Source organism: Psittacula echo (assembly GCF_963264785.1).
Source record: "Psittacula echo genome assembly, chromosome: 3".
In the NCBI taxonomy this organism is placed as follows: domain Eukaryota; kingdom Metazoa; phylum Chordata; class Aves; order Psittaciformes; family Psittacidae; genus Psittacula; species Psittacula echo.
The window spans coordinates 21022654-21166832 of record NC_137736.1 but is presented as its reverse complement, the minus strand read 5'-3'; the positions used below and the strand labels follow the sequence as shown (position 1 = coordinate 21166832).

General features: G+C 42.1%; 3 protein-coding genes across 11 annotated transcripts in view; 1 reads left to right on the top strand and 2 right to left on the bottom strand.

Annotated features, from left to right (window-relative positions):
• Window positions 1-6364, bottom strand: part of CPOX (coproporphyrinogen oxidase) — a 9516-nt gene extending 3152 nt beyond the window's left edge. Inside the window, exons 1-5 of the mRNA XM_080612141.1 lie at window positions 5941-6364; window positions 5712-5855; window positions 4871-4981; window positions 3980-4121; window positions 1430-1648 (exon numbers count right to left, since the gene is read on the bottom strand). Of these exons, the coding sequence (XP_080468267.1) occupies window positions 1430-1648; window positions 3980-4121; window positions 4871-4981; window positions 5712-5855; window positions 5941-6349 (1025 nt within the window). The 5' untranslated portion in view covers window positions 6350-6364. The remainder of the gene's footprint in view (window positions 1-1429; window positions 1649-3979; window positions 4122-4870; window positions 4982-5711; window positions 5856-5940) is intronic.
• Window positions 6365-36608: 30244 nt separating this feature from the next.
• ST3GAL6 (ST3 beta-galactoside alpha-2,3-sialyltransferase 6) lies at window positions 36609-86378 on the top strand. Of its 9 annotated transcripts, none has more exons than XM_080614159.1 (12): window positions 36609-37370; window positions 38071-38225; window positions 59306-59405; window positions 60174-60242; window positions 61516-61593; window positions 64423-64526; window positions 65865-65928; window positions 72535-72630; window positions 74743-74929; window positions 76171-76308; window positions 79844-79996; window positions 81654-86378. In XM_080614159.1, the coding sequence occupies exons 3-12, from the start codon at window positions 59317-59319 to the stop codon at window positions 81732-81734; spliced, it is 1059 nt and encodes a 352-aa protein (XP_080470285.1). In that variant the 5' UTR covers window positions 36609-37370; window positions 38071-38225; window positions 59306-59316; the 3' UTR covers window positions 81735-86378. The 9 variants fall into 9 exon arrangements, 8 of the variants coding, with proteins under 8 accessions (XP_080470285.1, XP_080470284.1, XP_080470283.1 ...); XM_080614158.1 differs by lacking the exon at window positions 36609-37370 and adding an exon at window positions 37464-37604; XM_080614157.1 differs by lacking the exon at window positions 36609-37370 and adding an exon at window positions 37828-37945.
• Window positions 83337-104129, bottom strand: COL8A1 (collagen type VIII alpha 1 chain). Its single transcript, XM_080614164.1, has 2 exons — window positions 92591-104129; window positions 83337-91137 (listed from the first exon to the last, which is right to left on the bottom strand). The coding sequence occupies exons 1-2, from the start codon at window positions 92901-92903 to the stop codon at window positions 89231-89233; spliced, it is 2220 nt and encodes a 739-aa protein (XP_080470290.1). The 5' UTR covers window positions 92904-104129; the 3' UTR covers window positions 83337-89230.
• Between the last annotated feature and the right edge of the window lie 40050 nt (window positions 104130-144179).

Here is a 144179-nt window from a genome sequence, read left to right as displayed (position 1 = left end):
GCTTACATCAAGTTTAGCTTGGTTATGCTAGTACTCTTTTGTGTGGTGGTGTCAGACATTAAAAGGAGACTTAAAGGAACTGGAAATGACTACAGGAAAAACTCTACTCTGTAGTCCTCCATGCTGAAGGACACATAAGCAGCAAGGTCAGAACAAGATTTTCTTTTCTTGGGAGATCTGTAAAGCAGAAGTCAGCCAGCTTCAGAATGCTGGATGGGACTGCTAGAAGCCAAAATAGTTTTCTGCTGCCAGCATACGAACAGAACAGTGACAATTCAGCAAGGGTTATCTTAATAACCAGTATTGAGGTCTTAGTACTTAAAAGAGGCACAGGAAAGGGGGAGCTCTAATCTGTTCTTTCCTGCTGCAGAAATGGAGAGCTTTACGTAGCCCAATAATCTGCAAACAGATTCTTCTGCTTAAAGAAGTTACTCCCCCTCATAACCTCAGCAGGTTTGCTAAATCCCATCCACAAACTGGGTTCTGAAAATCCAGCACTCCTGCGAACAGTTCCACCAAATTAAGCGTATATGCTTATCTGAGTAACTACTGCAGACCAGTAATCTAAACTTGAGCGTCTACACCTTCTCTATACCACTCCCACAGACTTCTCTGCAGAAGAGGCAGAAACTAAAGACTCCTTAGTTCTGCGCAGAGCATATGTACTCACACTTCCTCCATATACTTAAGACAATAACAGGTCATAGAGAAAGGAGTACAACTGTATCTATCAGTGTACTTAAACTTTAGCAGCATTAACATTCACATTAATAAGCATCCTCCAAAGTCTTAAGTTACAGTCACTTTGAAACATGCCAGAAAAAACAAACTCCTCTGCATCCTTATTCCTTTACCAAGAATTCACTGCATCTTCATTTCAATGCCAAGACCAAATAGAATAAATATGCATGAAAGTAGCTGAAAGTACTCTTGGGAACAGTTATTTCATGACTTTCTGGAGATTAGCTTCATTACTTAATAGGAAGCATGACTCCTTCACCCTTACGGTCCTCATGTCATGGGACAGTCCCAAAATCCCGTATCACTGGGCATCAGAAGGCACCAAGTACACACCCCCTCACCCCCTTTGCCTGTTACAAAGCAGCAGCTTCTCTTGGTTTTTGAAGGAGTTGGGGAGAAAGTGTGGTATTTTGCATAGGTTGCTTGTACTGCAACACGGGAAAGTGGGAGATACAGATGATGGAGTGATAGTACCTTCTTTGCACCCTCTTTGGCAATCTAGCATTGGATTTCAAATGAGCTCCGTGCACAAAAATGTTCAACTTCTCACGTGAACTTCAGAGTACACATACAGACTTAGCCCATATCACAACAGGACATAAACCCACAAACATGAAGGACTAGCTTATTTTTTAACTTGGTAGCATAATCCACCCTCCCTATATTCTTCTGCTTCTTCAGTACTCACCGTCCTCTCCGAAGCTGCTGCCATAGTTTTTCCTCTGGTGTGAAGGAGTCATGGCAATGCCTTTTCACAATGGGAATGTAACAAGGCACAACAGCTTTGGCACAACTCTTCACAAACTGGAATACTTCCTCCTTGGAGGGAGAGTCTACGTCATCAAAGAATATGCCTCCAATCCCTCTTCGCTCACCACGGTGCTTGATAAAGAAGTAGTCATCACACCTAGAAGAAGCAGCAGCAGATAATATGGTCCACAATATTCAAAGAAATGAAGAGAACTACAAGCAGGCACGGGGCACAGGATGGCACTAGTGAAATACTGACAAGAAGTCAGTTCCCGCAGTGCAAGGTGCCCCACTGTTTCACTGGCTGCCAAGAGCTCGGATGGTACAGCACCACCTGCAAAGCACTCCTGCACTTACAGCAAAAGCAGTAAAAGCTCTGATGAAAGTTTCTGTAAAGCTCCATATCACTACAGTCTCTAAACACATAACAATCAAACACCACAGCAGATGCTTCCTTGTGGATTGATCCAATCCGTATCTACTGTCACGAAGAAGGGACATCTGATTTCAAAATTTCACACTAAGAGCTCTTTTTAGATTTCATTCCCAGAACTATATGTAATCCTGAATTATTTCTACAGCTTTCAGATGAGCTTAAACTTGGAAGAAAATTTCTTTATTCTTTTTGCTATCCTAGTAAAACAATTGATTTTCTGGATCAAAACTAAAAGAATGTAGAGACCTAAGGCCAGATAAGAAAGTCACTGAGGCAGCCTTCCCTGGAAAAAGGCTTTTTAACAGTTAAACTTGGAAAATGGAGTCATTCTAGCAGTAGCTTTTCACTGCTTATGTTCAAGTTTATTGGTTTATGTTCATGTGCAGCTTATCCTACAAGCACATAATTAATCTCCTTTGTATTTACTAGGAGTATGTAGGTGTGCAATTACTATAAATTAGCTGATTCATTGTATCCACACCCTTTCTTGCTTACAGTTGCTTGTTTGGGCAGCCATGCCTCCCAAGCATTCACATAGGGGAGAAATGGAAGGGAGATAGGAAGGAGAAACCATCAACAGCAAGGAAATCTTGCCTTCCTTTAGGATTAGTTTTCCGTAAGTGTATCCATCCACAGTTTCTGTTCTCAAGCGATATAAATGGCACTGTCATAGCAGGAGAGACTTAGAGATGCAACAGATAACCTAAGCTAGATAACCTAAGCTATTTTTTTTATTCACTGGCTGATCAGCATTTTTATTTTATGGAAGCAGGAAAAATTAGGGAAAAAGGCTGAGTCAGAAATGCAAAAGAGAACAAGGCTGACAAAAGTCTTAAGGCTAGAATAGGAGCCAGCATGGTAAACATAGCAAGAGTTTATTTCTGAGAAAGGTAGGAAAAGGAGCTAATTAGTAGAAGCTCAGAGAAGATCCACACTGCTCCAGCAGTGAGAACTGTATACCCCTACACAGCTGCTGCTTGCGTGAAACACTCATGCTGGGATTGAGAAAACCGCCTTTTTCCATGGAACACAATTAGTCCTCTCCTGAGCTGCCCGCAGATTAAGAACTGGCATCCTTCTCTCCAATACCCTGCAGCTGGCATTGACAGCCTGCTTACACTGCAAACAACCTGACCACTCTGAACTACCATGCAAAAATTCCTCAGAGAACAAGACCGTGGTCTTAAAGTTGTAAGAGATGCTTCTCTACTAAGTGGCTGCCATTTGAGCTACAACACCCACTTTATCTCCTGTCCTCAGACAGGACCTGGTAGCACACAAAAGGGTAACCCCTCCTTGGATACCACAACTTGTAATAGATAGGATTATCAGACACAGAGCAGCAAGCTCCCAGTGAACAGTGAAGGATCCTATCACTTGTATCTCTCAACTCAAGAAGAACTCAAGAAGAACTTTCAATATTTGCATCTTTAGAGACCATTCTGTTGAACCCTCAGTGAATACGTCACTGGAAAAAAAAAAAAAAAGTACAGCTCCATCAAAATGATGAAGCTTCTACATTAAGAACAGGCTCCTTTACCTACCTGCCAAAAAATAAGGTCATGGAGGTGAGACTGAAGGCAATAAAACTGAAGTGGTGCGATTTTCAGAACTGCAGTGCTGGCCCAAGAGCTTACACTAAAGTCATGCACATTTTCCATGAGTTCACTATAAGCAGAGTTTGCCCAAGTCCATAGGACAAAAGTCTTATCCTAGTTCAACACCGGGGCTAAAATTTGTAAGAATTTTGTAAGTTGCCTAGTGAAGACTGTGGCTTACAAAGTCTTGCAGAGTCAGCTTAGTTCTTTTTCAGGCTGTAGACTTATGATCCTAGCTGTCAGCCCTCTGATTTGAACAACTCAGGCCTCTCTAAGTATGAGATTGTTTCAGAGTACACTTTGTCCTGGACATCTCCTGGTTTTCATTAGGGTTTGCTGATACTTTTCAAAAGGCAGCAGAACCTACTATTCCTAAGAGTACTCTTAACTGGCAATATCCAGGGCCACCTTCTGTTCCCACAAAAGAAACCCAAGCACATCTCTCCCCACATACCATTTCTTGTACTTGGGATACAGCTTCAGATCATGCTTGTCACAGGCTTCTTTCAGTGTCTTGTGAAAATGAACAGCATCCTCTTCATTCAAGTAAGTTGGAGTGAGATCAGTCCCACCACCAAACCACCACTGTTTAGTTCCTATATGAGAAAGGCAAGCAGCAACATTTTCCTTTTTAAGTTCTGAAGAGCAGTATGCTGCTATTGGCTCACCAAGAACTAACACCTACTTTTACAATGCAAAATCATTATTCAGCAGTGTCCCTTATCCTCAATCATGAAACACTGGAGTTTGAGGTCATGTGATGACCAGTGCCATCAGGAAAACAGAAAACAAATTTCAAAGCAGCAGAACACATTTATTTGGTATGTTGGATCACTGACCCTGACTACAGGCTATCAATTTCACAAGAAGGGCTGACAACTCCTATTCAAGAATCCAGAAACATTTTGCTGCATGCCAAAGAAAGGGAACATTGCTGTTAAATCCAGGGAAGTCACTGACTAGAAATGATCCATAATGTTCTGACAAAATAACTGGAAAAAAACTTTCTTTGAGCTTCTGACAGTACATTGTGTTCACAAGGTACAGATGACCTTTCAGCATCTGACCACCTAGCATATGGTTTAGTTTTAGGTAGTTCTGCAAGGAGTAGGGTGTACTCTGCAAAATGTGAACTGCAAACCCGTTTACCAGATGCACACTTCACACTGATCTTACAAATTCACAAAGGCCCAGAGATTAAGAGATCGAGTGCTACACAACACATTCTTGCACATCTGGGAACAAACCTGGGCTGGTTCTTAACCTTTTAGCTGAGCCATGCAGTCACGCTTCCTTCGTGTGGAGTCATACATTTCATAGCACTTCACTGGATTACAGTTCTTACCATCTGCTTCTTCAATTTCAAAGTATCTGTAGTTGAAGTGCATGGTTGGAACATGAGGGTTCTTAGGATGGATAACAGAGCTCACACCCATGGCGCAGAAAGGCAGTTTCCCTAGATAATAAAAAAGATCCATAGAAAAAATCCTTCAGTTTTCTCAAATAACTTCATTTATTGTCATTTAAAGAACATTGCTCTTTTTCCTTAGGTTCCAAGATACTGCTCCACTACCAGAAAATTTCTTATATTGGATCACCATAATTATTAATGTGCAATTTACTTCTCATCCACACACCTCTGTGCACTTAACTAAATGAGTTTTTTTTGTATTTCTCCTAAAATGCAACGGTATGGTAGAGCACCCATTAGATGAAGACCACTTGAAATATAACACACTGTTAAGGGTTTCCACCACCCCCAGTCCTCATGATTGCCCTCTGCTATGCAAACATGGGTTGAATCCTCTTTAGCCTTTAGGTCTTTGTGGACCCACTTTAGCCTTCAGGTTTCTGTGGTTCTCCCCCTCCACCTCTTTGGTTCATGACTTCTGTGCAGTTTCACTGTTAAGCTACAGCATCATTTCTGAGAAGCAACCTAAGCCTACAGTACGTTGCTTAAAAGCAGTGAGATGGAGGGAGAAGCACCCTAACACCTGGCTTTTTAAGGCTGTGAAAGTGAGCTCAGGCTCACTGGTTAGGAAGCACCATAATGCTGAAACCACTGAGTGCTGAATAGCCTTCCTCATTTCTGCTCAAAGGTCAGACTGCATTGAGAGTACCCGCACGGGAGTACCAGGGTGAACGCGTCCTGGTCCCCTACCCCACCTCCCCGACAGTCACTTTACCGTCTTTGGCCTTCAGAGACTTCCCCCTGCTCCGCATCTGCCGCGCTGCGTCCTCCGACAAGTGCCCGAACACGACAGACACGTTCACACCGGCCTTCTCGAAGACCTCGCCGTCCTGCAGCACGCAGCTTATGCCGCCGCCGCCTGACAAAAGCACCATCACCCTGCGCCGGGGCCACCGACCCCCAGGGTGCCGGCTCCCAGGCTGACCCCTGCGGTCCCTCCGTACCTTCCTTCCTCTCCCAGGTGTCGACGGCAAAGGCGGCGCCGGGGTCCAGCGCGGCCAGAGCGCGACACACCTCCGCTTGCGTTTCCATGATGAGCAGCTCCATTCGGCTCCGCAGCTCCCGCCGCCGCCGTCGCAGCTCCCGCAGCCCGCTCACCGGCGGCGCCATGAAGCGCTGCCGCAGTTCTTTCTCCTCCTCGTCCTCCTCGGACGCCGCCATCACGGCCTGACGCCGCCACAACCACAGCCCCACCCCTCCCAGCGCCCCCGCCGCCGCCAGCGCGGCTCGCCGGCTCTCCCGACCCCCTCGGCCTGCCGCCGACCCCGGCGACAGGGAACCCAGCGCTCGGCGCCCTGCCGCGGCGGTGAAAGCCGCGGAAGCCCCGCGGAACACCCGTACAGCTGCCGCCATGACGAGCACCAGCGCTGCACTGCCGGCGGGCGGGCCGCGGGGGCCGGGCCAGCTGGAGCACGGGGCGGAGCAGAGAGGCACCGGAACGTGCCACGCCGTATGTAAGCATGTTTTTTATATGCCTGGATATGTGCAAGAGTAAAGATGTATTCTTTTGAGGAATCGCTCACCTGTGCATGGCATTACTGGTTTTATACTTGTAGTAACGTGTTTTTAGAACCCGACTAGTTTATGGGACCACCTGTTTAGTGTAATGGGACTTTTTCCAATGCATTTGAGAGGGAACATGCTTGCGCCACCGTTATTCTTTCTGAAATTGAAGCGCGTTTTCTTTCCTAATAAAATAAGAGTTCAGAGTAATAAGGAGAAGGGTTATGTATAGCCAGATGTTGAAAGGTACTGCACAGCACTAACTTACGGTTCAGAATTTGGATGGTTTGTGATTTTTTTTTTTTTTTTTTTTTTTTTTTGTGGTGCTGATGCTGGCACCAGATCCATTAAAATGATTTTCTGTTTTCTCAGCTGCTTCAACATCTGCTGTATCAACAGTGGCACAGTACAACAGACCAACTAGCCCCATAACAGAAGACTTTAGCAAGCAACTAAAACAGAAACTCTCCTCAAGCAATCATATAAGTAACGGTGCAGCCATTGATGATGGTACTGTGCTGAACATAGTTTTCTTTCAAATCGAACAGCTGGTTTACTAATTGGTTGGTTTGTTGTTGAGTTTTTGTAATAAGCACACTGTTGTTTTCTAGTAAGTAATGACAGTTACTAAAGCTGTAATTGATTGAGGACCCATATAATGGTTAGGCTGAGAAAAAATAACAGCTACCCCAAAAGCCCAGCCCTGTGAGGTTTGTACTCTGGTATGGTACTGTTCCTTGGAAACAATGAGCTTATGGTATTTCAGGACTGTTTTGCACCTGTATTACCCAAAAGAACATCAGTTTCAAGAGTGGCTCTGTGGAAGGTGAGATTTGTCCCTAATGTGGATCAGGGCTTTACTGTAGGGTAATTTGGGGGGGCGGGGTGGGTGTGAGGGGTCTCCGTGTAAACGTTCACTCGAAGGCTTAGTCCATTTCCTCATTTCTGATCTGATTCTGCTCTTTGGCAGCAGAGGATGCTATGCAGCTGCTGAACTTTTGCAAGTAGGGAGGTCTCCTTGCAAGGTTGGGCTCTCTTCTGCCATCAGCTGGAGGACGGGATTCATGATGAGACAGACCAGACCCACTGGATGCAGGAGTGAGGTAAGGAGGGTATTATTTGCAGGAGATATCTGTGGTTGGTGGAGAAGAGCACTACTATCTGAGAGGCTATGGTAAGTCTGCTTAATTTGGCTGTGCTAAGCAGCTCTTTTAACAGTTCTTTATCCAGGCCTGGCTGTGGTAACTCAATTTCTTTTTTAATTGCATCACTGGATTTACCTAAACATTTTGATGATAACCAGTGTGCATTGTGCACTTCCATGCTACTTACTATAGTAAAGCTCTTGTCTTTGAGTGGGTTTCATACATAATGGAAAAAAATAAATGCTGAGAAGGCCAAAGGGCATGTAAAATGAATTCATGCTGATGAGCATTTAATGATATTTTTCATGTATTAGGTTGAGTGCAAACTTTGCTAGCAGCTGCACAGGACCTCTGGAGGTCTCTAGTCCAACCCAAGGGGTTTGCTGTTCCCAGGCTGGATGAGCTCGCACAGGGCCTTCCTTGTGCATCTGCATTTGGAAAACCTCCACCCCTGTTGTGCCTGGGCTTCTGCTCACTGGATAGAATTTTTTTCTTGTATGTCATGAGAATTTATTTTGCTGCAACCTTGTTGTCAGGTCAGTGCCTTGTTCTTGCTGGTGCATCTTAGGAGCAGGACTACTTTACGGATCAGGCTTTATCCAGCTGGATACTGAAGTGTGGTTAGGCTGCACTTTCTCGTGGAGGTGACGAGTGTCAAACACTCCTACTATTTCTGTGCTGAATCCTTTCATGTTAACTCCTTGCAAGGGCCTGCTTTTTAATAGCAGTTTAAGGTTGAAACTTCAGCCAACTGCCATATACATTCTCTTTGCAGCAGTGTGAGGGTGCAATTAGCAGGCAGGGCATCAAAAATGACACCTTGCACAGGAGAGATTTTTTTGTAGGCCTGTTTAGATGTGTACAACCAGAATGTGTTGGCTGGTAAAAAAAGCACTGCAGCAAGTAGCTCAATTGGCCTTTTCGGTATTTGAACTGAATGTGGTGCTTCACCACATTATTTCAGTTTACCTCTCTTTACAGTACCGAGAATAGGAGCACGTATTGATGTGGGGGTCTTGTAGTGAGTCTTGTGATGTGTTTTCTTTTCAAAGTAAGTGAAGCCAGTTAGATTTCCTGTGTAGCTGAAACCTCTACTGATGCAAATGAATGTGATTCTAGAGAAGGTTGTAAGAATACACTGATTTCCAGAAGATTTGAAGAACTGGATTCTTATCTGCAGTTTTACATAAGGTGACATCCAATGAAGAAAACTTCTTGTTGTTTTACTTGTACTTTGGAAAGAGCTCAGAAGCTTCTCAGGTGCTTGTATTTAGGTGCTGTCTACCTTGGTTTTATTTTTTTCTGAGAATTTATGCACAAATAGGGTATTAACAAAAGAACAAGAGACACTGCATGTTCTAAGGGAGTGAAGAATGATCAGGTCTGAGCCAGACTGAAACAGGCACAATGCTTTCACTGAGGCTGTTTGAGACATTTGTTTTGAGCACTGAATTAATGTAGTTGCGTATCAGAAAACTGGAAGAAAAAGATTCACTGAGAACAGAAAAACTCCCCTTCAAGTTGGCATTTCTGTTACTTCTAAAGTTAAAAGAACCAATCTCATCCAGTCTATTGCACAAAGCCTTGATTGTGATTCAAAGTGATGCTGAGAGCTTGCAAAGTTGGACAAGTACTCTTGTTTAACAGAGGTCAGCTCAAAGGTTTTGCATGTTAGTATAAGTTGAATTAGGTTACTATTTCAGTTTGTATCCAAGAGAGAAGTAAAATCTTTGGGGACTGAGCTGAAATTTAGATGAGTGAAGGTTGTAAGAGAAAGATGAAAACCTTTCTTTCTGTATCTGTCATCTCAGTAATTTTTCTGGGTGGTAGGTTCATAGAAATCTCCATTTTTTTCCTTTTTTTAATATAGGATTGATTCTCATGGGTATGTGGAGGAGGAAAAGGGTAACTACAGATAAAGAAACTGCTGTGCTGAAATTGTTTCAGGCTAGCTCCTGGAAGGTAAGAGAAGTTATGATATGCCTTAGGAAAGCCTTTCTTCCTCTAATGCTTGATGACCTTTAAAAAGTTAATAAAATCAGAAAGAGAGTGAAATGTAGCATTACCCAAAGAGAATGAGTGCCCTAGAGAGGTTCACACTAAAATTAGGCCCCAAGACATGCTGCATGCTTGCTCTGGAAATACACTAGTATTCTGGGACAGATGTTACCATCTTCCCTGTGATGAGAGATCTGTCTGTTGTTTTCCCACTTCCTCTGTGCCCTTCCTTCAGCTCTGCCTTCAGATTTACTATTACATAACACTATCTTCATAAACCATCATTTTTTTTCCAAAACCATATCTATTGCTTCATCAAGGCTAAAAAGCCAAAACATGACATCTCTCCCAGGCTTCCAAGGAAAGAACAAGCAGAAGTGCATTCCCTATTTCTTTTACTGTATGAGGGTCCAGGTGAAACACAACTCCCCTGCCCTAGTGTCATAATTTTATTTTTTTTCTTGCAGCCACTGTATCTGTTTATACAGACTTAATGTAATGTTTGCTGTTGTGAAAGTTCATCCAGAAGCCAAAATATGCACCCTTCTCTCTTCTCTGGAATATTCGGCATGTTGTTTATGGTGAAGCTAAAGGACCAGCTGAATTAGTTAGCTCAAAAGTCTTAAAAGACTTGTGTTTGCAGCCATTTCAGAGTAACAGACATACAGTGTGGTTGAAACTACTATCTGGGCAGTGCTACAGGGCTCCACAGATTTATAGTCCTCGAAAAGCTCCTGTATAACTACAGAACTGTAGGCTTAATGCACCATCTTACTCTTACCCTTACGCTGTACCGCAGGGATAATGTGAGGCAGGAGTTCTATGAGAAGCAAGATGATGAAGCAAGATGCTTTTCCTGCATTGCCTCCAGAAAACTAATGATGAGCACCACTTATTACGTTAATTATTGTCAAGAGGTATTCTTTCCTCATGCTGTTAGTTCTTAGAAGTCATAACTACAGATTTTGTGATGGCTGTTATTCAATGACTAGATCTAATTATCAGACCTGATTTTCTCCATTGGTTTAAATCTAATACAGTCATTCTTCTCCTGCAGGGTGGATATGAAATGCAGAACAGAGTAGGGTAGAATGAGGTCTGTTACCTCAGCATAGAAACCTGGTTGGATTTTAAGTTATTCATTAATATTTCTTTTGTTTTCTAAACACATTTCTCAAGGATCTGAAAGCTCTTTTTGGTGCAGCCAGCATCCTGCATGTGTGACCCTGAGTGTCAGTGAGGGCTGTGCTTTTAAAGTAACATGTACAAATTATCAAACTGGTTCACACCAAGCATCTGCATGCTACCCACCTGCAGTGATGGCCCCAAGCTCACCTCTAATGTTTTGCCAGGAGCTCAGCATGTGAAAGGGTGCTTTCTTGGAAGCAGCTGGTCTAAGCTCAGGAAAGCCCTGCCTTCCTCACAGGCCAGTAGGTAAGGAAGCAAATGTGCTCCATGGGGACAGTGGGGTGGCTGCAGTGGCTTCATGGAGACTAACATTGATGGGTCTGCTCAGGCTATGGCCTACTCCCTGCTCAGGCCATGATGAATGTTAGCCATGGGTCTCTTCCAGGAGAAGGAGCCACTGTCATTGAGGAGCTTGGTCACTGTGGAGAAGCAGGCCTCATCCAGGTTCTTCAACAGTCTAGAAATCCCTCAGCCTGTCATTCTCCATGTCTACCTTATAGACCTTACTGGATAGTCATGGGGCCGCCAAGAGAAAAAGCTGCAGATGTGCAGCTGCAAGAAGAGATGGTGGGAGAGCAGGTGTGAGATCCTCTCAGAGCAGAATGGCGAGAAACTCAGCAAGGGGATCTGTTTTTTGTACAAGTGCTTCTACTGCACAAGAAGCATAGTTAGGGGTGGGTTGGTGGGACTTGCCACATCTTCCAGGGCAGGAACGGTGCTGAGGGGAGGGGTTCAGTCCTTGTAATGTGCACAACAACAAATTGGTAGTGTTGCACCAAGTGCAAGCTGAGCTGGCTGACTAAAAGAAAGCCAAGTCCAAAAGCAGATGCAGGCATGGTACTTCTGCTGGATTCTCTCCCAGATTGTGCTTTCATTTTAGGGATTTCCTGACTTGGTGTGGTCTAGTTAGTGACTATCAGTAGATCTCTCTTGTAAATGCTCATTCAGTCTCCCTTGAGAATTTTCTGCAGCTAGAAAATCCTCTTGCAAGTAGCATTTTGGTATGTAGGGCTTGTCTAGAACCCAGCTTCTCATAGCTTCATTGATGGCTCCTAGTTCTTGATTATCTGAGGAGACAGTGAAGAGTTGTTCTTATCCATGCCATCAGGACTCCTGAAGATGTCTCTTTACCAGGGTGGAGAATTCTAGCTCACTAGTTCCTTGTATGGTGACCACTGTCACCACGTGCCAAATGTGTGTCAGGAGCACATTGCTTACCCATGAAATGCATGTGTTTCTCAAGTGAAACACTGAAGATGCTCATCAACAGGTTAGTGAATTTCTAAAGTAACCCACTGTCTTGAGCAATTTTTTCTTCTCTCAAGACTCTGAGAAATAAGGCAAAGAAACAAATGTTTGTTACTGCCTGCTCTCAAGTCTCATTCGAAAAAATGGCATCTTAAACGACCAGTCAATAAATGTCTTGGCAGCACTCTGATTTTAGTCTTGCCTGAGAGGAATCACCATGTGTTGAATCACAACTTTCACTTCCTTTGCTGCATGAGTTTCTTAATCTTTTATCTCAAATGGGTCTAGCTCTGCGGACGGGGCAGTACCACCAAAATACACCAGAAATACACCAAAGATGAGGCTGGGCTCTGTAACGGCAAGACTATGAGCAGGGACTCTGGGGACTGTGCTGGAGTGGAGAGGTGGAGCCGCCATCATACAGATGGGGTCCTTTGGGCAAGAGCAGACAGCAAGGTGTCATGGTTTAAGCAGAAGCTTCTGAGGGCATTTTGTGACAGTTTGGAAAACACTAATGTTTTTTAAAGTTAGTTTTTGCAGGTGGGCTGAACTACTCTAGGTGAGCCCTGTTGGGTATGGTGTGGCTTGCAAGGACTGAAATGGATTGGAGGAGCAGGCGAGCATTATTGAAAGCTTGTTAGAGAGCTTTCAATTGAAAGCCCATTAGGAGCAGGCGAGTGTTACTGAATCAATTTCTTACTGATACTAGTGTCTGCCAAGAACTTTCTCTCTATGACTCCTTACCAAAGATCTCAGAAATGCTGATATGGTGTAGGAGGTTGTAGGGCAGCTGCACCACCTCAGCATCAGACTTTTTTTGTCTATTTTATATAACTCTGCGTTCTTGCCAGAGCATGCCTTGTCATGAGTTCTGTGGGATTTCATTGTCTTTTCAGCTTCTAAATGAAACAGTGTGTCCCAGACAATATTTGATCTCAGCGCTGCATTATCTTCCCCTTCTGAGTACTTCTTCAAATTCATTCTTTTTCAGTGTAATAAACCCCAGAACCCTGTCTCAGTGCCTTCCTTCCTCCATTCTTCAAAACTGCCTTGAAAGTCCTTGGCTAGACTATCACATGCTCATCACTGATTTTCCCCAAGCACTTTGTTTCTTGTGGAAACACAAGTCTTTAGGGTGATTATCCTGAGTTTACTTTTCAAAAGGGAGCTATTTTCTACTCTTAGTTGTAGAAAACTCCTGCAACTTTTCCTCTCCCACAAGTTTCAGACTTTTCCTTTCTTCTGGACTGCTTCATTCTCCATTAAGGTGAGATACTGACCAGTCACAAGAGCACTGTGCCTGCTTCCTGGAGAAACAGAATTTCGCTCTCTAAATTTCTTAGGCGGCCTTGGAAAAGTTCTCTTGTTTTCACCTGTCAAAGGAAGAAGTAAGAGGATGGCTTTTATTTTTAAAACAAGGGGTCACATGAAAACCATGGGACATCGGGCCCTACTGCCTTTGTTGATTCTTGAGATAGGCTGTCTCGTAGGTTATAAAGTTGAGCTGCACAGTATCAAAATGCATTTAAAAACGAGGCTTTAATCCAACTGAGTTTTTGCAGTCTCTGTCTTAAACAAATAAGGCACTACATCTATTAACTGGGGTAAGTGGAGGATACAGACATGATGCACTAGATGAATAGTTGTTTTGTTGCATCTCCCTGGTATCAGTGTGACTGTTCTCTATTGCTGTGATCCATTTCTTTCTCATTTTGTATTTAGGTATAAGAAGTAAAGGAAAGGATATTGGATCTACAATATTAACCTATCCTAGAACTGTGCATCAAGTCCTATAACCTTGTGGAGCATTGTTTGAACCATCCAGTATAACAGAAAACTGAGTTATTTTTAATACAGCTGTAGCATTTCTCTAGATAATTCACAAACATATATATTTATTAATACTCTCTTAGGCTGTGGAATTGTGGAAGATACTGCGCTAAAAACATATTGACTCATTCCTGTTACATTTTCAGGGCAGTTTTGTCACAGGATTACAGCAATATTATATCCTGGATGATTCTGGGGGCTTCTTGAAAGCATGAACATATGCCTTTTTTGGAATAATAATCTTACAATATAGGAAGTAGGCAAAGTTCTTAAATTCTTATGATTTTAAAACTGATATCTTGATAATTTAAAGTCAATGTTTTGTGTGTGCTATCTGTAGCTGAGTTATTTCAATTGCACTTTTATAAAAGACAAATTACTTAAACTGTTCAGCAGTTTTATATGCTTTAAGTTTTGCTGTACATTTTCTTGTATAGTTTTTGACAAGTTCTCCATGAACTCAGCAAGGTACAGCTTGCATTCAATCAGTTTTATACATTTATTTGACTTTTGCAGTGCTGAGGTCTTTAGATCTTGAAAAATGTCTGAGCTAGCATGTTTTCCAGCCCTTCCTGGAAGTCCTGGGAGGTGAATTCTAACAGCTGTCATTCATTAGCTTGAGCAGTTTCTTTGTTTAAAGAACAAACCCCTGTGCTTATTCTGCAAGGGAGACCTACTGGATTTTTTGAAGGCTTTGGTTATTATTTGGTAAGTTCAGAAACTGTTGAGATTCAATGTATTTTTCCCCTTCTCCTAAAAGTTTTCCCTATAATTTGTGGGTATAGTGAAGCAAAAGATAAAACCTATGTTCTTTGTCTCTATTTCCTTCTATACTCCTAGATCCAGCCTCTGCCTCATCAGAGGGTCATGGAACACATAGGGATAATAATGGCCCCACTCCCTATGACCTGGTATTCAACATGTGGTCCAAGGGTGGTTAGGGAGAGGATTATTCTATCACAGGACAAGAAGTCAGGATGCCTAGCCCTAACCCTAACCCTGCATTACCAGGCAGCAGGCTTAAATCAAGCAAAGGCAATTTGTTTTGTTTTTTAACACAGCACGGTATAAATAAACTATATGACTGATGGACACAGGCTGTTATGGCGAACAGGAGTATAAATGGGCTCAAAAGGAACTGAAGAAAATCACAGAAAGGCTTTTAAATGCACAGATGCAAAACCAGCCTCTGGCTCTGGCTGTCCCTGAACAGCAAATCACTAGATCTCACTAGGGTGTATTAGAGGAAGAGTCACTCTTGCCCTGTTTTTTGTACTCCTTTCCAAAGTACCCATTATTGGCCACTGTCAGAGGAGATAATCTGGCTTTTTATAGATTTGGTCTGATTTGCTGTTGCTGTCCTTATGTTACCAATCTCCTACATGTGTAAAACAGGAGCAGGATTTATGGCTGAGCACACATTTCTAGTGTGCAGAAAAAATGTAGAAGTCATGTCCTCAGCCACACCACAACATCTTCTCACTTTGTTAATATGCAAGGTTAATGAGCATAAATGCATCTGATGGACCTAAACACTTTCCCTAGACTGAGAGCAGGATTAAATTAGAATCCTGGGATAGTTTGAGAAGAAGTTCTTAATTCTGCTGTGGTCTTATTTGGTTAGCTCACAAATATTCAGGAACAGCAAGAAAAATGCAGGCTTCCAGTGTAGACCAATGCCAAGAATGTAATCCACAGTTTGTCCTTAATCATATGAGTATCATCTCAAATGTTTCCAGTGCTTTTGGCATGAATATTAAATTACAAATTCTAGGATGCTTGCCAGAAACAGAAAGCAGAAGGTTCAGAGTGAAAGCAATACCCCTGCTCTATGCTTCTGCAGGAGCAATATGGCATGTCAATATGGACAATTACTTTGAAAAAAGAAATTAAAAGGGCAACTTCTCATAAATGTCTTACAATAATTCCTTCCAACTAGTTACCAGTACTAAAATATGCACTGTTTGGTGCCTGATGACGATTCAGGAAGTAACTGAAGGTGACTATCTTGTCAGTTTATTGAGCTTTTCTTTTATGGAGCAGGAAGTACTGATTTGTCTTGTTTCCAGCTCGGGCTAGACCCTGACTTTGGGTTTGTCTGTGTGTTGGAAGGAACTTGCAGAGCACTGTGGGATTGCTTCAGGTTCACTGTGATAGACAACCAAGGGCAGAGTTCGAAGATTGGCACTTTTGTTGAATTTACCATAAGAAGGTACTTACACTTTTGTAAAATGCATCATTGACTACACAAAGAGTCCCATGAGAGAGAGTTGGAGAACTGTAAGGTCTTGTATGTATGTCAAGCCTCCTTTGAGAATTACCTGCAACTCAATACTTGCTTTATTTGTCAAGGTGGAAGTCCTGTTTGTCTTTAGAGAGTGAACCTTTAGCCATTTCTGATGAAATTGTTAGAATAGGGTACTATAATGGATATAAGCTGTCCTCTAGAGAAAAGGACAAATTATAAACTATTTAATTGATACTGGAAAATTTTCATCTTGCATCAGACATGTTGACTTTGACACATTTTTCCTTCTTTCTCCCTTTTCCTGCTCTCTGCCCCACATGACTGCTTTTCCAGGGTCTGCAGAGCAGTGTCTGACATCCTCATCCCTTCCAGGCAATACTCCAGTTGCTTCTGCAAAAGATGGAAACACAGATGATTTATTTAGTAATACGTATGAATTTTGTCAATTTGCATTATCTTTCTCATGCTTTATTGAAGAACTGTCCTTAAGATCAGCTAGAAATTCCAGCTGTACCTTACCCACAATACATCCTACAGAAAATGAAGGATGCAGAGATGTTCCTTTATTGCCTATTCTTTTAAAATAAGAGGAGTCTGAGCATCAGCCACTAAATTTCAAGTACCTACCCCATTTGGGTCCATTGATGCTATGTGGTTACATAGAGCTGGTAACAGTGTTTTATTGCTATGCAGTAAAAAAATACTGGTTTAGCACCAATGCCAAAAAGCCTTTCTGGATGGTGCTATACTTTGCTGGTGCCTCCCACTCCTCAAGTGTCCAAACTCGGGCACAAACATCACAGAATCAGTCTCTGATTTCTGTCAAGAATGGGGTGGCTTAAAAACACTTTTCTCCTTCATGTCAGACAGTTGTGCTTTTCTGTGGTGGCAGGAAAACGGTGGAGAGGAGGAAGTGTTAACCTCAGAGCTGCTTTCAAACTTATCTTTCTTGCATTTCCTTAGTCTATGGGGTATTTATGTCTGCCAGCTGGGACTCAGCTGTGGCTGTGTCTTACTTTGAAAGCTGACTGACTCTTTAGGGTGCTTAAAAGACCCATATATGCTGTTGCATTTGCACCAGGTATGTTAGAAGTCACATTCTGTATCACACAGGCAATTGAAGCCACAAACAGAAATTGGGATGCATTTTCCACTTGTTAGTCAACTAGGGATAAATCTAAACAGGAGAAAACGTCTAGCTTGTTATTTTGATTCCTTCTGCATCTGTGCTCATCTGAAAGAGCTTAAAAAAACACTGAAATTAGAGGGAAGGCGACAGACCAAATACATGGAGGAGCAATGCACACTGCCTCTCTCCTGTGAAAACGAAGATACAGTTTCTAGAAAGCTTTGGAGGCACAAAGCTTGTTAAATCTATGGCACATTTTTCAGAGGAAGCCAGATGTATTTAGGGAAATGTTGCTGGCAACATTCATGTTGCTTAAACACTTAAACACCAACTGCTTTCTAAACATAACCTTCTCTTAGTTTCAAAGCACTAGTTACTTTCATCAAAGGAAATTGTAAGATATATTTGCTTGTTAACTGTATACCTAGTGGCTTTTTTTTTCTGTTGAAGATCAACCTGACTTTTTGTTTAAACAATACCACGGGGTAACTAATTAGAGTGCTAAGGAGAACTGGCAAAGTAGTAGCACTGGCAGAGAAGAAAATCAAAGCTTCCCCCTTGTTAGTGTCAAAATGTATGTGACTGAGTGACAACCTAGTTAGCTAATTCCATACAGGAGTTATTTTGCTTTGTGACCTCTGTTTTTAAAACCTTGGATGCATAACTTAAAGTATACGGAAGCAAGTTAGGTACACTTGCTGAAAAAGCATATCTTCCAAAGACTCTTTGGCAAGGCATTTAGACCCTTATGTAAACTCCAGTTCTTCAATTGCCATGTTTGCTGAGCACCTGTAAAGAAGTATCAGTTGCGGAAGACAGCCAATTCACATGCCTGTACTGCAAACAGTGTTATGCTGGCACTGTAATGTGAGCGATTGAAATGCATAAGTAGGTGAGTACCTGGGATATCTGAGGCTAAAATAGACCCACTAAACATACTGAATAATCAGCTTTACTGAAACCAGAAGCAAAATACCCAGCATTTAAACAAGAAATGTTGGCCTCTTTTCTGTGTACATGAAAAATGAAACAAAATTAAGTTTTGGAACACAATCTCAGGTAGGCTTGGAGTCCTAAATGAAAGAAAGGACACAAATTCAATAACAGAATTCAAAGCCTCCAGTAGGTTCCAGACTCAGCATGGAATGATACAGGAGAGTGGAGCCCAAACATCTCTTTGCAAATCCTTATGAAAGTCTTATTGAAGGAACAGAGGGATTACATAGCTGGTTTTCATGTGTTAAACTTGTCTTTCAACTGAAAAGAAATCCTAGTTGACTTCAGTGACAAAACAGGACGATATTAGACACTGAGTAGGATTTCAGGACTTCGAGTTTTTTGATGCACTTTATATTCCCTTGGGAAATAGTGGTAATCGCCTATCTTCCCCTTAAGAAGTGACTTTGTACTGATCTGTACCAGATACTCTCCGCTTGATACATTATGTTCTGCAGAGCTGGTAAAAAGCCTTCACCCCAACTTTTAGCCTATTGTTGCACTGCTTAGTGCTGGCATGAAATTAAATAGCAGCAGTTTGGGACTCATGCTGCTTTGTGCCCTTATTTTTTTTATATTTTTTGTATTCATGGGTCCTGTTGTTTTATTATAACATCCTGCATAATATATGGGGTGCTTTAGTTGAGAATAAATTGGTCAGTCAGATTTTTTTATTGGTCTTCTTGAGGCATGTCTGTCAAGTCATGCTAACTGTAAAACACTGAGCAAGGATTAATGAACCCTTTAGAGAATGCAGGTGAGTTCTGCTTCACATTAAATCACCAGTTTTCTCAGAATATTTGCTAATGCTGTAAGCTTCCATATCTGGGAGATTTGCTATGTGCTGGGCCCTATTAAAACAGCTTAGTTTCCTGCTGGCAGACCATAATGCTTTAGAAAAACATTGCCAATCGGAAATGCTGGCCACAGGGTCTTACAAAGAGTTTGTTTGCTTCTTGAGCCTCATCGTTGAAGGATGCTGAGGAGCTGCAGTCCTGGTTCTTACTGCTGAGAGCTACTTCCTCTTGGGACTTCTGAAAATTAGCATAATGTGATTCAACTTGAGTATCTAAAAATGACTGCATGAATCATTAGGTAGTAAGCACTCTGGGGCCTCAGCCAGCCTTCCGGTTCTGCATTTAGGTAGTGTGTAATGTTATAGGGGTTTGGATCTGAGTGTCTTATGACCTATGCAATACTCTAGATATTAATAGTATCATAACTAAGGGATATAGTTTGTCTGCTTCTGATCTCATCAGAGCCACGTTTCAAATCTTGTAGAGTTGATTGTAGGAATTCAGTCTTTAGACCTCAATCTTCATTATTTGAGCAGCAGACCTGCCATTGTAGTAGCTACTCTGTTCCACACACAGCAGTTCCTCACAAAGTAAAATAAAAACAGTGAGATGGAGGAAAGATACTTGATGTAAATGCCATTGGAGTAAATGAAACATCTCTACAACTACCTGAAAGGAGGTTGTAATGAGGTGAGGATTGGTCTCTTCTCCCAAGTAACAAGCTATAGGACAAGAAGTAATGGCTTCAAGCTGTACAGAGGAGGGAGGGTTAGATTGGATATTAGGAAAAATTTTTTCACAGAGAGGGTGCTCAGGCATTGGAACAGGCTGCCCAGGGAAGTGGTGGAATCACTGTCCCTGGAAGTGTTCAAAAACCATGCAGATGAGGCCCTCAATGACATGGTTTAGTGGTGGACTTAGCAGTGCTGGGGTAATGGTTGGACTTAATGACCTTAAAAGGTCTTTTCCAACCTAGTTGATTCTATGATCACGCATTGTAACTCTGCAGTATGCAATTGGAAATGAGGACTTCTGTGATGTCCTGTGCAAACGTGCCAGAAGGTACAATGTTTTCCATACAATTCTCTTAAAATTATATTGCCTATTCAGTAAAATTTTTGATTGGACACTGATTATCAGCAAAGCACAAGGAAAGATTAGGGGATGCATTGTTGCCCAGGCCAACTGTTCAAAGACAACTCGAAGTCACAAGGTTCGTTTAAAATATATAATAACTTGGGGTTCATCTCTGTTTGCTGTCTTGCTCAGGGTCTCAGATTTTTTTGGCTTTGGATCTGTAACCAGGCTGATGAAAAACTACTTTTATCAAGGAGTTGAAGGTCATCTGTAGTCATGGGATTGCACGAGTTAGCCTTCAGGAAGAAACACCAGATATTACATTATTTAGTGACATGGAGTAACATTATTGTCCTTTTAAATTGCTTTTCAGCACCAGGGAAAGATGATATTTAGTGATACTTAGTGATACTTAGTGATTCTTACTAAGAATGTGGATAGACCCTCTTGTTGCTGTGTTTTCAAAGAATGATAGTGAATCTTCTTTATAGCCATAGGGAGATCACATTTTGCAGCATGTGGGGGTAAACCACTTCTTAGATCAGCATGCTTGTGTGTGAATGAATACTTCCTTAATGGAATGCCCATGTTTCTCTGAGGGGGCTACAGGTGTGTCAAAGCAGGGCTTGCAAAGAGCAGCCATGATTCAGGCACTCTCATGACACTGGAAGAATAAAAGTGAATGTTACTGAGAACCATAAAGAATTACAGAATGTAACCATCCTCCTTTTAATCTAATCTTGATGGCTAATCCTCTATGAGCAGCAACATTTATGACATTCAAAACGGAGTTTGAGTGAACTGATTCCAGAATCTCATTGATGGCCTCAGTGTAGCCTAAAAGCCACACATTCTTAAATGTAAAATGCAAAACTTTTGCAAAAAATGCAAAACAGAGTTAGTCTCTCCTCTCCACTGGCCTTGCAGGGGGAACTGGCAGTTAGCTTATGTGGACTTTACAGCAGGTCTACAATCTGTCATGCCAGTGGCCACATACTCGAAAGTGCTGAAGTTCTGAGCTCAAGGTTGGGACCTGGAGGCATGTGAACCTTATTTATGTAGAAAAGGAGTACCATGACTATATCTACACTTTCTTTCCATTCCCCAGTGTGCAGGTTAAACCAAATCAGACTATAGAAGATTAATTAGACTAATATACCTTAACCTATTTCTCCTTACTGAACTGAAATTTGTGTGCCTACATCATCCTATTATTGTTGCCCAAAAGATATAAGATACACTTATACACCAGAATGTTGCATGTGATGAAATTATGTTGGCATTCACCTAAAATAACAGTGAGGACAGAGCAATTCCAGGTAGAACTTGGAGTAAGCGTCTTTTGTTTAATTATGGTCTTGTCTGTAAACTTTACTGCAGCTGGCCCAAGTTACACTGGCATAATGGCTGTCTTAATCTGAGTTAAGATCCTCCTTGGGTTTGGGTATGGGGGTTTGGGGTTTGCTTTAGTTCCTTCTGGACAAAAGGAAACTAGAATAGTAGTAATTATAGTATAAGAATAGTAATCAGAAAAGCAGCTAACATGATAGAGAAGGCTGCAGTTTTATGGATGGGGAGACTTGAAATCAGAGTGACATAACTTTCTTGAGGTAAAATCAGAGCCCCCAGCAAAGCAGGGACTAGAATGCAAGATCTCCTGGTCACTTTTCACAGTTTATTTGCACCTATGTGTTTGTATAAGTCAGGGAAAAGACCTGTGTAAGGGAGAGAGGAGGTTGTCTTATTCTTGAGCCTGTGTGACTTTCACGACCAGTTTGTGGCTGTGTCTGCAACTTTTCAGATACTCAGACTCAGTAGGTAGGGCTCAGTTCTCACTTTTGGTAAGCAGAATTCAGGTCCAAGCCTGAGGACGTCTACACTCCTAGGCATAGCCTAATCTGGGAGCATTTATTGATACATAATGCTAGATCTCACAAGCAATCTGAAGTGACATAGGGAAGTTACTGACTGCTGAGCCTATCTGGCACAATCTGTCTTCTGCAATGGGAAGAATAAGCAACAGGTGACCATATTATTTCTAATGCCAGCAGAAAGCAGCCTGTATCCCACGTAAATTTTTAACAGAAGATGGAGAACTAATCTGTCATAAAGAATTTATTCTTTCCCATTCAGGCTATGAGGAAAGTTACACCAATCAAGTTGCAAAGAATGCCAGAAAAAACGATAAAAGATTGGAACAATTGTGAATTGTGCAAAGGCAGATCTCCTTCTCAGTCATAGGTTTTGAGAACAGTTTGCTGCCTAAAGGTAAATTTTCCATGTTTTTGCAGAAGCAATGCTGTGTTTGGTACTTTTTGTAAGACTTCAAATATTACAATTAGAGGAGATGTGTTTGGGCCACTTCTTCAGGAGCTGGGAATCTTCCTGACTTAATGCCTACTGTAGAATGTCCAAGGTTATAATGAAATATTTCATAATGGCAAAGGATCTCTGGGAATATTGTGTGAACGAAATAACTTATCGATACTTATGTTTCACTGACTAGAAATGTTCTGAGTAGTATTACAGGATACTGCAGGAATAACACCTGTAGCTGGAAGGGACTTTGTATAAAATTCTCGCGACTGCAAACCCTAATGAAATTTTGTAAGCAACAATGAGAAATATAACAGCAAAAGAATAATTTAAAAAATAAACAAGGCAAACCCAAACACACACAAGCCCAACTAAGAAAGAAATAGCTCTAGAGTATCCTTTTGTGTAATACTTAACCATGTTTCTCAAACTTGCATATGATAATTATGTTTGAACACTAGAAGCTTTATTTTCATGCTATCCTCTATTTGCACGTAAACTGAGAAAAGGGCATTTGTCCTCAGTTCCAAAAGCCTACAAAGCAGAGGAAGGAGATGCTTATGAAATCAACAGGAAATTTTATCTGGTAAGAAAACCAAGAGTGTGCTATGGTCATATGCTTTTTTTCCAGCAGGAAGTGCTTAGAGGGGCACAGCAACCCATATTTTCTACTCACTGACTCACAGAAGCGAGTCTGTACAAGCTTTGCTGGCTGCCAATTTTCAAGTACTGTTTCAGTGAAAATCACTTTTGAAATAAAAGGGAATTACATAAATTGCCAGTTCTTGAAGCATTTATTAATAAAAGACTGGAAGAACTCCAAACAATGGAGGCAATGAGGCCTTGTTGTCCTCACTAAGAGGAAGGTATGGAGGCAGTACTTGCATACTTGTTCATATATGGATCTATCTTACCTCAAGGTGACTTTGGCTATGTCTATATTAGTGAGTAGCACCGCGCAATAGGAATTGATTTGTGGAGCTAAACAGTGCTAAAAGCCCAGTGTCTACACTATATGCTTTTTCAAGGTGGTGAATTTGGGCTGGCTGTAGTCAGGTCCCATGGACTGACTGCCCTTTAGCAGCTGGAGTACCAAAGCTGAACTTATCAAGCATATTTTTTCTGGTTTCTGTTCAATTCTTATAACATGTTATTCTTTTCATAGGGAGGGTTAAAAAAACGGTAGGAGGATACTGAAAGATAAGATGCCTGAGGAGAAAAACTGAAGTATGAGAATGAGTGTGCTTCAGAGCAGAAAGGAGGAAGCATGGTGAGAGGAAGAGAACAGGACTACTGAAAGGCCATCCACATGGAAAATAGTCACCCAAGATTAGAGGTAGGTTGCAGCTCACATAGGATTAAATACAGACAACAGAAACTGGAACAAATTTGTGCTATAGTGAGTATAGCTCTTCATTTGTGGAAATGCTGGGCTAGAATAGTTTTACTAGACTTCTCTGTTGGCTTTACCTTCAACTGCTGAGAAATTTGTGGCATACTAGCTTTACCTTAATCATGAGTCTGATTTAAAACCCCAAATGGCCATAATGAAAGGAGGAGAGGAAATATGGGTGTATGCATGTGGTTCCTTTTGTGTGTGTAGTTGATCATGTCCTGTGGCTTTGCAGAAAGCTAAAGCATGATCCAGTGGATAAAACAGATCAATAAAAGCTTAAGGCTTTTCCAGGCAGTTGTAACTGTTTTTTAAAGGTGGCCACTTACTGTGTAGAAACCTTCAGAGCTTCCACCCCACAGAATGTTAATACCCAGGACTATTAACTTGAGTTTCAGATTTAACATCAGTTAGTTCCTTTAAACTTTGGCCAGTGTTGATCTGTCATCTGCTGTAGATGGTACTGGGAGATCCAAGTTTGAACAGAAATACGTGAGCTGTGAAGCTGTGCTGGCTAGGCAATATACCAAGGCTGTGTTAGAGAAACGAACTCTTCTGGTTGGCTTTTTTTTTTCAGTTCATTGTAGTTCCTCCTTTCCTGAGGAGGGGTGTGTGGGGACACCTGATAAGAAGAACATTGAAAGCTTCTAGTGCTATGGAGATGGTGTTCAAAACTTCTCACTACTGGTATTAGAAGCCAGCTGGGCCAAGTGGCACAGACCAGACCGCTCTTGTTTCCTGAAGGCGTTTTCGTTTGAAGAAATCATCAGTGCAACTTTACACTCATTGAGTAATTCAAGCAATGAAAAGTTGATTATTTGTGTAACTATCTGCATTAACAATGTATTCCAGTTATTTCCTTCTTAGGGAGTGAACGGGGCTTTGACAGACTGCGACAAACACTTACTAGGTCACCCTAGCAACATGTTTCTACAGTTATTTGGAATTCTTGAAAATCTGAGTCATGTCATTTCCCAATTCAAAGTTTCACTGGGGGGCTCCTTCTTGTTATTTGTCATCTCCCCACTCCAACACATACCCATGCTTGCTTGCACACCACAAAATGTTTCACATGTTATCACAAGTGACCTACCAGGGGCAACTGTTACATTACTGTAAACAGTCAAGGTCCATTTTTGAGCAAAACTCTAACTACATATTGAGCCTGCCTCCCTTGGTTTTGGGGGGTTTTGTTTGTTTCTTGGTGATTACATTCATATAAGACATCTAAACCCAATTTTGAACAAAGATGCTGCAAATCCACCTGTAATTTTTTCTGCAAAACAGCAGTAATTACAAATGAGCAAACTTACAGTATCAAGATTTCCTTGAAGGCAGCTGAAGAACAGGACAAACAGATAAACTAAACATACTTCATTAGTCTACAAATGTGCTATTGTTTCTAATAATTAAGTTTGGGTGTTCTGCTTTTTACAAGATAAATTATTGGCAGATTTGATATTGACAATTGACCATATTGTGTTCAAGGATAAAACATGTAGCAAGATAAACCATTAGATGCAGCTGAGCCTCCAGGCATAGCAAAAAAAAATCTGTTCTAAGTATGAATAAGTTGGGGGGGGGTTGTGGTTTTGTTTAACACTAGAATAGCATGAATATTTTCTTCCCATAGTTGAAAAAGCTTTTCTTACCATAGTTGAAAACAACCGATCAACCCAAGTATTAGTAAATGTGAATCTGACCATCCTGCATAGGGGAAACCTGCAAGGAAACATGGTAAACACGTGTAGTAAGCACAAACGATTTTTCCAAAAGAAGTAGCTTCTTTAGTTGAAAGTAAGAACTAATAACAATCACAATTGCTTTATCAGCTAAAGGGAGAAGAAAGCTCCATGGACTGGATCTCAACCATGGATTATTTCTCTTTTTTACATTGGCAATTAAATTTTCTGTTCCTTTTCTGCAGGCATAACTATAAAATGTACTAATCAGGTAAGTGCTTACTCTGACGTGGAGCATCTTTCATCCTTAATTTTTTTTGCTTTGATGAAAAAAAAACAAAGAAAAGGTTGTTTGAAGTCCACAGTATAGAATTTAACCACATGCATGGGAATAGAATTGTTTTAGACCACAAATATCAGAATGGTCAGATCTGCATTCTGGTTTTTTGCCCATCATTTAAATCATCTTCGTCTTAAAGATGCTGGTAGATAAAATAATCTAATTGAGGCTCTCTGAATTCTGGTTTATGGTATGTGAGTGTAAGAAATTATTTCATAGTCAAAAGCATGGGTTGGTTTTTTTGTTTGTTTGTTTGCTTTCTCCTCTTCCTGTTCTTTAGGGAAAGCTGGGTTTGCTCAGTTTAATCAGCTCAACAGCCAAACATTGCATCTTCAAAATTCCAGTCAAACTGATGCCTAAAAAAGTGCTGAAGTGGTGAGGTGAAGTGCACTGTAACAGTGATCATACTAGATATACTTTTGCAAATCTCCACATACTTTCTTTTTTTTCCACTATAGTTTTAATGTTGTTTTATCTTTAAATCTCTTCTATTCTCATGGCAAAAGTTAAGGACATTTTTTGAAATGCATATGTTTTAATCTATCAGAGGCTTTTCCTCTTCAAACTAGCCACTGTAATATCTTCAGACAATTATTAATTACTTGTGTTTCAGGCTCGTATTTGCCAGTTGTCCTTCCAAAGACATAATTCTGACACTTCTCAAACCAGGGGCAGAAAGAGGTTTGCAAATCAGCACATTCTGCAATTCTGTTTTCATTCCAAACTGCAGTGAAAGATAATTACGAAGCTCCCCACAGAACAGCAATCTGAAAAATGTTGGCTTGCCAATTTCAACAAATTAGGACTGAGGCAGATTAAGAGAGTGTAGGCTTCCAGTTTCAAAAGCCCCTGGGTTTGCCACAGAAGCTGGGACTTCCTTGTTCCCTTTCATGTAGTGGGATGGCAGGAGATGGAGGCGAGCATCTATGATTCTCTGATTTCTAGACAAATTTCTAGGGCAAGGAATCTGAAAATCCTTCCTGAGAGGGCTGCCAGGATCTGTAAGGCTCCTGATATTTCTGACTTTAGAAGAAACAAATCTGCTTCATAGGCTGTCTGTGGGCCAAGACAACAGAAGCACTCCCCAGAGTCTGTCTACTGAACTTCTGAGGAGCTCAGTGAGTAAAGCAGCAAGAGTTCAAGCAGGATCCCAAGAGAAAAGTGCCTTTTGTCTTTGATTTAAAATGTATTCATTAAAAGTTCCCTAACAACTGTAACTGTGGATGAGGAAAAGCAAGTAGTCTGCATAACGATGACTGAACGTCCCAGGGAGAGTTGCCAGCAGTGACTGGCTGCAAAGTCAGATGCAGCTAGTATAAATCTCACAGAATTTCTGCCTCATGGTGTCTCACAGTGACATCGCATCTACACTGACTTAAAACAGTACTGACACCTTTCCTCAGTTTTATAGCCACAGCTTGCCCTGATCTTGTTCCTAAACTCCGAAATGCTTTCAGAGTCATCTGACAAAATTGTCCACAGGACCCATAGATCCCAGCAACTGAAGGCTGATCTGGACCCATGATCTGTCTGAACTGCAGTGTTGGCTCAAACTCTCTTTTTTTATGACACTTTGGCCATATGTAGAAGTTATTGTCAAAAAACAGTTACTATTTGATTTAAAAAACCCAAAACAAACTAAACCTGTGCAATGTCAAAATAAAACCCAACCCTTTTCAACAGTTTTGTTTTGTTTGTCTAATATTTTTAAGCCACCCTTTTTCTTCCCTTCATGTAGTCCAGTCTTCTTTCTCTGTTTGCCTACTGGTCTGAAAGACCTGAAAAATCAAGATATATGTCATCACTTATGTGGCAGCAGTTTGGTGTCTTGGTTCAAGACACAGCCAGGCATATGTTTTGAAGATGGCAAACAGGCCACCTTTTTTGTTCTTAGAAAGCAAAATTTTTCCACTCAGAGTGGCACATTACAGCATTGTTGTGTTCATTTTGTGGAAGAGTCTTAACACTGGAAGATGCTTTCATAAATTTCAAGAGAACACTCTAAAAATATCCGGTAAACTATAGTGACAAGTGATATTTAGGTTGATATGAAGGTTTTAGTAATCACCCATTTTGCAGGCATATTAGACAAAAGCAAGCCTGTTCAGAAAGCAGGCTGTGTTACCTACCACTCATTCTGAAACACTGTCCCTTCACAAGCAGAGACAGAAATGGATGAATTCTTTCTGGAAGAACAGCCTTTGGTTAGAAGGAAAAACTGGAAACACTGGAAAGAGTAAAGGAAAAGAAGTTCCATCTGGAAAAGGTAAAAATCTTATGAGTCCTCTTCTTTCTGAAAATACTACTTTAGTCCTTGATGTGACTTCTGCAAAGACCACCTTTGCATCTATTAAAATATGCAGTTCATGTAACTACTGCAACTGCTAGTGTCAGTATGCTATTTGACTCTTCTGGAAATGCCACAGGATCCTTCTTCCCAATAAAGTGTACCTTTTCACTTGCAGAATCCATGTTTCAGTTTCTGCTTTCAGATTTCTCTGTCGTTCTCTCTTGTAAATCGCTGTTCATGATTGCTTGTCAACAACAGTGGCATGGTAGCTCTGGAGTAATTACTGTATGTTCTTCATGTTCATGATGCTATAATGTCAGAGGAGTTACAAGAACATATCCACATGCAGGATGAGGCCTCTACTGTTGACTTTAGATCAATCTTTCTGTCACCTAAAGGGAGCTGTTCACTTTATAAGGGGTCCTCTGGTTTCTCAATTCAGCTCTAAATGTTTAGACAAAATTTACAGGCAGCAGTCCATCAAGATTGTCTTTGTTTGCTGTGGGGATACAAGGGTACTTCGTATCAGCGCCTGTTGAGCACTGTACTGGCAAATCCTTAACAGAGCTATTTACTTAAGTAGAATTATTTTGAAAAAACTATTACGTGTGTACGTTAGAGTTGATTTGCATAGAGACTTCTGACCCTCCCAGATGCTGTGTTACCCAAATTGCTCTAGCTCATGGGATAGCTAACCTGGCAAAGTGAGGTTGTTTGTCCCAGGTAGTTTAATTCTGCAACTAGCTTCTCCCTCTTACTGTATGCTGCATGGCAAGAATCATCTCTGGTTCAGTTATATCTATGAGAAAGTGGAAAGGCCTTTTGGAAAACTGAGCTTCCTAATCACTAAAAAAAGGAAAAAAGAAAAAGAAAGAGAGAATCTGCAGTAGATAATGAAAAAATGTTTGTGAAAATAGGCAGTGAGGTGGATTCTGCTCCTAGCTGTATGGATTTAAATAAAAGTTGATTTAGTGACATGAAATTTACATTTATATAGGCATAACTGAAAGGCAACATTTGGTTCACTGCTTGTGTTGCAGTGGCAGCTGGGCCTCCTTTGTGCTTGCTGGATAACGGACACTTCTACATGATCATACCAAGTTCAATGACCAACTCATGGTTGGAATGATGCAAGGATCAGCTATGCCAGGAGAGAGAAACATAACTGAAAGTTACTTAATTCTGGTCATACTTCTGTAAGAGAAGTTGCAAGTTTACAGCCTTTTCTCAGCTAGATCACTACAAACACTGGCCAGTTACAAAAAACTACTATTTTTTTGTGTTTGTGGATATTCTGACTTAGCCCTTCCATGCTTTTAAGGGAAGAAGTAGTCATAGGGCTTTAAATGATGCCGATGATGTGGGAAGAATCTCACTCTGAATTTTCACCCTCTTACCTGTACACTTACATAGTATGTTGCAGCAGATACATTTATCTGTTTTCTAAATCTCCCTTGCAGCTAAATAAAACCAAGTAGAACATCATGGTTTCTGTAAGAAGACTATGAAGCCTCAGTGGCATCATTGTGCCGGAGTCATACTATGTGAATGCTGGTGAGGCTGCTTCCAAGGTAGCTCCTAAAACAGGCTCTGAAGAGTAACCTGACCCTGTGCTCCCTGCAGGGGCAACTGCAGGGGAGGAGAGCTGTTCCCTGAACTTTTCTGTTAGTTGAAGGAGATGACTGTTAATGACAAAAGAATGGTCTTACTTCCGATTCTGTTGTTTGTTTTCCAAATGGGTATCTCCATGGAGATTAGAACCCAGTTCTGAGTGTTCTGGATTCACCTCTGCTGCCAGAAGAGTCCACATTTAGTTAAGGATCAAGGTTAAAATATGCCTGCAGTAGAGTATAGTTGGTAGAGTGTAGTTCAAACGTGTGCCAAGGTCAGTGCATGGGGAAGGGACTATCTGAGCTGCCTAAAAGCTGCTGCCAGTGCTGTTAAGTTTTACCCAGTGAGAGCTGACTGAAGAGGCAAGACTGCTGAGCTAAAGGCTCATTTAAATTATTTGTAGAGCACAGTTTTGCTAAGCACCACTGAGAGTCTGGATTGGGGACGTCACCTTTTTATTATATCCTGAATTGCTGGATGTTTTTTGTTTTCATTGACTTCAAGTGGATCACCATCATTTTCCTGCTTATAATGCTGAACAAAAATACCATGGGGGAAAAGACAGGATGAGAGGCATACTGAGACCCATCTGTCAAGAGTGTAGGTACCTGCTTCAGATTTATTTATGCCAATCAACAGGAAATTAGCAGGGCTTCTTGCCCAAAATGCACGGCAATGGGCATTGCCTGAACTTCATTTATGATTATTCTTAGGATTTTCTGCAACTTCCAGTCCCACTGTTAAGAAGTGCTCACCAGGACCAAGAAGACCACTGGTATCATCTGATTCAGTCCTCCTTCTACCATAAGTCACTACATGTAATAAGCACGTGGGCATTTTTAAGTATCCAGAAGGGTAGTTGTTCTTTGTAGGTGTGAGAGAGGAAAGAGCCCCAGACTCTGATTCTTGGCTGACATACTTAAGTAGGCTTTATTCCACAATGTAGGAAAAGGCTAGAGGGATGTCCATGCCTTTTAACACAGGGAGTTCACCAAAAAAGGTGGGTACAAGTGGGTTTCCCAAAAAGGGGATGTTTTCTCTAGCAAAGGTAATGGCTGCCAGACCTGAGGGTGATGTTAATGGGGTGGAGTTCTTTATGGGAGCAGATGTGAAGAGAGGAGGAGAGATTTCGTACCAAAAGAGCTGTAGCGCTCAGGGACTTGGAAGGTCTGTGGCATAGCCATGCAACTTTGCATGGCAAGTTTCTTGTTCAAAATGTCCATAAAACATCTCCTTCATACTCCACCAATTTATATTGTGCCAATGCTTTACAACAAACATAAGGCTTCTAGGACAAGGCCAGAGAGCTAAAGGATAATGTGCTGCGGACCAAGGGCACCAAGTCTCCAGGCTTCTGCTATGGCAAGGAATTCATTAAATTTGCAGCCAGTCTGTACCCCTTTGTTCTCCTGCCAGCATTGTTTAGCTCCTCTCACAAGATGACAGGCTGGCCATTCTCAGTGTAATCCTTCTCTGCATCTTCTCCAGAACTGTTTTCTTCTCAAGTGTGAGAACCCAAATTGTATGCTGTGTTCCAGGGGAAACACCAGAATTTGGTACACCTGCATCAGTGCTTCCCTACCTCTAGCAGAGAAATATTGTACCTAAGGCTTGTTCTCCTTTTCTGTGAATGGCTAAAGATGTATTTGTTGCTTACTTTAATCATCTCTTGCATGTCCTAGCTCATTGGACTTCTGAGAAATCCAGCCTCAATCCTATGCATCTCTGCCTCTACACCATATCCTTACTGACCAGGACTGTTTACTATTTGTGACTCCTAAGAAACTCTCTGTGGTGGTTTCTTTTTTCACCTACCTATTCAGGCCTAAAGTGCTTCCCAAAAAGATTTTTCTTTTGCTTGGATATATACATGCAATAGTTTTTATATCTTTGATCTAGATATATTCTAATCTTCCTCCACATTCAAGTCTCTCACCTCTTCAGTCCAGGTAAATTCACTAATGATATTCCTTAATTTTACAGTTTTCCCTTCTGAAGTTGAAAAATTTAGTTACCACTCTGCTTCTGTTTGTCATTCTGTTCAAGGTAAAATGGAAACAGTTGCTGAGAACTCAGCCCAGTGCTGTTTTCTGTGACCAGCTTTTTTGAGTATCTTCATTACCTACTAACTTGGGGTTGTCTCTTTATGTCAACTACTGAGAAGAAATGTGGCAGCTATTGTACACATGGCTAGCTGGGCCCAAGTTTACTATTAGAAGTATTTGTTTCCCAAATAGCATCTGGGAAGTTGACCTTGGCACAATTCCCAGTAGTGTTTCTACAATAACATTTCAGTGACAGACCTCTTCTTGCAACATAATATTTTAGCTGCAAACCAGAAAAGCCAGATTTCGATGAGGGTCTGAATCAGAAACAAGTACCCACCAAAAAACAAAGGCTCTGAGCAGGTGGTCTAGGCTGCTGGAAGTGGAGCTTCCTGTTCAAGTACAATGGGGAATTTTATGATGAGTTAGATGATGATGAGTTGAGTGACAGATGGCTTATTTTTTAATCACTTACAAAGATCACTTGATGTTTTCCACGTGTCTGGATGAAATGGCTAAGCGCTGAAGTAATGTGGTAAGATTGCAAATATCTTGGATATTGGCCTATTGGTCATATTCGCACAGGTCAGATATGGCTTCCATTTGGAACAGGAATAGAGCAGTAAAATAGAAAAGTCCACTCCATGAGCTATTGTTTTCCTGGGTTATGGAGACCAAGACAGCCTTTTCTGCTGTAGGGCTGCTTTGTTAACCTGGAGTGCTGTGAAGGAAGGATTCCCTCTCCCACACCACTAGCTCTATTTCATGGGAGTACCAACTGGATTCTTCCAACCTGTTGCAAGTGACTGTTTGGCCTGTAGCAATGGTCATTATCTAGCAGAAGTTGTAAGTGGGTAAGTCAGTCTTGGGAATAAATGCATTTAAAATAACTCCCAGCTGTGGCACCTACATCCAAGACTGAGTGCTGCTTGAACTCTTGAATCTAAGAAACATGCAAAGCAGTCTTCTCCTTCTCAGCCTGCCTGTCTCTTACTGAAATTAGCCTGCTGTTCATATATGACAAGGTTTCTAACCAGCTTCTGTTATACAACTCCTGACTTATAATGGCTCACCTGGCCCTCTCACCCTCCTTCTTGGCATCTAATCACAGCTATTTGATCACTTTTATAACTCTGTTCTGTGTCTTCTCTTGCTGCATCATATTTCAAGCACAGACACAATCTGAAGAGTACCTGATGGAAAAACTGTGCACTTGTTCCCAGCTGCTGCAAACCAGTAAAGGAATCTAAGCCAGTTAACACTGGCCAAAGAAGAGTTTGAAGCTGAAAGGTTGTATATCTCAGACCTGCAGTAGCTGCCTTAGTGCTTGTAATAATGACTCAGCTGTACAGGTGAAGCCAGCAGGACACACAAAGTTGGGAATCTGGAGGCTGGAATGATAGGCTGTGCAATGGGGAGTCTATGGAAATAACAGAGAGATCTTTTAAAAAAATGCACGGAAAGAAACTGGGCATTAAGCTGTGCTTAAAATTGCAAAGGTATTTCACATGCTGGCCTGTCCTTGAAAAGGAGACAAGGAGCAGTGAGTCCTGGCATAGTACTGTAGGAATCATAAAAGGAACAGGTATTTTATCTTCCAAAAGAGGCTTATGTCAGTCATCTGAGTACACAAGGCTAACTGGGTACGGACCCGGAGCCCCAGGTTCAAGAACTTCTTCTCTGAGCTCAGAGCCCGTCAGCATTTAGCACCTGGGCTGTGACCTAGAAGCAGACTGCCCTCTCCCTCTGCTTCCCCCAGCTGGTTACTCCCTCCTGCGCACCACCTCACCTCTCTCCTTCTCCCATTCTTCCCTCATGCTGGATGCCATAGCCAGCATCCTCCGTGAACAGCAGTCCACTGTGTGTCTGTGAGCTACAGGGAGGGTACTGCCATGTCCCTGTCAGATGGATGGATGACTTGGGTCTTGAGAGGTTTGTCTCCTAATGGGAGGAAGCACCAACTCTTGTCCCCTTTCCCTGTGGGAAGGGCTGCTTTCAGTGCTGTGAAGATTCACTTTGGGTTACCCTTGGATGCATGTAGAGGCAGAGTCATGCCAGTATACTGGCATCCATTTTAAGGATGGGGGGGGACAAGTGGGAAACTTGACAGCTGGAAACAAGGTAACAAGTAGAGGGGAGGAATCTGCAGTTTCATGTTGCTTTTGATCTGATGAAAACCACTAGCTCAGGACTCATTTTCAATAATTTTGCAAACTGTTTCCTCTTCTCCTTCCTGCTGTTTTGCTTGCAATGCTCTTCAGGTGGGTGTGTTTTGACCTATTTCTTCCTCTGCACATGCCTAGTGAAGCATGGGGATGTTTAGTGCCTATCGGATAATGTATTTCTTTATGGGTTTGCAGGTGCTCTTATCTATAGCTACATGCCCTGAGGGCTTCACTCTGGTTGGCAAATAGCACTTCCTAATGTGCTTACCACTTCAGATTGCATTAGATTGGCTGGCAAGGAGGCTGTCTCAGCCTACCCAGGTTACCTCCGTGACATTTCTTGTGTCCTATGCTTTGTTTGCTTGTGTCCTCTCTCCCAGGCAGAATACAGCAGCACTGCACAGCCTGAGGCAGGAGAAAGCACTCTGCACTTCCCAGAAAAAAACAGACCCTAGGGACCATGAGAGCAGTCACAGCCTACTGTAGTTCTTTGACCAGGTCTTGAAAAAGTGACTTTGAACTAGGTGGGGGTTGCATGCTATGAAAATGGTGTGGGTTCCTGTGAGATGCCCTACAGCAACTAACCAGATTTTTTAAAGTTCCTGAGACATGCTTTAGCAAGTTGTCTCCTGGCAAAGGGTCTCTGGAAGAGGTATCATGTAATCACAAATGGGTGACTAAACAAGCTATGTGAGGCCTGGTGCTTACTGCAGCTTGAGTGGTCAGTGCAGTGGAGAGCAGTCCCCTAGTATACAGGCCACAGGGACTGAGAGAAACTCTGTGAAACAGTTGTGCTGAGGCAAGTTTTGGAGCTCAGTAGCAGAGATTTGGGCATGTTCTCATGATGAATCTCAGAGATTTTTTGGCACTGTTCTCATGGTGTGACATAAAGAAGATTAGGATCAGACTGTGATGGTAGGTAGTAAAGTGGAAAATGAGTGGAAAAGGGATGTTGTGACAGTCTGTATTTCTATAAATGCATTAATCTCTTAAAGTAATTAATAAAGGGGGACAGTTCTGTTGCATTTTAATTCTAGGACCAGAGGTGTAGTCTATGATAGACTGAATAGTGCATTGTGTACACAGAGCCTGATTAGTCATCTTGCTTATTGGATTGCTGGAGAGGAAATCACTTTTATGATGCAGCAACTTTCCATTCTGTTTATTCCATATGCTCTTCAGTTTTGCTTTTCCCATGTTCAACAGTTTTTCCTTCCATTTCCTGTAATTTTTCTCTTTGTTTTCTCCAGTTTTTCATGCGAGGTACAGCCTGACTGTAGCATTTTTCTTTTTTTTTTAGTTTAGCTCAGGAGGTACATAGTTTCTCCAGGAGGTAAAATATTACTCCATTTTATTTAGATTTATTTTAGTTATTTTGCATTTAAAGGTTTCTGTGGCTTTTAGGTTTGGTTTGGGAGAGGTTTGTGTCTTGGGAGAGTTGATTTTGTACTGAAATAGCAAAAAAAATCTGTTGACTTTTTGGTCACATGCATTGTTTTTGCTTGCAGGAACATTCATTTGCCTTCCTGCTAGTCATCCTCTTCCAAAGCATTTTGAAAGCTACTCATTGTTGTCAAATCATTGCTCATACCATTTGTGTGCAATAGACTATATCCCAGAGAAGTGATTCCTTATACTTTCTGCCAAGTAAATTCATCAATGTTGCAGATGAGTTACTAACTTCTTGCTTGTGCAGATCATTTTGAAAATACCAAGAAGCTAAACTTTGTTTTGCACTATATTAATTGTTCAAATTGCCATTGAATCCTTGGATTTAGTTCAACATACTTAGATGACAGCAAACACCAGCTTTCATTCTGTTGATGGTCTTAGACAGTTACAGTTGCCAGAAGATACCAAAGTGAGATTACATTATTACAAATTAGACTATTATATTGCTTGACCAATGTAGTTGGAATTTGGGATTTTGCAGTTTATTGCAAATAGAGATGCATTCCAGTGTCTTAGAATTTCTTACACATGCTGCCTTTAAGCAAGGGAATAAAACTATGAGCAACAGGTCCTCTGTTCACAGCACTACATCACTTTGGCTGCAAATGTGAATGCTTAGATCTTACTAGACCTAAACACCTTGTGCAAGCCTTGCAGAAAACTGACAAGCACATAACTTACAGCCAGCTGTAAAATCAAATGACTTCTAAGTCATCACATAGTATCACCATAGGAACATTGAATATGTCTAACTAGGTTCAGAGATGCATCAGTGACTTGGGTTGGTCTCTCTGAGCCAGTGGCTCAGCCCTGCTAACAGCACATTCCATATTCTTCTCCCCTGTGTTTTTCAGCCTGCCCAAAGATTCATGTTATTAGACTGTTACTAATACCCACGTTAGCTAGCGTGAAATGAGCTCATGCCCATGAACTCATGCACAAAAGATGCAGCTGCAGCACATGCATCCTGTCTGGAACAGAGGCAGGAATAGCATCCATTTCCTCAAGGTTTCCTACACTTCTTTGTGGTGAATAGTCTCAGCATCTTGTTCTGCAAAAATCTGGCACATCCTGAGAGTAAGTTCATCCTGTATCCTAAACAAAGGCGAGGCCATGCAAAATAAAGCAAGGCCAGCACAAAATAATACTGGACTACATAATTTAAGACTGAGTATAAGAAAGGGGGTGGATGTGAGGTCACATTTCCTAACTTCTGACTCCTTCATTGTGCAACCTTAATGATTTTTTATTTATTTTTTTTTTTAGTTGATTTTTTGCCTGTAATACTTAGGTGAGCTGAAGGGTAAGGACAGAAGAGATGAGGGCTAATAGGAAAAACATATAGCACAGTTAAACTAATTTTAGAAGGCAGGTAGTTTAGCTATATACTTTGAAGCAGCTGGGTTTTGTAAAGACCAGGACGTGAAGGGTGAAGACCTGAGGAATCTCTTGGGAGAAGAGGACAAATGTATGAAGGTATTTTCCAGCTCAAAGGAAGGCAAATTACAGAGAACCAAACTTTGGTTCCCAGCCCAGAACACACTGAAAGCCATCTCAGCAGGCTACAGAGTGGGATAGTCCCTTAGGAATAGCTAAAATTTCCCTGCTTTTAATCTGTTATTTTTGTTACATGTAGGCTGTATAAAACTGCTGCTGCTGAGAAGAGACTCCACCTCTGGTCATTCCCAGTGACAGTCACCAAAACCCCAAGAGCTGCTTTTCCAGGAAAGGAAGCATCTTGTTCTGATACAATGCTAAAGCCATACCACAAGCTCCCTGAAGTATCATGTAGAAAATTGTCAGGTTAAAAGTGGTCAAGATTACGTTTGAAACAGGAGAGAACAATTAGATTATTAATAACCCCTCAGACTTCTTCTAGCAAAATACCACATTGACGCAGCACAGGATTCCGGATAAAACGGTATTTTTTTTCCCCACCCCCTTTATCACTGACAGAATTACTTATTAACCTTCATTTTCAAACAGTAACACCCAGGCCCGCGTGGCTGGCTGTCGTAGTGTGAAGAGTTTTCCAGGAGCCCCATGACTCCCTCCTGTGCTGGTCATACAGGGTGGGGTTCTGCTTCTGGGGCTCTTCAGGGGCGTAGTTGATCCACTAATGGCATTCGCTGGGACTTAGCTAGAAGGCGGCGAGGTACTGGGGGAAGGAGAATCCTACACTTGAAATAACCGCTGTGGCTTTCAGCTTGCTTGGTTTCCCCCTCCCCTTTTCTCCCCTAGGTGACAATCAGTTTGTTAATTTCTAGAGGCTGGGGAGGCGCTGGCGGGGTGGGAAAGGTTCAGAAGGGGTTGAGGGAGGCTCTGTCCTTCGCTTTGTGGGTCTCCCGCCTCCCCCGGGCTGGAGGGGCGGGCGCGGAGGGGGACGGCTCCGGCCCAGGGGAGGAGGGAAGAGAAACGGTGGCTGCAGCTGAAGTCAGTCAGAGAAGATGCGGTCGTTATTGAGGGGAGACGGAGCAGCACTTTAGTTTTCTTCACGTGAGTCTTTCCTCCCGCTGGAAGGCTTTGGTTTTATAATTCAAGGAGGAATTTCAGCAGACTCGAGCTGAGTATCACGTCTGCCTAAACACAGAACGTGCTTCCTTTTATGTTTTCTTTTGCAGGCGGGGCTCAGCTGGAACCAGCTCTCTTCTTCATCCTTACGGTAAACACCGCCGGGCGGGAGTAAGGCCGATAAGCAGCCTGAGCGGCCCTGATAAGCGGCAAGCCCTGTCCCCTTTGCTCGGATGACTTAAAACATCTGGTGTGCTGACAACTGGTAAGTGAACACCTCCCCTCTACTTTATAAAAGTGTAGCGAGCTCTGTAAAGAGCATTGGTTGGGAGGATCTCGTGGATGGTGCCTGAACTCGTAGGACCGGGCACGCCGAAAGCCCTTATTCTCGGGTTTGCCGGCGTTCTTGCCGTGAGCCATCTTCCTTCCCACAGCGCTCTTGCGTTATTTCAAGCCGGGAAAGCTTCCAGCGTAAAGCCTACGTGTGTTTCCAATTTTAAAACCTCCTTCAGGTAAGTACTGATGGCAGCAGCTGCCAACAACGTTGTTATTTAATGTAAATGACTACATATTCAAAGGTAGAGCTGGCTATTCGAATACATCAGCCTGTTCCTGGGTGAAAGCATTCAAGGAATTAATTGAATTTCCAAAGAGATGAAGCCTGCCTCTACAAGCTTCCTTTGAAGGGAATACAATTTTAATCGGCTTGAGGGCTGGTGAGATGAGATGTCCCAGACCTTTCCCAGAGGTTCCTGGGAACTTCCTGGTAAAAATTAACATCGCGGCGTTGCAGGGACCCGGTTACCGCTGAGGATGACCCTGACTGAAGCTGAAGCTCTGCCGCCTCCCGGTTAGCCGGAGGAACTTGAATGCGCTTGATTCCCCATACAGGCGCCCGGTGCTGGGACTAGTTGGGCTGAGGGGCCGCATGCGGGGCCGGCTCTCCCAGCCGGCCGGAGAAGGGCCCCCTTGGGGGGCGCGCTCCCCAGCGGGCGGCTAGGGCAGCCGCGGTGACCGGGGCCTCGCTCTAGCCGCCGCTGGGCAGCGCAGGAGGAAGCGCCCGCGCCGAGGGGGGTCCGGCGGGCTGCCGGCCACCGCCTAGCCAGGTAGGAGGCCCGGGGGCTCGAGGTTGGGGGATATGAGGGAAGGGGCCGTCCCCATTCCCCCGGCGGCTCCTCCGGGAAGGATCTTGGCTGGGGGGGAAAGCCGTTCGCCTCTCTCCGGCCTCCTGGAGCAGCCCCGCTGGTGGGCGGCAGGCGGAGCCGGTCCCAGCCGCCGGGCCGCATGCTGCTGCCACCGAGAGCCGCCCCGCGAGCGGAGAGTGGCGGTGGGGCCCGGCGGTGCTTACGGGGCGGGGGGCGGTGGTGGGGCGCCGGGCGGGGGCTCCAGAGATGGGCAGGGGGAAAGCAGGCACATGCGGGCCGAGCAGCCCCGCGCAGGGGGAGCCTCCAGGCAGAGCTAGCGGTGGCGGCCGGCAGCGGTCCGTAAATGGAATTTGAGGGGAGACTCGTGGCTTCTGCTAAGATGCTTGGGTCTGGTAATCCTAGCGTGTTGCCATGGCTGCCGGTCAGGCAGGTTCGGATAAAGGATTGCTTTTAGTGGGGGCACCGAAAGCGAGAGACTGACTGCCCCTTGGAAATGCCCAAGGCCTAGGGGAAGAAACAATGGCTCTGTGGGTAGACTCAACCTGAAGCTATGCAAATCCGTTCCTTGTAGTTTTGGGAAGAAACAAACCCTGGAAGTTTTATGTTCTCTGTGGGTTTTTTTTTTTTTTTTTTTTTTTTTTTTTAAAGAAAGTCTTTGGATTATTTTCTGGCGGTGGGGGTGGTGCTTCTATTTTAGGTATTGCAAACTGTGAGGTCGGGCTTGCTGTCCTCTCACAAATTAAAATTTCCAGCGAGATGAACAGCTCAGCTGTTGTGCTCCTGCTACCCAACTGAAACTTTCTGTCCAGGTTTCTTCAGGTTTTGTCCCTCTCTTTACCCACTTTATGCCAATCTGTTCTTCCATACCATGTGGTTGCAAAATGATTTAGAAAGGACAGACTTTGTGATGGGATGAAATTGCTTGTTTTAACCTGGCAATTCTGTTGTAGCTGAACTGCCTAAAAACATTGTTCATTAAAAAAAAATATATACTTTGTGGTGAATGCCATGGTACTAGACTTAAAAAGCTACATTCAGAGTCAGTTTAAAGGAAAAGGAAATGTGTATGGAACGAGGCTTCCTACTCATCCATTTCCAAATAGGATATATTCTTATCTGATTAGCTCATAGAACTGAAGCTAAAATAACCTTCCTTCCACATGTAAGACAGCACGACTGTATCTTTGTTTTTATTCTTCTCACCTACATGAAAAAATCTATAGATCTTTCTTTGCATCTTTCTTGATGCAGTACCTGCTTCTTTAGCATGTCTGTCTCTCTGCGAGTCAATTTAAGTTATTTCTTAAACTTAAGGCTATAGTATTAAAGGTGGGTAAATCCATGATCTCCCTAGGGGTCATTTTGGCTGTAGGAGACCTCTCTTGCTTATGGGATGTATGAATTGTCTGTTGAGACTTGTGAAACTTTCCGTGTTCAAATACGCCCCTATTCAAAACTAGCAGGAAAGTTTCTCTGTGGGATCAATTCCCTGTTGCTGAGGTGCCTTTGGGAGCAGCTGCAGAGCATGTAGGCAGGACAGCCAAACCTGAAAGCTGGTGGGAAGATCACAAGTGCCTGAGTTGTGAACAAGTGGGGAAATAGGTGAGTTATGGTGTTCTGGCTATAAAAGGTGATTGGTGAGATAGTATGTACTATAGTATAACTGTGTAGTTATGAGGTATGTACTGTGTGTGCTGCTGTATAATAGCTTTTGCAATTACGCAGGAGAGTTGCTTCACTGGGGAGGAAAATACAGTAGCTGATGGGGTGGTGGGTCTCATTTGCAGGGGCAAGTGCTTGAGATGCTTCTCTTCCACTGTCTCCTCAGACCTTTGAAAGCTTACATGCAGAGACAATTTTAGAGTATTTCAGATGATTGTTTTCTTCCTTGTGTGATTGTTTTTGGATAGAAGGCAGGGACTGTGAAGAGTTTTTCTTATGATACTTCTTTGTGTCATCAACACTTTTATCCTTTCTTGTTTTCATTGTTAGTTTCTGAGCACACCACGATTAGTGCCTTTCAGTAAAGGTTTGATCTGTTCTCCCAAGACAGGCTTGGTAAAGTTCTCATACACTGCTTTGGCTCTTTTTTTTTTTGTTTGTTTGTTTGCTGCTTATGTGTTGCTTCATATGCTACTGGAGATTGGTTCAAGTATTTTGGCTTGGAAGAGGATGCAGTGAGATTGGCCATTTGAAGATGGAACATCTACATGAGGTGGTCCACATCATTGACTCAAAGGGCTTGTGGGGAAAGGCTCTTGCTTTTTTTTTTTTCCTCCACGGTATAGCTTGAGCTGTAGCCCAGCATCTTGGTTTGTTTGTCTTTCTACCTTAACATTAAGGTTATTTTACTAAGAGGCATGAAAGGTTATTTTTACTGTGTGTATGATGAGAGATACTCTGCTGTGTCTCCCTAGTTAAGTTCATTTTAGGAACAGGCTCAAGATTACTTGAAATACCTGATTTTACAGACATCTTGCTTTACAGATGGTTGCACTGTTGTAGCTAAATCAATTGAAATGTGCACTGTGTGTTTAAGTGGAGTTAAATTTATCAAGCTTATGATAACTTGTCTTTTTTTTGAGTAATTTGTTCATTGATTTCTCTGGCCTTATAGGGAAGCTAGTAAATAATATTGGTAAATTAATTTATGGAGTAACTGAATGTACAGGGTTGGTTTTTTTTTTTTTTTTTTTTCAGAGTCCCTAATTTTTACCACCTGTTTACTCAAGAACAAGAGCTTTGTAGCAGAATACCCTCCCCTCCCCCCGAACTTCCCCATTAATCCAGTTTCTCCTACTTCCATTTTTGCTATGTTATGTGTGGCTACTTCTGTACCTATTCATAGTCTTCAAGGGAAGTTAACACTTCTCTTACTATTTGGTGTGTGAACTATTTGAAGCATTAAATCTTTCTTTTATCCTGCTACAGAAGAAGAAAAAAAAAAAAACCCTCAGCTTTTCTTGATGTGTACTGAGGTTGGAAGGAAAACATGACGTGCAAGCTGTTATTTCCTTTGCAAGTCACCTTTCCGTGGTGTGTGAAAATTATTCTCACTTTGTGGCTCAGTGCAGTAATCGCTGATATCTAGGTACTGTTTGTGCAGAAAGGTTGAAAAGCTGAAAAGTGATTAGTATTAGCTCAGGTGTGCTATGAAACAAAAATAGTGAACATGTGGCTTGTGTGTAGTATTGCTGCCTTTTGAAAAGTGCATTGAGCAAATGGAGATGCAGAATGTTGCAAAATACTTTGTGATACTGCTTCTTGCTGCGTTCTGTACCTGTCGTCTTCAAATATCACCTCCTTTTAAAGTTCATTTTATTTGAGTGGGGTATCTCTTCCGCTTTCAGAGTTGATCATTCTTTGGTCTTGAAGGCAAAAGCCTTTATCTCAAGAGGAAGCGCTGCAACTGAATGAGCAAATTTTAAGCTTCCCCTGGGTAATGCCCAAACTTTGCATGTAATTGTTCTTCTGCACTGCTTCTGCTTCCAGCCTTGTTGGCAGCAGCAGCAAAACTGGAGTACATTGTGCCAGAGCTATTCTTTACATTCCTGCACCCGTGGGGAGCCAGGAGGAGCAAGGCAAAAACTTGAATAGCTCCCACTTGCCCTGCCTGGGAAGGGAAGGCTGTAAAGTCTGAGGAGCCACAGAGCTGATCCTCCCTCCTGTTAGAAGGGCAGGAATGGAGTAATGAAGGAACTGGTTTTAAGAGCTGACAGAAATGAAGTTCAGACTTAATTATTGAACCTCTTCTTAACATCTCTTGATTTAGAGTGCAATTTTCCATTCCATAGGGGAATATTGCTTTCTTTTGGGCTGCTAGCCAGTAGGAAACTTTGTGAGATGGGTGGCTAGCAGTCTTGGATTTCCACTGAGTCTTCAGCTCACTTTGAGAAAGTTTCTAGTCCTTGTGAGTACAAGTTCAGGAAACACTGAAATAATGATCAGCTGCTGCAGAGCTCAGAAGAGTTCTTTGTTAGACTGGATCTGCAGACTGGCACTTGCACAGTGGTAGCTGGCCACTGCTTGCTTTCATTGCTGCTTTTCAGAGCCCTATGGCCAGCAGCAAAATGAAAACGGTGTGAGGGGCATGTCACTGGATTACCTGGAGCCTTGGAAGAGGAAATAACATGCCTATATAATGGTCATTTAGTAGTCAATACAAAATGTGTGTATAAAATACAAATTATACCCCACATGGGATGGAGGGGTGGGGGGGAGAATTTGTGGTTTTGCCATTATCTTTTTTTTTTTCTAGTGTATATATATATATATATATTGGTTATAGCTGGGCTCTCTTCTGGGCAGCTAATTTTTTGCAGGTGTGTTGGGCTGTGATTTTTTTGGCTACACAATGGCCCGTGGTGGGTCACTGATCTGCTTAGGTAAAGGAGTATACAAGTACCCTAGCATAACGCAAGGGACAGTGCGGGGAAGGACCTTTTGGGTTTTCCTCACTGCAGTGAAGAGAAAGGGAGGCGCTTACTGCTGAAGAGCTGTTGTTGCTGAATGAAGGCACAACCTCATTCATCTTTTGACAGTCAAAAAGATAATACCTGTTTCTTTCTGGTTCTTGAACTTGCCTGTCTTTGTCCTCCACCAATGTCATGTCTGAGCACCCTGGAAACATTATCACCTGCATCTTCACAGTGCTTTAGGGTAGTCTGAAGTCAAATGTGTGGGATTGAGACCAGGACGGGAGGGTTAGTGGTATAGATGGGAGATACTTTGTAGGGTCTGTTTGAACATAAAATTTGCACAAGATTAAGTGGAGCCATAGTAATAAATCCACTTGAAGTGTGAGAACAAGTTAGGATTTGTCTGTATTGGTGTGTGTGTACAAGGCTTGCTAGCATGTGGTAGCTAGTCTTGATTATGCCCCTAGTGTAGACAAGTTACTGCCTTCTCATTTGGTTAGCTGGGAGACTGTTAAGGGAAAACTACAGCTTGCCCAAATATTTTGCAATATTTAATGGGACAGGGTGACTTGCTTGCCTTAGCTGAGAATTGGCTCAATTGCCTCAGATTAGACTCTGGAAGGCTGTATAAGCTTATTTCCCCTCCCCCCTAATTTTATAGCCACCCACGACAGTTTTAATTCCCCATTCTCATAAAATTGAGGGCCTCAGGATTGTGTCTGTAGTGAAGCACCCTGTGATTCAGCAGCTCTGATGTAGCAGTACCACTTCAGTCTCCTTTGGTGGGTTTCCTGTCCTTTCATTTGCCTTGGTTCCTAAGTGTAGACACTGGTGGGTCCGTAAGAGGGATAATAAAAAGAGTAGGTGGTGATGTTATCTTCCAAATCCTGTACGAAGCAATTGCAGATGCTGCAAGGGGAACAAACCAGAAAGTCCACAATGTGCTGTCCCTAAATAGCATCTCCCTCTATCACTGCTGGTGACAGACTAGTGGGCAAGATGAGCATTGATCTGACATAGCAGAGTGTTTCTTGTATCTGTGTTGCTCACTTTGTGCAGTGGAGCACAGGCCATGCATGTAAACTGGATTTTGAGTAGCCAGATGGTTAAAATTACTGGTCAGTGTAAATAGCAGTTGTACGGTTTCTCAAGATTGACTGCCTTTTCTTGGAAAACATGTTAAACACTGTTACTTCATTTTCATTGGAGCCATTTGAACAGAATAGCCGTTTTCATTCCTTCTTGTGCTAATGGCATGCCATAATTTGCTTTCAGTGTGGGACATAAGCTCTTTGATGGCTTAAGCCTTAAACCTTAGTTTAAGGATTTTTAATCTACATTTTAATCTACAATGAGAATGTTGTTCAGAGCTTTTCAGAAAGAATGGTGAAAACCAATATCTCATTCGGATTTCTCAGAGAATATTTCCTATGATAAATACTAGCTGGTGGCAGTGACTTTTTGAAGTTGTGTGATTGAAGTCAGCTAACACCATTAAGTGACTGAAAGGGGTATTTAAAATGTTTTACTTCAGGCCACTGATCTGTGAAATTTGGACACTTACATATTTGTGCAAGGCTTTTCAAAATTTTAGCACTTCTTTAATGGCCAGAGGCTTTTATAATACCTGCCACAATTGTGTGATAAACAGATGTAATGAAACCAGGTTTCTGATGTCTTTCTGTATGTAGACTTTCTGATCTTTAATGAAAGATGAGCTTATAGCGCATCTTTGTTCTACTAAGATGTCTATTTTTGCAAAATTTGTGGAGGTCTCAAACACATGAAGTTCCTAATCTGTCAAGTTTGACTGAAATTAGCCAGAAGGTTTCAAAAGTTCTATAGGTAAGGAAGGAAAGGGCATGTATGCATGCGTACAAGATATGATTGCATAAATTTCATTTCATGCTAAGAGCATGTGCTCTAACAGAACAAAAAGCCTTTTACTGTACTGCATTTCATGCTCTAATGGAGTTCTGTGCTGTCTGTGGCATGACTTACAATTTGAGAGGACATGGTGGTGCTGGAGGCTGAGGTGGATTTGGTGTGGTCAGGGTAGCAAGAAAGAGATGTCAATAGGCAGGAAAGTAGGTCATGCTTACTGTGTATCTTGTTCTAGAGGACTTCCAGTCTTATGCTGAAGCAAATATCAGACTTTATCCTTATGTTTTATCCCTGCTGCAGCGTGGGCCAGTTTGTCAGGAAGAGCAGATCTGTTCCACGACAGAAATCCATCACCCTGCTGGTGAATCATGAGGAGGTGAACTCTTTCTTGTCTAAGGGCTTACCCGTTTACTGTCTTATCTTAAGAAGAGGTATTCACACATACAGCCCAGGTCAAATTTGGTGCTCAGCAAAGATCAGGTAAGGGAGGATGGCTGATCTGTTTCAAAATACTGTAGTCCTGAGGAAACTGCTGTTTGCTTTGTGTAGCACTTAAGGACTGTTGAAACTGAGAATCAAACAGCAGAAATAGACACCCGCTTTCACCTACAGCAGCCAGACTTGGCTCAGAAAGGAACAAATCAAACTGAAGGGTGCTGATGATATGAAGCAGAAGATCCTGTGTGAAGCCATCGCTGCAGCAGGGGCTGGACTGCATGTTTGCAGTCTGTCACTCACAGGAAGGCTGCCCAGTTGCCTGCATGCTTTTGGCTCTCAGCTGGACTGTAGGCATTTTAGCCACTGCAGGGCAACCCCAGTAGGAAGGCTGTTAGACCCTGAAAGATGATGTGTGGGTGTGGTGAAATGCACCTTTGACTCCCCTCAGTTTTAGGAGTGACTGTCCTCTGAAAAAAAAAACCAACCAAAACCTAAAAACCCAACACCCCTCCATTCTTCATCCCCCTCCTCCAAGCGGTGATACACTGATTTTTAGTTTTGGGAAGGAAATGGGTTGTGGTTAACTTTCAGAGAGGATTGAGGCCTGAAAGCCCTAAATGGGTGTCTCTGTGTAGCATATAAGCTTTCCCAGCATTCTGGACTGGACTAATTTAGGCAGCTTTCCTCCCAGGCAGATGGCAATTGAAGATTACAGTCAGAGATAATTAGCTTTCCTAATGTATAGGTAAGGAAATGAAGGTGCATGAATCAGGGCTATGAGCTCCACTATAGTTTGGATAACCACTAAAAGTTAGCACTGCAGTATGACCTGTTGTAGTGTTATTTTATAGCTCTCTATATACAGAAATACATAAATGAACTTATGTAAACTTTTCTGTAAGGACCTGAGTTCACTTATAGCAACTAACAGTCTGTGAAGAATTCCAGTTCTGGTTTTGTCTTTTAGACTGATCTTTGTTCTGGGCTTTTATTGTGAATTTGATTTTAACATTGTCTAAAGAAAAGCACAATGTACACATATGTGCACTTACTGGCAACCTTTCTCTTTCAGAAAATATTTCTTATGCTGCATTCAGTGTTCTTCAGGATTACATTTTTCCACTATGCTATGTATCTCGTAGCTCTCAAAATCCTCAGGAGAAGTACTGTTTGAATATTGTATGTGGTAGTTTCTCCTCTGTTCACATCTAAGAAATGAAGCAAAGCACTAAATGCCTTTAGGGGATCAGATACAGCCTCTGCTGCAACCTTTACAACAGTTCTTTGTTAGATCAAATACACTTCATGTCCACAAACCATTCTCATAGTTATGAAGTTGCTCATTTTCTTTTTCTTCCTATGGGTGTTTTTGTTGTTATTGTAAATATTTTTTTGAGCTTTAGTGCTAAGAAAACAAAGCTGCATATAAAGAAGGGCTTTTGAAAATAGCCTTAATATTTACAATATTAGAGTTTTTCCAGTTTGGCACTGTCAGTTTGGATATAGCTTTCTTATAGTAGGTAGCAGCTAAGGTGCGTATTCTGATTAAATGTCAAAATCAAAGGCAATGTGAACGTATTCATTGCAATGCTGAATTAAGGCATTAACGTTATCAGAGAAGCTGCTCAAGCTGTTGGTGAACTCCAGCTTTCTCCTGATGTATTGCATTTGCATGGCAAGGATTTGGTAGGGGGCCACATGGGTGGCTTCTGTGAGGAGCTGCTGGCCACAGCTTCCTCTATGTCTGATAGAGCCAAGGCCAGCTGGCTACAAGATGGACCCACTGCTGGTCAAGACCATCAATGATGGTGGTACCACCGCTTGGGTAACATATTTAACAAGGGGGGGAAATCTGCTGTGCAACTTCAGCTGACGAGAGAAGTGAGAATGTGGGAGCTGTGCAACCACCAAGGTCACTGAAGAAGGAGGAGAGGTGCTCCAAGTACCAGAGCAGCCCGTAGTACAGGCTGCATGCAGGTGGCACAGGCTGTCCTCTTGCAGCCCATGGAGTTCCAAGGATGGAGCAGATATTCACGTGCAGCCCTGAAGGACCCCATGCGAGAGCAGGGGGATGCTCAAAGGAGGTTGTGACCCTATGGGAAGCCTGTGTTGGAGCAGGTTTGCTGCAGGACTGGTGACTGCACAGGGACCCATGCTGGAGCAGCCTTTTCCTGGAGGGCTGCACCCCTTGGAAGGACCAACACTGGAGCAGTTCATGAAGAACTGCATCCCGTGGGAAGGACTCATGTTAGAGAAGTTCATGCAGAACTGTCTCCTGTGGGAGGGACCCCGCGCTGGAGCATGGGAAGAGTGTGAGGAGTCCTCCCCTAAGAGAAAAGGAGCTGCAAAGACAATGTGTGATGTACTGACAGCAGCCCCCATTCCCTGTTCCCCTGTGCTGCCTGGAGGGAGGAGGTAGAGAATTTGGGAGTAAAATTAAGCCTAGGAAGAAGGAATGGGTGGAGGGAAGGTGTTCTCAATATTTGGTGTTACTTCTCATGATCTGACTCTGATTTGATTGGTAATATAACAAATATATAATACTAATAATTAAACTTATTTCCCCAAGTCAAGTCTGTTTTGCCCATGATGGTGATTGGTGAGTGATCGCTCCCTGTCCTTATCTGGACCCATGACCCTTTTGTTGTATTTTTCTCTCCTCTGTCCAGCTTAGGTGAGTGATAGAGCAGCACTGGTGGGCATCTGGTGTCCAGGCAGGGCCAGCCCACCACACCTGGGCTGGCAGGATTATTGCCCAAGGAAACTTGCAGGACTTAGTAGTGTGGGGTGAATGCTACCACTTATCTTCATTTTCTTCCCTCCCTGAATTAATTTAGTTTTACACTTTTCACTGACTCGTTTTGCTGCATTCCTGAGAATCCCAGAGCTCTCTGTTGGCACATATGCCTTGCAGCGGATTGACTTGTAGAATCTGCTGTTGGGGTAAATTCCATCTCAGGTAGCCGGGGATCTTGATTTTTTTTTTTTAATGTGTATTTTTATTTTGGTTTTGTTTTTTAGCAGTTGAGGCAAGATGAGGGGCAACACAGCAAAAATCAGCGAACATTAGGTTTGGAGCTCTGACCGCAGACATGCCTTGTGTGTTATCTAAGTGAAAATTAAACTGTTCAGTTTTGTATGCTGGGCCTCTTAATCCATACAAACCAGCATAATGTAACTTGTTGTTTTTTATAAAAAGAGCTGTGACATCAGATGATGGTGGTCCATGCATTTTGGGACTTTATCATAACTAGGGCTTGCAAATGCTACTGTGAAGATGAGTCATACAGCAAGCACTTGTGTTTCTTTAGAGGCAGATTCTGAGATGGGTAGTCATCAGGATTTATACTATTATGACTAACAGAGACATTAGTCTGATTTACTTGGTATCTACTGTTGATGTAGATAAGGGAGCATTTCATTTTCTAGGTGCTGGTAGGGAAGTTAAGTAAAGTGGCCCTCTCACAGTTGTTAAAAACAAACACACACACCCCCCCAACTTTATTCCCTCTGCCCTTAAGAGTCCTAATTTGCCTGTGAGTGGGGTGGGTTTGTTTGTTTTGTTGTGATTTATTTATTTTAGCTCATGGTTGAGATTATTCTTTATTTTCCCCAAGATGACTGGTAGATGCACTTTTGTAATTACTAGCCAGTCTTGTGAGAGCTGAGGTTAAATCACTAGCTCCCAGTCAGCCAGAGCTGAATGCTTTAGTTAGGCATTATAAGGAGACAAAGTGTGCCTTGTTTTAAGGTGAACTTAATGCTGTAGTGAATGTGCATGCATGATATAGATAAAGTTCTCTTGCTGGACCTTTATTTATTTAGATTGGTATGATTTCAGGGCAGGGGAGGAAGGGAGGGAACCAGTGAGCTGATATGGTTTATAACTGACCTGTTTGAAACCTTACTAATTTGGCTATTTCTATTCTTTCTTCCTTTCACTTTTTTCCATCTTTTCCCTCTGGGAAACCTAAGAAGGATTGTTCGTTTAACCTCAAGCCTCTGGCTCTGCAGGCACTCATGGACAAAGAAGAGTGGGTGTGAATGAGTTACTGATGTTGTAGTGGGATCTAAATCATTTTGTGTTTTCTCAACTGTTGTATAGCATGTCTTTTGTCTTTCTGGTTTAAAAGGAGGTGAAGCAGCAAAACAATTCAAAACCATGGTGCTCTGTTCCTTCAGGAAGAGCAGCTCAAGTTGACAGAAACCTTGTCAGTTACTCAAGTCAAGGTATGAGGAGAAAAAGATTTGACCTCTGACCTCCAGAATGCACTGGATGGCTTGTTTGTATTCCAGTCTTTCTGGAAGAAGAGCTGAAGGGAGGGGGAAAGCATAGGCTGAGAAGGAGCAGTGTTGTCACCACAGTATGCAGGAGGAGCTATGTAGATTTATGGCATCCATTCTCTGTGTATTTTATTCTGTCATGTATTATACCAACACCTGTGATGCGTAATATATAAATAGCAGCCTAAGTTAGGCTGGCTAAAGCTTTAAAGGTTGATCTGGGACAGCACAACAGGGCTGGAAGAAATCTTTCAGCTAAGGCTGTGTTACTGTGTTTGTGATTGATATTTTTTTTTTATTATTATTATTATTTTTAAAGGTGTAGTTAGAGTTGATGTTTGCCTTGATTAAAGCTTTGGGAGGCAAAGCAGAGCTATCTGTGCTCAGCGGATACCAGCTTTGTTCTTTTCATGCACAGGTTATCTTTTTGACTGAATCCAAAGGAGTTGGTTTTGTATGGCACTGCATCCTTGTGGCTGGTGGGCATGGCAGGAATATGTCTGTGTTAAGTGCACTGGAGGAAGAAGAAGAGCCGGAGGTGGGAGGAAGAGGGGTGAAGTGTGTTGGGGGAGGAGGCTTGTGGAGAGACAGGACAGGGAAAGCGTATGGAAATATCTGTTCCCAACTTCTGTGCACCTTTGCATAAATTGGACGTTTCCTTCTAGTCCTCGTCTCAAGGCAAAAAAGCAGGCAAAAAGCTGAGTCTGTGGACTTAATCTTACTCTTGGTCGTAGTTATAGGCAAGGTTTCTGGAAATCTGTGATACTTAGGAAGCACCAGTTAGATGAGAATCCAGTAGTTAACTGTTGTTCCACTTCCCCTCAAAGCCACAAGTTGGATTGGAATCTAACCAGGGCTTTTAAACTGAAGTTAGCAGTGTTTAACTGTGTTACAAAAAGTGTGTCTGTTGTTGGGAGGAGCCCCAAGCCATTTTGGAACATTAGGGAGTATTGTTTTCTGTCTTGGAGGGAGGAAAAATAATTGAAAACAACATTCACCAGCTGAGATATATCAAACCAGCTCTTTTACGCTTACAGATTTAATTGTATGTCTACACCATGCAATGGAGCATTCTGTCACGTTGACCTGATGCCAGGGATCCCCATTGCACTTTGATCTGAGCCAGAATATTAGCCTGAATCTCAAGGGTGACATAGCAACTCTGTGATAGCCCCCAGCTGGAGGTAACATGTTCTGCCTCTCAGCATGGCTAATTAACTCAGCATCAGGCAGTTGCGCCAAATACTGCTTCTGTTGAGGGCTATTTCAGTGAGACCCAATACCCGTGCTCCATTGTGTTTTGCTCCTCAGGCTTTTCTGGCAGGATGCAGTGGCTGATGCTGTGTACTCTTGTTTTTCATCTGTAGATCTAGTATTTGGTGTCAGTCTAAGTGACATTATGGTTTGTACTGGTAGATCCAAAAATGATATATCTCTGTGAAACAAGGCACATCATTGATTGTGGTACCTCTGAGAACTTCTCTTATCACAGCAGGTTTTTTGCAGCTGAAAGGGAGGCTGTTTCAGTAAGCTTTAAAAAACTTGTAGTAACTTGACCTGGACCTGCACGTGTCTTCTTCTTGCTATCCAAGAAACAGTCTTGAGTGCATGCAACCTCCTTTTCTTTTTTTTTTTTTTTTTTTTTTCTTCTGACCTTTTTATTTTTTCTGTTCCTGCTCCCACTGTGGAACACATGTAAAAGCTCCTGGGTGGTCAGGCAGAGGGGGAGGGAAGAGGAGTGAAAAAGGGGTTATGCCACTGAACAGATGATCGTACTGCACTAGATAAAAAGGATGTAAGAACAAGAGAGTCTGAGCCTAGTAATGACTGCAAGCGTAAGTCAGGACCTACAGGCTTTTTGCAGCTTTTGCCAAACTCTCCCTATTGATGGCATGTTTTCCTTGGAAAGCTATGAACTCGTGTCTTTCACATCTTGTCTGAAATGCTGAAGGGCTTAGGTTTGGCTAGAACAAACCGCCATACCTGATTTCTTGCAGGAAAAAGTAATGGGAATTGAGGTGGGAGTGTGAGACTGGAGATGAAGGTTTGGATATGCCCAAAACAAGGAGATAAACTGTGCTTGTTCCCAGACCTGCCTGCAGCCTTCTCTAGGGGAGCTAACCTCCCTCTTCCACCAGCCATCTTGTCTAGGTATGCTTCTGAGCTTTAAGTAAAACTGGAGAGTCACACACAAGGGAAAGTGATGCCGAGATCTCCTTGAATATTTTAGACAGAAGCAAACTGAAGATTGTCACTGAAAAATACAGATTAAATTGTTTTTCCTTCTTGCTTGACCCAGCTGTTGGGAATGTTCGGGTGAGAAGCAAAACACTTGTGTTTGTACTTGAAAGGCAAAAATGGAATAAAATGGTGATGACTTATCCACAAAATAAATGTATTGCTATCTCTTGTGGTACACAGTAGGCTTCATCATTAGCAGGATGATGAAAGGGAGGCAGGCAAGCACTTAGTTCCTAAACCAAATCTGTTAACTCTCACAGCCTGTCCTGAATTTGTGTACAGTACTTAGCATGCAAACATGCAAAAAGTCAGAGGTGGGCATAGCTTTAGTTTACATCTCTTCCCACTACATTAATGTCAGCAGAGGCTACATTTCTGGCTGTAATAGCTGGTAAAGAACAACAGTTGACTTAATTCTACTAAACATCACTACTACTGTGATATAAAATTTACTGGACATCATTGCTTGAAGTTGAGTACATGGAGAAAAAAATACTTTGCTGTTTATTTTGAAGCCTTTTGCAGCATTAGAGAGGGAAAATGTTAGGGAAACACTGGAAACCTTCCTTAACAAAGAAGAGCTCTAGAGGAAGATCATCTTTTCTCACAGTTACCATGATCCTGTTGAAGTAAATAGCTAGTTTGGTAAGCTGTTGCAGGGGAAAAAGGCTCTGGTTTTCATACCAAGTCGCCAGACTCTTTTCTCAACTGCTTATACCCTCATCATTGAAAGAGAAACATCGTATCTTCCAGTGCAGGAAGAATATTCCACTGCTGGTACAGATTTTGTGAGATGGTGGAAGTCCCCAATGACATTTTAACATAATAAAACCTTAGGTTTTTGGTGTCATGGATTGTACAGGCCTTCAGGAACAGGAATATCTGCTTTGATTTTGTGTGGGGTGGGGCAGGTTAGCAAGGATCTTTTCCAATTAAGATGCTGTTAAACTTGCTACTTCAAAACTAAGCCACTGTTGTTAGAGAGTTAGTAACATAGTTTTAGTTCACGGCCACTTTGCTAGGGTAACCCAATATATCCTCATTGAAACTAAATATTCCTGAGGTCTTCTGTTTCTTAATAAGCTGAAATCAAAAGGAGGGCTGGAAATGATGAAAAAATATAAGGAGTGTGTGAGGAAGGGATTAGACTGACTCAGCTACTTCAGTACCTTTAAGATTCTGCTGCAGTGCTGTTGTATTGTCTGCTATAGCATTTCCTTCCTGAAGAGAGGAGGAATTAATGAACTGCGCAAGAGCAAGAACTGGAAGAGTTAAATGATGAATACTGTATATATTTGGCAGAAGATACAGATAAACTGCCATAATGTGAGTACATTAAGGCACATAACTTGAGACAAATGATGATGAGAAAACTCCTTTCTTGTCATCTTGCTGTGTAGTTGTTCCACCAGGCATGCACTACATCCTGACCAAAAGGAAGCAGTGCTGCAGTACTGGTGATCACAAGCAAACCCACAAGAGACTGGCTACATCTTAAAAATCCTGATATTTCTTTTTAAACTTTTTAGTAGGTTTTTTTTTTTTGTGCTTTTTCTGCTGTCCCTTCAAATTTCAAAGTCCACTCAAACCATATTTTCAAGCTCACTTCCCTTCCTCCCCCACAACTACAAGAGCTAGGAATTTGATGTCTGAGTGAGCTGAAATTTTCATGCTGTCAGTTAATTGCAGCAGCAAGGAGTTAAACTGTTACAGGACTAGGTATGGAGCCAACATTGTTTTAAGATTAGTAGTTTTTAATGTAGCAGTAACCACTTTTTAGTTAAATATTTAGTAATACTCAAAGGTGCTTTATAAAATGAGTGGCACATACGGAAAAGTCTCCTGCATTGTATTATTGACAACCTAATTTCAAGGAAGAAAGCAAAAGTAAGGCTTACAAGGGTAATGAAAAAAGGTGCTTGTAATGTGGTCATGTGATTGCCCAGTCCAACAGCTGTAGTTTTCTGTGTGATTATTCTGTGGCATGGCTGCATCAACTGCATATGTAAGTTGAAAGATAAACTGGAGCTCTGAGGTGGTGACTCATATCAGATACCACACTTGATGAAGTTGCAAAACAAAGACTAATTGTATGTAAAGATGCAGCTCTGACAAGGACATTGGTTTTCCACTTCCACCAAGGAAAGAAAATATTCGCCTCTGGAATTATATAATAAATTTGCAATGTAGTCAGTGTGTTGGTGGGAGCTGGGGTGGACCCATCTGTCCATAGGAGATGCAGACTGATCTTGAGATCACTTAATAACCATAACAGGGTCTGATAATTCTGTAATTGTAGCTCTGCCTTGGCTGGGGTAAGAAGTTGAACAGCGGAAGTTGGCTTAGATTCTTAATAAAAAATACCCATCAATCTCTTTATGATACTTATGCATTCTGTTGCTTGCTTACTTTCAGAAAATTGACCAGGTAACATTATGGGCATTGTGCACTGGCATACTGGGTTCCTTGCCCCTTCCTTTGTGTGGATCACCATAGGCTTTTTAGAAAGAGGAGAGAATTGAATAATTGAGTTCCAGTTTTGTCCACCTTGTTTTGCTTAACCCTGACTGACCTTGGCCTAAGGGCACCATAACCTCTGTCAGTCAGGTTGATGAGCTTAAATCAAGATGCAGGATTTTATGTTGTGATAAACAAGCTGGAATGGGCCTGTCATTTTACATCTGAGCTGTGTCTTCTCAGTTGCCTATTTTCTTGCATCTCTAACTATGGGAATTTTCTAGTGCAATATTTACATTGTAGGAGTTTGTTTTCCTTTGATTAGCTTTCTGTAACACTCGGTTATTTTAAAATAGGGAGAGCTGGAAAATGCTGTCACCGTTAAAAATGCAGCCAGAATAATTTATTCCATAAACAAGGCAATGGTTCTGTTTACTAAACCAGGTTAAGAAAGTCTTCACTAAAAAGACTGTCTTTCTTGAGTACAGAACTTTCTTCTTAAAGAACTGGATGAAGCCAGGCACTGGGGGATGGGATGGTGAGAAGACACTTGTGTAACTAAGGCTGTTTCATGTTGCCAAGAGCTGAGTTAGGTACACCCTACTGATGCTACATTCTCATGTGAGTGCCACACTGATTGTCCTCCATGTGATGCTGAAAGCTGCTACAGATTCCTTATGATCCTGTTTGAAGAATGTTGACTTACATTTTCTTGTTTAAATGAATATTTTGCAGGCTGTATGAATATCTTCGTAAATACTTTGCAAACATTTTTTTTTTCTCTGAGTGGTACTGTTATTCATAATGTTTTGGTTTTTGAATACCCTTTGCTTTGTCTTTGCTCTGTTTCGTACCTTGGTCTGACCCTTCAGCAAGGTCTCTTCCATTAAAGTCAGCAAAATCAGGAATGTAATCAGTTGCTAATTTAGCAACTTTATTTGAAGAGCTGGTTCATTATGTTCTGTTGTTTAATTGATGCTTGCATTGATTGAATTAGGGAATAAAAATAAACAGTTAATTTCCATTTTAGTGGGATATTTTAGCAAACTTCTGCAAACCAGGAGGGGGTAAAAATACTGACAATGGAAAAAACCCAAACAAAACAACCCAAGGAGAGCAGTATCTTTTTCAAATATAGAATCATTTAGATTGGAAAAAACCTTTAAGATCATAGAGTCCAACTGTAAACCCAGCATTGCCAGGTCCAGCACTAACCTTGTCCCTAAGTGCCACATCTATACATCTTTTAAACACTTCTGGGGTGGTGACTCAACCACTTCCTTGGACAGCCTGGTCCAATGCTTGGCAACCTTTTTGGTGAAAAAAATTTTCCTAATATTCAATCTAAACCTTCCCTGGTGCAACTTGAAGCTATGTTCTCTTGTTACTTGGGAAAAGAGACTGACACCCACCTTGCTATAACCTCCTTTCAGGGAGTTGTAGACTGATAAGGTCTCCTCTGAGCCTCCTTTTCTCCAGGCTGAGCAACCCCAGTTCCCTCAGCTGCTCTTCATAAGACTTGGGTTTTAGAGCTTTCACCAGCTTCATTGCTCTTCTTTGGCCATACTCCAGCACCTCAATATCTCTCTTGCAGTGAGAGGTGTAGAACTGAGCACAGGATTTGAGGTACAGCCTCACCAGTGCTAGGTACAGGAGCATCATCACTGCACTGGCTCTGCTGGCAACACTGTTTCTGATACAGGCCAGAATGCTATTGGCCTTCTTGGCCACCTGGATATGCTGCTACCTTATATTCAGCCAGCTGTTTGCCAACACCCCCAGGGCCCCCTTCTCTGACAAGCAGCTTTCCAGCTACTCTTCCCCAAGTGTGTAGCATTGGATGGGGTTGTCGTGACCCAAGTGCAGGACCTCAGAATATTGATGCAGCCTGTCCAGATCCCCTGTAGAGCGTTTCAAACCTTAAACAGATCAACACACCTGTGCACCTTTGTGTCATCTGCAGACTTATTGAGAGTGTACTTGATCTCCTCATCCAGATAATTGATGATGATACTGAACAGAACTGGCCTTGATACAGAGCCCTGGAAAATGCCATTTGTGGCCAGCTGACAACTGGATTTAACTCCATTCACCATCACTCTTTGGACTTGGCCATCCAGCCAGTTTGTTACCCAGCAAAGAGCACACTTGCCCATACCATGAGCAGCCAGTTTCTTCAGGAGAATGCTGTGGGAAACGGTGTCAAAGGCTTTACTAAAGTTTAGGTAGACAACATCTACAGCCTTTCCCTCATCCTCTAAGCAGGTCACCTTTGTCATAGGAGATCAGGTTAGTCAAGCAGGATCTGCCTTTCATAAGCACATGCTGAATGAGCCTGATCACCTGTTTGTCCTGTACATGTGTGCATGATGGTACTCAAAATGATGAGCTAATTGCTGTTAATGGCATCTGACTAAACTCAGTAGGTAAGGGGTTTTTGGTAGTATTTTTGCAGTTTTAGGGAAAGACTTATAAAATTATTGCAGAAAAACTCAGGGTTTGCTCTAGAGTTTGAGAGTGACTGTCAAAAAATTTTGTAGTAACTCTTCCAGAAGAGTTAAGGGGATTGGAGCTGTAAGGGAGGCAATGTTACTTCCCAGGGAGGGATGAAAGGTTGAAATCGCAACAGCTGCAGCCTGTAGTTCATCCAGAACAGAGCAGGATAGCCTGGAGGGTATACTTAAGGTTGATAGATGATAGCTTGTTAATTGTGCGGCTTTGTTACGGTTAGATACTGTTATAAAACTCTATCTCTGACCCTATGGTTAAGCTTGTGTGAAGGATGGGGCAGGGGGTGTATGTGTAAATAAGGAAGTGGTGTCTTGTTGCACTCAAGTAATTGTAACAGATAGTTCACTGTTAGCTTCACCTCAAAGAAATGTCTGTGTGAGTGGCAGTAGTGTATGTCTTCATCAGTAGTTCGTGTCTCTATTTCTGATAATAAAATGCAGTGCGCTCTAGTAGTTTATTGGTCCTTAATACAAAGTATGATGTTAAGATGTTACTAGCATAAAGCATATTGCTGTAAATCATCTGGACTATAACTGTTTTGAGTTTTATTGCCTTAGGGTTGTTTAACACAGGTTTAAAATAAGAGCAACTCTAAATATTCAAAAAAATCAACACAGAATTTAAAAAAAAAATTAAAAAAAAAAAGGAAGAAAAAACCAAACCATAAATCCAAAGGTTCTGCTCAGCAGAAAAACGCAGCAGTATGTTTGGATATGGCTTGTGTTTGCTGGATAGCTGTTTCATACCTTCACTATAAAAATATAGATATGCAAATAGGTATTCACGCATTGTTTATATTGAACCTGCTTACCATGGTAGGGGAAGAAGTGAAAATAATAGAAGGGTATAGCTCTGGAGTAAATTTCCACAGTAGCTTGTGGCCAGAATGGTATTTTGGATTTCCACTAGATTAAGCAACAACAGTTTATTCATAACTACTTGAGAGGGCAGCTCAGTGTGTTAGATGTGAGCAATACAGAAGTTTCTTTTCCCTCGGTGTTTCTTGCCAGATACCTGAGCTTCTGATATGTCTGTGGTTTTCTTTTAGTAGACTGTGCAATGAAGTGTTTTAAAAAATGAACACTATTTCTCCGTGATTAGTAAGTTCCATAGACTGGATCCTAACTTGTCTTCCTTGCTTTGCGATGTGTGAAAATAGCATTTTTCTGTCACTTGAGCAATGAAGTCCTGGAGACATTCAAGGCCAGGCTGGATGTGGTTCTGAGCAACCTGAGCAAATTGAAGATGTCCCTGCTCATTGCAGGGGGGTTGGACTAGATGACCTTTGAACTTGCCTTCCAACCAAACTATTCTATGATTCTATGAAGTCTGTCCTCAGTCAGGAGCTGGAGACTGTAAAGGACATGAAGGCATAAGCAGATGGCTTCAGTACAGCTTTAGATGACCAAAACCAGACTTTAAGAATATTTAGTGGTCCTAAAAAAGCTGGTAGCAATTTTAGGTAGCTCATACCCTGTTTAGCTTCAGTAGCATCAGCCTATTTACCTCCTGCAAAGTGCTAATGCTTATTTAATTGTGTAATTATGGAAACTGATAGCGTGTGGCGCAAGAAAGAGGAGAAGCACAGGTACCTACCTGTAAAGGCCAACGTCTGAACCAAGAGGCTGGTTTCTTTGGGCTGCAAATGGGCAGACAGGAGCTCTTACTCTGACAGGCTTCTGGAAGAGCCCATCTTCTTCCTGTGCCTTCAGAGAGAACCTAGAGTGAGACCCTCTCAATGCTTCTGTGTAGAGTATGCATGTGTCGTAGGTGCAAAACAGCATTCAACTCCTGGCACTGTGACTTTGTGTGAGAAATCAAACCAGAGTGATCACCTGTCAAATTTGTGGTGGTAATGAATGCTTGTAATAATGATGATTTCCTTTCATAGGTTTCAAGATGCTTTATAAAAGCTCATGTTAATAGCATGACTTGGATTTAAATGTCTTGTTTTTCTTACATTTCAGGTCTACTAGTCATGAAACGAATTCTTCTGGTTTTTATCCTGGCTGCTGCTGTTATGTATGGTATACTGCATGGAAATCTGTGGAGAAATAACCTCTACTGGTATGGTGATGCTTTGTTCAATTACAGTGCAAACGCTCTCATGGCTGTAAGAGATGTGGCTGGGAGTTGCTGTGTTGCTGAAGAGCTGTTTAATAATGATCAGCAGAAGTGAATACTACTCTGTGTTTTGTTTTGTGGTTGTTTTGTTTTGTACTGTGATTGATTCTATCCTGTCGACCTTCTCTCATGTCACTTTTAAACCCAGTGGTTGATTTGAGCCTGATTGTGTGGAAAGATCAGGACCTCAGAGACAGGGATAGCCCCTCTGAGTTTCAGGAAAATAGGTGTTTAGGTGAGAAGAGATATCCTATTTGTGTGTACTGTCTGTAACTCCTCCCACCCCACACATGCTTAGTGTTAGCTTGTTTCTTTAGGTATCTGATAAATGTCATGGGAGAGGCTTGCTCCACACATGGGAATAACTGCAGTTGTAGTGGATACCTTTTGAAAAGCTGAAATTTGTCGAGCCCCAGTGACATCCTTGTGCGAAGTGAACCTTCATTGTCTCCAGGCTTCTTGGGACAGGTGTCTTGGGACCTAAAATTCAGCATAGTTATTGAAGAAGTTGAGTTTCCATTGCCTTTTGCATAGCTGTGACCAGGACTGAGCAGTGTGTTTGTGTTATGAAGATAATAGTGATGGCTTTTTAAAGTAGTGATTTATGTGACTCTATTTGTCTTGCTTATAGCATACAATTGGTAGAGTGGCTTTCTGTTGTGGTTTCTGTTTATAGCAAACCACAGTGTTGTGACATTTCCCTTTTTGCAGGATTAGCTTTTATGGACAGACTTCCTCTGTGAGGGCTTCTCCTTCCTATGAGACTAGTGGAGTTACCCAGTAAGTTCAGCAGATGAATATTTTTGTGGTGGGATTTTTTGCTTTTTTGGTTGTTTGGTTGGTTTTTGGGCAGGTGGGAGGCATCAAGACTAAAATCAGTAACCTTTGTCTGTAGGCTCACCATTCAACTGGTTATTGTACTGGTTATTGTCTGTTGGCTGTTTCTGTTACGAACACAATTGTAATATGTCTGGCAAAGGGAGTTTGTCCATGTCACGTTTCCAGTGTTCGGTTAATATTTATGGCCATTTACAGTGATTGTCTGTAACAAGCAGTGAATTGATGGAAGGACATTTGTTTACAACTTCCAAATTTCTGCAATTCTGAGTTATTCCTGAATAAAATGAGCAGAGCTATGAGAGCAGCTATTGCACTTAAAATTTAATAAATCAGAGGTGTCGTTAACTTGTGATGCGCAAGTGCATGTATAAGCAGATCTTGTGCTAGTAAATTCCTGCAGTTAGGTTTCTGGGACTAATAAGTGCCTATGCTAAAATTTAAAAGCAGGCCTCTTCCCTCTGAAGCCATCCTGCAAAATGCCATCTGTGAGGCTTATGCTGGAAAGCAACGAGGTGGCCAGCTGATACGTTTCACAGAGTGTTTTTTAGTGTCAGTATCACATGACAACTTGGGGTTACTAAAAGCAATTAACCTTAATGGTCTGTTTGGCTTGTGGTTCTAATGTGGTGGTTTCATCCTTCTGTTTTTAATGCAGCCCAGATGCACGCATTGCTCACACTGAACTTTGTCCTCCCTTCTGGGCTTTGTATTTGTTATTAATGGGGCTAAATCACCAAGGTGGGAATGTTCTTAGAAATGTCTTAGCCTTATGAGAGGAATGACTTAAGCCCAAAGAATCTCACTTTCCTTGAAGTACCCTATGTGGTACTCTCTATTCCCCACTCTAAATGCAACTCTTCTCTGAGGAGCGCTGGTGATGCTATCTGGTATGGCTGCAGGCTTGATTCAGCCCAGGTGTCCTGCTTCTCTGCAGGTAGGTCTGAAATCTCACCTGGTTATGGATGCTTTGATAGTTACTGAGAAGGGATGTTGCAGACCCTTTGGAACAGTGCCATGAGATGAAAGCCTTTGCTAGTAATTGTATGCCGCAATGATAAAAATCCATCTTTATGATGCAAAGGCAATCATGAAAATTTAGTGTGGTGTTAACTCAGTAATCAGCTTTCACTGATTTCGCTTGTCCAAGTTTCCCTACCTTGTTGCTGCTACCGATTCCTGTTACTGCTATTTCTTTGAAATTCTTCTTTTGCAGGCTGCCACCTACGGCTGTGGAGAGAAGGAACGCGCTGGACACTTGTCTCCTGAAACCAGCATTTGAATCTTTACTGGGGTGAGTATTCTGTGGGAAGTAGAGGGAAAAGGAAAGTCTGTGCTGATTGAGGTAGAAATGAGCTACTTACATATTCTGGCCTATTTCACATTTTGATTTACCTCTAAAAGTATAGCTTTTTCATTGCTACTCTGCCTGGTTGTGGCAACACAAATTGTTTAGCTTGCCACTGATCAGCATCTGAGCAATACCACACAACTAGCTCAAAATGCTGGTATTTGTACTGAATAAATAAATACTTCCTGTTCAGATATTCTAGGTAATAACAGTGAAGCTATTTTAATGATTGAAATACAAGCCTTAGGTTCCCTCTGCTCCATGTCTTTGATGTAAAAAAGTCTTCACATCCAAGACTGAAACTCAGTCATTCTGTTATTAAAAACATGCACTTTAAAGAGTTTTTGGTAGTTAAGTATTTCTGTAGCAGCCAGGAATCAGAGAGATTTTGAAAATCTCTTATTTGAAAAGTGGAGAATGAAATGTGCAAGAATTCATCTAACCTTTAATGATACAAGATTCTTCCCCTTCAGTGGAGTTTTAATGAAATTTGAGTTTGTTCATGCTTTTGTTCCTTTAATAGTATTGTTGAATTGTGTGTAGGTGTTCTCCATTTTAGTATACTCATAGAAAGCTTCCTTTGTAACAAAGCAGTCATATGAAAAAAGGAAGAGCTTCAGCCCAAAACGAAGGAGGTGTTTGGTCACAAAAGTGCATCCAAGAGGTTTGTGAGGAAAATAATAGGAGTTTTTTGTTATTAAAAGCACAAGTCTTAAATGAGAGGTCAAGAAAGTACCGTGGGACCAGAAGCAGACAGGCTATATTGTTGGCTTTGTGTTTTGCCTGAGCAGACATTGAGTATGGTCCTGGGGAGGCTTGGGAAGATGTTCAGACCAAGTCCTGGCTGAGGGAGTCTTAAAGCTCTAAGCAAAGACACCATTGCTTTTTTTGCTGTACAAGAAAACATGGCTTTGATTCAGTGCTGTTATTATGTTAAAGAACATGGAACAATCTTAAGTTTGTTCTACCCAAAACAGTCCTGTGGTCTTTGAGTTTTAGTTAGCTGCCTGGCCCAGTGAAGTAGTCCTAGTTCCCTCCTTACTTCCCCCAGTGTGGCCAGGCTGTCTCTATGTCAGGCTCAGCAGGATAGCTCTGGTGCTGAGCAAGGGGGACAGGTATGGACTCAGATGTGCAGCAAGAAAAAAGGTGCGGAGCTAGAACAGAATCTCTTGCATATTTCCACAGCTCCTTTACAGAGATAGTTTGTGTGAGCTGAAGAGCTGGTCTGTGCACTTTGGTAATAGCCTTGGGAGGTTGCAAGGATTTTTAACCTGGCAGAATTATTTATTGGAAAGGAACCAGAGCCAGAAGAGCTAGAATTAACAATCTCTTTGCAGTAGATGCATTATTTATTTATTATGTCTAAGCTTACCAGCTGCTTCTGAACAGCAAGGCAAGTTATTACATTTAATACAGGTTTTCAGTGCATGTTGTCTCAAAGTCTTGCTTAGTTAACCTATGGCCCAGTTCTTGATGTGTGGGCTGTGGCATTGTGTTGGGTTTTTGGTTTGTTTCTTTCCTTTTTACTGTTAGTATCTTCTGAATACATAGAGCTTACAGTGAGATACTTGCTTTGTAAAGCTGAGATGGAGGGGTTTTTTTAAACAGCTGTTAATATCTTCACAGAGAAACAAGTCATGTGTTGGCTGTGGGTATTTATGATCAACACTAGGCTCTCTTGCTGTGACTGTATACTTCTGTGTTAACACTTTAATATAAGACCTAGTATTCAGGATCACTCCAGTAAGCCATTTCAGTGAGTGTGTGACTATTTAACTCCAAGGTAAAGCCAAGGGCATGATGGCATGTGACAGGATTGAGTCTACTGTTCATTTATTTGACTTAGCTTGGCAGGTATGGTAACATGAACCCCTTCCTGAGAGAACCCTTGTCTGTGGTTACTGTCTTTTGAAGAAATGACCCATTCTTTCTGTCTTGATGCTTATAGGGTATGATGCTATCATATTCTAGTTTGCAGGAGGAATGTGCTTTCGAGGCAGTCCTTGTGATCCCCATGTGCCACTCTTCTCATCACAGGGTGACCCTGGCACATGTGGTCTGGGCTCCTTTTGGACATCTGGCTAAGCCAGAAGATGCACTGCAGGAGCACACCTGCTGTGCTGCAGCTGCTAAGGAGTGTTCAATCTGCAGCACCCTATTGGAGTTAGCCTAGCACAAAAAACAAACTGAGATGTGCAGAATGTGGATGTGAGAACTGCATACTTTTTCCTGTATGGGTATACCTCTGTTGCTGCAAAGTGCTTACTAATGTGAACACAGCCACTTGTTTGGAATGGCAATGTATCTCAAATAAGCTGATGTCTTCAGGAGATGGTATTTTCAAGTTAAAACACCTTGTTTCAAATCCAATTCTGTAAATTGCAGTATGTAATAATAACTTAATTTTCCTTGCTGCCTCTGTTACATACTTTTCAAACCTGAAGTTATTCATTGTCTTTCTGGGTTACATGTTCTCTTAAACATGTTCTTACGTTCTAAGCTTTCAATCATGTGATTTTAATGACTTTATAACTTATAGTAGCAGAGAAAGTGAGTTTCCCTTTTATTTCACACTTTACGTGTATTTTCCAATACAAAATCTTTCCCTTTTGTCACCTGCTTTCTTTCCCTGTGTTCATGAGTTTTCTTCTTTTAAAAATTGATAATACTTGCAGTAGGATGAAGAAAGCTTTTTTTTAAAAGAAATTGCATGAATTACTGGCTAATTGAAATACATAATCTGGATTTTTGAAACTTTTTTCCTTTCATTAGTGTTGACAAAATATACCCGTTCCTGTGTGCTAATGATTTTATCAGAGTGGCGGAGTTCCACGGGAGTGATAAGTTTGAACTACCTTATGGAATAAAGAGAGCAGGTTTGTGTTCTCCATGTACCTCGTTTTTAAACAGAAATACCTAAATGGCATGTAAAGCCACTGAATCTCAGGTTCTGGTCTTTCCTGTTCACCAATGCAAATCCTTTTGGGAGTATCTAGCAGTGACTCAATGGTTTCATTTAGTCCCTCTGATCTGGCACTCTCCTGTTTTTAACAAATAAAGCACCATGTTGGGGTTGGCCCTCTTAGCAGAGAAGCTCCAAAAAGGTGGAAGTGAGGAAGAACGGAGCTTATTCAGCTTCTTTTCATTTGTGTGTGGACTGAAGTGCTAAAGGTATTTAGCTAGCACCTTACTAGGTGAAGTATTAGCTGGGTCAATATGATGGGGTTTGATCAACACACTTCAGCTGATCAGGATCAAGAGTCCTGAGGCAGAAGTCGCCAGGTTGGGGCAGTTATATCATCAAATTTTCCCTTTTACTGGACTAGCTTCTACCACCAGGGGAGGTGTCACTGTGGCTGCAGGGGGTATTCCTGCCATTGCACAGCCACTGTACCTGTGTGTGCTTGATCATGTCTGCTACCTGTGTTGATCAGGGCATAGTAAACAGGGGCAGAGACCCTAAGGAGCTTAGTCATCCTTTTGGAAAGGGTTGTAAGTCTCAAATCCCAGAGTTTTTAATACTGAACTGTGTACCTTCCTAGTACTGTGCAGATCTGGGCTTTAGACTCTGTTTGCCCTACATCAGTATAAAGAGGATGATGCGTTTTTCTGCATCTCTGGAGCTGCAGTGAGAAAAAGTATGTTTGGGAACGAGTTGAGTCCCCTTCTCAGTTTGAGGCACATTGAGTGTCCAGAAAGTGCCTGCCCACTGTGAGAGAGCTGGGAAAGTGCTTCTACCCAGCTTTGCCAGCGGGCAAAGGCTGGATTGATGTCTTCTCCCAAGATACCTAATGCTGTTACTGTCTCTGGCTGTGCATCCCCTCTTGCGTTAAGGCTGCTTCTGTTTCAGCTGAAGTTGGGTAGAAGAAAAGCCAGAGTCAGCTGGAATGCAGGACTTGGAAATTCCTTCAATGATTATTTACTGTTACAGATTTATTTTATTTTTTTTCATACAAATCCCTTGCTATTTTCCAACAGGGGAGCGTTGGGGCAGGAAAAGCTTCCTAGAGAGGAGCTCCTAATAACCTGATTTTCTTTGGCATCATTAGCTGACCTGTGGCCCTAAATGACAAGTGTTCGTATTTTGAGGTTTTTTTATGCACAGTGTGTAAAAACTGCTGTATCTGAAAATGCAGCAGTCAGGGTGGCAGGCTTAGTTTTATATCAAAAAGCATTGAACATTTTCATTAATCTTCTTCATATTTGCTTTCTAGAGCAATTCTTTCGTTTAGCCCTTTCAAGACTGCAGAACTGTGGACTTTTCAATGAAGATGACAGGTGAGATGGTTTATTTGATACTGTTTCTGTTAATTGCATTTTAAATATTAAATATCTGAAAAAGAATTAGTAGTGTTATCCTGAAATTGCTCAAATTAGCCAAAATGCAGATCTGATTGACAGTGTCCAAGCAATATCTGATATCTGTAACTGATCCCAAGATTTAATTATATATATATATATTTATATAATTATATATATATAAATAAATAACCAAGTTTTATACGTACATAGCACTAGCATTCAAGAATAATTCTTCTGTGAGAGAACTTGAACTTACAGATTTCTTTTTATAAGTGTATTAGGAATTTGCTAACTGAATGCAGTCCCATCTTCCTGTAGTATCTTTCCATACTTCAGGGAAGTGAAAACACCCCTTAAAAGTTCAATGTGATGTCCTTTTTCAGAATCATTATTAGTGTAAGCTAGATAATGTTTGAGATAAGCATATGCAGACCAGCAACTGTTTCTAAGCAAAAGAAATCTTATGCATATGCTGCTGCATTTGCTGGCCTGCTGCATGCCCTTGTTTGTATGTGTGCTCAGCTTCTTTTTCCTGTGAATAAGAGAGACCTAAGCAGCTGGGAAAGGCTCTTCTGGCCTTTTGGGAGTAACCAGGGTGTGGCATAGATTGGAGCATGCCTTAGATAACTCCCTTCCTATGTATTAGATTGCACTGTTTAAATCTCATGGTTAGAAGCTACTTCTGCCCATATTTTTTGTTTAGTTTTGGAGGGTTTGTGTGTGTGTGATTGTTGGGGTTTATTTTGGTTTGGGTTTTTGTTTTGTTTTATTTTGTTGGAGGTAGTATAGTAAAGTTGGAAAGTATACTGAAATCCTGTGACCAAGCGATGCAAATGACTTCTTAGGTTTGCAGTCTAGCAAACAGGCTGACAACCTGCCATGTGTCACATTAATGTGAGAATTCTTAGTAGAGCTGAATGCATATAATGCTGAGCTTGGCTGTATTTGGGGATTTTTTTTAATCAAGGAGATCAAATGCAAGTTTATTGCTTCAAGCCAAATGGTAGGATCACATTTTAATTAACTTGAGTGGAATATGAGCAAAATAATTGTTTTTAATACCCCGTTTTTCTTTTATGTGCATTTCTTTACCTACTGTAGTCCTTCTTTCCAATGTGTTTAGTGTCTATTTCTAGGATGTTCAGGTTTACTCTTGGGCAGGTGGGGGAAGGGGAAAAACCCCAACATAAGAAGGATGTGGACCTGTTAGAACACATCCAGAGGAGGGCCCTGAAGATGATCAGTGGGCTGGAGCACCTCTCCTATGAAGACAGAGACTTGGGCTTGTTCAGCTTGGAGAAGAGAAGGCTCAGGGGAGACCTTAGAGCAGCTTCCAGTAACTATAGGGGGCTTGCAAGAAATCTGGAGAGGGATTTCTTATGAGGGCATGGAGGGATTGGACAAGGGGTAATGGTTTTAAGCTGAAAGAGGGGAGATTTAGTTACATATTAGGAAGAACTCCTTTACTACGAGGGTGGCGAGACACTGGAACAGGTTACCCAGAGAAGCTGTGGCTGCCCCATCCATGGAAATGTTCAAGCCAGGTTGGACACAGAGGTGTGTAGCAACCCGATCTAGTGAAAGGCGCCCCTGCCCATGGCAGGGGGTTGGAACTAGGTGATCTTTAAGGAACCTTCCAACCCAAACTGTTCTATCAGGAGTATGATAATTGGGGAAATTTATACAGAATTGGCTGATAAAGGCTATTATTTTTTTCTGGAGATTGAAAGAGGATGCCAAATGCTGTATTATAAATTTCCTGGTATCACAAGTTCAGCACTATAATAATTTTGGCTGTTGTGATGCCTGCAGTACAGCATAGTACCTTTTAAATGGAAATGTCTGTCCTCAACAGTAAGGTAAAGGGTATAATGAATGTAGGTTCTCTGAGATATAGGTATGTTTCATGATTCATGAAATATGCTTCATTTTAATAAAAGTAATATAGTTCAGTAGTACTGAAGCAAAATGAGAACTATTACTATTTAATAGGCAGTAGTATAAACAAAAATACGACTTCAATGATTTGTTTTTTCTAGATCTATAAGGTTTTGTGCATAGCACTGTTAGGGCATGAATTGTGGTGGTAAGGAAGAGCTTTTATACAAACACATTTATCTGAAATACAGTGACTTAAATGTGAAACACTTTGGAAATTAATCCTAACAACATTCTCTGGTAATACAGAATTATTGGGCAGCTCTGCAATCCTGCTGCCTAATTCAGCCTTCCTGGCAGAATGCAAAATAAATTTCCCTATAAGCATTTCCTGGGGAACCTGCTGTGAAGTGTTTTAACAAATATTAGGTTATATGAGCACCAAATCTATGGTTTGCTGTATACATAGCTGTATTTGTGTGCAGCTTAGGTAAAACTATGCATAGTGTGAGCTATAAAGGATTTCTTTCCAAACAGTGCCATTTTCCAAACTTAGGTGTTCTCACTATGTAAACATCTAGTTATCCAAAACTCTTTGGAAGTGACCAGTGTCACTGACTTCAGTGGAATAGCCTGTAGGAAAAGGGTTTCCAGGCTAAGGGTATATCCACAAAGTAACCTCTGAACACTGATTCCACCCATTTCCTCAGAATTACTTGCTGGGCACTCTTAGGACTTTTGCTCAACAGCAATGAATTCTTACAAATGCATTTACACAATTCTGAGTCAAGAAAATGTGACCTCTGCATCCTCATTTTACCAAATAACATCAAAGGAAATAATTTGTGTTCCCCAACTGACTACGGGGGGTGTGTACTAAAGACGCTGAGGTTGAGATCATCTTTTTCCTGTTTGAGAGAAACAGTATTTCAGTGGACTGTGTAAGATGCAAACTTGCTGACCTTTAAAAGCTACATTCCCATTTAACAGATTTTTTTTTTTTTCATAGACTAGGAACATGTTTATTTTAATATTTCACCACATAAACAACATATGTAAAGCAATGCCTGGCTTTGAGATTAAGACGCTCTTGTATACCATGTGAATAGGGCAATAGTTCAATAGTTTGAGTGGCTAATGGGATTGCATTCAGATGTTGGAGATGAGTTACCATGTGATTGCATCAGGGTCCATTTATACTCTTAAGTAGATCTTGAACATCTAAATGCAGTCCCTTAGCAATTGTTATAGCTGAGGTTTTACTGTTTTTCACTTTCATCAATATTGTGCTGGTGGTTTTAAGCTAGACCTCCAGACATTTCAGTCTGTTACATTTCACTTGTAGCACATCTGATATTGTTTAAGGACATCTGAATTTATTTCTCTTCTTGCCAATTTACTGATTTGGAGAAAGAGTGAGTGTTATTCACCCTTTAGGGTGAGTGGAGTTTTTTTTAATTAAAAAAAAAAAAAAAAGAATAAGGAAACTGTAAGTGGGGTTGGTAAAATATCTGGGAGTAACAGTCTGACAGTAAGTACAGGTCAGTTTATTTAACTTAAGTATCTTTGAATACAGTCCAGCCTGGCTACATATTCTTTATCTCAATTTAATACGTCTGTTTTCTGTGATATTATATTCAATTTTTTTATGCTAGCATAAACCATTCCCCTCCCTGCTTATCATTGTCAGCGAAATCTGTGTTACTGTGGACACAGACTTATGATTGTAACTGAGTACACTTTAATACAGAGAAGGGGGGCAAAGGAGAGAATACAACTCAGCAATAGCACATTTGTGCCAGACTTCCTGTTTGAGTTGGCCCACTTGGACTTCCTGAGCTTGACAGAGATTAAAAGCTGGTCTTTCTAATTTGTTTGACTGTATTTATGACTGTATTCATGAACAATTCATCAGGAATACTTGATCTGCTCGTTAACTTTATACACTTGAAAAGTTCGCATACTAATGTTAGATGCTTTATAGGTTATCTGAAGGCAGCCAATAATTTTATTTTTGAGTGTGTGTGTTATTAAGGGCACTGGACTTCAAAAGCATAATCAAACTTCAAATTCTGAATCAAATTCTATTTCCCATCCAAGTAGTATTAGTCAGCTGAAGTGGGTTGACCTTGGCTGGGTGCTAAGTGCTCACCAAAGCCACTCTATCACAAGATAAGGATGGGGGAGATCACTCACCAATCACCATCATTGGCAAAACAGACTCAACTTTGGGGGAAAAAAAAATCATCTATTTAATTTATTATCAATCAAGTCTGAATAGGATAATGAGAAATAAAACCAAATATTGAAACACCTTACGCACATCCTTTCTTCCTGGGCTTAACTCATGAATTCTCTGCCTCCTCAAACCCAGCAACAACAAGGGGACAGGGAATGGGGGTTGTTGTCGGTACATCAGATGTTGTCTCTGCTGCTCCTTCCTCCTCAGGGGAGCACTCCTCACACTCTTCCCCTGCTCCAGCGCGGGGTCCCTCCCACAGGAGACAGTTCTGCATGAACTTCTCCAACGTGAGTCCTTCCCACGAGATGCAGTTTTTCACAAACTGCTTCAGCATGGGGTCAGTCCTTCAGGAACAGACTGATCCAGTATGGGTCCCTTTGGGGTCACCAGTCCTACCAGCAAACCTGCCCTGGCGTGGGCTCCTCTCTCCACAGGTCCACAGGTCCAGTGCCTTACCCCCCTCACAGTAAAGAACTTCTTCCTTACATCTAACCCGAACTTCCCCTGTTCTAAGTTTAAACCCATTACCTCTTGTCCTATTGCTACAGTCCCTGATGAAGAGTCCCTTTCTGGCATCTGAACATTGATGTACAGGTTTTCGCCACTTTGATTTCCGAGTTACTGAGTCATATAGACTTGTGGTATTAGCTGGAAATCTTTTTATGAATGCTTGGCTTCTGCTAAGCTACTCAAGAAACACTAGAGAAAGGCGTGCCAGGTTTTTCCATGTCACCCCACCTAAGAGCTGTGTTTAGTGGCACTATTTAAATATGTATTTACATGTATGTATTAATTTTTAGAGGCAACTCCCTCTGCTGATGTGGCTCTAGAGCAGCAGGCAAGAAGGTGCCATCCCAGCATTTCTTTTGAAATGCAATGCCTTTTATCTCTGGCATTTATTCACATTTCACCTTTCCTGTAAGCTTCAGGTTTTCAGCATTACTGTGAGGCTCAGTTTTCCCCTAGCCCACATGCAGTACAGCGTAACTGCATTAACTCTGTAGGAGACACAGGGAACTGCTTTGTACATTGAGGTGTTGGTCAGTCTTGGCTGGAACAAGCTATTTTCACTGATGTTGAACGATACTCTCAGCTGAAAAAACAAGTTGGACTGTCTGAGGAGGAACATATTGATTAGTCTTCATGAAGTGACACACTGGGCATTTAATACAGATTATAGTATTTGGGGGATAGTCGTGGGGTGCCCTATGGTAAGAAAAGAGCCTTTTGCTTGCTTGAAGAACTGTGGGAGTGGGATGTTGGGAGATGGCTCATCCCCAGTAAGCTGTGAGCCTGTTCGTGTCTGAAGAAAATACCAGAATTTTTATTTTTCCATTGTTCCTGCTGCAGCCAAGTTGAACACCTTTTGCTCTAAATGAAGAAGCAGTTTTACAACGAAAAATGATGTCCTTGTTCTGTAAGGAGGAGTTTGCAGTCTAATACATTTGAAGTAAACCTTCCCGAAAGAGGCCAAACCTCTTCAGTAAAAAACCAGCAAGCCTGTCTGTGCACTTTCTCTTTATTTTAAGCAAAGCACACATTTTACTAGCATTAATATGAGACAGTAGGGAGTGAAAGATGCACTTAGAAAATGAGGGAGAACTTAGAAAATCTTACCTTTAGAATCTATTTTTGTAAGTTTATGATTTTCATAATACCTTTTTGCGGTGCTTTTGAACTCTGAATACATTCTTAATTCAAAAGGAATCACTATTCTGTTTGCATGTAGTATAAGATTTAACTTGAAGCTTACGGTGTTTTATATACTTCTTGTGTCTAATTTGAATCTAGTCATATGAGAATGCAACTTTTAATTAAGTATATCCTTCTTAAGTCATGACAGCATGCACTTAGTACATGCTTAAGCAGTACTTTCAAGTAGAGGGAGGAAAAATCAATGTTTGAATGGCCATCATGTGTGTCATTGGGCTAAAGTTTTCCACATGTACAATTCAGAGGCGTGTAAGGTAAATTGTGAACATAAATCTTACTGCTTTAGCTTATGTTAGAGATCTTTAGACTTGTGAAGTTGTCAGTATTGCAGAAGCACATTAATTTGAGCAATTTTTTTCAGACATACTCTGTTCTGGTTGGTATACCTCCAGACTGGGACAAGTTTGAAGCACTGTGGAAGATAATTTATCTAATGGCCATTACCCATATCACCAACTGGGTTAGATATCTTAAGCAGCAAACCACTAGAAGAAGAACACGTATGAAACTGGTTTTACTTCAGAGAAGCCAATTCCCAAGTTTGGCAGTTCCTGAAATAATGCAACTGCATTTATTTTTTTGAAAGCAGCCTTAGTGTGTGATAAAGGATTGAGAGTACTCTGTAAAGGCCAAGGAGTGTAAAAGATACAGGATTTCCACTAGTAAAAAAACTAGCTAAATGCAAATATCTCATGAAAAACATGAAACAACGGAAGTCATGCGTATTAAAAGCTCTGTTTGTTCCACAGCATCGCCTGTCACCGCTGTGTTGTGGTCGGTAATGGAGGAGTACTTAGAAATAAGACATTGGGGGAGAAAATTGACTCATATGACGTGATAATCAGGTAAATGGTATCTCCTTTTCATTCTATGTACATGCAAAGAATTAACAAACTTTTGCTTTAGAGTTCAGTTATTATACAAGTACAAATGTATAAAACTTACTGGTTTATTTATCCTGTCACAGCCTTCATTTAAAAAAATTTAGGAAAAAATGGATCAGTATTTTATTGCACAGATTGACTGATACAGGGGAGGAAAGATCACTGGGTGGTAGGTCTGACTCATGTACAGATACACATGTGCAAGATGCTGCCATCAGGGATAGGTCCAAGCACGTGGCCCTCGCTGTGAGCAGCATCCTGGGCAGCCCTGCCTCTGACCTTCCATATCACACCCCTTACCCCTGTGCAGGTTTGTGCATTGCTTGGAGTGAATTAAACATTTATGGACAGAGGGTGATGTTGATGTCTGCCCATTTTTCTCAAGCATGTTAGTTCACATTGGAAGTTTATAAGATGCTTTGACAGACCAGAGTATGCTGTGCTCAGAAGAAGACTGGGTTGGGCTAGGAAAACTGGGGAACTGCTTAGAGAGGAACAGGCAAGGAGAGGGAAGGAAAAAGGCTCAAATGCTAGGCAAACTGAAAATGCAGTATTTGGCTAACTATAACAATTTTCTGCACATTAAGAAAAAGATAAATCAGTTTCTCCTTTGCAAGAACTGAGATGGTAACTGGTTAAACAGCCCTTCTGCCTTTAGTGGGTCAGGTAGTGTACCTAAGCCCTCTTTCACTAAAATCTGAGCTGCCATTTCAGTTTGTCTGCTTCAACATTGTGTTCTTGTTTTTGTTGCTTTGCCATCAATCCTAATGCTCATTTTCGTAGTAGTGTTTCGCTCGTCAGGCATTACCATAAAAAATGCGTATACAAAGCCTGGGGTTTGACATGCATTTGAAAACACACTGATAAGGTGGAAATGAATACATGGAATTCTTCAGTTGTAGCTCCTCTTATAAAGTTCAGACTCCAGATAATGTCCCTGTTCTTAGGAAGCTTCACTTGCCTGCCAACTTTGTGCTTTACAAATAAAACCTGCCTTGCATTTATTTTCTTTGTAGCATGATGATACAGGGAAGCTCCAGAGATTATTTTAAAGCTATTTCAAGTATTTGGGCTCTTCAGTGATCTGTCAGCTCTTCTTAAAATGGAAATCTTTGTGTAGACTACTGTTACACATTTAAAAACATCTCTAAATTCAAAACTGTTTCAGAAGTACAGTACACATTTACTTACTGTGAAGGAACAAAGAGGTCATGTTTGCATTCTGTATTTCATGATGACTTTTGATAAAACTTTGAAATACTCCCTTGTCTTCATACCTTGTTTTGCAAACATTTGTTTCTAAGCAGCATGCCTCTGATGCTGAGAAGTCAGTCACATTGGCAAGGATGGAGCATACAGGGACTGCTTGAATTCTCCAAAGAATGCGCAACACACCTACCAAGCAGAAACTGCAAGACGGAGGCTTAAATGCAGCCTCTCTAACACCTCAGCACAGAAGCACCTGACCTACCTGCTCACTGCTTATTAATCTGCTATATCCCAAAGCGGTAGCAGCTGTGCAAGTAATATTTAAAAAAGAAGAAAAACAACAGAAACCTAACACCCCAAACCCCTCAAGCAAACAAAAAAGGCAAACAAAGATGTATCAGCATCAGGTTTGCAGTCATAATCCCTGTTCTTGTATGCTGTAGATAGTGAAGAATATTAAAACATTCTTCAATTGCCTCCTGTATGACTCAGATCATCTAGTAGTGTGAATGGAACAATTGGTAATTCTCCAAGCCAGATACTCTCTTTGGTCTCCTCTAGTTTCTGTGTTTGAGCCAAATCAGAAGGCTGTCTGCTCAAGTGACACGCGATAAGCAATTGTGTGATTGTGTTCTAAACCATCTTGGCAAAGTTCCCATACGTGCTTGATCCCTCAGAGTTAGAGGGTGAGTGTACCTGATAATTGCTCATCTACCATGTAATGTAATAACTAAATGCTGGGCCAATAAACCCTCCTGTACCTGGACATGCTGTCTTTCCTACAGACTAGCGTGTGTGCCAGGCAGTGCACAGTAAGGTTGTGGGTAGGGTGGTCGTTGCCATCTCTGTATCTGTCCTTTGCAGAATGAATAATGGCCCTGTTATAGGGTATGAAGATGATGTTGGGAGGAGGACGACTTTCCGCCTTTCTTACCCGGAATCTATCTTCTCAGATCCGATCCACTACGACCCTAATACGACTGTTGTTCTCATTGTCTTCAAACCACGTGACTTGAAGTGGCTTTGGGAGATACTGGGTGGTCAGAAAGTAGTGAGTTTTTCATGCACTTTGCTTCAGCTTGCCACACACCTCTCATTTAAAATACCTGTTTTGCTTTGAACTTTAGTCCTCCTAGCTTGGGGGAGCACTGGATCTCCTAGTCAGTCTACTCCGTATCCCTTTCCCATAAATGTTTCTGGCCTCTTTCTCACACACATTTCAATCATAGATTGGTTTGGGTTGGAAGGGACCTCAAAGATCATCCAGTTCCAAACCCTCTGTCACGGGCAGGGACACCTTCCACTGGGCCAGGTTGCTCTAAGCCCCGTCCAGCCTGACCTTGAACAATATATTTGATCGGTATACTTGATCAGAACAATATAGTTGAACAAATATTTAATCAGTTCCTCATCCCACAGCACTTATCCTCTTCGAGATAACTTTTTATCCTCTTCCTAGCACTGTTTCATATTATGGCATGCATGTCCCAGCCATTTCCCAGATTATTTTATCCTGCACACTTGGTGGAATTGCAGAATAATGTTGGAAGGGACCTCTCTTTGGAGGTCTTTAGTCCAAAACCTTGTTGAAAGAAAGGCCAAGTTCAAAGCCATGCCAGGCTCTCAGGGGATGGTCCAGGTAAGTTTTGAGTATTTCCAAGGATATTTCTACAACCTCTGTTTCAGTCCTGCAGTGCCCTCACAGGAAAGAATTTCTCATCTTTTCACTGTGTGCCTCTGAAGAGAGTCTGATGCTATCTCTTTTTGTAAACCGTGACCAAACAGTTAAGATGGGCTGAACAAACACAGTTTTCTCAGACCCTCTTGTTTGCCCTGCTCTCTGGCCCCTTGGCCATTTTAGTGGCCTTTTGCTGAGCTTGCCCGAGTTTGACACCTGCACAAAAGGGGAGAACCCAAAACAGCATTTGTGACATCTCAGAAAAGCACAATGCAAAGTACTTGAAAATTATAACATCGGTCTACGTGTTCCTTATGCTCCTACTAATGTGGCCAAGCACAAAATGAGCATTTACTTCCTCCGGGGCATACAGCTGGTCCATCAGGGACCTTTCTGCAAAGCTGTTTTCCAGGCAGCTGGCCTCAGTCCCTGCTGCTGCAGTGGGTTATCCTATTGCAGGAGTACAATTTGCACATGTCTTTGCTGAACTTCGGGAGGTTCAACACTCCTCCTTCAAACTCCTGCCCTTGGATTTGATTCTGGTTAGAGTTGCTAAAAAACCAAAATCAATCATTTATAGCTGCTAAAAATGGGTATTTGCTTACTTGTTACAGAGTGCTAAAGGCTTTTGGAAGAAACCGGCTCTGAACATGATATACAAATCTAGTCAAATCAGGATTCTTGATCCCAGCATCACCAGAAAAACAGCTTATGAATGGCTTCGTTTCCCGACCAGGTTTCCCAAGAAAGAGGTAGGGTTTTTAATTCTGTGCCTTTCAGTTTCGTGCAACCAAATGTATACTCAGAGGTAATTTTCTCTTTATTATAGTGGACTATGTTAGAACATCTTTTAGGTTCGCATTGCAGTAGTTTGCATTTAGAATGGTGCTTAGAAAAGATGGAAAAATGGAATCCAGAAAGAGTGGGTAGCCTTGTACACCCATTCTATAATTAGTATTAAATGCGACTGCTTTTGCAGACAGATATAATGCCTTTTACAAAATTGGGAAAACCAGACAGGTATTAGAACATGGCAGATTCAGATTGCCTCTAGAAATATTAAGGAGTCTTGAAATATTAAATGCAGGGTGTTATAATTTTGTTTTTCCTTAAAAACAAAATCAAAACCACAAAAATTGAAGAAAACCCAAACTGTACAAAACAACAAACAAACAAAAAATCCCCCCAAAATTCCAGCAAAAACAAAGCACCATAAACACCCCCCCCCCCCCCCCCAGTAATTCTGACACTGCTGCAGTTTCCCACTGCTGGGAGTGGGTAGGGACTGGGGAGCATACAGGATATTCCAGCCCTGTGCTATTGACATGTCTAGCAGCATTTGTGTGCTTACTGATTTGATGCCAAGCATTGTAATGAGTTAAGTGGCAATTTGGACACAAAAATAGTTTTAACTGTCAGTTTATGACTGAGGAATGTTTCTGATGAAAGGTAAGGCTTCAAGCTGCAGACCTCTCTTGTGCAGTCAGGACTGACCGCGTGCTGTGTAGCGCAAATACAGTTTCCTGGGGTCGCATTGTTGCACAAAGCTGCCTCATCAGGATCAGCCAACTGACGTGCAGAAACGTTTGACAGGCTGTCACTGTACAGTGTCTGCCATAACTTTTTCTGGTTTGAACTTTCTAATATTTGAGGGAGTTGAGGATTTTTTGCTTTGGGGAGTTTTTGTGCCCCTTTTTTTTTTTTTTTTTTTTTTTAATCTTTGTAGGATTTTGGTTTTCTGAGCCTACCAGTGGGTTTTTCCCTCCCTTGTTAGCTCTCAAAACTGGAATACCCAGTTTGACTGTGTGCTTGCTGGGGATCCATGGCATTTCAGCTCTTTAGCCAAGGGTGGGAAGAAAGCAGCATAGTAGTCGGGTGCCTGACTGTCTCCTAAAGGGCCATAGAACATTCATGGCCTCCATGGCTCCAGAAATTCCTCCTCTCTCAGTGGGAGTAAAAGTGAGACAGTGCTGTTGATGAGCTAGAGATGTTTGTGGTGTCCTGGAGCTGGTATGGGGGCACAGGCCCCTCAGTCGCTTGCGTAGCATACATGCCGTCTGCTCTTCTCCAGCTCGCTGGGCGCTCCTGCCCAGAGCTAGGTAGAGCACATCCATGCTTGGAGCCCCCTTCTGCTGCCTCTGCATCACACTTGCTCCATGCCAGGCATTTGGTAGCAGCAAATGTCCCCAGTGACAGCAAATGCTCAAGATCAGGCATGCTTTTTCTTCCCTCTCAGAGGCTCGCTGTCGCAGGAGCCTGCACATCTGTAGCTGCTCACTTAACTGCAGGTCGTGCCTCAGGGGTTCCCGGTGTCAGGGTGGACTTCTGCAGGACCCATTTAGGAGCTTTCTGTCCAGTAGCTTGTCCCTGGGGAGAGCTGACGCTGCCTTTGCTGTCCTGCACTTCAGCTCCCTCTGCCTGCAGGAGATGTGGAAGATCACTATAGCTGTCTGCCTTTCGTATTAAGCCAACCTCATGTTCCCTGAGTGGCACTTACGTGTAGTCCAACAAGCATTTCTGTTTCTTTGTTAGGAGCTGTGGTGGTGTTAGCAGACCTGGAAGAAAAACTGCAAAATCAGGAGTGCTGCTGCAGCAGCACTGAAGTCAGAAAGTGTTGCAGAGCCATTCCAGGGCTGTGCTTATCCCCATTAAATGTGAGCAAGTTTAATTACAAGCCAAGGATATCTGGATATTGCTAGGGCACTGGCATGATAATACATTTTAATAGTATTTCTTATTTTATTATATTTTTTTGAGATGAACTTTATGATAGCCAAAGGTAAACAGAGCTAGTTGCAACCTGTGGAATTCCTGTTATTTCCAAATGGCACTAATCTTGACATGTCACATTCCTGCCATCATTTTTGGGTTCTGTTTAGTATGGACATTGCAACAGAGTCACCACTAAATTGCTGGTATTGGGCCCTGAGGGCAAGAGGTTATTTTGCTAACTGGCAGGAGCCCTCGACAATAGTGTGCATTTTAAGTTGATGTTATTTCTGGAGTGCTCCAAGAGTTGTATAATGGTACCAAAAAATCTACATAAAAGTTGATACTTTAGTTCTTTGACTTTAAATAGGCTTACAGAGTTGATGTTAGTAGCCTTTTCCTGGGGTTCTTTCATCTTATGATACAGGAAAATATTCTGTATCATCAAGTGCATCTGCCTTCTCTCTGCACAAAGCTGTTTCATACTGGTTTGTCTGCTTTGTTTTCAGAGGCAAATTAACTGAGCCTTGGGTCGGAGTTCAGAAAACCACAATATTTTGCACTCAGTTTGAGATTTGATTGCAGATACTGAGAGTGTGCAGCTCATTTGGTCTCTGAGAAAATTGCTATTTTAGCAAAGGACATTGGTGCTTGAAAGTTTTGTCCATTTCTGGGGATGCTTTCCCCCTCTCAGCTTTTGTTAGACCAGCATCCCCTTAGCATGTTGGTCTAATGAAAGAGTTCACCTCTGCAAGCCTTGCCTCATTTACTACCCCAGATCACGTTAGCCACTGCTGTTGCTAAAACAGTACTTGTGATCAATGTACTGGATCGCAAGACAGCACAGATATTTGCAATGAGTTGCTCTATGCTCTTGTAAGAAATATTTATTTTCAGTTAGATGCTCAAAATTTTGCACTTAAACCCTGTTTCTGACCTGCTCTTGATATTTTACATTGCATTTACTTCTGAGCTATCTCACTGTAGGGAGAAATAAGCAATTTCATCTAAAGTTTCTTTTCTTCTTAATGGAGATAGTGGTGGGAGGTCTAAAGCTGTGGTCTTCTGGAATTTTCTTTCTTTGAAAAAGTTCAAATGCAGTGAAGTTTATGTAGCAGTAGCATTCATGCTTTTTTAGATTGGTGCCATGTCATGTTGTTCTGTTCATCTGGATCTCCATCATCTAGAAAATTCTGAACACATATGCTAACCCGGTCAAATCTGATGGGGTGAAATGGTCTCCAATACATTGAAGCTTGACGAGTTTTATGAAAGCAGGTGCTGAGCAGAGCAACGGGGAAACTTCCATGATGCCTGTGTGGAGGGAAGGGCTACAGTATGGGCTCAGCCCTCACTAGAAACAGAGAACCCAAGGAAAGGCCAGTATTGCAACACCCCAGTCATGGAACGAACACCTGCAGGCAGTACCTTACTCTTTAGGAGACACAAGGGGATCAAACTGCAAACCCAACCATCTGTAGAAGAGTGAGGCTGTCTGATTTCCTCTGTCTTTATTCTTGCTGTTCCCATCAAGCTGCTGGTTATTTATGTACGTGTGCTTTTTGTGTTTCCTTTTAGAAACCCAAGCATCCAACAACGGGGCTAATTGCCATTACACTAGCATTTCACATATGCCATGAAGTTCACCTGGCAGGCTTCAAGTACGACTTCACTGACAGAAACAGTTCTTTGCACTACTACGGCAATGACACAATGTCTCAGATGATGCAGGTAACAAATGCTTGTTTATGTTAAGAGAAATATAGCTGGTAACTGGGGAAGTCAATTCAATAGATAGAAGTGCAGACTCCAGGTTCACAGGCCTCCTGTTTGATCCTGGGTCAGCTGCTCATGGGTTATAATTGCTTGAATCTCTTCATCTCTGCTTTTGTTTCTGAAAAATATGATAATGGTATTTGTATCCCTTCTGCTCCACTGTATTCTGCAATGTCTGCATGAGATACGACCATTTGTATGTTCTGTTTTGCTTTGTGGGTGTTATACTTAGGCTACACAGCTCTTGTTCATAGAAGTGTATTAGCTAGCCCTGTCAGAACATGAATAGTGTTGTTTCTATTTGCATTCTCTTTTTCCTTGGCACTTACTTGCACAATTTGTCACAGATGCCAAAATTCTTTAAAAAAGAAATAAAAGCAAAGGGAAATTGAAGGAGTTGAGACCTACACACTTGCAGTTAGGAAAAGAACTGAATTTCAGAAATGGAAAGCAGAAAAGAAAAGCAGCTCTTGGAGGGAGGTAGGAAGAGGAGCTGCTTCCAGGAGGGGGAAGCCACAGCTCACTAGGAGAGGAGCAGCAGGAGGCTGGCAAACATCTGTGGTGCCTTCTCCCCCCTCCTGCTTTGCTATGGTCATGCCTCTGTTTTCTTTTATGTCTGTGCTCTTGTCTTCAGTTCTGCACTGTGAGCAACTCCATCTTAGCCCTTTACCTCAATGTCAACAGTTTTCTCTTCCATGTGGATATGGCCCAGTGCATATGGGCACCATTTTCTCTCCTCCTCCCTTTCCTGGAGAGGAAGGACAGGGACAATGCTCATAGGAGCCTCTTGTGTCTCTCTGGGCTGCTGCTCTGACACTGAACTTGCCTTTATTTTGAGGCACTTTTTTTGCACTGTACACTAAGCTTGGCTAAGGTTGATCATTGGTTGAATAGACATCCATAAGATTCCTCAGATGTTGAAACTTAAAAAAATAAATAACTAAACCAAAACCTGGTCATTAATTCTTTAGTGGCATTGAGTTGCAAATATTATATATGTACAATTTTTTATGCAGTATTTGTATTCGTTTTAATTTACTGGATTCAGTGTCTAAGATTGTCAGTAAACTGACTTCCCTTGTGCTGTCCTCCCCCAGCCTCAGTGGTCTCTGTGTATCTAGGATCTGGATATAGCACAGAAGATGGGCTGGTTTTGGCTTGTTGAAACTGACTGGCAGCATGCATCTGATTTCCAGATGCCTGATGTGTGCTTTTCAAGAACCTGCATTGAGCTTTGAGAATTAGTCATTTTTTCACCATGTGTGTCGTAAATGTGGTTATGCAGCTGTTCCCTCTCAGCATGGGGAGGAGTTAGGAGAGGTAGCAATGGAAGGTCTTCTCTGAGACCACGTCTCGCCCATTCTTGCCACTGAAGGATCTTCCCATTTGGTTTTTGTCCTAATTGAAAATCTAATCTAGTTTTGAGCAAAAGTCACTCACCTGTTTTCTTGGAAGACTATGCTGCAGCCTTTGCTGATAAGTCTTTTCCCCAGAGCTTTCCTACTCGTAGATCTTCCAAGTACCACAGGTAATTAAAAGGAAAGAACAACTGAGTGATGCTTCTGGTAATAATTTGAATTTAACTTTTTATTATTTCCTTTCATCTCTTTAGAATGAATACCACAACATCAATGCTGAACAGAAATTTTTGAAGAAGCTTATAGACAAGAACTTTGTGGTCAATTTGACGTGAGAGCTGAATGGAACATATGAAGAGCAATCACTATTTTCAAGATTTAAAAAAAATATATATTTTTTGTACGACATTTTTATTTTTTAAGTGCAGCATAACTGTTTACTGTTTAAAAGAAACACAGAAACCTCACTAAGGCAGAATCTTCTTCGAAGCCCAAGGGTAAAAGACTATTGCAAACAGTTACCTGAATTTCTGTGAAGCTGTCTAATAATGGGAAAACCATGAAACTTTCAGCTGAAAGTATCAGGGATATATAAAAATGTGATGCATATCACTTATTTATCAGCGAGAACTCTTTACAAACAGTTACTTCTCTGGAATACTTTTGTTTCTGATGTTGTCCTCCAAGAGTTACCCTGTCAAAACTGAAAAAAACAGTGTTTAATTAGTAGATGGATGTAAAGTCTTGAATGTCTCTCCTGTAGTATGAAAACGGCTTTAAAGAGATGGCTATAAATCCATACTGTGTGTCTGGGAGAAGAGGGAACACACAGAGGGTGCAGGTTTTGGTCTGCCCTACTCCTGAGGAGGGGACGTCCCTCTTCAGCAAAGAAGCCACAACTTCTGCACTGGCCATCAGCTCTGAACAGTGGTCTGCCTTTGCCAAAAATGGAGACCCTTTGGCCCCATTCATGGATGTGTTGGTATTGACAGTGTTTGTGGTGTAACCAGTTTATGGAAAATCATACTCCACATCCTGAGCATCCAATAAATTTTGCAGTTTGTGACTTGGAAAAGAGGGTGTATGAAGACTGAAGAGTTGTCCTAACAGCTTCTCCCAGACTACAGTGGAAACGTGAGCTGGGACACAGATGTTCATGGCTGAGTTTAAATTTGGAGCCAATACTTGTTGGATTCCTAGATCTCTATGACAGGATCTTTTGCATTTCCTGTTTGCTCCCCAAGAATCAAGGTGTATTTTTCCAGACCAGCACAGTCTCCTTTCTCAGGTGCTGAAATGTGCTTCCGCCTTTGAAATGCATCAATTTGAGCAATGAATGTTTCCATTTTTGGAATAGAGTGTGCTTGGGAATGAATACCAAGATGTGCCTCAGCTGAATTATCACTTGGCTTCTGTTTACCTCTCCTGTAGGATGTGGCTGAACTAAATCGTTTAGTGGTTTTTAATTGAAACGTGTTGGGACGTTTGTCTCCTGTATTGATTTGTGTCACAAGCCAGCTGAATAAGTTAAATCTGCCTGGAAATGCCCTTGACAGCTGTCAAAGCAGAACAAGCAATGCGTTGTTCCAGTTCTCTCAAATGGTGTATTATTTTCTTCTAATTGTGTTGGATTTGCAGATCTTGTGTTATCTTGATCAATCACACCTGAAGAAAATACAATGAAGTCCGCTTCAAAAAGAAAAAAGACATCTTTAAAGTTGGTATAAAAACGTTTGCTGCTTTTTAATAAAATTATATAGAGAGTTTTAGTACATTTAGGAGCAGTCCAAACAATTAAGATATGAATACAAACCTCTAGCAGGTCGAGAGCACAGTATTTTTTTTTCCTAGAAGCTGAGGGTTATGAGAGTACCAAATGCAGTTTCTTTGCTGCAGCAATCTAGAGGAATAAGCTCTGAAGTGACCAAAGAGTCATCTTTCTTTTTTTCCTGTTTCTCTTGCAGAGTGATATATAGGTATTTAAATAGGTATTTAAAACCCCCATGTTCCTGTAGTTGTCATGTCCAGCTTCAGCTCCTTGGCTCTGCTGTTTGGGAGTCAGTGAGGACAGTGTGATTTGGGGGGTAGCTACAGCCAAAGAGGTTTGTGCTTTCACCTAATGACTCCTGAGCTTTGGTCCCTTTCATGCAAAAGGAACGTATCTGAAATAACTTTGAATGTCATAAGAATCTGTGTTAAGGGGTGGGGAAGGACCCAGACGTGTCCCCAGCAACGGTCAGGCTGTGCCATGGTGTTCTGTGAGCTGGATGTGTGTCCTTTGGGCCCAGCTGCTGCAGGTGATGCTGCAGGGGGTGACCCCTTGTCCAGTCGTGCCCAGGGCAAGGGCATGGAGGGGAGGGGAGCATGGGTGGTCTGGGACTGTGGTGCTGGAAATGGGGGAAACCAGAACTGGAAATGGAGGAAACCAGAATTTCTTCCCCATGTGACAGAAGGGTTCTTAGTTGGTTTTTGGGGGATTTTTTTGACATTCATAGTTCTGGGATTTGAGGAGATGGTTGCTTAAAAAAATCTGAATAGAAACAAGTAGGGTTTTGCATCCACAAAAAGTGATGCTGTGCCTTTGCCTCCACCAGCATTTATTTCTGATAGCAATTTCAGTTCATTAAAAAGGTTTTTAGTCACTGCAGTGATTTGGATTCCTGACATAGTAATTCCACGGGAAAGAAAATGCGTATGTAAGGCTTTTCGCAGAGGCTGTGGTGTTGTGTGAGCTCTCTCTGTGTAGAAGTCCTTGGCAGATCTCAGACTCTTGAGAACAGAGCCAGGCAGAAGTGGAGGGCTGCCTCTTGCCCGTCAAGATGTGCCCCACTGCAGGTCTTGGATGGGCTGCAGCCATGGACCCAGCCACATCCATGCCTTTCTGTACGCTGACCATGAGGATTTTGTCCAGGAGAGCTGTGGAATTTGCCCTCTCCCCATAGTCCCTCATTCTTGTGATGGTGCTGCTGTTCCCCTCTGCTTTTGCAACCCCTGTCCCCAGTAGCAGGAGGTGGGTAGGGAGCTCTGCTTTTGAGGATGTGCATATTTTCTATGCTATATTGCCTCTTCAGAGAGATTCTTCCAAGTAATGTAAACTTGATTCCTCCTAATTTTCCTAGGAGGCTTTCTGCTTTTCTGGTTTTTTTGGGGGGAAGGGGGAGGGACACAACTGGGTTTTGTTCTGCTATAATTAGAATCCAAGGAAAGTAATAGGAAAAAAGGCTTCATGGCAAACAAATGGTGTTCCCCAAACTTTCTACTTAGGCTCCTTTGCTCTTTTTTTACCACGTCAGCTTTTTTGGTCTCCTTAACAATTTTGGGGTTGGTTTGGTTGTTTGTTTGGTTGGTTGTTTGGTTGTTTGGTTGGTTGGTTGGTTGGTTGGTTGGTTGTTTGGTTGTTTGCTTAGGGTTTTTTTTTTATGTTTTTGGATTTTCAACACATTTAACATGCTGACCACAAACATTTATCCCTATCAGCTGCCCCTTTTTATTGTATTTCTTCTTAATAAGCCTCCCCGTTTGTGTGACTGACATTTTGGAAATTAAGCAGTACTCCCAGGGATGTGTTCCCCCTACTCGTGTGCTCCTGCAGGGGTGTCCAGTTTATGTATGCCAAGGTTACTGTTCTGGGTGGCTGGGGAGCATTTACAGCCACACTGTTCACTTGGGACCGAGCCAAGAGCTGGTACTGTTGCTAAACCACCGGGTACTAGGGCTTTGGAAAGCACAGCTTGAAGGCCAGTAGCTTTTTCTTCAATACCAAGCAGCAACCCAAGTGATTAATTTTCCCTCCTGTAAGATGTTTTGGTAAGATTCTGTGTACTCCAACCCTGCTTCATCACCTGCTTCACATGGTCGTTTCTGCTACGCTGCCTTGAGGATGGGAGTGGCTTTTCCTTCACTTAGGCAGGAATACTTGAGTGAGTGTGTTTCACAGATGATGGTGCCTGTTCTATCCAGGCGTATGTTTCCACAGGCACTTTGCAAAACCAAAGACTTGCCTTGAGACTTTTGGAAAAAGCAGTAATACTAACTCCAAAACTTAGATCTTTTCTGAGAGTGAGCTGCTATTCTGTTTTTTCTAGTGTTACCATTTCTGAAAGTGAAATCTCTGCACTGAAACTTCCCATTAACAGCTCCCCTTCATTTTTAATCGCATCATCCTCTGCAAAGTTGCCAATTTTGAATGCCAAGGTGCTGCCAGCTCTATTTCCATGAGTGGTAACAGTGTAACTGTATAGGTACCCAGTATCTCCAGTCCATTTTCTTCCTGTATCAATTGCAAAGTCAGGCGCACTCATCCCATCTTCTTCTGTCCTGTTCTCCAGCAGCCTGCTGAGGTCTGAGACAGAGGTGCTCCTGCATTTTATCTGCCACCCTGCTCAAAACGCTGCACTGTAGTAAAGACCCAGCTCTGAGGTAGCAGAGTATGCCCAGAACAAGCAGGATGGCGGGCGTCAGCTGAAAGCTTGCTTCGGCTCAGACTTTTAGGGGGTTTTTGTTTGCTTTCTATCAGGAAAGTGTTTTTTTTTCTTCTGCTGTAATAATTAAGGGAAATACGGAGAGCTGACTTAAAAAGGAAGGTCGCAGACTATTGCACTAAATATGAACCTGAGAGTGCCTGAAAGACATGATAAATGACATTTCCAGTGACTGTATTTGTGATAATAATACAGAACTTTGGTGTCTAATTATGAGTGTGTGGTACCTCGTTTCCTAGGCTATACTTTCCTTTTTAACAATGCCCTGGGAGGTGGTATAAATAACTTTTAAATGGAGTCTGTTTTTTAAGAACATAGGAAACCCAACATCTCTTTCTGGTATCAGTAAATACTTTATTTACCATTTGTCTTAAGTTTTATATGCTTTTAAGGTGCCAGCTGTATTTTGAAGATATTCTTACAGTCATTTTGCGTGAAATTTTGAATGCTACAGATGGAAAGAGATTATTTTCCTGTGAATAAACTGTGTTAAAGGCAGTGCCCTCAGGCTTATTTTTGCAAGGTCAACACGCTCTGCATGTGCAGATGAGCAGGCATGCCCAGCCCCATTATTAATGGTGTGTAAAGTACACACAGTGTTGTCAGATACAGCGTTGAGTTTCAGAACAAGCTTTGGTGCTTAGTAAAGCAAGCAGAGCTGAAGGTGTTTGAACTGAGGTCGTCTGAGCCGTACCATGGGTGGAGAGCTCGCTCCAGGCTGAGCAAAAGCAAGGCTGGGACATAGCTTTTTGTAGATGTGATCAAGAGCAGCATCCTCCTGATTTCAGTTTTTCATGTTTTTTTAATCTTGCCTGTCTTATGAGGGACTTCCAGGGGATTGCTAAAATAAAAGATGTTTAACTAGGAAGATGGCGTGTGGTAGAAAGACTTCAGATAGAAAGTGGGAGACACAGATTGTGATACTTCACTCATGTTTTGTTTTCTCTTTCTCTCTGTACAGTAAAACTGAGATGCTGGGGAGCAGGGAGCTGCTTAGCCAGCAGCTTCAGGGAGTCTAAGGGAGGTTTAGAAAAGGGGATTACCTGACACAAGTAGGTATGCAATACCTTCATTTTAGTACTGACAGTTTAGGAGTTTGCCAGCCTGGAGGAAATACCTGTCTGAGGTGAGACTGAGGGAGCCACACCATGGGTTATAATTTACGCATTGAATAATAGAACTGTTTGGGTTAGAAGGGATCTTAAAGATCACCCAGTTCTAACCCCCTGCCATGGGCAGGGACACCTTCCTCTAGACCAGGTTGCTCCAAGCCCCTCCAACCTGGCCTTGAACACTGCCAGGAATGGGGCAGCCACAGCTTGTCTGCCACTGTCTCATCACACTCATAGCAAAGAACAACTTTTAGTATCTCATCTAAATCTACCTTCTGTCAGCAATGGAGCCACAGTTGAATACTGATGTAGATCAGTGACAGCTATGCTGCTGCTTTCACACCAGGTTTATGCTGCAGGTGAAAAATGGGAATGAGGAGTAATGGGAAAAGCTGTTTCCAAATCCCAGGGAGAGCCAGAGTCATGGTGTGAGTCTCCCAGCCTGGGCTGCCAGCCAGAGTCTTTGGGAGATCAGAAACCCTTAGCAGTGTACCTCTACGTTGCCTGATTTCTTGGCTTCCCGCATGTTGAATGTTCCTTCTAATGTTTCTGCTGAATGAGAACAGGATTTTGTTTAATTTTTTTTTAAAGATATTTAATAAGGTATTTTTTTTTCAAATCAGTACAAAAATTTTAAATACAAAATTATTTGCTTTTGACATCTCTCTCATATTCTGAGAACACACTGAAGTCACCAATGCCTGGTAAACTGTCCATCCGTTCCTGCCACCGTTCCATAAAATTCTGAGATAAAGCACCACATTATATCACTGGAGTCCTTAGTCAATGTTAGACTGCATTAAACTCTGCATTTAAATAATGGTAATGCCAGTTAAATCCAATCTTAGTTCTGCATGAAAAATCTAGTTCATTTTTGAATCAAAAGCGGTAGCAGTAGCTATAAAGACATTGAAGAATTGATGAGTATGGAACTCGCTCAGCTAGCATAACAGTGTGTGATGTGCAGCACCGCACAGGGAACCACAGCAAAGCACCCTGCCCTTTGGAAGCAAATACTTCGGAGGTGAAATTAGCACCATTGATGAGCAGACAGCTCTCACAGGGAAGTTGCTCTCCGCATGTACAGAAAAGATGGAGGCCTGCAGGTTCTCCTTGGCAACAGGTAGCATATAAATAAGGATGGGAAATCAGCTTTTACATAAAACGAAGTTCTTGGATAAATTTGCATGATCAGTATTGCTGGTAAAGTTATTGGTTGATCTCAAACAACAAACTAAAAGTTAATTAACAAGCAGAGCTACTTCTGCTTTGCCTAGTCATTGAAGAGGAAACTGATTTAACTTGTGTTGAGTGGCAGAACAGGTGTCTCTTCTGACAAGCCAGACAGATGCAGGTTCTTATCACGAGCACAGAAATCTGAGCAAATTTATACCCGCCTCCCTGCATTGCCGTGTGCTGGTCAAAATGTCTCCATCATGTGGCACAAAGCAAATGGGGAACCCCTCAGTTTTGTCTCAGATCGACCCCAGCTACTTCAACTGTGCAAATGCAGATGGAGGCTCTTCAAGTGCTGCAGCACTGGGAGGTGAAGCCAGTGCCTGCTGGAGGCAGCGGGCACATTCTGGGTCCAATGACTGCTGGAGGGAGGCCCGTGGGGAACAGTCACACCATCAGTACTCCTTTTCCATCATAAATAAATCGTTCAGTAAAAACACACCTGCAGGAATATTGTATGTGGGGGGAAGGGAAATAAAGGTCCCCAGCTAAGAGACCTATGCTTGTCAGGCAGACCTGCTGTCAACCCCACCAAAAAACCCACCCAAACAAATAAAAAGCCACTCAAATTTTTCCATATAATTTGAGACTGACCTATTCTGGTTTAAGTCACCAGTTTTCATCTTGTAACTACAATCAGTGAAACACACAACAGGAGTGAGTGATGCACACTGATTTGAACCTTAGCACTGAATTATTGTGGATGAAATGAAGTAAGCATGGCATCACAGAAATATATAGCGTACAGCTAGTATGTCCCCCTCGGGTGCAAAATACTGCTTCTGAACCTGATAAACATCTGTAGATATGTTCACCACACCTTTTTTTTTATTATTATTTTTATAACTAGCTGTGCATAATGTTAAACATCTTTTTTTTTTTTTTTTTTTTTTTTTTGTACAAGATGGTCTGAAACAGTCATAAAATGCATCTTTCATGGTATAAAAGTTTGAAGTAGGGAAGAAGGGTTTTGACTCTGTGTGTGTGTGTCTGGTTTTTGTTTTACATGGGATACAATAAATATCCTGAAAAAGACGAATGAACGTACTGCCCGGCATAGAGTCCTGCCGCCTGCTCGGATGGCATCTGAACGTAAACCTTGTCTCCGTGCATCAGCGGGACAACGGCGCTGCCCGAAGCCTGGTCCAGGAAGCCCTTCTTGTACTCATCATAGGTGTACATCAGCGGCTCGTTGTTCTTGAACAGCGCCACCCAGACGCTGGCCCCTTTACAGTGGACGTGGTAAGCGAAGTAGTAGATGCCGGGGATCTCGCAGGTGAAGATCCCTGTCTGGGGGTTGTAGTTCTGCCGGCCGTTGTAGAGGAGCTTGTCGAACTTCACGGGCACCCCGACCCGGGGGAAGGGGGTGAGGAGCTCTGCCGTGAAGGCTGGCATCTCGTAGACAGCACCGCCAGCCTTGCCTTTCTTGCCCTTGTAGCCGTATGGGGGCTTGAGGCCCTCTATCCCTGGCCTCACCTCGGGCAGGTACTGTCCCACGGCCGGTGGAGTGGGTGGGATCATGACCGGGGGACCCGGGGGCCCGGGAGGGCCAGGTGGCCCCTGGAGTCCGGGCTGGCCAGGGGGACCGAGTGCTCCGGGCTTCCCTGGAGGTCCCTGCAGCCCTGCCGCACCGGGCTTGCCTACGCCAGGGAAGCCGGGGGGTCCGGGTATGCCAGGCTCCCCCTTAGCCCCCGGCAGCCCTGGGGGGCCGATGGGACCACTGGGTCCTGCAATGCCTGGGATGCCCGAGGGGCCCTGAAGACCCTGGGCACCGGGGAGTCCTGGTTCGCCCTTTGGCCCCACGAGCCCCGGGACACCCGGCAGCCCCGGCAAGCCTTTGTGCCCAGCCTCCCCCTTGGGCCCTGTGGGGCCTGGCAGCCCCCGCAGCCCGGGGGCCCCCACTTCCCCAGGGAAGCCTGGCTTTCCCGGGAACCCCTGCAGGCCAGGTTCACCCTTGGGACCAACCGGTCCTGGTGGCCCAACGGCGCCACCTTCTCCTTTGGGTCCCGGGAAGCCAGCGGCCCCTGGGGGGCCCATGATGCCTGGCAGCCCCGGCTGGCCTGGCTCCCCTGGGGGCCCCCCCATGCCAGGTGGCCCCGCATGCCCCTTCTCCCCCTTTGGCCCCAAGGGCCCGGGCAGGCCACCTACTCCGCGCTCACCTTTGGGCCCGGGAAAGCCTGGCTTCCCAACGCCAGGGAGGCCAGGGGGCCCTGGCAGGCCTGGCAGGCCCTGCTCCCCTTTGCCACCCGGGAAGCCAGGCTGGCCGGGGATGCCATCCTGGCCGGGTTTGCCAATGCCAGGGAGGCCAGGAGGGCCTTGGATTCCAGGGGCGCCTGGGGGCCCCTGCAGCCCCAGCTCCCCCGGGGGTCCGGGTTTGCCCAGGGGTCCCTGCGGGCCAGGGAAGCCAACCATGCCTGGCTTGCCAACCCCTGGCAGCCCCACGGGGCCAGGGGGGCCTGGCAGTCCAGGAGGACCCTTCAGCCCCGGCAATCCTGGGATCCCCACGCCCTTCTCCCCTTTTGGCCCTGGGATCCCAGGAGCTCCTGGAGGCCCCTTCATCCCAGGCTCACCCTTCAGCCCCGGCTGTCCCTGCAGCCCTGGAGCACCCGCTTTCCCTATGCCAGGAAGCCCGTGGGGCCCTGGCGGTCCTTGTGGCCCAGGTATCCCCATAGGCCCAATCTCCCCCTTTGGCCCCATTTCCCCTCTCGGCCCTGGGGGCCCCATGACCCCTGGCTTCCCTGGCATTCCTGGCAAACCTGGCTTCCCAATTCCTGGATATCCTTGCGGGCCTGGTTTTCCTTTGGCTCCTGGCACACCATGGCCTGGTAATCCTGGTGGCCCAGGTGGCCCTCTTGGTCCGGGCTCACCAGGGGGACCTTGCTCGCCCCTCAGACTGCGCATGGGCATTTCTGGGTTGGGAAGAAAAGGAAAAGAAGAAAAGGGGGTTGGAGAATCAAAAGGTGATTGCAGTCACATCCTTCAAGAAACACAAAGGCAGTTTTGAATGAACGCACTTGTGATGCCTCCTGGTTTTGTGGTGGGCAGGGAGGCAGAGCTGGACAGCGAGTTACAGGCTGGTGTTTGGATCAAAGAGGATGTCCCAAGCTTGCATGTGTTTCTATTTCCATAAAATAAATATATCATATTTGCTTACTTTTTGCTATGCAAAAGCTATTTGCCCTTTACTAGCATTTTTCACCTATACAATCTTAAGCAGCAAAACCTGCTTTTTGCTCCATATTGCTGTAGGTTAATCTACTCAAAGAGTTTTCTCAGGACACGGAAGCGGCTCGGTGCCCTCATGCTGTGAGAGGAGTTGTGGCATAAAAGTGCTTTTGCTGTAGGGACTTACAGTAGCAAGATCATTTAAAAAGATGGTATCAATGAGAAGTTTGTATGTATATATGACTGCATTTTCACCAAGGCTTTGGTTCCCATTATGATACTACTGGAAACCTACACCCTTACCCAGCATTGCTAAGCTCCCACAGGTTTTTGCGTAGCCACATCTTGATAGAGCTTTTCTAAACACTGCATAAAACGTTTTTATTATCCAAAACCACATTTTGTGTATGTGACCGCTCAGCACTGCAGGTTAGGGTGAGGGCATTGCTGCATGAGAGTGGTTGTGCTGGGGTTGGCTGCTTTTCAAACTGCAGGCTTTTTGTGTTAAGTGGAAAGTCTGCTTCTCTCTCACTCTAAAATAGATAAAGAAGTGAGGGATTTGGGGGAAGGACAGCAATGAGGTTTAAGGGCAGGAGAATTAACTATTCTTTGGGAGGCAGAACTCCTCTGTCTCTGCACATGTTGTGTTTTATGCACGTACAAAACCTCCCTTGCTCACAAGATGGGTTGATTTTACTACAGCCGGTTGTGCTTGTTCAGACACTCCAAAAATAGGCTCTGAAATCTTCCATTTCTCTCTGAAGCCAGCGGAGGCTGTGGTTAAGCTGAACCCTCAACAAGACAAAGAGTTAACCAGCTTGTCTGAAGTCTCACTGCTCCCACAAAGATTTTATGGCATGGGATAATACTGGGTGTTCCTTGCTGCCTTTTGTATTTTGGACACTTTATGTAGTTTTCTTAGATATCCAAATATTGTCAGAACTTCCTTTATTGGATACTGAAAGTGCCTGTACGTGCAGACTCACGCAGTAATGCTTGTACCTTCAATGCCTTTGTTACACCCATAAATAACCTACAGAAAGAGGACTGCATAGTCGGAAGAGGAATTGCATGTTTTCATCTGCAAACCTTTAAATCTCCCCATCTTCAGTTCCCCCCCCACACACCTTGGGCAAATGGTGCTGTGGGGCACCAGGCAGGACTGTGCAGGAGTGGTGAGGGGCATGCTGAGCCTACCTTTCTCCTTCTTGGGAGCCATGTCCTTGCCAAGCAGAGGCATTTGTGGGACCTCCTTCATGTACTGGGGCAGGTGGGGGTACTCTTTCCCATACTGCATGTGGGGCATCTCCTTGCCCATGTGCTGCATTGGGATGCCTTCTTTGCCCAGTGGTATGTGAGGTACTTGTTGTCCAAGGGGTTGGTACTGGGGCACCTGGGGTGGCAGCTGCTTGATGCCATAGTAGGCGCCGCCTTGAGCAGACCTCACCAGCTCCAAGTAAATGGTGACGGCCACTGCCAGCAGCCGCACAGGGAAGAGCAGCACTGCCATCACCTGCAAAAAAACACAACAAAACCACAGTTAGCAGAAAATGTGTTTTAGTGTTGTGTGTCTTCCCTTGGTGTCGATCTGCTCTCATTTTTTGAAACAAAGTGAACCTAAAGTTCTGCAAACTGGCTCTGGTTCCTGTGTTGCCATGGAGGACATCCTGCCGCAGGCCTGTATCTGGTTTATTGGAAGCTCTTACTCAAATAGTACTATTATACTGCTCATATACGTGTAGTTTTACCTTGCCCAAACCGGGCGGTGCCATCTGCCATTTCTCCACAGGGGGACCTCTCCTTCTGATCCCCAAGCTGCAGTGTGCTGCTTTCCCACTTGTGTCAGTACTGCGGCACAAGGTTTGTGGAGCTCTGCTGCAAGCTGTGGCACAGGGGGAGAGCCAGCAGGAGGGCATGTGGTGCCTCTTAAATGCTTTCTGCCCATGAAGGCACCCCTTCTGCTATATTTTCCATAGCAATAAAAGCACAGTTTCTGCAGCTTAGATCTGTGCCTCGGATTGTGCCTCGTGGCTGTGGGGTCCAAGGGCTCTCCATTTCTACTGGAGCTCATTGACAGCTTTCCTCCGAGGTTTCTCTCAGACCTCACCCAGAAGATGAAGACCATGTAGGGGCTGTTAGGGCCCTCACTGCCTCCGGTCAGGATCTGTGAGCCAACTGTTTTCTAAAGGTCTTCCCCACTGCAGACCCTGTCCCCTCCCCAGGCAGCTCATCCCAGTGCCTCTCCAGCCCTACTAGCACAACAGAACAAGGATGGTTTTCTTTCTTTTTCTTCATTATCAAACTATAAGCTTGGGAGTTCTTGTCCTATCAGCTGTCGGCTTTCCTTTCTGCAGTAAGAACGTTACAAGCACTGCTCACTTTGTGTGAGCAGCAAATCAAGCACCAGGAACTCCTAAAATAGTGCAAATTTGGTGCAGCCTGAGATAACAAGGAGCCTCTCCATGTGTTTGGGTGTTTTGCTGTTTGTCCCACAAACAAGCCATGCAGGCAAGTCCTGCACTTTTCAAACACACATGGCAATTGCCAGGCCTGATGGCTGTCTTGCCTATCCCTGCTTTTTCATCATCCAAAGATGCATTGCAGTCCACCTGGGCACCCGGAAAAGCCAGCACCACACACGTACACCGGCAGGGCCCTGCCAAACAGCTCGCTGGGACCCATTTCCAGCAGCTGCTGGGCCCTGCTGAGCCCAGGTGTGCTGAAGTGCTCCGAGGGCTTTGTGCCACCTGCTTATTTCCCTATCCTTTCCCAACAGCCAGGCTGGACACAGAGGACCACAAAGCAGCTGGGTCTGTAGCAGAGGGCCTCAGCACCACAACCCTGTGCCTGGGGGGAAGTTTTCCCCTTTCCCTGCTGTGGCAGTCCCTTGCCTCAGTCCAGCTGCTTGAGGGGGTGCAGCCCTGGCTCTGCTGCGCAGGGTGAATGTGCAGCATGCAGGAGGACCCCCCCTGCTTGGGGGACAGTGTGGCCCAACGTGGGCTGGGATGTGTTTTCACAGGGACCTTGCAGTGACCCGGCTTCAGGTAGGTACGACCACTACCAAGAGCCAGGGGGAGGTGTGAGAGGTGGGAGCGTTTGGAGGGAGGAAATGTGTTCATGGAGGTGGGAGGAGCCACCGGCTCTGCTTGCTTTCTCTCATGCTGCAGAGTGTTCAGCAGGCCTTCAAAATGGGCCTCAAAATAGTTTGGGAGGGTGGGACTTGTGCCTGGTGGGCAGAAGGTGCGAGTAAAACTCACTGAGATCAGGGACCAGGTCAGTGGCACCACGGGAGTTGAGCTCTGGAGTCGCGACTCAGTTTTCCTCACTCACTGCTGTACGGCTCAGCTTGAGCGCCAGGCAGGCTGGCATGGACTGTCCTGAGAAACCTGCGTGCTGTGGAGACCAGGTGGTAATGCCGGGTGTCATTTAGTTTTTGTTTTACTCCTGCTCGAAGTTCTCCATTTGCTTTGTGTCAGCAAAGCATCTGGGAAAATGCTTGCTGCTCTTTTAAAACATTTCTCCTTCAGTTTGCTCTGTGAGCTCTAATCTCTCAATGGAAATTAGCGTATCATTACTTAAGGTATAAGTGGAGGCTAAATCAAAACTATGTATTTAAAATAAGCAGCAGAAAGTTAATATTTTCAGTAATGATTGTAAATAGACAAATGGACTACATAAAAGATGGAGCTAAGTGTTAACAGCAAAACAAATCATTGAAGAAAATGAAATATTGGCTAATAAACACTAGATGGAGCATCTGTTGCACAGCTGAGTTTCTGGAGTCACTTTCTCTTCCAGGAATTTAAGGTCTTGGATGTAGCCAGCTGCCATGTGGCAGAGAAAACAAGAGCCAAGCTGTAGAGGAGTTTGTAAGCGTAGCTAAAGCCTAAGCACAGTCACTCATCCTTGTTCTGCAAAGCATTTCAGCTCCACCTCCAGGGAGTTCAATGTGGCGTTTAGCCCACAGCTGCCTGCTTTGCTGTCATCTGAAGCACCAGGGCCTTAGGACATGGTATTTCTGCTTAAAGCTCAATGGCACTGGACTGCAAGGACAGCCTGTGCATGGTCAGCTATCACAGCTCAGCGGGGACATGGGAACTCACTGACCTGATTCTGCTGCAGCTTCATCTGGACCCCAAGCAACCTTTTATTTTGGGGGGGGTGGCAGGGGGATGGGGACCCCCACTCTTATCTCTGATGCCCCTTCTGCTCCTTTCTGCACTGTAAGGAGTAACTGGTTGTAGCTGTGCCTCTGTAGCTGAGCAGGGTAACACCTGCCTCAGTTTGCTGGGAAAGTCCAGGCTACTGGAACAATTGCAACATTCTGTGCATCTCTCCTAAATTAAAACATTGCTTGTATGAAGAAAAGAATGCAGTGAAACCTTAAAAAAAAAAAAAAATAAAATTAAAAGATACCGTATGATTTAGGACTGTTGCGGAAACCTACAAGTGTGAAAGGCAGGGTGGATTTTGAAGGATGAGGTTATTACATTAGCTTCTTGGCTACTTTGTTGTTCTGGTGGCCAGTTTCTTGGAGTTTGTTTTTTTAAAAAAGATAACTAGAGTGGAATAAGTGGAGGGGGAAATAGGTGAAATTCCTTTGGATGTGACTTTCCTGCTTGTTTTTATTACAAAACATGGCTTTGTGTGCAAGTGGGAGCTATTTGAAATAACTGAATAAAGTTTCCTACAGGGAGACACCATCCTGCCTGCAGCTCAGGGTGAGCTCGAGCTCACTTGGCCCTGCCAAGTGTCACGCAACACACCTGCGGTCCAAGAGGCACAACCAGCAGCACAAGGGATGTTTTTGTGTGCACATGGAAATGTTGAGGGAAATCAGGCCAGACTTCTAGAGATAGGAAGGATCCAGAAAATGAGGTGATCTCACTACATCTGTGTTCTCTTTAATGTTTTTTGACTCATCATAACCAAAACACTGTGGCCTGGAAATGACATATTGCTTCTGATCTATTGGTTTTGGCTGGGGCCGGTGCCTGTGACTAGCTGAGGTGGGAGGCAGGGGTTTATTTACTGAACAACCTCAGGCTACATAGGACTTGGCCATTGTCTCTGTGGGAAGGGGTCAGAGGCTCTCTGGTGGCCTCATGTGAGCTGTCTGAGTCTTGGGCTCTGCTGCAGGTACCTGGGAAGCAGCCTGTGTTCAGTGCTGGCTGTACGGCTCGTCTTTCCCCTGGTCCCAAAGGAAGGAGGGATCAAATTAGTCTTGATGAGAAGTGTGGTAGTCATGGGTGCGACTGCTACTGCTTGCTGCCTCCCAGCCCTGGATCCAGCTGGATTATCGCTATCAGACACTGGCACTATAAGGCAAGCCTGCCCTGAAGCATGAGGTATACCTTCTGTGTTTCAGCTCATTGCCTGTCTCATCCTACTCAGCTTCTTGAGAAAGTTATTTATGTACTGAGAGAGAGAAGTTGAAGGTCTTTTTTTTTTCTGCCCTGCAGTTTGTTTCTGAATGCCTGGGTGCACAGCTCTCATTGTTTAAAGACCTCGCTAGGAAACCACAAGCATCTTTAAATGCCTGAAAGCTAATGAAAATCTTGCTCTTGTTTTTTAAAAGAAGTGTATAGATCCTAGATGTTGGATAGGTCCTCCAGAGCTTATGAGCAGCAAAAGGAGATTTTCCCAGTGCTGACAGTACTTAAGGAAAATACCAGAGTGATGAGGAGAAAAATCTGTGCTGAAGATGCAGCCAAAGTGTAAGACTTCCCAGACCCTTCACCCAAATCCCATCCATTTAGGGATCATCTCCAAACCCATTCATGTAACTCAATCTAACGTGGTGTTAGTGGAGCAATAGGTTGGTGTTGGAATGGGATTTTCCTGGGTGTCTGTCAGAAAGCAACTGGAATGTGTCTTTGTATTTATGGCACGTAAATTGGTGCACGCATGCACCTGTAGAGAAGCCAAAGGCTCGGAGAAAGCAAAGTTTTACCTTAACTGTTTGATCACCTGAAGGAAAATACAGGAGAAGCAACTGTGCCTTCATAGTGTGGGACATGTCGTTTTGCACCAGTCATACAGATTAAGACACAAGAAACGTTTTGCTTTACCTAGGGTGGGGTGAAACACGTAAGGGCGAAGGAGCATTATCCTAAACCGCAGTGTTCAGCTGCTTCGTGTGAATGCATGTGGCTGGCTCTGGGAGTGAGAGAGAGCCCCTGAAAAAACACATTTTTACGGGCAAAGCTCAAGTGAGAACATTTCTCAATAACCTCTTTAGTAGAGCTGTTCTCCTGAGAAAACTAGAAAGGACCTTCCTCTGGCTATCTGCGTCTGTCAGTAGAAACTGAAGACAAAACAAAATGTACCAGCAGTGGTAATTCTTAAATTGGTGTGAAGAAATAATGGCTGGCTTAGCCTAATTGTGTAAAGAATGTATGGAAAGAGTCATGCCTCTCCACGTGGGACTTGAAATCATAGGTGGTCTTGCAAACGGTGGAAGCCAGACCTTGATTTATTGTTTTTTACAGGAAAGTGTTTGCTCTGCAACCAGTTTAGGGGTTAACTGAAATTCACCCATATCTCAGAACCTCTAAGATACTTGCCCAGAGACTACTAGCCCTTTGGGCTTAATTTACCACATGTTGCTTTAAAACCACTGTATTTCCCAAGGAGGCGTAAGGCCTGATTAAATCTCAGTGACCTGAACATTTCTGCCCTGGAATCCCTTCCATGAGCGCTGCAGGGACCCATTCCCCACTGCACTGAGGGGATGGACTTGCTAGCACTCAGGTTTCCACATGGAAAATGACTGCTGCAAAACACACAAACCCTCCTCCTCTGGAGGAGATTCTGTGCCCAGAAAGGGCTACTAAAAATATTGATGCTAAAAATCTAAATTCTCTAGGATCTTTTTTATTAGAGATCAGAAGTGGTTAGGAGCACGGTTACTTTTGGAGTAACCTTGATAACTGATGGTATTAACAAGTATCTACAACAGTGTACCCACAGATGGCTCTATTCTTGGGGAGGGAGGGGCCCAGTCCCACAGGAACATTATAAGCCCCACTGAAGCCTGTCTTGGTCATATGCAGGGATACCATAATGCAATGGAAATGGCAAATAGCATGTTACTGTGCTTAAGGAGTAACAGTGCTGTGTTGCAGAGAGCTGGTGGGTTAGATGCACAGTAGTCCTTGGGGAGTTCCCTGACTGTACCCCAGCTCACGGGCAGAGGTGTGTCTCAGCTCATGAGGAGTCAAGAAGGGCTTGTAAGAGAAACCTACAAAGTCTTCATAAAGTGAAAACAGGTTTTTTTTTCCATTTTCAGTTTTAGCATTACTTTGGTACAAATAGCCTGTACTGTTCCTGTTTTGTACAATATGGTTCCGTTAAATCACTGGGTTATATGTGCAAGCATGTGCACACCCCCACTGCATATGTATTTTTGTTAGGGCTCCACCACCTGAAAAGCATTAGATGAATCACTAACCATGTAATTTATTTGTTGGCATTTGTAAACTAATTCTGTTAGCCAGCTACCTTTCTTCTAAGAAATGTCAGCACAAGATGAGAACCGCAGCTGTCAAAGCCTTAGTTCCTGTAGTCAGTCAACACCAATGAATAGTTGGGGTGACTTTAAGTGGGGATGTCGTAGATGGGAAAAGTCAAGCAGATGTTGGTTGCTGTTCCCAGTGGCAGTGCTGTGATGCCTAGGTGACTTGAGCAGTGATATTCCTGCACATTGTTCAGTTTTCAAAGACACTATTTCAAAACTTAATCTCAGCTAAAATCAATCTCTGGATCATTAAACTCCATTAAGGACTAACATGTCAGTCAGCAAGTACTTTCTGAAGGAATCTGAGGATACCATGTACCGCATGGAGACTGAGTTTTAGTGGGAACTTGTATTTTCAGGGGCAGGAAAACCCAACAACCTTCTGCTTGCCAAATAATTTTGTATTTGCTCAGAGCTTAGGATGCCACTTAATACATACATTACCACTTGAATGTAAAGCACTCTTCTGCCTTTCTGTGCCAAGCGAGATTTTATGTCATTTGGACAGATGTTTTCGAATTTGCAATTAAACTCAGTTTGGGGGTTTCTTTTTGAATGTTCAGTCATACTCCACATAAAAACAGGGAGTGAAGGCAACCAAATGCAACTTGGCACAAATTTCCTCTGAAAGCTAACTAGTTTCATAATGCATATTAAGACTAGCTACGCTGACTTCATCTTAATTTTCAGCAGTAAAGAGCAGGAGGATGGCAAGGGAGAATGCAGCCTCTGTGCAGGGGCTCAGCTATGCCATCGGCAGGAGGTGGCTGCTCCATGCCTGACTTCAGCCCAAGCAGATTTGGGGTCCCACACCATTTTACTTTTAATGGTGCCTATAGCTTCGTTGAAGGCGATACCTGTTTCTTGAGTAGGTGAAGAGTTTACGTCGCTAAAGGGTCTATGAGGGCCTGGGCACTCAGTAAGGAGGGAAGTAGGATTTATGGTAAATGTAGTCCTGCCTTCTTGCCTCTTGTGAAATTCTCCCAGAAAGATCAGGTTAATTATTCCCCAGTCTCCCCCTTCCCTTTTTCGCACTGTCCTTTTCAAGGAAGCAAAGTGTTGAGTGTCTGAGTTCAGTTTAGATTACCAAGAAACAGCTATTGTTCACTATGTTAAAAATAAATTAAATCTTCGCTCGAGGTCTCACAACTGTGTCTGATTATCATGTGGTATTTACCAAGTTGAAGAGTCATAACAAGGACTGTCATAACAACATTTTAAAATGCATGCATGTATAAACCCGCTACTAATGGGGAATATTCAACATGTGGTGGATGCATATTTATATTTTTTTTTTTAATTCAAAGTGGTGCCTACAGTTGCTTTCTTAGAGAAGCGTGAAAACATCTAAATAAATGCCTTAATCTTAAAAACTGATAATAATCTGTAAGCCGCCCTTGGCTTCAGTGATAATTGTATGTTATTTTCTTGCAATGCTTGAGGGGATCTCTGTTTATCCATTTGTAAATTCATCTCCAAAGACAAAACAACTGCCTCTGCTCCAGTCTCTTTGTGAATACATGTGTGTGTGTGCTCAGTCTGGATGGTCACTCAGCTCTCTGTATGAAAATAGCACCCTTGGACTTCCCCTGTTTCTTACTTCTGAACAGTGTATATTTGCATGTGTGTCTGTATCTACATATATATATGAGAAGAGTTGTCTGTGTGGAGATATTTATGTGTACATGTATGTGAAACATGTATCCTGGGACTGGAAGAAGCTATGATGATGGGGAGAAATTACGCCCTCAGACCTAATTATGTTGTCCCCTCCCCATGCCCAATCTGCTTAGAGTCTACCTACATGGGCCTGGGTAGGCATCTCCATCTCTCTGCAAATCTGGGCATGATTAGACTGGCATTTCTGCAACCCCTAACTCCCAGGCACAGGGCTCTACCAACTCGGCAGAAGCACGAAGCTCACAATTTACGATGGTATTCAGATGCCTGGCCCTAGTAATTGATGCCCAGGGGAGTTAGTCTCTTGCATGACTTTGAGAATCTGGCCCAGAAGCTGTTTGCTGGAAAATGCCTGAAAGCTACTTGCAGTTAGACTGCAGGGAGCCATGACAAGGATCAGCAAGCTGGGCATCGCTGGCCTGGTGACCATAGTCCCTGGGGATGCAACTCTCTTGCGTGGTGGCATGTACTTGAGCATGAATCGGTGTCTGACCTCTGGGTGGGGAGGAAGGACCAGCATGGAGTAATGTTTGCAGAAAAGCATGCAACTTTAATTATGGGATTAGAATTAATTATAGGTAGGATTTAGCAAATACCTGCCTTTGAATACATTTTCCTGTTCTCTGCGATACGGCATGTGTTTGAATCCTCTGCCTAATGCTTGCTTCTGGGCAGTTTGCCTACAGTCTTGGTCACAGGCGGCTTTGATGGAGACACTTAAGTGACTGCCACTAGCTCCCTGTTCAGCAACCAGCTGCATGAGGCACGTAAACCTGGACCTGATAATGTGGAACACACAAAATGATCGAAGCGTAGAGCTGACTCCCCACTTATGCTTATCGGGATGTGAGCGAAAGTCCCTGGCGCAGAGCCTGGGACTGGCAGTCAGTGTGTCCGAGCACAGACTATTTGCTCAACATGGGAACTGACCTGAGGGCTCCCTCTCTGAAGCGGTGGTGCTACGAGGCACTGCAGAAGGAGCAATCCATGGAGCACAGGCACTGACACTGTCCAAGAAATTTGCCTTATCAGATGTAATGGTTTTTCTGTGCACAAGCAGCCCACTGGAAATGAAGCTGGTTTTTATGGAAGTGCTTTTATAGTCAACCATGTCCCAGGGGCATTGTTAGTGTTGAGATTGTTTTGGTGGAAATGCTTCATATCTACTGCCAGTCCTCTAGTCCTCTACCCCAGAATAAACGTGAAGACAAACAGCTGGAGATGCGCTTCAGACTGAAGTGCTTGATCTTGTAGGCTTAACCTCAGGGTGTTGATAATGAACTGGAGTGATTGCTGGTTGCAAAACAGTGTGAACAAGGAACAACAGGCTCTCTTTGGAAACCTCTGTTCTCGGCTGTCATTCATTGCTCTTGGCCTTACTCTGCCCTGAGATAGGTTGTGCTGGCTGCGTGCAGTAGAAGCCTCCCAAATTTTCATGGTACAATTGTTTGCATGTCATTATGGTACAATGGTTTGCAAAGCGTAGCACAGCATTTTGCTATTTTAATCCAAAGCAGTGTCTCTAGCAGTGCTGCTATGAATTATAATCACTGGTAGAAGTGTAAAAAGTTTCCATTTTGCTACCTCTTGTTTCAGCCAGCTACAGCTTTGTGAACAAGCCACATGCTAGCAACTGGCTCTAAATGACAAATGAATAATCTGCACAGTTAAGCTTGTTAATCAGTGAAATACTCCATCTTACCAGATTCATGGAGTAGACAAAAGTGAGGGCAGCAGACTGTCTCTTTCGGTGGCAATTAATAAAATCAAATGTATTCAGGAAAAATAAATTGTATTCCTTGTGAATATGCACTGAGTCCTAAAGAGAGACAAAAGATCAACTCAGGCTACATATACTTTATTCTAATACAGCCTGGTGTAGGATTTTCTTTCATGTGTCTGGGAAGACTGCTTAGAGGGGAGGCATTGTGTGAATTAGTAGATCTCAATACCTTTAGGAAAGCTTTAGGAAAGCATCTAAGCTGTTTATGCAAAAATCCTATTCATTAACATCTACAAGACACAAATAGGTGATAGAGTGCATATTTTTCTCAAATGCTTCCCAAGAAGTGGCAATAGAAGGGAAAATCCTAATTATAAAAGTGCTTTTGGTAGTGACAGTGACTGTTACAGATGCTACCGGGATGACCATAATCTGTCTTTTTATTAGATTAAACATTATGAAAACCAGTACAGGTGCCTGCACATGTAATATTTGTGCAGGTTTGACTTTTCAGCCTAGCTAAGCTACGCTTGGTGCCAAACCTGAGGAAATGAGGGAAAAGTGGCCAGAAACTGATCTTGTTCTTCTCTTGATCCTGAGCCTGTAACAAGTGCTGTTTCAGTCGCTGATGCCACTTGAGGCCTGACTTGTCTTGCACAACTTGTGGTCCACCTGCATGCACCCTGCTGTGGTATAGTGTCCTGCCGTGCGACAGCTGTGTCTTCATTTTGGGAGTAAAGAGGCCACACGGTGTTCTGGGTAGAGCCCAGCTGCAGCTTTGGGAAAGGCAGGTGTCTGTCTCCCTTACCACCAAGGTCCAGCCTGTGCTCTGCAGTGGGGGCATTTTGGGAGGTGAGGGTTCCTGGCACCTTTTGAGTGCCTGAGGCAGGCAGGAGGTTGGCTGTTTGGAAAAGGGTAGGCTTCAGCCTCTATCATCAGTGATGAAGCAGGGACTTCTCTGAGGTTTAGAACTGTATTTCCCTTCCTATTTGCTCCTCTTTTTTAGCATGGCACACATATTGGTTAAATTTAAGTGCTTTAAAGTGATTTAGATGGGGGTCTAACACGACCCCTACCAAGGCATCAAGATCACGAAGCCTTATTAAGAGAGTCTAATTCTGGGTGCACAAGTTCTTTGGTTGAAGTCTTTTGCTTATAGAGAAGCTCTATTTCATGTGTCCCTTTGCAGTGATCACACTCTAGCCTTTGCAACCTGGACAGTGTTTACTTTAACAGTCCTGGGAGTTCTTGAACTATAAAGCAAGATAGGACTTTGATGTACTTGGCCTGATCTTAATTTGAAACAATTTATTGTTTTCTATCACTCCTGTTGCAATCCTGTGGCCTTATGTATTGCTTTCTTGCCATAGAATTTGCTTGACTGCTTGTTCCTGAAACTGGCACGGCATAGCATTTCTGTTCCTTTTCTTACTTTGATGGTGCACAAAATGTGTTCTCTTGGCTCGCACCCTCATGCTGCTTCATGACTTTTTTTTTTTTTACAAAAGCAAAAGGCTGTGGAGGCTCTATTTCAGCGATGAATTGTTACCACTTACTTACAGTATTTCCATTCACTGCGCTTTGATGAGCCTGTCAAGAGAAAGAGCAGCTTCTTTCTCCCTTACTTTTATTTGCTGTGTTCTAACATTGCAGGTCTTTGGAACCCAAAGTCCCAGTCGAAGGGAGATATGAAAGCAATAACAAAAGCCTGTAAAATATTTTTCTTGCAAAAACCTCATGTGTCTCAGACAATTTTTATCAGAAGGTTATTTGCCATTAAAAAGTTTCCTGCCCTTTGCATACTTCTCCTACCTTTGCACAAAGTGGAAGAAATGATTTTGCCTTAGAAGGTTAAACATGCTAGGCTACTCCACCTAGAGAGAAATCAGGAGGATGTTTTTAGCAACAATTATTTTCCTATTATAAAATATTGCATTATATTTATATTTGTTAGGATGTGCTGATCTTAGTCATGACCTGACACTATTCCACCAATAAAAATCAAGCAGATATTATCTCATGATCATATTTCCTAAATGGGTAAATTATATTTTTTATGCTGCTTTTCTTGATAAAGACTAAGATGACGGTAGCCAAAAGTGAACACTCATTTGGCTGAAATGGTTTCAAAACTGGGCTTTTAATTTTTATAGAAGGCCCTTTGTTCTCTGGGTCACATCTGTGGGAAGACATGAAGTTGGAAGTTGCTAGATGGCTGACAGTGAATCTACCAATGTACATCTCTTCATAATCTGGCCCTGGGGTGCAATCACCACCAAAACCTCTACTGTACTCCTCTACATTGCCATCCTGGTTGAACTGCATGCATAGATCCCTGTATAATGCCAGAGAGATCTGCCCGTAACAGCCTTCTGTCTTTTCCTCTTGTGCAGCAGGTAAGAAATGCTTCTTACTGAAGTCTACTTCAACACATAACCACTTGACTACTGGATGGGCAGAGAGATGAAGATTGAAATCACTATTAACAAGTAACAATGTACAAAGTAACAAGTATCATGTACAGGCCTACATAGTTAACCACTCTCTTCCCACTCTCCAAGTGCAGAAACAGCATGACACCACCAAAATAACTTTCAACCTGAGTTGTGAAATACTCCTTGCAGGTTTAATTCGGTGAATACTGAGAGTTAATGTTTGCCATGACTCTCAAAAGTACAGTAAAGAAAAAGAATACTTCTGAAACACACACACAAGACTTCCCCCTCCCACCCCCCTTATCCTGGATCTATGAAAATAAATAGTCATCTTAACTCCAAAGATGCCACGAGGCAGAATTAATTTCCTATATGCAATCCAATGTGCTATGGTTTAAAGGACTTGAAATGGCCATATCTGTCACCATGATATAACCCAATCAAGGCCAAAGGAAAGCAAAGCCAAGTACTGAAGAGCAAATACTATCACTCACTCACTTAGGTATCTCAAGTCTACTCCAAAAGAAACAATATGAAATATTCGGTGCCGCCATTTGGACTCATGATCACTGGTAACTGTAAGACTAGCAAATATACGAGCTATAAAGCTGGTCAGTGCCCAGCTCTCCTGTCTAACTGTTATAAAATGTCTGCAGTGGGAGCTGGTACTTGCGTTTCATCAGTACTGCAGCCAGAATGAAGGACTATGGCAGCAGTAGCAGACTGACAAACATGTTGCTACCCAGCTACTAAACCGGATCAAAGGGGGATACCAGCCTCCCTTCAGCTGCCTGCTGCATTACAAGGCAAGAGGTGGGGCTGGAAGCACATGAGGAAATAGGACTGGAAGGGGGAACTGAAGCACTTCAGTCCATATTCAAGATCCAAGTACCTGATCAGGGACTGTTGCCAGAGCTAGAAGGCCACTAAAGGGCTGTTTGGTCCCAGTGCACAAATCTTCCTTAGTGCAGGGCTTCAACCTGAGCCCTCCTTTGTCTGCTGATGCCTCCTAAGCTTTCAAAGTCTTTCCTGGCTTTCTTCCTCCCCAGGCCTCTGCTGTGACCTGTGCCAGCTCCCACCCACCTCCTGGGAGCTGATGTCTGCAGCCTACTGGCTCGGATATGCCTGGGAAGTAGGAAATGCGTACTTCACTGCCCTTTGCTGAAGGAAGGAATTAAACTCCTTTTCTGCAGCCTGAGTAAGACTGTGTGGCTGCTCAGAATTTGAAAGAAAAATCTGGCACCTACCTTCAAAAGAGAATTATGGGTTATGAGCTGAAAGTGGAGGGACTGGTGCCTGTGTACTTCATTCACTAGAAGGCACTTAAACCCAGGAGAGCTAAAATTAAGCATGAACTGTGATCTTCAGCTTTTCCCATCTGGCTGGCTTAGGCAGTTCCCTGAACAGTTTTTTTGTGAATCCCCCTCCAATACACTTAACTCACCTTAAACCCATGCCCTGGAGTCCAGGCATCTAATTCAGGCATGTGGACTCCATTATGTGCCAGATGCAAACATCCCCTCATGGATTAGAATCTGAAAGGTTCTATAACCTGTACTGTCAATCAACTAAGGCTTCCATTTTCCCATGCCCAGTCTTTTTTTGTTTTAAAATCTGGATTTTTTTTTTTGAAGCAGATACTAATTTTTAAAAATTATTCTTGTATTTATGCAAAGGAATAGCTAAGGCATGTGCTAGCTATTCCCAGGCTGGTGCAGTTAAGACAACAATGACTAACATCACAAAATCTGGCACTATAAAAATCACTTAAATGAAATCATGTTCTTCCCCACAAATTTTGGCCACTAGATGTTTATTTCTGAACATCAGAACCAAAGGTTCGTGGCTACCTACAGGCCATGGCTTAACCAAATAAAAAATAAATCCACTAGGCAGGTATTTCTCTAGCAAGGAAAAAGGAGTCTTGTTTCTCCAAACAGCAGAATGGCTATCAGCAATGCTTACAATGTTTTTTCTTTCACTTGTTTCGTTTGACTGCGAGATGGGACAGTGTTAGGTCAAGAGACTTGCTCAGGTTTTCAGATGTTAGCAGAAATCATGTATTCTTAATAGAAATAATTCTGATGAGCTTTGTGGAAGGCTTGTTTAACCGTGCTAAGAAAAAGGACAATTTGGACTACATTATTATAGCCTGCAGGCTCAGAGATTGGGGTGGGGTGGGGGTTGTAGGTCTGAGCTGTATTCCCTGAAAATCATTGCAAAATTCTCAATAAATTAAGTAACAAGGCATTAGGTCCTGCGGGAACGAGCTCCTTCAAAGACTATACTCACAACTTGTGCTAGTAAAGTCAACCAGGGACTAATGTTTTCAAAAAATGTGTTTGCAGCTTTGTGAGCTCCAAAAACCTTTGAGGGATACTTTGGCAAGTGCCAGTACTGAACACAGGGTGCAATTTAGGCTATGTTTACAGTAGGAGCACTTTACTGCTGAAGGAATACTAAATGGCAAAGTGCTTCTAGCTAAAAAGCAGTCACACCAGCAACTCTGAGCAGTGTGCTGCTGGGATAGTAAGCCCTGCCCATGCACGCACATGTGAGCATATGTACACAACTGAAATAATCAGTAAGAATTAAAATACAGAAATTAAACACTGCCAAGTCAGCTTTGCTGGCATTACTGCATCTATCTGAGTAGCGTGTGGTCATGCAAAGGTTTTACACCACTGGCTGATGGGACTCCAGAGCTCAGCAGCTTCACAGCAGGCAAAGGAAGAAGTGCCTGGAAGAAAGCTAGGTTATGAATGGAGGGGAATACGTTAAGGAATTAAGTGAGATAGCAGAGATTCAGCAGCTCTCTGCTGGGAATTGAGGTGTAATGGTATCTTCACTGATTTCAGCTTTAATAATAAATCAGTAGTGACTGTATTGGACAAAAATCCAAGAGCTTCTATAATCCATGGGATTGTATGGCATCCATGTTTGTTCTCTCATTAGGTACTATTTTCATTACAAGTTTTTGAAAGTAACATTTCAGAGAAGGGAAGTAAGGCAAACTTATCAAGAGCTTTCATCTCTTTTAAGACATAGGGGACAAAATGTACAAACTAGTGCCACATGACAATGACACTGCTTTTAAATGCAGATTTGGATGAATTAGTTTCAAATGGTATCTGCAGAAAAAAATTATCACCCTTCTCTTTTCTTCTTTTCAACTTAAGAGGTAAGTTGAAAATCACTAAGAAATGAAAAAAAAAACCAACAAAAAACAACCAACAAACAAACCAAAGCAAACCAACAACCCAACTCAGTAGCTTTCATTTTTTGGCAGTTTGTTTCTTCTCCCTATTTAGGCTCTAGATTGGATTGTCTCCTAATGTGTGTACAAATCTCATAAATCAACTTTGAGAACTGCTGTTAAATTCTACCCATGCTTCTCCTCTTCCTGATCACCTTCTTATTTTCTCTCTCTTCTCTTTTTGAATTATAGCTATTCCTTTTTTTATCCTTTCTTATATTTGTTCCCCAAATGCTGCAGAGTCTGTTAACAGTGGGCAGTTGAAAATTACTTACTTTTTTGATATTGTAATAATGATTACATGCCATTATGGTTTTGGTTTGGAACAAAGTCTTCATTTTGATTAAATATGACACCTGGAATGAACTTGTCTTCGGAGGACTAAGCCATGACAGATCATTCAGAGGAAGAGGAGAGATATGTTTTCCTCCACCTGCAGTCATCAGTATATTGTGACCATACAACACTGGCATGACATTCATAATGTAGAGCTAACTGTTACAGAAGAGAAGACAAACTTACTTATTTTTCGTTTGGAAACGCAAAATTATTAACACAACATTGTTGAAGAGTTTTCCTGGATAGTTTCCCCTTGGCTGCCTCAAGCTAAAAATGACTGCAGAAGTGTAGTATTTTATGAATCTTCCTGACTGTGAAATCTTGTCATTCTCCTTGGGAGGATCTGTGACTCAGATAAAATGCAGAAATCTGAACAGACATGATGGAAAACCATGTGCAGTAGTGACTGTAACTTTGAGAAACTTCTGTCCCATCAGTTTCTGTGCATCAATTACACTGGTAAATATTTCCGAGAGATCAGTAACTCAGGCCTCCGCAACTGTAAAGAAAAACCCTACATGATCTGGAACAGATTTTTTCCCAAGTGACTCAATTAATTGCTTCCATGTGACAATTAGCAACATTGGAAGCTTGTGAAATTCAACAGTCAGGGAACCGGTCACTTGTGCAGACAGGCAATGTGATATACATAGATAACCCCATTAACTTCTAATGAGAACTGTAATCTGTATAAAGTTTTCTAGTTGTTAAATAATTTTAAATGGATCTCAATCTATATATAGCCAGACAGTTACCCATGCAGTAGACTATGGCCTGTTTTTCTTAAGTAAAACTACAATGAGAATTCTGCTCAATTAAGAACCAAAGAATTTGGCTGCATTTTATTTAATTCTTGGCAGTATAAAAACTGGTCTTTCCAACAGTAAGTGCCAGTGTAAAATATTTTAGCAAGGAACAAATGTCAATTTAGAACTATGAAATTCCCATTTTCAGACAGTAAAATTAGAATCACTCTGGTTTGTATTAGCTTAAAAAAATACCCAACCCCTGGCTTACAATTGTGTAGCTAAGTAAACAGGTATCCACTACAGGCCCAGATTCTGTTCTCAGTTATTGTAGCATTTTGACCATAGTGGAGGTAATTCCTATTTATAAGCAGAATAATCAGTATCACTGAGTCCTAACTTTTCCATATCCTCAATTTATTGATATTGATATTCTTCTGCTATGGAAATTATCACAGTGGTTAAGTGTATCTGGTTTGAAGTGGACAGCAGTGATTGTTATTGAATCCACTTTACTGCATCGCATCTTGCTACTGATGATGTTTAATGGGATGTCACAGATGAACAGCTTTACCTTACCTGCCTAGCCCCTCTGAGCTAAAAAGAAAATTTCCAAAGATGGAAGAGTTGCAGGATAAGTGGGAGTGCTGCTTTCCTTTAATTTTTTTTTTTTTTTAGAAAATATTTTTCTTATCATTCTTTTAATCTATTCAAAACTATCCCAAATTCTTCCTGGAAATTGGGCTGGAAATGTCATGAGAACAGACACTATTTCATATATCTGATATCTTTTTTTTTTTTTTTTTTTTTTGACTGGTGACAAAGTTCCCATTTAATTAAATGAAAGCAAACTTTGGATGTTTCTGTTGATGTACAGAGGCAGTAGGAGGATATGGGAAGAACTTGTAAAGTAAACCTATCTATTAAATGAAAAATACATACGTACGTTCAGACTTGACTATTGTTTCACAAGGAAGTCCCAAGAAAACATACATATGGATCCCATTTCCTGCAGGAGTTTGCTTTAAACACTCATGAAATCAACATATCATACTTCAAAGATTTTTTAGTTCAGCTAGAAGTAGGGCTGTAAATGTTCCGTTCATATCCTTCACCATGGCTTAGCTGATACTATCAGCCAACCTGCTTCATACCTGCGGAAAAGACTACTTCTCTTTGGCCTGCTAGGGAGCTCTGTAAGCCAAGTGTCAGCACTGCAATCAGGTCTATAAATCTTCTAGATTATTTGTGCGTTGGAGTTTCTCTTGCCACTGTGATTAAGAAATAACTGAGTTGTAGAACTCCACCAGTACATATGAAGCTCATTGAATTTTATTCTCTAACAAAAGCATTATTCTGTAAATGGAAAAAAAAGGCACAAATGTAAGCAGATATGTATGGTTTTTATATTTGAATCCGTTTAATTATATCATTAGTTTTGCCAAATAATATGACATGGACAAGTTAGATGTTAGCCTTTTTATAATTTAACCAAAGTGATCACATAAATAGTGTGCTGGCTACACGCATTATTATGTTTGATCTTTGTCCAACCACAGAAAATTGGTGCAAAAAAAAAAAAAAAAAAAAAGCATGTTAGGACCCAGGGCTTCCAAATGTTTTAAACTCATTACAAAGACACTAAGCTTACTCATCGTTCAGTCTTGCTCACTGTAGGTGATGACGCCTTACTGACTAAAAATAATAGTCCTAAATTGAATTGTTTTGCAGAAAAATGCAGTGGTGCCATCTTTTCTTTCTTGTAATTATAGTATAGATGATTCTCAAGAAAAACACAGTTTGAAGGTTAACACATTTTAAAATGCATATCTCTGGCCTTGCTCAGCTGTGTGCTGCCAAAGCATGCATATTACAAATGAGCTGAGGTGGCAGTGTCCAGATTCAGAAAAGCCAACATTTTTTACTGTAAATATAACACAGACTCCCAGCAGTTGCTATCTCTAAATCTGGGGCTGAAGCTCTGAATCACAATGGTGAAACAGGTGCCTACTGAATGTTTACTATACTCGTAACATATACTTTCTTTCCTACAGTGCTGGCAGGGACGGGATTAGAAAATGATAATTCTGAAATACTGTTCCTGCCTCCTCCAAGGACATGCTGCCCCTAGAGAACTAAGGAATTTCTGACTTTTACTTTTTCCCAATGAATTCCTAAGCAGAGACATGCTAGCATCTCTGAAAAAGACCAAAGGCACATTATAAACTGTCTGGTATTGCTGAGTTAAATAACGGATTGGCCCCTGGCTCTGAGAAAAACTCCTATGTTGGACTTGAATCCTGCCTGCTTACTCACATCTCAAGACTATTTTAGGGTGTGGCAGAATTCTGGTTCAGAGTCCTGATCTAGTATGTCTGGACACCACCACTCAAGCAGCAGGCTCAGGTTTTAATAGAACTAGAGATTTTTAAGCATATGTGTAATGTTCAAAATTACCTCTATGACCTGAGCAAGTTACTTACAGCACCACTTATTTCCATTCCTATGGACAACAGGCCTGATCCACCAGCCCTGCTCCCTGTTCTCACATGTATATATTATTTGCTATCACTCCCCAGCTCCTACTTTTTGGTGGTCATAAGTTTCTTCCACCTTGAGCATTACAGTTTGTATTGGAGAAGGAAAGTAGCAGTGAAGAGTAGCAAACCAATAGGCAGTAGAGCTTCATGTAGTAATTTAAGGTCCCTCAGCTCAAACATTTCATTTAGCACACCTCTGGAGTTCAGGACTTCAGATGGGGTCTAGAGTGCGGAATAGAAGTAACTTGGCAGGCCGACCTGTGGTGAGCATCAAGATGGTGCAGTCTCACTGGCTAGTGGTACCCATGCTACCTGGTTTAAAGTTAAATCTTTTGACACCTCTGCAACACATTGCATTTGCTTCTGAGATTGCTGTGTAGGTATTGTCACTCCTTACTGAGCTCCTCCAGCTCCTCATTTGCAAAATGAGTCTGAAGCTCTGCAGCTCTGAGTAATGCTGTAAGAAGTATGTTGAGTATTTTAATGAGGCTATACTAAGTCACCAGTCTTCTCTTATCTCTTATGCTCATGAATGTGTAACACACTAATTTACAGTGAGTAGAAACTTTTGGTGGCAGTAAACTTTTATGTACTACATTGTTCCTCATAGTCTCCAGTCCCTGCAGTTGACTGTTTACAGGTCTCTCTAACCTCTAAATAAAGCCACACAGAGCCCATGAGTCAGTCTTGATGAGCAGACACATTTATCCAGGTTCTCTTCAGGACTATGAGACCCAAAAGAATAGTTTCCTGAAAATATGTTTGTCAAGAAGATGAGTGCTCAAAATAAACAATATAGTGGAGGCCAAAACTGAAAAAAAACCCCGGATATCCGCCCCACATTTTTTGCTTCAGCAAAACCAGATGGATTTGTCTTTGGAGACCCCAGGACTGGCACTGCTTTTGTGTGTGTGTGTCTGCTAGGTGCCATATTTTGCCTAATCTTCTTTTTCTGGCTTTGCTTTCATATATATATCATAGTGTCTAAAGCAATTATTCACATTAGTTATTCTACTTCATCCACGCAAATTAGAACTGTAGTTGCAGTAAATATGAAACTGTAGGTGCTATCCTCAGTTTTTCTTAAATGCTCACTGCATTACTTAAATTCTACATGCTATTGCTTCTTCTAAATTGGTTGCTTGGTCTGAGTAAATGCAATTCATTAACTCTATTCTAACCCCCACACAAGCATCCTCTCTATGCCATTAATTACAAAGCTTTCAAGAGCATTTGCCTTTGCAGTCTATGATGCCATAAGGAAATGGAATAGTACTTTCCAATTAAAGGAACACATTTCTATGTCTTGACATTATTGTTCATCCTGGATTAGATCAGTATTTTGCGGAGCCACCTGAAAGTAGCTCGCTTCTGTAAGGTACCTATTTCACTCCAGTTTTAAAACCACCAGAGCAACCTTTTTTAGAGTCTTTTCCAGAAATGCTTAATTCCTAAAAAAAAAAAAAAAAAAAAAGTGTGCTTCACTTAAAGCAAATCAAACCTCAAAACTATAACAAGGAATATGTCTTAGTGGAAGGAGAGAGAGGAATAAAGTTTTCGGTCCTGATACTCATGTTTGAGTAGTGTAGTTCAGGAAAATCTTCCTTTGTATTGATGGCATTGCCCCTGTGTAAAATTGGGATAATATCTCTGAGCAGAAATAACTGAGTCTTTATAGCTAGTCCATCTCCTGAGAAACAGTGCAGGAACCTTCCTTACTGCCAGCTTTCCAATACTGGCATTTAGTGAGACTGTAAAAGTCTTGGGGAGAAGGTGAAGAGGGAAAAGAAGCACTGACCTAAAATTGCACTAGGCTGGTGCGGATTAGTCCATTAAAAAGAGAAAAGGGGATAATAAGGTCTGGAATAATTGTTTATTTTAATTTCAGTTTTAATCACATAAATCCTTGTCATGCTGTAATCAGCCATGTCTGCTGAAGGAAGAAAGTAAATAAAGCAAAACAGGGCATGACCTGACTGAACTGTGTGGGGAGGCCATGTCTTTTGCATGTACTGGTCTTCTGCTGCAGGCTGATTCCAGTGCTCCAGCTGTGTTGGGAAGGGATGCTGCTGCCTTCACGCATTCAGTTGCTTTTTCTTCCACCTCCACCTCTCCCAGGGTGGCAGAGCAAGCCAGCCTGGGGTCTGCTGTCCCAAGGGCTGCCCCAGTCACTGTGGATTAGCCCTTTGCTGCTCGGGGGCTGGGGGAAGGATTCCCACCACCATCAGTGGCACCCACCTTCTGGTTCAGCTTCTCAGGCTGTGCCCTACTTTGGATCTCACCTGTTATGGCTTAATGACAAGGTAGTGCTATCAAAAAAGGAGGTGAAGTTGGTGATTAAAATAAGACTCTGAAAGCTGGATTAAAATAAGACTCTGAAAGGCTGGAAATTTCAAGGTTGTGTAAAGGAAGTACTGTTAATCCTCAGGAACAGGTACTATTTCTATAGCAATAATTTAAGACATTTTCTCTTTAGCACAAAAGCCACATACTGGTATCCATGTAGGCTTAACGCAAACACTGCACTAGCAGTTCAGGAGTAGTCAGCTCTTACAAGCAATCATAGCTTTGTAAGCTTTGTTTGGAGTTTTATTAGATTCCCTCCTGCAGCCTTCAGTAGACAAAATGGGCTTGACATTTAAATACATCTTGTGCAATTTTTCTGTTTCCAGATACAGCCACCATAACTAATTAGTGGCAATAATCAAAAGAGAATTAAATGTTTATGCATCCTTATTTGTAACCAGGATAAAAACCAGATTGTTAGCAAGTATATTTATAAAATCAAGCTCACTGAATGTCAAATGGTATAGCAGTGCATCTGAAGGTCAAATATTTCTTACTTATGTATATGAATTTAGACACTGACAGGTACTACAGCCAATTCAGATGTCCATTGGTGCCCTTCTGGATCAGTATGGAAAGTGTACCGGGTTTTCAAGGGAGATCCTTGAGAGCGGCCATGTCCCGCTGATGAAGCTGCCCCGTAGGTGGCGTGAGCCATCCACTCAAGCACAGACACAGGCTTAACGCTCTGCTTGCATTTTTTTGTGAAACCCATGTTCACGTAATTGTTCCTTATATAGGCGCTATGGTCTGTGTTGGCTGGGGCACAGTTGTGTTACACTGCCTTTGAGTCAGAGCTATCATGTCGTGATAAATTATAAAGATATTTCTTTCTGGTAAAGGTAAAATCTTATCTAAAGACAATGTGTTCACCTGTGCCTTTGAAGGAGAAGAGTATTCTCCCAGTTACTTTAATCACCTACAGACAGCTCATTATAAACAGCGTATTCCTCATATTGGCCAGCGCAAATATGATATAAGCTAAGCATTAGAAATACCTTCCCTTTTTAGTCCTTTCTTGCTTCCTGTTTTTTAGTCTCTCTCTACATTTTCAGGCACTATTTCTTGTTTGTCAAAAGGCAAGGGATTTTGCTTTCTAGCTATCCTAGAAGTGTATCAGGTTAGAATGTGCTTTGCTGTGAGCACATAAAAACCTGTCAATTTTTCTGCTGGTAGGTAGAAAATGGTGAGCACCAGTCCATTGATCTTAATCTTTCTATATTTAGGGAAGAAAGGGAATTAGTTTTGAGTGTGCCTTACAGTTCCTATGCAGTTATAATTCTCATTTGGGGATTATATTCATTCCTAGCTAGGCTTAATCACATGTGAAATGGTGTTTGCATTCCCCACTGACCATGGTAGGAGGAGGAAACACATATGTTCAGGTATCTATTCTGCTCCATTCAGCACCACAAAACCTCTGAGCAGTGATCCATATCTAGGTATAAAGTGAGGAGGGAGAGGAAGTTAAAAAGAAAAGGAAGTCAGGATTGTCTGGTGAGACCTATCTTCAGCTCTTTACAACCACTGCACACTTGAGTAAGTAACTACTATACTTTTAAGCCAGGTAGAATGGAGATCAGGTTTCAAACAGTAGAGAAAATTTAATGAAGGGACCCAACAACAAAATATGTTTTGTATCTCAAGGCACAAAAAATATGTCTCGATTAGGGTATAAAGGTATATGTTGCTCATTAGCTGGAACACATATTCTGCCTGAAATTGAAGAATAGGGTGTGCAAAGTATCCAAGCATTTCCAAGGTTGGAAATAGATCTCTCATGATATTGTCAGGTATGCCAGTGGGAGTTACAGGGAAAAGCTCATCAGATGTCTCTCATCACTTACAGGCACAACATGGGCTGAAGTGTTTAGCACTCATAGCATACACAACAAACTCCTAAAGCATGATCATGCTGAGATACACCAGGGGATGCATAGCTAAGGAATGCAAAGAAAAATCTCATTTGGAAGATTAAGAGAATACACTCTGAAAAAAAAATAAATAATCAGCCAACACCTGGCTCACCTACTGTTCTATTTTGACTATTTAATTCCATTCACTCTCTAAGATATCTGTGAATATTCTGAATCCAGGAGAGATGCACCCAAAGACAAGATTAATATGGAACGGTTTTTTTTCCTCATTTGTTACTTCTGTGGTACAGGCTTGAATATTGGAAGTAGTGATTTCACAAAAAGCAGTAATTGTATTCACTTCTTAGGTACATAGGTAATAAAACCTTGGATTTCTGAGGCTACATGCCTCCAGGAAAGCCACTTGGTTTAACTTTCACAGTATCACAGTATCACAGTATGTTAGAGATTGGAAGGGACCTCAAAAGATCATCTAGTCCAATCCCCCTGCCGGAGCAGGAACACCTAGATAAGGTTACACAGGAATGTGTCCAGGCGGGTTTTGAATGTCTCCAGAGAAGGAGACTCCACAACCCCCCTGGGCAGCCTGTTCCAGTGTTCTGTCACCCTCACTGAGAAGAAGTTTCTTCTCAAGTTTAAGTGGAACCTCTTGTGTTCCAGTTTGTACCCATTACCCCTTGTCCTATCATTGTTTGCCACTGAGAAGAGCCTGGCTCCATCCTCGTGACACTCCCCCTTTATATATTTACATACACTAATAAGGTCCCCCCTCAGTCTCCTCTTCTCCAAACTACAGAGACCCAGCTCCCTCAGCCTTTCCTCATAAGGGAGATGCTCCACTCCCTTAATCATCTTAGTTGCCCTGCGCTGGACTCTCTCCAGCAGGTCCCTGTCCTTCTTGAACTGAGGGGCCCAGAACTGGACACAATATTCCAGATGCGGTCTCACCAGGGCAGAGTAGAGGGGAAGGAGGACCTCTCTCGACCTACTGACCACCCCCCTTCTAATACACCCCAGGATGCCATTGGCCTTCTTGGCCACAAGGGCACAGTGTTGGCTCATGGTCATCCTGCCGTCCACTAGGACCCCCAGGTCCCTCTCCCCTACACTACTCTCTAACAGGTCGTTCCCCAACCTATACTGGAACCTGGGGTTGTTCCTGCCCAGATGCAGGACTCTACACTTTCCCTTGTTATATTTCATCAAGTTTCTCCCTGCCCAACTCTCCAGCCTGTCCAGGTCTCGCTGGATGGCAGCACAGCCTTCTGGCGTGTCAGCCACTCCTCCCAGCTTAGTGTCATCAGCAAACTTGCTGACAGTACACTCAATTCCCTCATCTAAATCATTGATGAATATATTAAATAATACTGGTCCCAATACTGACCCTTGAGGCACTCCACTAGATACAGGCCTCCAACTGGACTCCGCCCCATAGACTACAACTCTCTGGCTTCTCTCCTTCAGCCAGTTTGCAGTCCACCTCACTACCTGATCATCCAGACCACACTTCCTCAGTTTAGCTATGAGGATGCTGTGGGAGACTGTGTCAAATGCTTTGCTGAAGTCAAGATAAACCACATCCACCGCTCTGCCATCATCCATCCACAATGTTATTTCCTCATAAAAGGCTATGAGGTTGGTCAAGCATGACTTCCCCTTGGTAAAGCCATGTTGACTGCCCCTCATAACCCTCTTATCCTTGACATGCCTTAAGATGGCATCAAGGATAAGGTGCTCCATCACTTTCCCAGGGATGGAGGTGAGGCTGACTGGTCTATAGTTACCCGGGTCCTCCTTCTTGCCCTTTTTGAAGACTGGAGTGACATTTGCTTTCCTCCAGTCCTCAGGCACCTCTCCCGTTTCCCAAGACTTGGTAAAGATGATGGAGAGTGGTCTAGCAATGACTTCCGCCAGTTCCCTCAGCACCCGCGGGTGCATCCCATCTGGACCCATGGATTTATGGATGTCCAGATTGCTCAACTGGTCTCTAACCCATTCCTCATCGACTAAGGCAAACTGCTCCACTGACCTGACTTCATCTGAGGTCTCAGGGGTACAGGGCTCCTCAGGACTGCCTCCAGCAGAGTAGACTGAGACAAAGAAGGCATTCAATAACTCTGCCATCTCTGTATCTTCTGTCACCAGGGCACCCACCCCATTCACCAGTGGGCCAACCTTGCCTCTGGTGTTAGTTTTATCAGCCATGTATTTGAAAAGGCTCTTTCTGCTGTCCTTGACCCCTCTGGCCAGATTTAATTCTAAGGAGGCCTTAGCCATCCTAGCTGCCTCCCTACATCCTCTAGCAGCAGCCTTATATTCCTCCCAAGTGGCAGCCTCTCCTTCCATGACCTGTAAACTCTCCTCTTCCACTTGAGCATACTCAGCAGTTCCTTATTTAGCCACGCAGGTCTCCTGGCCCTCTTCCTTGACTTCCTACATGTCGGGATGCTCTGCTCTTGAGATCGGAATAAGCAATCCTTGAATGCCAAACAACTATCTTGGGCCCCTTTACCTTCAAGCAGCCTTGCCCATGGGATTTCCCCTAGCAATTGCTTGAAAAGGCCAAAGTTTGCCCTGCTAAAGTCCAGGGTTGCAATTCTACTTGCTATTGTACTGGTCCTACCACACAAGATCCTGAATTCCACCATCTCGTGGTCGCTGCAACCAAGGCAGCCCTCAACCTTTACTGCTTCGACCAGACCCTCCTTGTTAGTGAGGATGAGATCCAGCAGCGCTCCTCTCCTGGTTGGCTCATCCACCATTTGCATGAGGAAGTTATCACCCATACACTGGAGGAACCTCCTGGACTGTGGCTGGGTTGCTGAGTAGTCCTTCCAGCAAACATCAGGGAAGTTAAAATCCCCCACGACGACCACGGCCTGTGACTGTGAGGCCGCTCTCAGCTGCCTGTAGAAGGCCTCGTCAACTTCCTCACCCTGATCTGGTGGCCTGTAACAGACACCCACAACAGTATCGCCCCTGCCAGCCTGCCCCTTAATTCTCACCCACAGACTCTCAACTCGCTCGTCCTCTGCCCCTGGACAGAGCTCAGTACATTGCAGCTGCTCTCGCACATAAAGAGCAACCCCACCACCCCGCCTGGCTGGCCTGTCTTTCCTGAAAAGGACATAGCCCTCCATGAGTATATTCCAGTCATGCGAGCTGTCCCACCACGTCTCTGTAATTGCCACCAGATCATAATCTCCTGACTTAACACAGGTCTCCAACTCCTCCTGCTTATTTCCCATGCTGCACGCATTGGTGTGCAGGCATTTCAAGGAGGGAGCTGAGCTCACCGATTCCACCCTAGGATTATAGGAGGCCTCCCAGTCTTCATCAATCCTAGAGTGCTGCCCCACTGGGGCAAGCCCAGTTACAACCCCGTCCCCCTTCAAATCCTGTTTAAAGCTCTCCAAATGAGCCCTGCTAATTCATGCCCCAGCATCCTTTTGCCTCTGTGAGTTAAACCTTTCCCACGTGCCATCATCCGGACTGGAGCCTTATAAAACCAGCCGTTATCAAAGAACCCAAAGCCCTGCCTGCAGCACCAGTCTCGAAGCCAATTGTTTACGGACTGAATTTTCCCATTCAGTCCCACATCATCACTGGAAGATGGAAGAAGTGAGGAGAAGATCACTTGAGCCCCAGACTCTTTTACCATCTGCCCCAAGGCCCTGTAGTCTTTCTTCATCCCCCTCAGACTGCGGGAAGCAGCTTCCCCCCCACCTGTCTGGAAGACCAGCAGCGGGTAGTAGTCTGTCGGGTGCACCAGGCTGGGGAGCGCCCTGGTGATATCCCTGATCCGGGCTCCAGGCAGACTACACACTTCCCTATGATGAGGGTCAGCTCTGCATATCGGGCCCTCTGTTCCTCTCAGAAGGGAATCGCCTACGACAATGATTTTTCTTTCCTTCTTGTCAGAGGCAGTCTTGAGGTGCGAAGTCGACCGCCTTTTCCTATGTGACCTTGTAGTCTGGCCTTGCATCACATCCTCACCTACCTCTCCATCAAGATCCAGGGCCTCAAACCTATTACGGAGGGACACCTGGGGAAGCAGGGCAGGAAGGGAGGAGGGTTGCCCACAACTCCGAACTGGAACTTGTTTCCAGCCCTCATCGTCTTTTTGGTCCCTTACCTCTGCACGACAGCTACAGGGCAGGGGCCGTCTCAGGCCACCCCCCTCTGTCTGAGAGGGAAGGGGGTCCATCCCCTTGTGGGGGGTATCTCCCTGGAACCGTTCCTGCTGACATGCTAGGGAGTTACTCCACCAGTCGATCTCCCTTTCACACTCCCTGATGGTCCTTAGCGTCTCGACCTCCTCCTTAAGTTCTGCCACCAAGCCAAGCAGATCTTCTACCTGCTCACACCTCACACAGGTGGAACGCTGGCCTCCCTCCCTCGGCAGCAGCAGGCTCTGGCACTCCCTGCAGCCAGAGACCTGAACAGCCACGGTTTGGGACGGGGTCTCCGTCTGAGTTGCTACAGTCTCCTTACTGCAAGCTCTCCTTCTGGAGGCAACCATATTGGTCAGCAGTCTGGGACACCAGCAACAGGGTTCACAACACGACCTGCTTGTTCCTCCCTGCGCCTGGTGGGTGTCGCTGCCCTCTCAGAGGCTCTTTCGAGGCAAGGGGCAGGGGTGCAGTCGCCGTTACTGTGGGATCAGCTGACTTAAGTCTAGGAAATAAAAATGTTGTTCTCAATGTTTCACAGGCCAGAGCTAAATCTTTCCTAAAAGGGTATGTTATAATGTCATCTAGAGAAGGGAATGAACTCACTGCAGGCAAAAATTATAATAAACATTGTAATAAAAATCAGACTGAAGAATCCTATGGTTCAAAGAGACTTTTCTCTCTCATAGGTTCTCCTTGAACCTATGGTTCAAGGAGATTTCAAGGAGATGCTCTACAGGCATTTGGTATTTTAATGTGACTGTGTATTGGCTGAGAAAAGAAGAACAAAGCATGTTGAGAGTTAACATTTTAGGACTCTTCTTCATCATGCTAAATTTGAAACTGTACTTTCAGCAACTCTGAAGCAGGCCACTTGGCTTATCTGAAGCCAGGTAATCCTTTTAGCTTATTTAATGTCACACAAAATAATATCAGGCAAGTTGGGGCTGAGTAAGTGTTAAAGCTTTGTTAGGATGGCATGTCCTCAAAAAATCACAGAATGCCAAACACAGAGCTTCCTGTGTTCCTTCAGGCTAAGCAAGGATGCCAAGTATACAGAATTGGAAGCTGTCTATCAGTGGTTTTTTTTTTTTTATTTGCTTGATACTGTGCAGACAGCAGAGACAAAATACCAAAAATGCTTGAAATCCTCATGACCTTTCATTGCAAACTGTGAACTTTGTCCACTAAACTCAAATCTCTGTTTACACTGTCAGCACAGGCTCCATGCTGTTGCCTTTTCTTTGCCTTTCCACTTTGTCATCTATCGAGAGACAGCTTCACAAACACTGCACAGGAGTGGAAACCTGAGCACATTCCAGGTCTTTTGCAGGTTCAAAATACTAAGTCTCCATGTTGTGGATTGCTTAAATATAGCTGTAATGCAAGCAAAGTAGTATGAAATATGTTGTTTGCACCCAAAGCAAGTATTCTATGCAAAGACTTGGCTTTGCCAGCAGCTGGCATGGCTCCCATTCCCATGTTGTATGCTGATGCCATGCTGCTGCACAGCTAACCCAATTTATGCCATCTCCCATTTACATAAGGAATACACAGGTGACTTAGAGAGTAAATGGTCCAAAAAATGCATTCAGTAAACTACGGCATTAGCTTCTCAACTAAAATGCTGATTTCAGCATTGGGCTCCAACATTCATTCACCCCTTGTAAATCATGAACGAGACTGCTGCAGTGAACAAGTACAGGGGGAATCTTGCATGTATAAAGTAGAAATTGTGAGAGTGTGTAGAGTGAGTAGAAAAGTGAGGGTGACTGAGCAGTGATACGGGTTGCCCAGGGAGGTTGGGTATCTCCATCCCTGGAGATAATTCAAAAGCCATTTGGACTTGGTCCTGGCCAACCAGTACAGATGTCCCTGCTTGAACAAGGGTATTGAATAAGATAACCTCCAGAGATGCCTTCCAACCTCAACTGTTCTGTGATTCTATGCAAGACTATTATGAAATGTAATGTTCTGACTTTATTTGCATAACGTTTGCAATTGAAAAATGATATCCTTAACCTGTTACTTAAATAAACCCAACAACTACATTGAACGAATTTGAAACTAAACAGAAGCTTGAATTATATAGCAAATATTTTAGCTGAACTATCATTATTATCTGGGTAATTCTTCTGACTGTATTTCAAATTTAATTTAATTCTGTGGTAGCATTCCCTGAATTTCACAAGACAGAGTTATTAGTGAGTTCTGTGTTTGAACTCTTTAGGGTCCAGAAAACTGACTTAAAAGGGGACATTTCCATAGAGACTCCTGCATAGAAAATATATTGGTGTTTCCTAAAGAAACTCAGTGAATTCATATGGACTCTTTATATGACTGTGTCAATAAAGCTTTTGAAGGAAGACTGTTCACTTAATGCTACTTTTCCCTGAACGTGGAAGCTATGGAAAATGTGTGGAAAATATTTGCAAAGTGATGACTGCAGCTATGTGCTCTGTATGTTGCTGTTAGTAAACCAGATGCTTCAGCACATAAACAGGAGGATTTGTGCTTAATGCAGGACCCGTAGGAAGACCTACTGTCTGGTACAACTGTTTCCCAAATCAGACAGGTATATTGCTCTAGTTTTCCATGAACTTCCTGTTACCAGTATAAAAGGTTGTTGCCTACTAGCTTGAAGTCTCTTTTCACCATGAGCAACTCTGAGTTAGCTGCTTCTCCCTGCTTTGCAAAGAGTCAGTCGCTGTGTATCACCACAGTACTACTGATGAACTTGATGGAAAGACCAGAAGTAAGTGTGTACATGTGTGCACATGTGAGGTTGTCTGGGGAACAGGGGACTAGGGAAGCAGAGAATTTAATGAACATCAGGTCCTTCAGGTCTCTGCTTTGCACAGGCTGGGATCATAAACTTGTCATCATGGTTAATAACAGCAAGTAGGAGGTATCCATGGAACATCCCCAATTCTCATGAATTGTGGAGGCAAGATCATCTTGTTCTTTTTCTGCGTTCTTCTGTACTAGAGCTTTATGTGTCAGTTATCACTACTAAAGCCCTAAACAAGCCCCTTTCCTTCAAAACACAGACAAAAGCAACCATTGGGTTTATTCACAATATTGCTTGGATTAGTTAAAGAAACCACATTCACCAACAGGAAAAGAGAAGTAAATTTCTAAGTTATTGAATAACATTGCTATGTTTGGAAAGGATTTTTCTTTTGTAATTCCCCCTTAATTTCCTCCCATACAGAGCTGCTGAGAGGAATCTGAAGCTAGGTTTTCACGAGTGACTCAAGGAGTCCAGTAACTGACTCCTGTTTAAAATCAGTGGTCCTGGAAATGTAAGGTAACATTTCCATAAACACATGAGTAATTTGGGGTTTAAGTTTCACTGAAAATCATCCAGTACTTTCAGCTCCCCAAATCAGACAGGGAAAAGGCAGACCAGTAAAATAATCCTTATTATCAGATAAGCAGGGATTGAATGGAGGAACATAAAGTACGAGAAAATGAGGAGGAAACTGAGGACAGAGTAGATGACTGTGTTCAACAAGTTTATACACTGAGAAGCATAAAAGGCAGTTCAACAGGAAAAAGGACAGACAGAAGGAATATTGGACTTCATAGACCGACCACATTACTTTCAGGCTCTTAGGTTTTCTTTTGATTTTGAGATATGACCTCAGTAAACCCACATAAAGTTGTATAACTTTATCACCTGACTCAGTGCCTCTGAATTCAGCACATTTTTTTGTCATTCTGTTCCCTGATCAGATTAGAAAGTGTCTGAAGTTAAACTGTGTGTTCTGGTAACCTTTCTGAATAGTTTTGCTTCCTTTTTCTTCGTTTCAGTTGTTGGTTGTGTTTTGTTTTTTTTTTTTAATTTAAAAAAATTATTTAAATACCACATTTGGGTGGGTAGTTACTACCATGACATTGCGTAGAAAACCAAAGCAATCTGAACCAAGCTAGACATTCTGAGTACATTTTTAAAATACTTTATTGCTTAAATAAAATAAATCCCTTAATCTAGCAATTACTTTCAGATGTTTGATTGTTTATTTTTAAAGAATTGTCATATCAGCTATTTAGAACTGACAAGTATTATTTAGTATCTTCATGAGTTTTGTCTACCCTTATGTTGGGAGCTACATACTCATCTTCATTGTCTCTTGTATTTATCTTAGTTTTTCTGTGTTTTATTTTATTAGAGAAAAAATGGCAGAGCTGTTTGTGGCAAGATTTTGTTACAGGAAACCCAAAAGTTAAGCCCCAGGTTCAGATGATACAATTAGGCTGTTGATTTTGGTAGTAGCTCAGGACTTCTATTGGACCCAAATGCCTTTCAAGTCTATCTGCCAGTTTATGCTCAAGTCTGAAACTTTTCTGTATTCTTGCTACAGATAGGGAATGCTACATTCAGTAGCATTGTATTCTTGATACAGATACTGAATGCTACAGATATAGAATACAGATTTCTGTATTCTTGCTACAGATTTGTTTCCTTGTAATTTGAAAGATATTTCTATCCAGATCTGATTGTTTTGATGACATTCTTCTCTATTCACTGGAATAGATTAAAAAAAAAAAAAAGGAAATAATAATATTTTCCAGACCTTTCAACCATCTCTTCCTCCCTTAACTCCCTGTTCCTTGATATCCATGAATAGTTGAAGACACTCTTTTCCTCAAAGCAATTCTGCCTACGCATGAAAAGTGGCTGATGCTAATTTGTAATGCTTAGCTTAACTGTTGCTTTTTTTGTCTAATAAGTATATTTAATTGCCCATATTACTGTTTCACCTCCTGTAGGTAAAGGACTCTAAAATACTGAACATGTGATACTTTCTTTAACATGATCTGTATTATTACAGAACACCAGAAAGTCTTTATCAAAAGGTTTGAAGAAACTACTAATAAAAAAAGCAGTGTTCCTATATAGTCTTTTCATCAACTGCTACAGAAACATTGCAGCTGAGTTATCAAAGCCCACTGCCATTCATAGATGAATGTTTTACTGCTAGGTGGACTGGGTTCTAAAACTTTCTTATGGATGCTCTGGGAGAGTGTAAATACTAGCTGGGAAGTGTTTTCTTCTCTATTAATATTTTGTGGGCTAGAGCCTTGGGCTATACAATTTCTTTTTTTAATTTATTTAATTTTTGTTTCTTTGTTAGACTTTATAGCACCCAGCATAGGGTGGGTTACAGCAGCCAACTCCAGGTGAAACAGTTACCAGGGACAGCTCCAGTGTCCAGTGGATTCTGCCAGAGATCCCAATATCCTGGTCCCAATATCCACCTCGCTGCCTGGAGAAGTTCAGTGCGTTCACAGAGTGGGACCTCTGCCAGGGCTGACAGTCTAGAGCTATGTGTTTTTAGTCATGTTTCTGTGATTTTAATAGTTTAGTGTCAGACAAATTGTGTAGAATTTCTCCACAAGAGAGAAACACAATAAAATATGCTGCTCATCCCCCTTAAAAAGATGTTCAGAAAGTTTGAGGAATTCATCTGATTAATTCTTAACATGTGGATTCTTTTAATTATCTAGAAAGCAAAACAGAGTGCAGGACACTACTGCAGTGCAGCTTGTTAAGCAATAATGCATTTTTGTTTCCCAAAGTCACACTTGATAACAAACAATACTCATAAGCATTGACTGCGGATACTATGAGCTAATGTCTCGTTGTCAGAAACTTTTCCATTAAGGCTCAGAATGATGTTTAAATATTCTTCCCATTATTGAGCTAAACTAAACATTGTATTAAACATGGATTTCCAAATTAATGTTACTGCTGTTTACTTTTACAAGTGCATACATATGGCAGCAGACACGTGTACAAACGCATTTTGGATGTCAAAAGCACACCAATAGCATGGTCCACTCTACTCCCAGGGTCTACTGCTTTTTGACATTTCTTTTTTTGATGAAACCAGTCCTTACTCTTTCCTGACCATAAAAATAGTTAGAATAAGATTCTTTAAACAAGCATGACATGCCAAAATTACATGTTCTCTCCTATTAAAAAATGTATGAATGAATGACTGAAAAGGTAGATTTATTTAATTACCTAGGAAAAAAAATGCTGCTGAGGATTATCACCAAAATTTATGTACCATATATTTTTCTACTCAAAATTCGAAAGCTTTGTTATATAAAGAACACTTGAATAGCTTTTCACATCTTGTGTATGATGTGACAGCTTTAAGACAACTTCAGTATTTAAGCCATTGTGCTTTGGTTTTGGCATTATGTAGAACTTACTTAGTATTTCAAGGCTGAATATACTTACATTTAGATTTCAGGAAAGGGCAGAAGGACAGGTTGTTTGCTTTTCACTTTAAGAGACCTAGATTTCCTGATTGTTTTAGGCCCGTTGTTACTTTGTTGATTTTATGTTGGTCCCTAAGGGGAAAAGAAAGCTTATAAGAAATGTATGAGCACACTATCCTTTTTTTTATTTCTTCAGAAATATTAAGGAATATTGACCAAGAACATCAAACACTGGGGCCTAACATAGTCTTTTAACTCCATATTCAGGCTTTGCATTCAAGGTCTACTGTTCAGAAGCATGAAAACCTGGCAACTCTTTCACTTTGAGTAGTCTGTTTATTTACTCAATGCTTGTAAAAACTTATGTAGCAGTTTGAATATGGATAAAAATCTGACTGGTGTTTTTCTTGGCAATTCTGTAATAATTATGCTGTAAATCAAAATATGGGTTTAGATTTTAAGAAAAGTGCCTTGAGCCTTGTTCCCACCCTTATGCAGAGACACTGCACAGCCTTTCCAGATTACTAGGTATAACATTTCCAGTTTGAAGGACAGCTGAAAACCCTTTACCTAATCTCATCTTTCTCCACGTGTTTTGCCCCCATGAAAATGTACATAGAAACCCTTCATGCAATATGCAACATAAAGTCTAGTGTTTCCAAGAAGCTTGTATTGATAAAATGTGCTTGGAATCGCCATACAAAGACCCAAGTATGACTGCATTTGTAATGTGAGGGTGCTAACAAAAGAAGACACAGGCAATGCTAATGTCCTATATGAATATAAAATATCCTTATCTATTTTATAGGCTAATCACTCTCAGACAGCTGCTACCAAGTCATATGTACTTCACCTGACCCAAATCCCACTGACATGACTGGGAAGAGTCTCTGTGATTTGGTGGGCTCAGCTGTCATTGAGATATTTAGGGTTCTGTGTAATAACGTCCTGGAGGGTAACTTCTGGAGACCTGTGCTCCTGCTGGATTGTGGGCACACACGTGAATGCTTTGCTAGGTAAGAGCCAGGGAGGCCACAGCACCCCTCTGCATAGCCCCTGTTCTCTGCTGCTGACAACATGCTCCATTTGCTGCTCAGTGTCTACGTGCATGAACCCATGAGCTACTAGAAAAGCAGCTCTTTGATAAGCAGAGTGATCCTCTTCACATGCTGATTGGCTTTGTGGTTTAAAATTGAAATATTCCTAAGATCTTCCTTGCCTGTGTTTTTACTCTCTAGCGCTACTGGTTTCCCAGGAGTCAGAGTAACTCCAGAGAGCCAAAAACACCCAAAGGTATCTCTCCATTTACTTTAAGCATTTTATCAGCCAGAGTAAAATGAAAAATGAATGGCAGCTCCTAACCTCCGCACAGCTGAGCTATACCAGGACACAGTGGGATCCAGGATGCTCTGCCTTGGGTGGCCTGGCCACCATGAGACTACGCTGATGTTAGAGACAGGAAGCATTTAGAGAGTAAAGAGAGCCAAAAAGGAGTACTGATTTCACAAGGGAAACCTGTGGGTAGCAGGACATAACAATACGCTTTCACAGAAGCAGCTTGAATATTGTAGACATTGTTGCCAACCAACCCCTGAACTTCTGGTTTCTGGCTGGAATTTGTTTCTCCGTGTCAGGTGGCTCCTGCTGCCCACCCAGCCCTAGCACAGGCTCTGAGAGCTGTTGCATGGTGGCAGCCAGGTGGGTGCCTTCCTCACAAAGCCCAGAGCCTTTGCAGACAGTAACTGCTTTCCAGGCCCTTTGGTTTAGATTAGGGATTAGATTAGGGATGACAAAGCTTTCTGGTTTCTGGTGTCAAATATATTTTAAAAAAATTTCTGTAATGATTGCTAACTCAGTTCTCTGCTAATACCAGACCTGGCCCTCAATATGCCCTTGTTTCGGTAGATAATCCATGGTGATTTTCTCTTGATTCCCAACATGTCTCACAAGAGGACCCTGTTCAGTTTGTGGTGCAGTTTAGAAGATGCACTGCCACCTGGGGAACCAACAGGAGACAATGCAGTCAATTTTTTGCAGTTGGTTTCATCCAATGCACCTGAGCTATACAAAAAAATGTGCATTTGACACCTGTCTGAGAGGTTCTGAAGCCTGGAGAACAAAAACTGCCTGGCATTATGCACAACCTCATTGCCATTGCCGTTTGCTTCCTATTTTTATGAAGAGTAGCTTTTTATTGTTCATCCTGCCAAACAGGCCTTCTCCTTCAAACAATGAGTCAGTAATACAGAACACATCTACACCCATTCAGCACTTCCAGAGATGGGTCTGAGCTCTAGAGTTCAGCTTTGGATACAAACTTCTCTGCAGCTTGCAGGTGTTTAGGGGCTTTGGCTCACCTGCCTGTGTGGATGAAGGAAAAGTTACGAAGTCAGAGAAGTAGCTTTGAATAGTTAGCAAAATGGAGAACTGCCACACTGAAGGGGATAGCAAGCTACTTTGCCTGAGCTTGAAGAGAGCGGGATTAGGCGTTTCAGCCAAACAGCTCATTGCTCCCTCCTGTTTGTACCATCCATGCTGCTGTTACTGACTTTGTGGGATTAGAGAGAACCTACACAAATAATTTTACATAGCTGCAGCTTCCCTGTAGTCACACGCCAAAATAGAGGATAGAGGATATGAGAATTATTTATGACAGATGAGTCACATTAATATTTTGTTCAAAGCCATGAGAAAAAAAGAGACACAAGGGGTAGGAAGCAGAACAGATCAAACCCCTTAGTGCTTTATGATCCAAACCCACAACTATCTATTGAGGTGCAAAATGTTTTTTCAAATAATGTGTGAGAAAAACAGAGAGTTTTGTACTGCAGATGCTGGCAGCACACAATGTTGCAATTATTCTCAATGTTTCGAGATGCTTGAAACATAACCAAAACTTTAAGCAACACTGGGGTAAGAGCATTTTTATATTCCTTCACAAAAGAAAAAAAACTAAACCAAAAAAAGAAAAAAAACAAAAAAACCCCAACCAAAACCAAAAAGAAAAACAAACAAAACCCCCAAAAAACCCCCAAAAAGCCCCCACAACATTGAGTTTGTCATGGTTGTCAAGTGCCAAGAAGATTATAAGGAGGTATTACTGGTCCAGACAGAAATTTTGCCAGGCCTTCAGGACAGAATTATGTATCCCTGTGTGTTTCTCTCTGGTATGTTTCTACACCATGAACTTGGACAGAATTTCAAATTTATGATGAAGTCTAAGCTGTGTTAAGTCTGCTGAATTTCAGTCTTGAAATTTTTCCTTATTCTAACTAATACATTCAAAGATTTGCTAGTGCCAGCCAAAACTAGCTATTTGTGGGAGAGGTACCTATAAAAGGAAACATTAGGTGTAAAGTGCATGGTGTAATTTTATTCAGGTTATTTGTGCATGCCTCTTAAAAAACAAAAAAAAAAAACCCCAAAAATAAACTTTCCAGTTCCTTACCATTGCCAAACTCAACAAACCAATTCTTTATCCATCCTGGAATTTTTAGCAGCTTAGTCTCATTATAAAGAAAAATGAAGTGAAATGCACATTTTTAATATAATCTAATAAAAAGTCAGAATGCGTAACTCGCTAATATAGGGTGCAATGACCAATGTGCTCTATTTACTCCAGGTATAGGTAGTGTTACTTCCCTGGATTGGCACCAGCCAATTTTTGCTGGTTTTTTTATTTGTTTGGCTAAACTCTGAACCACACCACATCCTTTAATGTAATCTGCCTTATAAAATGGTAGCCATAAGGACTGTGCTAACTTCTGGATATCCTATTTGAAAGGATTGTTACAATATAAACAGAAATCTAAATATAACAAAATATCAGAGCAAAGAACATCTTTGACTGGCATCTGCCTACTCTGCATAGGCAGAAACAAAGAAAAGTAAATTCTATCATCCATTGCTGATAGCAGACAACAGAATATTTGATACTCTACCTCCTTGATCTTCGGCAAATGGAAAAGCTTAAAGCAAAATAAATTGCCAAATAGTTTCTATGGTAGCATTACAGAATCTCACATCATCAAAACTTTTCAAGTCTCTAAAGTACTGAGTTGAAAAGTAATTAAACATCTCATTTAATTTTGAGAGTATTATACATTGAGTTGTGCACATGATTAGTTCCTTTGCTGAATCAGGGGCTCAAATTAAACTGGTGGAAATATCAATTTCAGGAAAATGTGTGTGTGTGTGGCTTTTTATCAATATTTTTCTCTTAAGTAAAATCAAAGCAATGAAACATGCTAAAACAGATAAGTGTTTTCTACTCAGGTTGGGATGAGGAAATGAAAAAGAACATGGTCTATTATTATTAATAAAAAAGTAGAAATATTATATTTGTATATTTTATCTAAAGTAAAATGCTTCCAGGTTTATAGAGAAAATTACCGAGAGTATGTTCAAAATGCCACCCTTGAAAGTAAAATGCCTCTGTGGACTGCAAAGTGTGATCTCCCCTTCATCTCCTTAGGGATTCATGCTGTTTGTTGTCTATTCCTTTTAAGGCAATATTTTAGGAGTTTCCCATTACAGGCAAGCAGGAGAATTCCTCTCCATGGTAATACAGTACCCAATAAGCTTATGCCAGTGGCTTATTTAGTTATCATTACAGTAGTACCTAAATATTCACATATTTATCTTCCCAGTAACTTGTGGAGTAGAGAAGAGGCACTGCTCCTATTTTGTGGCTGGAATGAGGATAAATCCCCCCCATCAAGGTTGGCCAAGAGGTGTATGAGATGTGGGACATAAGAAGGAAGTATTCCCTGACTCAGTGTAGTGCCTTAGTCAGTGGGTCAGCCTTCATTTCAACAAGGAGTTGGAAGCCTTAACCAGGGACAGCAGCATAAACACTGCCTGTGTGTTTGAAGAAATCATGACACTGTGTTTCTCTTAAGATCTGCCCTGTGGGCTCAGCCAGATCTCATGTTCCCCTGCCCTTTGCCTCCCTAACCTCAAAAAGCATAGCCTGCACTTTTCCAAGTATTGAATTATTTTTATCCCATGAAATCTTAGCTGATTCAAACTTACAGTACACACTGTGTTTCTACCATGATTGGAATTTCTATTCCAAAATTTTGTCACTTGATGTGGCTATATAGGTGGTATTTACATATGTGACTCTAGTAGACCCTGAGCTGTACTGCTATGCAAATTAAAGGCTTTAAAACACAGTTATAAGGTGAGTGTGTGACAAGTCAGAAATGATGCTCAGATGCCATGTATGAGTAATGAAATAAACATTTCAAATGCCATTGAATATATTTAATTAATAAAATGGTCTAGTAAAATTGAGAACATTAACTAATGACTTTAAAAGAAGAATTTAAAGATTTTCTCAAATTTGTGTAGTAAGACACAGCACAAGGACTGCAAATTACAGTAACTACTTCGACTTAGCTGAAGTCCTAAAGACAACCTAGAAACAGAAAGAACATTTGGATGGAAATATAACTAAGCAGAACTTCTAGAAATAATTCAGCTATAAAAAGCCACAGGAGTCCAGGCTTTGATGAATTTCTGAGACCATTCTATAAAGAATAAAAAGATATATTAATGCTAATTCTATGGAAAGATATCTCTTCGGAGTTAGATAGAAAGATTTTGAGCATAAGAAGGTTGCTAATCATCATCCTAAACCTTCTGAAATTATGAAGGTGTGTAGAAAGTACAGATCCTGAATTAAGATGGATTGTATGATACTGACAACATTCTGGCCAGCAGACTGGAAATAATCTTCCCAAGTATAAATCAGATCCCAAGTATATAATGAAATTTAGATTAATTAAGAACAAGTTCATAAGGATGTTAGTTCCTTGATTTAATTTTACATTTTCATAAATACAGAACTGAGTCTAATGTTTGCCTTTTCTGGAGTTGGCAAGAGGGATTTTGATATAGTGGGATGGATTGGCTAAATCCAAACTGTTCTCCATACTGTAGCTATCTGAATATGATAATAGCACTTCTCTGTTCTGGAGTTTACACTGGAATTAGTACTAAAATCAAATTAGCTTGCATACAGGAGAAGAACTATAGGAGTTAATCCCTCTTTTTTATATTCGTGGTATTTTAATCTTAAGTAATTTGAAATTATATGATATGTCAGTTATAAAAGCATTTTCTAGGTAAGTTCCAGCTTTCTTTCAGATGACATCAGAGTGGCACCACAGTAAAAGTAATCAATACAGTCGTAACTTCCAGGATGGATCTACCATTGCGTGTAGATAATTGACATGTTACATGTAGTAGAACATGATTTTAAGAATCTACATATCAAATACATGGTAGATCCTATTATGAGACTGAAAACAAAGATAGGGGTAAATTGGGCAGAACATGTAAAGATACATAGTCAGCTTATCTTCAGCAGCCTAAGAGCATATGAAAAAATGTCTCATTACATAAAGGATCCAGCTTCTATAGGAGTCATAGCAGCCAGCAGGCAAGTCTTTTAACAGCTCTGTGCTAATTTTTCTCCATCTGTAACTATATTATTATTTAACTACCTCACTGTGGAAGCTGGAAGAGCTTAATTAACATGTATAGTTATTGAAAGCTCTTGGATTGAAAGCTGCACTAGAGGTCCAAAATAGTTGTTTATATTATTGTTTCTATACCCAGATGATTTGCTCACATGTTTGCAACATGCCAGCATAGAAACCTACTGGATGCAATGCAGTATTGGACAGTTCATCAAATGAGAAGCTCAGAGGCATAAACAATACTGTTAACGGGCAGGGTGCTTTGGAAGATCTACCTATCTTAAGGTTTATTGCAACTCTTTGGCCACACAGAATAAAGATCAGCTTCAATTTATGATTCTATTAGCTCCAAAGCTGCTAAGGAACAGAGAGCTAGAGTCTGGAACAGAGCCAGGAATTCATTTCAGTAGCATAAGATATCATTTGGGCAGATGTCACAACCTCCACCTTGGACTGAAAGCTGAGTGTGAGCCAGCAGAAAATACATATTTAATAGGCTGGATAATAAGTCAAATGCTGTTCTTTGAAACTGCTAGGAAAGACAAATGCTGACAGCTGGCATTAAAGGCAATGGCACCTGCTATAGACACATTGCAGAGGTAGTCAAAATCTGATCCTCGCCAAGTTAAGGAAAGTTTTGCTATTGACTTCAAACATGCCAGAATTTATCTTACATAGATTAATGATTCATGCATATATATACAAGGTTATGGGTAGTTTATGAAGCTTTTATATACAGGCAGAAGTCCATAGTGTCAAGGGGATGCTGAGATACCAAAGGAGTGTAATTAGCATAATAAACACCTAGTAAAAAAAATAGATAGGTCACACCTTGCGCTAAAAATCGGTTGATTCCAGAGTTTGATCATCTCATGCAAAAGTCATAAAACAGACCATTCAGTGGCATTGGTGGTTGGGGAAAAGCACTTTTCAATGCTGAGATGGTTTGTAACTTCTAGTGGCAGGACATTGTCCAAAAATCTGGGGGGGTAGAAGGAATTCCTGTACATCCTATGAATCACTTTATGAAGTAAATAAATTGGCTCTCTCCTTTTTAAATTTATGCAAATCCATGGGCTTTGATAGAGATCAAAAATAATAGCTCTGAGGAGAACCAGCTCTGTTTTTTGCTTGACTATTTTGCCCAGTGTTTCTTTCTTACTCTGTATTTTAGTATTATCAGTCTTCTGTGTCTGTTTTTTTTCTTGAAATTATATTAAAAAAAGAGAAGCTTTTAATAACCTGCCAATAAAACTTCTGCAGCTGAGTCTGCTAAAACACCCATGTTTATTCTCTTAATGGGAGCAAATTTGCATGCAGGTTTTTGAATGTGCTGAGAGAATATTTCTGTTGAAGTAATTTTTTCCAGTAAAATCCCAAAGTGCTTGTTCAAGAGGCTGATCCGACAGATGAACTTTCACAAGCTGAAAAAATTTAGATTGGTTGTGTGCTTCCAGTGTATATATTATTAGCTCAGCACACGGACGTGAGGCTTTTATGCAAAGCCTGGAGACAAGCCTAATACCTTGTTTCAGACCACGCACAGTCATCCATTTATCTGCAGCAAGAGGCAGCCAATCTGCTATAACATAGTATGGACCACAGACAAGTAAATCAATGAGAAAGCACTGTTGGGCTCTTCCTACTTATGCTCCTTGTATAAGAGTGTCTGGTTGCTTCGGTGTGGTATAATTTATATCCTGGTAAAAAATAATTGTCTACCCTTGAGAATTACATCCTGAAAGGTTAAGGTGGAAGTCATACAACTCCCCTCCTGCATCAGGAGTCGGCGGCAAACATTCTCCCTCCCAGTGCTTCAGAACTCAAAACTATCAATACCTTCTGTGCGTGACTGTGGCATTTAGGTTCTCTCTTTTAGGCCGAAGATGGAGAGATGCTGGAGAAACTACGTATCTGCTCTACTTCTACTTAAATCCTGGTTTTGGAGGAACTCACCAGGCAATACCACGATACTTACAAGGTACTTCCATATTTGGTGATCAAAACAGAATGAAAACTTATGTTCACTTGAGGAACAGAAACTGAATTGACCTTGAAAATTGTTTCCAGAATTACTGTTGCAAAGTGATCCCATCACTCAACAAAAGCACTAGACTAGATAATCTATGTTGCTGTGATTCCTCAGGAAATGCAGCAGCTGCTGTTCTGACACAGTGAATGTATGGCAGATGAATTCACCAGTCCAGTTTCACAGAAAAGGTTGTGGGTTGTCTACTGGTGTTTAGGAAAACATAGCATGGTGTTTTGCAGACCATAAAAAGGGACAGGAGAATCCTGTGACTTCCGTTTTCTTCCCCTAACGTAATTGGTGGTGGTGGCCAGCCAGGTTTTAAAAGGTGACAGTGTTTTAAAAGAAAGTGTAACTATAATTGTCACTTTGCAACATGCATTACATTGTATGTACAGGTAATGGTTCTACCTGCTCTTAGCTGATGCAATCACACCACATGTTGTAATGTCTTTTACGTTTCAATAAATATACTGTTTAATTTTTTTCTGCTTTATAGTATTTTCTTCCTAAATCTGCCTCTAGATCCTAAGTTAATACTCTTAACATATCTGCAAATCTACTACAGTAGCTACTTTATTTAAATAACAAGACTACCCCTTCACTGAGGAATTAAGCAACCTTTGTTGGAAGCAGTCTGGTAGGGTGCTTAATTCTGAAAAGGTGCAAAACCCAGGCTAAACTATTGAAAGAATGTTTAAAAAAATCAGAACTGAAGGTTTGCTGTGTTGCAGAGCAAATAAACTTACATTAGCTATGCAAAGCAGACCTCATTCTTCAATGGCTCTGAGGCAGCTGTTGCTTTCTCAGCAGAAATGTGTGTGATTCAGTTTGAACTAGTCCTCTGACCTTTTTCATTGTGAAAAGTAATATCAGCAGAAAACTCTGTTCTCCATCTGACTAAGAAAGCATTCTACAATATTTTAAGTAAATCTCACTTTACAGCAGAAAACTATCAGTATTGCTTACACTATTTTTATGGTAGATATTGGGTCTTACACTGAACTGCAGCCTACTAAGTTGAAAATCTTTGGTAAACAGGGAAGGGACAAAACAGCCATCTCAGCCATATCTTAGGAAAGTATTGATAGTTCTGGGGACTAGAGCTCACGGCATCTACTGCTAATCTTCTAAGATACTTCTTTGAACTGATACGCTGTAGCATTTGATCTTGGTACCAGTGACTATGCAATTTTACAAAAACACATCTTCAAGATACTTGGTCAGGAGACTCAAAGGATGCGCACAGTGCATTTCGCAGCATGCAAGATATCTGTCCTGTAGGGTAATTTGACATGGTCTGTTCTCCCATCTATCTGCAGCATGTTATGTTGCAACAGCAAGGTGCCATATCACCAGCAAAAAGGCAATATGGTTTCTGCAAAGGTAGCACAGGTAAGAACATATATACTGTGGCCTATGAAGTAGGGGTGAAGATAGATCCACAGGCAGTCAAGAACAGACAAGGGCACTTACCAAGCCAAAAGATTTTCATAGAAGCTAAAGGACACATTTAGCTAAGAAGCAGTGTAGAGAAGAATGCTGAAAAAAACACATCTGCATCAGCCTAAAAGAAAAAGAAAAGAAAGAGGTAGAGCGGTGGGGCAAGAAGGCAAAAATTGCAATCTCTCAAGGAAAATATTGGAAGCCTCATGCCTCAAGGTAAAAAGAGTAATTTCTGCTAAAAATATTAGAAAGTGACTTAGGGAAGTTATCCCTATTTGGCCTAAGAGATCTGCTTGGTGTTTTGCATTTCTGTATCCTACACATGGATGCTGTTGCTTCTCTCAGCCTGAGATTAATTAATCTCAGTGCCACTCATGAAAGAACTTGGGGAGTGATCAGTATAATCCAGCGTGAGCAAGAGGCACAAGATCAGTCTAGGTCTCATGAATTGTTATTGCTCAGGCCTATTTGGAGACAAGTATCTTTGTTCAGAGATATCTCATTCCTACTCAGCCAGTGGAAAAGCCTGTGAATGGACAGTATAATAGCAAATGTATGTAAAGGTGGAAAGAGCCCACTGAAAGGAGCATTAGCAGGTGAGACTGCTGTTTTCCAGTCAGGGTTTAGGAACAGCTGCAGGTGGGTATCACTTCATTTGGGAGCATGCTGCAGTGCCACATCTGGAGAAAATTAAATGATGTCTCTATTCTCAACAAAATGAAGTGCCTGTCAGACAATTTTTTACTAATGCTTTTTAGAACTGAAGAACCATTAGCTTAGAGCCACCAGACTTTCTAGGGCAAGTATAAATAAATTTTGTCACTACTGTTTAAGAGTTAGGAAAACAAAGGAAAATAGAAAGAATTGTTTGCCTGAAGGTTCCCAGCAAGTCACTGGCAGTGCCAGGCTTTAGGTCTCATGACTTGTTGCTCATCAATGTGTAGAGGCAAGTATCCGTGTGCAGAGATGTTAGTAGCCCAAGCTCGTTCCCACTTACTTGGTGGAAAAATCCAATTCATCTTAATTCATATTTAATTTTGTAACTTGGCTTAGGTCACAACTAGACACTAAGTAATAAATTATGGTGAGTTGGTTGTTTGGTTTGTTGTTTTTTGGGGTTTTTTTTATTGTTCAATTCTGTACTAAAATGCTGACTCAAACTTTATGTTTAATATAAAGTATGGGTAAACAACTGCATATATGTGTCAGATCAGTACACATGCAAAAATGTCTCAGCTTTTTAATTTTTCAAGAATTTGAGTAAATCCCTTATTCGTTGATATGCTCATCAGTCTCTCATTACCAATGTTTATACACAGAGAATACAAATAGATTACCTTATCATTAAGAAACGATATGTACGCCACTAAGATAATTTTAAAGGTGCAGTAATTTGGAATATTTATACCATGCCTAGTTTCCCATCAATTTAGTTTAAATTCAAAGAAAATCCTTAAACCTTAGTTGCCTTTCCCAACCCTTTCCAAAAAACGAAAGCCTCCCTTTGAAGAGCTGGTGGTGTTGGATATTAGGAAGTTAAGCTGAGCGTGCTTGGTTTAAAGTTGTTAATGTCTATCTCATCTGGTCTCTTCTATCATCTTCAATTTGTCAACAGCATGTAGTAATATGTTTGATTCATTAAAAGTGAAAAAGGACAGTGAAAAAAGTAAATACGTCAGTTAAGCCCCACAAGTATTAAGTCACCTCAATTTGTTTGTCTGGTAAAAACTGGCCTCTCATTGGGTGAATTGAGGCCAGCTTGATTCACCACCAAAATGTGAATCTGGAACTGACACTGAATTTGCAGATGTGCATAAGAGAAATCCTTTGAGTTTTGAAATAATGGACTTTAAGGAGAGGCAGGAAAACTGTAAACAGCATTGTTAAGCAGACTGAAGTTAATCAGTTACTGTCATTACTACTGAAATCAGTCTCAGTTTGACATCATGTTGATTTTCTAATTATTTTGTCTAAATAATTTGTTTTTTCAATTCACTTAGATCACACAAATGCAGGATATTTCTGAACAATCTTCTTGCTTATAAACAACAAAAGGAAGTGATATCATACATGAGATTAACAGCTGAGGAGTGAAGCTTTCGAGTATGCAAAAATTTTCATTTTAGAGCTTTCAGGGGAGAATGAGGTATAAACACTGAAAGAAATACAGCATGAGTTGGAGTGCAGAGTGCTGAAATTATCAGGCATATATTGAAAACACTGAGCATGTAATTACATGGTATGCTTGTAGAAAGGGCTCTCTAATTGTAAGTTTAGGCTTTTGGAAGCAATCATAAAAACAATGCTGTAGTGAAAAAAAGGACGTCTTTCTTTTTTGCCTCTCTGTTTATGTAGGCTGTCATCCAAAGCTGTCAAAGAATCAAGCTCTTTTAGCAGAGCTTTTCCAGGTGTTTTCTGTCTAGTGGAAGTTTATATACAGGCTGATTCAGAAGTACAGTGACTACAATTAAATTACCAATGTTCAAATTCATTTATGCTTCCACTCTCTGGTATTCCGTTGAGCCACGGAGCATCTTTTGGGTCAGCATCAGTCCTTCTAATGGGATTGATGTACTTTACATGTCAACACAGACTAACTTATCTGGCTCATATTTTCTTTCTTGGAATGCAAGACTTAAAATAGATGGCATTGTAATACTTGGCTTTCATTTAAAGACCCATCTACTGATGCCTGATGGAAACATTTTTAAACACTCCATTTAGAGATAGTTGTGCTCATATGTTATAGATTTCTTCTATTCCTCTTTCTCCATCTTCAATTGGCAGGAAAATAAAAGGATTTTATCTGATTAAGATTTCAGTCTTTATGATGCTGTCACAAACAGAAAATTGCAACCTGTTTTTTTTAAAGCAGTGAATATTTATGTCTCACCTTCCTTACTGTTTTTTGGGTTTTGTTTTTAACAGCAACTACAGTATAACACCTGATATATATGATGATGACATGACAGTTTTAAAAAGCATTTAATCCTCAATTTGAGACACTTTAAGGCAATCTTGTTCTCAGAAATGGGTGGTCAGCACTTGGTGAAGGTTGGCCTTGCTGTGCTGTCTCCAGTTGGCAACTTGGAAAGCCAGATATCCAAAATCACTCTCTCCTCTGAATGCGTATTCCAGTCATCTGATATGTGTGGAATTCGAAGCAGCTAAATTTGTGCCTACAAACTGTGAATGACTGACTGAAAGAACAAAACTGGAAATCAGTTTTATACATTATCACTGATTGTTCAAATGAAAAATAAGTTACATTTTGAGGTCTGAAACTAAACTAAACTAAATAAAAGATTGTTAAGGAACTCTGTAAACATAATTCTGCATTTAACAAATGCAATCAGTTTTATTATCACTGTTACCAAGACTGTGGCAAGTGGTCAACAGAAAAATACTGTCTTGAGTTAAAAAATCTAGTGAAAACTACGATGGGTAAAGGGATATCTCTGCTTTTGCAGGGACAATGCCTACAAATTTTAAATGAAAGAACCATTTGCTGCAAAAGAGAAACAAGTCGAATCTCAAGTAAATAGGGTACAGTTACTGTCTGAGCCTTTTGCTTTTTTAACAATTCTAAAAATGTTTTTGATGATTGTCTAATAATTGCTCTAACACCCCTTCCATTCTTCACAGTGCTGCCTATCATGTTGGCAAATGCATAATTTGAGCCCTGAGGTGTATTATAAAGGACTTTGTGTATTTAATCCATGGAGTGGGAAAAACAAAACTTGTGATGCTTTAAAAAATAACACAAACAAGTAACATCAGCTATGGGTACCTTTGCACTTATCAGTCATCACGTGGACTCCTCTCAGCAATCGCAAACTAATGTTGAATTGGTATCACATCCTCCTAATCAAAATGCTCCTTGTCTGTGTGTATCTCAGTGTTGGTCTTCAGCCCACACAATGACTGCTTGTTTGCCTCGTGTTTACAAATTCCTTAAAAACATGATACCTAGAGCTTAACCAAGGAGCTTTGGCCAACATCTTCCAAGTGACATTGCCTAAAGCCTGCAATCATTTTGGAGATGCTGAGCTTCAAAACTTTCTAGAGACTTGGAGAAAGAATTGCTGTTGCCCAGCATTTTTTGGCTAAGTAGGTACTCAGTATTTATGTGTTGGGGTTAGGGGCCAGATGAAACTCTAAGCTACAGAGTTTCTATTACATGCATACAAGTCAGGTGAATGTTTAGGATATATTAATGATCAGTCTTACCTCTGTGCCTGGCAAAATCTTGGAGCAGATTCTCCTGGAAAGCATGCTAAGGCACATGAAAAACAAGGTGGTTGGTGACAGCCAGCATGGCTTCACTAAGGGGAAATCCTGCTTGACCAGTTTGGTGGCCTTCTATGATGGGGTTGTGAAACTGATGGACAGGGGTAGAGCAGCTGACGTCATCTACCTGGACTTGTGCAAAGCATTTGACACTGTCCCACACGACATCCTTGTCTCTAAATTGGAGAGACATCAATTTGATGGGTGGACCACTTGGTGGATAAAGAACTGGCTGGATGGCCGCACGCAAAGAGTTGTGGTCAATGGCTCAATGTCCAGATGGAGACCAGCCAACGAGTGGTGACTCTCAGGGATCGGTGTTGGGACTGGTCTTGTTCAACATCTTTGCCAGTGACATGGACAGTGGGATTGAGTACGCCCTTGGCAAGTTTGCTGATGACACCAAGCTGTGTGGTTCAGTTGATATGCTGGAGGCAAGGAATGCTATCCAGAGGGACCTTCACACACTTGTGAGGTGGGCTGATGCCAACCTTATGAAGTTTAACCATGCCAAGTGCAGGGTCCTACACCTGGGTCGGAGCAATCCCAGGCACAGCTACAGGTTGGGCAGAGAAGAGATTCAGAGCAGCCCTGCAGAGAAGGACTTGAGGGTGTTGGTCAATGAGAAAATGAAGATGAGCTGGCTTCATTGTGGGCTCGCAGCCCAGAAAGCCAACCATATCCTGGGCTGCATCAAGAGGAGCATGACCAGCAGGTTGAAGGAGGTGATCCTGCCCCTCTACTCTGCTCTCGTGAGACCTCACTTGGAGTATTGTGTGCAGTTCTGGTGTCCTCAACATAAAAAGGACATGGAACTGTTGGAACAAGTCCAGAGGAGGGCCACAAGGATGATCAGGGGGCTGGAGCGCCTCTTGTATGAAGATAGGCTAAGAAAGTTGGGGCTGTTCAGCCTGGAGAAGAGAAGGCTGCGTGGGGACCTCATAGCAGCCTTCCAGTATCTGAAGGGAGCCTATAAGGATGCTGGGGAGGGACTCTTCATTAGAGACTGTAGTCATAGGACAAGGGGTAACGGATTAAAACTTAAACACGGGAAGTTTAGATTGGATATAAGGAAGAAATTCTTTACTGTGAGGGTGGTGAGGCACTGGAATGGGTTGCCCAGGGAAGTTGTGAATGCTCCATTCCTGGTGATGTTCAAGGCCAGGCTGAACAAAGCCTTGGGTGACATAGTTTAGTGTGAGATGACCCTGCCCATGGCAGGGGGGTTGGAACTAGATGATCTTAAGGTCCTTTCCAACCCTAACTATTCTATGATTCTATGATGATAACAGTAATACTCTATGGAATATTATCTGTGGATAAGGCTAGTTTGCCTTGCAGGTATTTTGCATTTTGACTGTCTTCAGAGGAAATAGTAGGTGCTAATTACCTTTCAGGAATGAGTTCATGCATAAGGACAGGAGTGCTTCAATGGCAGCATGATTTCATTTCTGGTGGTAGAAGGAGTGACTGCCAGTGCCCCGGCCTGAGGCCTGCTGTCTTGGAAGAGTTCTTGTATTACCTAAAGAGAACATCCTCTCAAAGTCACAAAGTAGGAGTAAGCACCTTGGAATAGTCTTTCTTCAGACACAGGTTCTTATTTTCATTCAGCTTCACTGATCTGATAATTCATTTGTTTGTCCTTCATGTTCTACCAGTAAAGTGGCCCCATCACAGGAAAAAGATCTAGAAGACATGTATGAAGTTTAGGACCTCCCATGCTTAGGTATGTTCTGAGTTCAGTGTAGCATGAAAATTGGCAAGACTGTTACAAGATTTTTTTTCCCTCCACTGTCCTTTTTTTTTTTTTTTTTTTTTTGTGGCTTTCTCTTCATTACTGGTAAAGCCAAGCAGCTATAGCCCTGAGGGGCCATCTTGGAGCTGGCTGAGCTTGCTACACCTCCTTCATCCAAATGGTAAGTGCTGTTGATTCCTGCTCTATTTTTTTTGTTGTTTTTTTGTTTTTTTTTTTCCCTGTGTCACTCTTAAAGAGACAGTGAGAACAGAAATATGAATTTCTGAACCAGAAGGAATCCTAAGGCTTTTGAAGTGGGTTTGTATTTGTTAAGTGTAGTTCTTCTGGGGAAAAGTAATAATGAGTGCACATATACATAAAAATGGTTCTAAAGATTCATGCTGTTAACATTTTCTGCCATACCACAGTTTGGAAAAAACCCCACTAACTGAGGAAAGATTTTCTTTTAATACTTGGAAATATATATTGTATCTCTGTGTCTATGAAATGAACTTTGGTTACTTGGGACTTAGATGTATATGAATAAAAGGGAATGAAAAAACCAAATTTATTTGCTTGAGTTTAAAAGTGCTTTCAAATCTCTCAGGATTTATTTTCAGGTTTTTTAAAATGTTGATAGTTAACCTTCCCCCCCCCCCCACTTTTTCTCTATCTTTAGCCTACTAAGAAGTTCTGTGACTTCATTGGTTCTTGGCTGTGGGTTTATTTTTCCTTGGGGGGGGGGGGGGGGGCAGGGAGAAGGGGGAGTGGGGTGGGTCAGCAAGAGCAGTTAACCATTTCTGAATTTACTTACCAACTTTACTGTTCTCTATTCCATGCACACATACATGTATAGACTTCCCCCCCACACCTTGTACCTGCTAATAAAATGAAGGTAGAGATTACAAAGGTATTGCTTAGCTCCCCATTTCCTGGAATCAGGGGATTACACTGGAATTCTACATCTTATTTAGTAAATATGCTTATGAACCTCACATTTCAGGAAGGCCTTAAATAACCCTGAAAAATATGAACTGTAACCCAAATGCAATAGTCTTTGAGCAGGTTAGAACAACAGCTTTGAAAATGGTCAACAGCTTTATAAATTTTGATGACATACAAACTTCACAGACATTACCAGTGCTACTTCAGCAGGTGATGATAGAGGATAGAGCAAGAGAGCTAAAACCTGTTGTGCTTACTTGTGGTGTCTGTCTTTTGCCAGGGTTGGGAAGAAAAGTAGCTTCTGCTCCTACTCTGAGGGGTCTCTTACTAACCTTTGGGTAAAGTAATATACCTGATGTTTCTCATGGTTTTCTAGGCTGCAGAGGTGGATTTACAAAGCATGAAGAGTCATATTGCACTAAAGACTTTTGAAACACCTTGATTTGCTGCCACCTGCCTCCTTCCTTTTCTCATTTGAGTTTAATAACAGCAAATACTGTGATGAAGAATAAAACATTCGTAACTGTAATGTTTCTGCTTTTAAGGAGTTAGTTTAAAGGGCACAGTTCTCTGTTTTTGTTTTTCATCCTCTTAATATTGCTGTATGGATTGAGATTGTGTACCTGACAATAACCTCAGGTGGGAAAGTACTTGTGGATATTGTGAAAGGTGTCTGTATCTCACTGTTCATCTTAAGCAAAGCTCCACTAAGTAAATAGGAGTGTCACCTGAAGGCTAAGTGTTAAACTGTGCCCTATGTGGATGGTTTTCATGTGTTAGTGAAAGCATAAGGACTTACTACAAATGTTTGAAAATTCTGAAACATGCCTGTGGTGGATCTGGTTTAGATCATAGGCCATAAAGATCGGACAGAAGGGACTTTGACATTTTGTTAAAATAAAAGGTATGTATTGCTGGAAGAGTCAATACTGCTTATGACAGTCTAAAGACCACTTCATCTTTTTCCTGCAGTCCAGCTAAAC

Bases quoted from the DNA above. Each gene is read 5' to 3' on its own strand.
- COL8A1 (XM_080614164.1), bottom strand. From the start codon at position 92,903: ATGGCAGTGCTGCTCTTCCCTGTGCGGCTGCTGGCAGTGGCCGTCACC. The intron at 91,138-92,590 runs GTAGGCTCAGCA...TTCCCAACCCAG, and splicing joins GGCTCCCAAGAAGGAGAAAG to AAATGCCCATGCGCAGTCTG.
- ST3GAL6 (XM_080614159.1), top strand. From the start codon at position 59,317: ATGAAACGAATTCTTCTGGTTTTTATCCTGGCTGCTGCTGTTATGTAT. The intron at 72,631-74,742 runs GTAAATGGTATC...TGTCCTTTGCAG, and splicing joins TCATATGACGTGATAATCAG to AATGAATAATGGCCCTGTTA. The intron at 76,309-79,843 runs GTAGGGTTTTTA...GTTTCCTTTTAG, and splicing joins CCAGGTTTCCCAAGAAAGAG to AAACCCAAGCATCCAACAAC.